At 49.3% G+C, this 141,774-nt stretch overlaps 7 protein-coding genes and 1 long non-coding RNA gene across 16 annotated transcripts in view; 4 read left to right on the top strand and 4 right to left on the bottom strand.

Moving 5' to 3' along the window:
* The window catches only part of LOC122365399 (broad-complex core protein isoforms 1/2/3/4/5-like), a 13,366-nt gene extending 9,768 nt beyond the window's left edge, over positions 1-3,598 (top strand). For all 3 annotated transcript variants that reach the window (XM_043336570.1, XM_043336571.1, XM_043336573.1), the window contains one exon: positions 1-3,598. This exon is cut by the window's left edge and continues 431 nt beyond it. The gene's annotated coding sequence lies outside the window, so the exon portion shown is untranslated.
* Positions 3,599-19,831: 16,233 nt separating this feature from the next.
* On the bottom strand, positions 19,832-30,409 carry LOC122365391. 4 transcript variants are annotated; one of them, XM_043336558.1, is made up of 4 exons: positions 30,349-30,409; positions 29,825-29,964; positions 29,431-29,551; positions 19,832-21,352 (listed from the first exon to the last, which is right to left on the bottom strand). In XM_043336558.1, the coding sequence occupies exons 2-4, from the start codon at positions 29,922-29,924 to the stop codon at positions 21,226-21,228; spliced, it is 348 nt and encodes a 115-aa protein (XP_043192493.1). In that variant the 5' UTR covers positions 29,925-29,964; positions 30,349-30,409; the 3' UTR covers positions 19,832-21,225. The 4 variants fall into 4 exon arrangements, with proteins under 4 accessions (XP_043192493.1, XP_043192495.1, XP_043192494.1 ...); XM_043336560.1 differs by having other exon boundaries at positions 30,285-30,396; XM_043336559.1 differs by having other exon boundaries at positions 30,289-30,396.
* A 353-nt stretch (positions 30,410-30,762) lies between these two features.
* LOC122365389 (phosphoinositide 3-kinase regulatory subunit 4-like) lies at positions 30,763-37,492 on the top strand. The gene is made up of 5 exons (XM_043336556.1): positions 30,763-30,833; positions 31,843-32,007; positions 32,334-32,555; positions 32,958-35,997; positions 36,295-37,492. The coding sequence occupies exons 2-5, from the start codon at positions 31,916-31,918 to the stop codon at positions 36,697-36,699; spliced, it is 3,759 nt and encodes a 1,252-aa protein (XP_043192491.1). The 5' UTR covers positions 30,763-30,833; positions 31,843-31,915; the 3' UTR covers positions 36,700-37,492.
* Positions 37,493-37,557: 65 nt separating this feature from the next.
* On the bottom strand, positions 37,558-49,836 carry LOC122365390. Its single transcript, XM_043336557.1, has 9 exons — positions 49,706-49,836; positions 49,119-49,259; positions 48,122-48,257; positions 39,996-40,147; positions 39,588-39,725; positions 39,191-39,321; positions 38,855-38,964; positions 38,411-38,525; positions 37,558-37,880 (listed from the first exon to the last, which is right to left on the bottom strand). The coding sequence occupies exons 1-9, from the start codon at positions 49,776-49,778 to the stop codon at positions 37,770-37,772; spliced, it is 1,107 nt and encodes a 368-aa protein (XP_043192492.1). The 5' UTR covers positions 49,779-49,836; the 3' UTR covers positions 37,558-37,769.
* A 2,498-nt stretch (positions 49,837-52,334) lies between these two features.
* On the top strand, positions 52,335-71,728 carry LOC122365396. Its single transcript, XM_043336567.1, has 11 exons — positions 52,335-52,520; positions 52,855-52,941; positions 53,382-53,528; positions 53,781-53,846; positions 55,291-55,437; positions 56,086-56,254; positions 56,807-56,961; positions 59,777-59,897; positions 61,353-61,492; positions 62,792-62,906; positions 71,560-71,728. Exons 2-11 carry the CDS (start codon positions 52,905-52,907, stop codon positions 71,726-71,728), a joined length of 1,266 nt encoding a protein of 421 aa, XP_043192502.1. The 5' UTR covers positions 52,335-52,520; positions 52,855-52,904.
* Positions 71,729-76,005: 4,277 nt separating this feature from the next.
* LOC122365388 lies at positions 76,006-113,608 on the top strand. 2 transcript variants are annotated; one of them, XM_043336553.1, is made up of 12 exons: positions 76,006-76,152; positions 77,559-77,694; positions 84,368-84,495; positions 95,615-95,725; positions 95,955-96,038; positions 96,313-96,486; positions 102,400-102,510; positions 104,744-104,857; positions 105,411-105,570; positions 105,777-105,949; positions 112,787-112,891; positions 113,269-113,608. In XM_043336553.1, the coding sequence occupies exons 2-12, from the start codon at positions 77,645-77,647 to the stop codon at positions 113,400-113,402; spliced, it is 1,344 nt and encodes a 447-aa protein (XP_043192488.1). In that variant the 5' UTR covers positions 76,006-76,152; positions 77,559-77,644; the 3' UTR covers positions 113,403-113,608. The 2 variants fall into 2 exon arrangements, with proteins under 2 accessions (XP_043192488.1, XP_043192489.1); XM_043336554.1 differs by lacking the exon at positions 102,400-102,510.
* Positions 113,609-126,365: 12,757 nt separating this feature from the next.
* LOC122365387 (RNA polymerase I-specific transcription initiation factor RRN3-like) lies at positions 126,366-133,401 on the bottom strand. Of its 3 annotated transcripts, none has more exons than XM_043336550.1 (8): positions 133,351-133,401; positions 130,330-130,519; positions 129,317-130,084; positions 128,839-129,050; positions 128,227-128,405; positions 127,921-128,077; positions 127,332-127,436; positions 126,366-127,060 (listed from the first exon to the last, which is right to left on the bottom strand). In XM_043336550.1, exons 2-8 carry the CDS (start codon positions 130,513-130,515, stop codon positions 126,898-126,900), a joined length of 1,770 nt encoding a protein of 589 aa, XP_043192485.1. In that variant the 5' UTR covers positions 130,516-130,519; positions 133,351-133,401; the 3' UTR covers positions 126,366-126,897. The 3 variants fall into 3 exon arrangements, with proteins under 3 accessions (XP_043192485.1, XP_043192486.1, XP_043192487.1); XM_043336551.1 differs by having other exon boundaries at positions 133,265-133,375; XM_043336552.1 differs by having other exon boundaries at positions 133,288-133,370.
* A 1,982-nt stretch (positions 133,402-135,383) lies between these two features.
* Positions 135,384-136,830, bottom strand: LOC122365386. Its single transcript, XR_006253730.1, has 3 exons — positions 136,806-136,830; positions 135,698-135,844; positions 135,384-135,532 (listed from the first exon to the last, which is right to left on the bottom strand). It is a non-coding gene; the product is annotated as an uncharacterized LOC122365386 (long non-coding RNA).
* Between the last annotated feature and the right edge of the window lie 4,944 nt (positions 136,831-141,774).

The raw sequence follows: 141,774 nt of genomic DNA, 5'->3' as shown, positions 1-141,774 counted from the left end.
CGACCAGCCTGTCGATCGTCCGGCATGGATGTTGGAAAGCTAGAACTTAGCTAGTTCCACGACCCTTCTTCAGTAGCTTTGGCATGGTCTGCGATTTTCAGTCAAGTCGACTTTATAGTACCCGAATTTCAGTTGGGTTTTCGGAGAAGAAATGTTTGAGTATTGTGCAAATGTCGAAAATAGATTTTGTGTGAATGCGAAATGAAATTTCACTGCTAAATTAAAGGAAATGATTTAAAAAAGTAACAATAACTTACAGCTATAAAACTACGTACAAAATCACGACTCAAAAAAGGTAAAAAATTCACTGTTTTGTTGCAAAAAAAAAAGATGATAAAAGTATGTTGAAAAGGCGATATCTATAAGGAGACGCACTACCGGTGGCCGCCCCGCTCTTTCAGCGTCGGCAGGAGGTGCCGAGGAGCGCCGCAGCCGTCTGTGGAGCTCGCGCCAGCCACGCGTCTGCCCCATTTGTAACGGACTCTTTTCCAACAAGTTCAACCTCAAACAGCACATAGTGAACGTGCACACCAGCTCTGCCGGCGTCGAGTGCACCCTCTGCAAGAAGGTGTGCAAGAACAAGTGGTACCGGCGCCGACACGAGGTGGTCGTGCACGGCGCGCCTCTGAAGCGCGGCCGGCTGGGCGCCGAGGTTTTCTAGCCGTCCCCTATCCTCCCTATCCCTCCTCAGTTACCCCTCTCCCCTCCGTGCAATACCGGGGCGTGTCTGTCGGCCTGCAGTCCGGTGCCAACGGTGGCCGGCCAGCGGCGCTCCTCGCCGCCAGACTCGGTACTTACTGACGCCGCGGAGCGACCTGGCGCTCCCCGAGGCCGACAAATCGGCGCTAGGCTAAGTGGGACTCGCGGGCACTCAGTGCCCCGCGGTGGCTTCTGAAGCGCCCCCAGAGTAGGTGTGAGAAGTGCGCTACAGGCGTGCCTCTCTGCGAGCGTGTGTGATGGGATGATAATCCGTGAATGTGTGTGCGTGTGAGAAGTCGTGTCCGTTGTTGTCGCAATAGCCATCTCCATAGGGCGCGCGCCGCACCGGCCGCGCCGCCCCTCCCCACCGAACAGTACAACCATAGACCATCAGCAGATCAACGATCTACCTCACACCAGTTCCACACCGCCCTGTTACCATATTACAGTATCACAGTATCACAGTATCACTGTTACCGGACGGCACACCAGCCGCCGCCGCCCCTGACAGTCGCCCGCGGCGGCGGCGGCGGCGGCGGCGGCCCCTGGCATTGATCGGCGCCGGCCGCGCCATGCCGCCCGCCGCCGCCGCCGCCACCGCTGCAACGGCATTGTTATTGAGGCAGGCCGCCCAGAATAGAGTTGGCGGCCGGCGCTGGCAGCGGCCCGGCTGCAATAAATCGCATGATTCATGGAGCGGGCCGCCTGCCACCGCACATCAGTTACATGCCGTGCACCGTGTAGCCTTTGGCGAGCGGCCGGCGGTGGGGCGGGGGCGGGGACCGCCCCGGCCTCGTCCCCCGCCGCCGCCGCCGCCGCCGGTTGGACGGCCATAGCAGCAGATATAGGCCCCGAGTGCCGCCTGAGAGTAATTCGGGCACCCCCACAACCCATACCGGTCCGTTCACCAGCCCACCGGGCGCTGTAGACTAGAGTAGTCCATGGTGAACACAAGTGGCTTTCTGTGGCAGCGGCGCAATAGTAGACGAGGCGTCGCCAGCAAGGCTTTAGCCCTCTGCCGCTCGCCTCTCAATAGCAGCGTATCACTCAGCCGTGAGAGACCGGCAGCCGGCGACGCCCCCGTGTTATTTCCTCGCGCCGCGGCGCCGCCGATTGGCGCCGGACGACGTGCGGACGGCGGCGCATCTATGAAGCTTATGATAGGGCATGTTTGTTGCTAGGTCTAGTCTCGTGGCATTCCTTTGTTTGTTGTGCTAGGTTAGCGGCCGGTCGCCGTGCGCTCTGGCTGCACAGCGCCGTATAACGGAGAGGCGAGACGCGCAGGGTTCGGTCTCGCCGCGGCTCGCCTGGTTGTTGGGGTGGCCTCATGGTTGCCGGTGTGTTCTGTTTTTTTTTTCCTGGCGCGCAGTGTCGGTGATGATGTGGGGAACATTGCTTGTCTCGAGCCGCGCCGGTGCAGTGAGCTGGCGGCGAGCCGCGGGTCATCTGTTAGCATCACTGCGTGGGTGTGTGCGTGTCTGCGTGAGTCTGTGTGTGAGTGAGTGAGGATCTGTCCATGGGACTGCCCAGCGTCCGCAAAACGGAACGATATTGGCTAGGCTCGTTATGTCTAAGGCAGCACTTTAAGTGTAGTGAACATTTGTATAACGCCATGCGCGTGTGTCGGGTGGTAGCGTATTGTTGCCGTGTACAATTCATAGACTCCCGCGCCGCGATCCAATATCCGACTTCATTTAGATCCGATCTTTTTCGTACTTTAAATATTTCTAAGCTGAACGCCCTATAATAATTTGGTCTAAATTTTTAAGAAAGTATCATTTTTAGTCTATTTCAATCATCTATATCGCTTTCACTAATACCGCGTCTTGTTCGGGGCTTACGAAGTGTCGCGAGCTCTCTCGCGTCTCTATGTTGCATTGGTTGTAGTTATCAAGTGTATCGTGATGCACGGGGTATGCTGAGTGAGAGGCGTTCAATCAAAATATCGGCTCCCTCCAGGCACGAGTCACCCGCGTGCGCACGCTATGAACTGGCTGTACCGCCCGCCGGCCTCGCTCTGAGCGGCTCCTTGTGTCGCCGGCCGCCGCTCGGTGGCCGCTGGACCCTAGGTCCAGCGCGCCCCTTCCACTCTCCGCCTGCGGCCGCGCCCAGCCGAGCTGGCGCCGCCCGCCCGCCGCCTACCCCGCGTATTGATCCCAGCCGTCTTACAAGTCCAACTTGGGGAGGCTCTCTCATGAACCACGCCGCGCGTGGCTAAACTGGCGCCTATTGATTTTGTCAGCCCGGTCATTACGGCGGCGGCGGCGGCGGCGGCGGCGGACCCTCCGCGCTCCCTCCATGTGAGGGAGGACCGCGGCTCGGACCGCCGCCGCCGCCGCCGCCGCTGACCGTCGCGTCGGTCGTTTTACGACGCAGCTCTGCAGCGCCTTCGGCTAAGGTTTTCCGGCGTGAGGCAGGTCGCTCGGCCCCAGGCCGGGCGTGGTGTCCCACAGGGGCCGTCCTGCCCGCGCACAGTCGGCGCTGTCCCACAGCCTCGCCTTCCCCACCGCTAGCCTCTTCTGGCGCGCGTGCGAATAGGTTTGTAGGTGTGTTCGGGAGAGAGAGAGAGAGAGAGAGAGAGAGAGAGAGAGAGAGAGAGAGAGAGAGAGAGAGAGAGAGAGAGAGAGAGAGAGAGAGAGAGAGAGAGAGAGAGAGAGACCGTGTGTGTGCGCTCCGCTCGCCCGTTGATGTCCCGGCCTGGGTAGGCGGGTGCCGCCGGGAAAGACGTGCCTAGCCGCTTGAAGCGCCGTGGGCTGGGTGGGGGCGGGAGGACACCAGACTGCTTGGCCTGTATATTGCTGTGCGCGATCGTAGGTCCCTGTCGCATCCAGCGGTCTGTGTGGTTTTATAGGCGTGCTCGTGCCAAACCTATGTAATAAATACAACACCCCGTGCAAAACCGAGTGTCTTATTCGCCCGTGCGTCTTTAGCTGAATGGAGAGATGAAACACCAGACCTTATTTATATAAATATGAGTCCGTATTTCTTTGGCGATCGGAAGGCAGACAGATATCACTAACACTAAAAACAACGCGAGCTGGAAAGTTTTTATGATATTCAATGTCATCACTATCAGTGAATCAATAAAAGAAAACAACTAGAACATAAAATGGACACATCGCTAGCAGCTAAACAACAACATTTACAACTATGAGTATATCGCTAGACTAAACGCTTACAGGAACGTTCCTGAAGTTCATTAGCACACTCCTTTGTTCATCGAAAGCCGCTTCAGCTTTCCAAGTTCCCAGCAGTCCAAACCGGTATATGGGAAGGAGGGCTCCATTGCTGCTGAGCCGCATACGTGGCAGGCGGACCAAGCCATTGCGACACACGCACACACACGCACACAGACATACACACATGCCAGTGGCCAGTGGACCGGAGGTGCACGCTGCACCGCTGCCCGAGCCCAGTGCAAACAGTGGCCGTGCAGAGGACTGGCCCACCACCAGCTGATAATGGAACGGCAAAATGGCGCAGCCGGGAGACGCCGGAAACCACTGACTCTCCGCTCACGGCTCTACATTTGTCACTTTTTATCTTCGTGGCACATTCGGGTTCAAACAGATTATAAGTATATTTTCTATATTGTCTTGTCATGCAGCCTATCGATACATGGCTCTTTGAAGGTCACGAAAAGGTTACCAACACTTCTAAAAATCACTTTTCATTCAGATAAGTTGAATAAAATGTCAGCTTGAGTGAGTGCGATGATCCTCTATATTAATTGACTGAGAAGTAGCATGGCCTTTTCAGGTCAGGTCACGATCTTGATTTGATGTCACGTTTTCAAATTGATATTAAAGGGACCCTCCCACCTTCAAAAAAGTTAATGAATTGGCATGAAAGTGATGTCCCTTGGTTCAGAAAGAGCGAAAACGAATATCTACCAAATTTCACCGAAAAATATTCACTGGTTTTCAAGATATTAGGCTTTTACTTTTGTTTACTTTTTGGGATCTCCCCTGTTACTAGCGACTTTATTTGGAAGTAATAATTTGGCAGCCTTAAAGTGCGGCAGACGTTGCGCGCAAAGCAGCGTATACCACCACGTGTTAACGATGGTTTTAGTCTAAGATTTAAAAATCGTTAAATCTCCGCTGACGTCACAAATTCTAAGGGGGCATTCCAATGCATTAGCCCCTTAGAATCCGAAAACTGCAAGTTTGAAATTCCATATCTTCGAATTAAAGCATTTTTCGATGTTGTGAGTGCCCAAACCGGTATTTGCAGGCCATGGCCACCAATTTGGCTATCTCAACTCAAAACTAATGTTAAGGTGGGAGTGTCCCTTTAAAGGACAACTCATTGCTTATTCGACGCGTCTCGAAAAGACAAACGCGACACTGATTGCAATTAAATCATACAAGCAAGAAATATCGCAGACAGGTTGTTTCAATTTTCGCAAAATTATCTGTATTGACATTCGTGGATTTGACGTTTCACTTGGCCTAAAAATGACCGACGTAAGTATTTGTCTAGTGTTTTTTGACGACCTTACGAACATCGCTTACCCACTGTTTGTCACAGTATGATTCAGGATCAAAATCCTCTTTAGGGCGCTCCAGATTGTTGTGATTGAACCAAATCAGATTTTGTTAAAATGGGCTTAACAATATATATTTGACAACATGTTTAAGGCCCGAGCTGCTGGTATCTGTCCCGGCACCTGCGTTCGGCTGTCCGCTCGGCCCGCCACCTCTCCGGGGTACCCCGGCGGGCGAGGACTCTGTCCGACCGTCTGTCGGTCGAGTGTCGCCGCCGACGGGGCCGGGGCACCGCCGACGCCGTGGGCATGGTGCGTATTGATCGTCGGCCCGTCGGTCCAGGCCCGGCGCCGCGTCTGCCGCCGCCGCCGGCGTGGTCAGCTGGCCAGCGGCGGTGGAACGGACCGAGACGGCGCGGTGGACCGACTCCGCTCTCCTCTCCTCTCGGCTCTCCGGTAACGATCTGGGACCGGTGACGGCGAGAGGTCGGTCGAGCCGCACCACCGCCTCCGCTCCGGCCCGCCGGGCCAGATTTAGAGGCGGCGCGGGCAGTGGCAGCCGCCCAGACACGGAACGGAAGTCGAGGGCGGACTTCCGACAGCGATGTAGGTGCTGACGCGGCTCGATGTGAGGGGTGATACTCTATGACGGAGAACCATTAGAAACATATGCCGACTAGGGTCCATTAGTCCTGTGGATCCTGTATGCCACCATACTGACGGGAAAATACAAATCCTAAGCAGCACCCATCCGTCTCTCTTCATGTAGACCCGCGGCGCACCCACCTCCTGCCCCCGGCCCCTCCCCTCCAATCGACAGGTACCGGTCCCCTATGTCCACCCCACGGCGCGCTGGTCAGTCCCCTCTAATGGCCAACCCTACCATCGACGCGACGGCGGCGTTGCCATGGTGACCGGAGGGTCGCGTCGTCACATGGCCGGCCGCCAGCCGCCTGCATACCGTGCAGTTGAACCGGACAGCAGAGGGAGGACGGCCCTGCAGAAAAATTGAGCGCCGTTCCTCGGATACACCACTCAGTAGTTGACTGACAAGGCATAGGAGTGTTGTTTGTTTCGTAGTATGGATAACGGCTACAATTATAAAATGTGATGCATTAAATATTCAGACCTAAGAAAATACAAAAGCCAGGCGAGGCGAGATTTATTTATTAATTAAAGCTTTTTTAAGCTTTATGCCTCGGGATAACGCCGGCCTTCGCGATTCTGCGCAGACCGAAAGTTTAGCTGATCCGAGGCCGTATAAGAGATCTTTTTGTCAGAGACGCAACGAAACTCAGGCGTATGAAGCCAGCTCCTTCAAACATGCTTATCTTTATTTAGCCAGATGATCGACTTCTAATGCAGCTCAATACAGAACCATAGGTAGGTATGCCACTAAATAGCTTCACCAAAAATGGTCATAAATTCGCGAATTTGGCAATATCCATTTGGGAGTGATATACTTTTTTGTTTGGGAAAGATCAACTTATAGTGTTGATCTCAGGGCAAGGTCAGGTTACGGCCTCTCGGGTCAGGAAGTTGGTATAGGTCAGGTCACGGCCTCTCAGGTCACGAAGTCGGTCGAAGGTCATATCACATATCATTCAATTTGGAAGGTGTTTTTGAGACCATTGGTAGGTTTTCCGACTCTCTAGCACAATTAGATGTGGATTTTATGACGAAAAACGTCGATGACCTTATGACGTCTTATAGGTAGGTATATGACCTCATGCAAATTCGACAATGCAAAAGTGAGACAATAGCCTTGCAAAAAGTGTACGAAATCACGTTTAAATGTGCTTGAGATAGTCTTCGATTGCTTCTGGCGCCAGAGTAACAGTTTTCCTTTTTCCCAAAGTTACCCACATATTATAACGGTGACTCGGAGACGTCACGTGATCGATATGACCTCAGTTGAAACTTTGAAAAATTCGAAATATTCCTAACAGTTGTGAGGGCTTGGAGGGTTACCGAGTCCGGTAAGTTTCATCTCACTGTAACAAAATCTTCTGGTACTTACTGAAAGTGATGCCGGGTTGAAACATTTTAAGACCGAACGGAAGTTCACTTATGACGCCATAGGTCAGTGACCTGCGCTGACTTATAAGCCCAGTTGGCGTCACAAAATCCGGATTGAATCAAAGGTTAGGAATGCCAATCTTCAGTTTTCTATTGCCGGTGTCTTCGGCTACCGCGAAAAACCGGCATGGGGCGGCACCCTCTCGGCCGAGGAGGGTTAATAGCGGACCAGTTGTCAGGGAGGGAGAAAGGTAGCGGCAATAAGTGGCTTTGTTGTGCTCTTCGCCACCAATTTCCGTGTTGCTAGAGCGTCAGCTCAGGGAAAAATAATGACCAAAATAAGTAGCATGCAGCTCCACCTCAGCTATATGCCAAAGTGTATGAACAGTTAATACTTATGTCAATGTAAAATCCAGAGTTTTGCATCGATTTCATTCAAACTTGCGCAGCGTGCAAGTTCACAAAGCGTCATAGGTAACAATAACAAGCATCCAGGATTTTTTTCATTTCGCCGATCCGAGGTTATCTATAGGCCATGATGCCGTAGAAAACTACTCTTTGGTAATTGGTTAAATACAAACTATTACATCTTTGTTTTTATTCAAATGTGATGACAAAGACTATTGCAGGTTCATAAGTCATAACACATACAAAGCAAAAACTATAAAAAAGTTAGGACTTTCCCAGTCCCCACCGTCTCTCAAAGTCTCTCACCATCAGCCACCGTCTCTAACCACCCACCTCCATCAGTCTTTGGTCTAGCCACCTCAGTCCATCGCCTGGCGCAATCAGGCCATCCTCTCCCCGCCCGAGCCCATCGTTTCGCTCCTCCTCGGCCGACCCTTCTGCCGGGGAGTGGAGTTGACACCCTAACTGTTATGCAGATTCTCCTGGGACGGTGTGCGTCAGTTTGCTTCAAACACCCTCTGTCAGCGGCCGTGGATCGATCGAGCCGGGCTCGTCTGGCGGCGAGCGGAGGCTGTGGAGCAGACGCCGCCGGTTTCATTAACCCCGAGAGGCAGACGGGAGGGACGGAAGGCCGCAGAGCCGGAGTAGGGACCGGGGAGACGGACCAGCAGCGCGGGAGGTCTCCGGAGGACCGAGACGGTTCAGTTCGCAGCTCAGCTCCGAGATAGGGGACGTGGGAGATGGGTGGCTTTGGAAGGAGGAGCTTGAAAGAGAGAAACGACGTGAGAATAACAAGATCGATCGAGTAGTTATCCTAGAAATCTTATGGGGACGAAGTTCACACAGCCGTTTGAAATTCGTTTCGTCGGATTTCACCAAACGTGCTAATTTTGCTTTTGAAACCAGTGATGACAAACAGCAAACGGCGTTCGTGAAACATCTTAAGAGATGAAACATCAAATATAATTTTGCGACCTTTTAGTCACGGTATTCTTGTAAAGCAATCAAATGTAGGTAACTACATCCAATATTGCCAATGCTCCTGTCTTGAAAAATGACGCAAACCCCAAAGACAAAAGAAGTCCCAATCAACTGCCAGCAATCCGAGGATGTCGTATCACTAAAATTTAGCATCATATTCCGTCGCAGAAAAGTAAATAAGAAGAAGAAGTCAATTACAAGTCATAAACACGTCAAACGTAAAACATATCCTCCTTCATAATTAGTTTGGTGGTCATCCGCCCCGGGCCGACATGCTTCGGTGCATTCTGCTGCACCCATACCGCCCCGGGCTGAATGCGCCGGCGCACGCGCACTCCGGCTGCACGTGCACTCCGGCGTCGGGTCGTTCTTACACGTGGGGACCCGTGCAGGCTCCAGTCGAGGTCATGGACGAACCAACAGAGGTCACACCACAAGGTCGGCCGTCCGGTAAAGAAGGGGAAGACGTGGGTAGATAGGTGGACTCTTTCAAGGTAATGACAATGGAAACAGGTAAAGGAAGAAGAAACGTTATATGAGGCGATACGCATTCAGTATTCACCGTGAAAGTATACATTTCTTTCCTACAAATTTCATGGACCTACACTATAAAGAAAGAAAAAACCTAAATGATTATACGGTATTAGGAAATATACCTCACAATAGGTGCATTATACAACGTTAAAGCGTTTTTAGTCCCTTTATGCCCCCACTATGCTTTATGATAGCATGTGTGGCCCTAACGTCTTATTCGTATCCACCATACCACACAGCCTATGCAGTATCCCGCATTACCTGCCCAGTGCGTCAGGCGCACTTGAACTTGAGCGGCGTTCATCCGAGCCGGCGCCGCGCTCACCACGTGCGCTGGGTCACGGGCGAGACGGGCGACACCAGCAAAAACGCCAGAAAGGGAAAGGGAGCCGCGCGTGAGCCGCGCGTGCGCGAGGGAGGATTTATTGCTCAGGTCACCGGGTCACTAAACCACCAGGTCATTGAGTCATGGACATGACGGGAAACTTCGAGAGCTGAGTTCTGATTTCAATACGGGTACCTATTGTGTTTATTATTAGCAATAACCTCTACAAAGACTCGTTGCTGGCTTCATGTGAACTCAATGCTCACGGCGCCGCCTCATCCTGCTGACAAAAAGTCATCTTTTTTCTGTTCTCTAAGAGCCTCCAGAGCTTCGTCACCTGAGCGAGAAACTTTTTACGTTCGTCCTGCTTTTTCTGTCGTGTTTTGAGACCAGAGGCTGACCTACAAACCTACATCCTGTATCATTATTTCTGGGGAATGTTGATCCACCATATCCCGCATTATATGAGTTTCCATGGTTACCGTTGTAGCTGAGGCTTCAGATCCTCGGATCATAGCAGCGGAAGACAAAAAAGGAGACAGCTCGTTATTTTTTATGTAAAACGCTATAGATCAGCTGAGCTGTTCTTAGAGATGGCCGAGCTGTCGTCCCGTGCGATCAGGCGAGGAATGATGCGTTAGCCGCTCCTCCTCTGACGCAGGGAGGGTGTGGTAGGGGGAGGCGGAGCCGCGGAGCGCTGTGCTGTCCAACTCTGCAGTTGACGTCAGCAGCGTCGCTGCCTCAGCCGCCACCTCGTTCCGAAAATGCTGAGCAACGCACGCTGTTTGCCAGCTCTCTCGCCTCATGAAAAATGGCGGCCGCGCCGCGTCGGGCGCTCAAGGTTGCACGGTAAAAATACACCGGCTCCGACTCTGCAATCCGGCGGCGGCGGACGGTCGTCATTCGAAAATCGGACCGCGCTCACCGCCGGCGGCACCGACCAGGGGCGGCTGCAACGCCAGGGCGGCGGCGCGGCGGCTGCGCTGTCTGCCCGCCGCGGCTGGGCCTCCATGAAAGGTAGTGAGGTAGGTCGGGCGCGCGGCGCTCGGCCGCTCCGACCCTCCGCGGCGCAGCGCCGCCGGCCGGCCGGCGCATGGCCTTGAACGCCTGCAACGGTGCACCAGCCGGCCGGGCCACCCACAAAAACGGCCTATTTGTTGAGCGGTTTTTGTGCCGGCTGGAAGGCGACCAAGGCCACATTATGGATCATGTCCGGCCGGCGGCAGCGCGGGCTGCTGCGCGGCGCAGCGCGCGCGGCCCTCCGCCGCGGAGCGCCGCCTGCGAGCTGTTGCGACACTGCCGGACGCGCTATCTCATTGAATCTTGCCTACGCACAGCATGCGCGTTTTTCTGTGCCCGTGTTGACGCAGCAGCGGCGGCTCTGGCCAGCGCGGTGGCCGGCTAATCCTTGCGCTGCAGAGCGGCGCCAGGGAGCGGCGGGAGGAGAGGGAGAGAGGGAGAGAGGCGACCCGTCCTGAGACGCTCGGCCGCTGACAGGAAGGGCGGGAATCCGTACGGCGCACTGCGCACTTCAGACGCCGAGCTGGCCGCACAAACACCCGTTCAAAAGCACGGGCCGGACGTTTCATTAGCATGGCAGCTGCGCGATGCATGTCGACCTTCAGCAGCGAGCGCCACAAAGGGCCGGAATATGAGGAAACCAACTGTGCTGGCTGTATTGGCTCGCCAGCTGTGCGCCGTTCCACACAGTAGCTAACAGGGCAATAGCCGATATCCTCGCCTCCTGCACTAATTGATTGCAACAGCCGGCCGCGCCGCCCGTCTCGGCGGGGCTGCCTTCTCGGCTCGTTATAGCTGCGGCAGACAGACGTCTCGTCGGCGTGCCATTGTGCCTGTGACACGTCTCCGGCGGCGCGGACGGCGCGGATGGCGCGCGCTCGTCATAGACCGACCGAGCCGTGAGCGCGCGCTGCACCCTGCACATTGACCAAGGTCAGCAGCGACCGGGTTCAAGCGCCGCGGCCGGCGTCCGCTCCCAGAGCCAAGGTCAGCCTGTCGACGGACGTCACCGAGCGTCGGCGTCCCTGGCGAACAACATGCCCGCGCCCCAGCCGCAGCCGCATGTCGGACGGCGGAGCACACAGCGCAGCTACTTATAGAGCGGGCGATGGCATATGATATAGAGCTGCGGAGCAAAACCAGCCACCAGGCCCAGGCCGAGAGCGGGATGTTTAGATCGAGTAATGTAATAATGGCCGAGCATATCGACGCTGCGCGGAGACATACTAATCTAGCTTTATGGAGGCATTAGATACATTTTAAAATAAAACCATAAGCGGGATGCCCGCACAGGAATCTTTATTAGCTGCCTACGTGTCCGTACTCCGCGGCGACATACCAATCATCACATAGGACTACCTACGCATAACATAATAAGTTTATTGTGGCTAAAAGGTGGGCTGAAACCACAGAGGCTGTTCTTTTGACAACGCTTCCCAAAAAGCGGAGCCAGTGTAACAATATAGGCAACACAATAAAATATTTGGTAAAGATGTAGGTTTTGTCAAACTATGCGTCAACTGTGCATAGGTTCAAGGTGATCAGAAGGGACGCAATTTCGGGTCACTACGTCTTACATTTTGGCCGAAAGTAGAGCTGGTGAGGATGTCGGCTCCTCCAAATATAGACGTGAACCTCCCGCTGCAGTGTGGTCCGGTTTTTCCTAATTCAAAGAGCTGTCATGCCTTCTGTGACAAACAGGTGCTGCCGGGGCCGGGGGATGGGGGGGGGGGGCGGCCACGCAGCAACATCCGGTGGCCAGCCGCCGGAGCGCAGTTCCGCCCCCGCCCGCCATGTGCGCCTCTGGCCTTGTGTCGCCGCCCGCAGGCCCCGCTGGACGTGTTTTATAGTTTTGTTTTGCAACCGTGGCGCAGCCGTATAAATGTTGCCGGAGGCCGCTGTCGGCCGCGGCGGAGCCGAGAGAGGACGGCCGCCAGCGACGGGCTCGGCCGCGCTGGCATGGCCGCCGCGGCGGAGTTGCAGGGACAGGGGCTGGCAGAGGGGGCGGGGCGGGGCGGGGCGGGGGCCGCCAGCAGTGCGTGCAGGCGGGCCATCCGCAGCGGGTGGGGTGGGGAGGGGCCGTGCGGCCTCCCCATGCAGCCGCGCGCGGCGGCCCGCGACGTGTTGACGCGACCGGCCACACTTCTGGAGGCCTTGAACCGGCTCTGCTGCGGCGCGGTGACAGGCGGGCATCACTGCAACATGGCGGCGCTGCCGTGCAACAGTGCAGCGGCGGAGGGGCGGCCGACGGCAGAGCCCCCTGTGGGTGCCGGCGGCGTCAGGAGGCGCGCTGACGGCCGCCCAGCCGCTCGGCCTTGGTCAGAGGCGTGGCCAGTCGCCAGTTCAAGTTTACACACCTTGCGCGCGGCCATTTTATGCAGCGGAGATGCATTGTGTCCAGTTTTTATGCTGCATGTCCAGAATTTATGGATCTTTGGCCTTGGAGAGCGCGGTTTGGGCGGTAAACAGGCGGGGAGAGGGGCGACTGACGGCTGCGGGAGCGGCCGCGCCCGCCGCGCCTCCTCAGCTCCCCGGGCTGGTCCGGCCCGACCGACCGGCGAGCTGAACCGGACGGGGGAGGGACAGGGGCGGGCTGGACGGTGGACGCAGGTGGACAGGGGCGGGGTGGACGGTGGACACAGGTGGACAGGGGCGGGGTGGATGGTGGGTGGAGGACAGATTGTGGACGGTGGACAGGGGCGGAGTGGACGGTGGAGCGAGGTTGGGATGGATGGTGAACAGGGCGGGGATAGGCGGTGGACGGTGGACACGGTGGCTGGTCAGATTGTGGACAGTGGATGAACATTGAACAATGGTGTAGAACGGGAACCGACGGTATAAAGGAGCCTAATGGGTCTGCAGCATTCAGGAGAGTGTGGGACTACGGGCGGGCACCAACAGCGCCTCGTACCGCACACAGACTCACAGGCGAGTGCAGCGGAGCCGACCGGTGCCCGCGGCCGGCGGCGGGCGCAGCACGGCCCGGTGCGAGCAGGACCACCTCTGACGAGGGCACTCACCCCACCCCCGGCTCATAATGGTGGGGAAATCGTGCAACGGATTCGGCTGGTATGCACCGGCACTGTTTAAAGATGAACGGCGCCTTTAAACGCAATGAATGACGCAACCAGCGCATTCCACGCGAGCACGACCATACGTTAACGCGCACATAGGCAATCGCAATGCACGTATGTTGGCGTTGGGCACACATAAACTTTGACGTTCTCACAAACAAGAGGTACAAACTAAGAATTCGACTTACTTCTGATTCACAGGAGTGCAGAAGTCATCACTACATCACTTTGCAGTTACAGTATTCTGGCATGGCAGGCCGTTAGGCTAGAACCAAGGAGCTTCACTCGGCAGCGATAAATTATGAACGCCTCGCTTATCCTGAAAGACTGCAAGTATGTGCAACGTGCAGACCAAATCCATGCGAAACTGGGGACTGGGCAGTTACATAAAAATCATCAAATTCTGCCTTGACTATGTAGGATTTTCGTGACCTGGTGACTTGATATGAGGTCATTATAGTGACCTATAAGACCCTAGATGTCTCGAAATTTTCCGAAAACGTGTCACCACCATGATGCCTCATAACTATGGTTAATAAATTTGACGGCGCTATGCACTCCCGTTTCTTCCTTATCAGCGAAAAACAAAACCTAAGACCCCAAAACATCAACCCTCTATCGAGGGTTAATGCATAGTCGGACATTTAGTCACCACCTTGTGACACCTGCTGTGTTAGAAAGTAAGTAGCATCGTTTATCGAACACAGACGCGATCGCCGCAAAAAGGTGACACTCCTCAATCGACAAGTGCTCTTACGGATGGTATGACGATAAACAAAAGAAGAGTGTGAAAGATACTGCACCCTTCGATTTCATTGACGAGCTAAGAAAAACATATTCGTCAAAACAGTTCTTGGTACCGTACTAAAATTAACTAATTAACTAAAACACGAGAACGTGAACAATTAAATGCAGCATGACATGACCATTGACCATTGACCATGTCACCGACATAAAAAAATGCACACAAGCAAAGCAACGAATGTAGATATGCACCACCTCAGCATAAATGCAGCGCTATGGCTTCTTGTCCCATCGGCTATCACACTATAATGACTAGCACATATCTGTTCTTGCTCTTTGCAGCGCCGGCTTTTTCACCTACTCATGAGGTCAGTCTATACGAGGAACGAGGAAGTCCGCTGCATCGAAGACGTCAACAGAGCTCTCCAGGCACGCGGGGTAATTCTCCGATCACCTTGACCCGGTTGTGTTGACTCTCTGACTGGGAACAAAGCTGACCCTGCCTGCTGCAGGCCGGGCAGCTGCGAGATACGCTATTAGCGCGGGGGACACGTCACCGTCCGCAGACACAGACAGACGAGGGTCTGGCAGCAGACAAAGATGGACCAGGGTCTGGCAGCAGACAGAGATGGACCAGGGTCTGGCAGCAGACAGAGATGGACCAGGGTCTGTCAGCAGACAGAGACAGACCAGACCCTGACAGAGACGGACAAAAGTCTGAAAGCAGACATAGAAGGACCAGACTCTGACAGAGACGGACAAAAGTCTGACAGCAGACAGAGACGGACCTGACACTAAGAGAGACGAACCACACGCTGACAGAGAGACGGAACAGGCTGACGACGGACCAAACTGCGACAGGTGACAGACGGACCACATTCAGGGACAAAACAGAATGGTCGAGACGGATCAGATTCTGATAGAGGCTGACCAGACTCTGACAAATATGGAACATACTTTACAGACTGCGCAGCAGGGGCGGACCAGACTTTGACAGAAGATCCGACTGGCAGACAGACTAAATTCTGACAGCTGTCAGACCAGACTCCGACAGGGACGGGCCAGACTCAGTTTTGTCGTCGCTTAGAAAGTATTAAGTAACATCACTAAGTCACCATCTTTATCTGCGCTGATTGGATGCCATTTTACCGGTAGCTCACTTTTATTCATGAATTCAAATTACGTAAGAGCCTTTGGGAATTAAACGACATAATTGCGCCAACATGCAATACAAGTATGTCTTAGTCCCCGAAAAAAAATGACAGCCTAAACGGAATCTCAATACGAGACCACTTATATAGAGTCCATAAATACAGCGTAGCTTCCCTTACTCCATGCAAAAAATCAGGATTATTAAGCGGCAGTGCCGGCGAATTCAGTCGGCAGTGCCGGGCGGATTTGCCGGGTATTGGGGCTCTGGGAGGCACCACCACCCCACTATCGGTCCTGCCATTCCGCCTGTTACCGCGCCCCACAGCAAAAACTCGGCCGTTTTTGTGGCCGCCTGAGCTCGTGTATTGCGCGCTCTTCTTGCCGCCGGGGATCTGGGTCACTCGGACAGGGGGGGGGGGGCACTGGGTGTCGTCATGGGCCGAGCCATGCCATCCGAGAGCAACAAAAACGCCCCTGATACGGGGCACCGGCAGCGGCGGCGCCAGCGACGGCAGCCGGGGAGGCAGCGGCGGAGTTGAGGACAGAGGGAAGGGAGGGATGGTGGGATTGTGGGACGGTGGGACGGTGGTACGAAGGCTGAACGGGACGGAGGACGCTGGTACAGAGGGCTGACGGAAAAGCATATGGAGGAACGGTGGGACGACATCAATGATGGGATGGAGGGTTGAAATTTGAAGATAATGCGGGACGATGGGGCGGAAGGACAGAGGTCTGATGAGGACGTTAGGACGGTACTAAGTTTTGAACTGACCGAGAAGGGGGGGTTGTCGAAGGGCGACCTAACAGGTCATAGTGCTGCGGACGGAGGATGTCATGGACGAACCGTGATCGGCACGGCCTCAGCGACCCCGGTAGCCGGGGGCGGGTATGTGCCCCTGCCGCCGGCCCGCAGCACCATCCCGCTGCCAGCAGCGCGCGCCAGGGGCCGCCCCATTGCAGCGCTCTGAGCCGTATCGAGCGGGCCGGCTCCCCAAAAACAGCTCGGCGTGGCGGCACCGACCGACGGCGGCGGCAGACGCGGCGGTCATGGCGCAGTGGCGGCGCGGGTGACGTCAGGGACGACCACTTCCTCACTTTCCGGAGTGTGTCATTATTAGGAGCGTGTCAGGGATTGAACATGAAACTTAACCCGCGACCTGGTGGGGGGGGGGGGCTATTTTTTGCCCCCCCCCTCCAGACTTTTCGATATATCTCCAGAACCGCTGCGCCGATCGTCACCAAACTTTCAGTACCCTCCCGGACATCAATTTTACACATTGTGACCAAAAATTTTTCCAAAGGCTATGATAGGTTGGCCGGAAATGACGTCAGAGTGACGTCATGTTCTGCCGTTTTCGACCCAAAAAAGGGTTTCGCGGGAAGAGCTGTCAGGCCTATAGCTTTGCAAATACAGAAAAATGATAAAGACATAAAAGCTGTATTATTGAACAGGGCTACAACACTGCTATCTCGGATTTTTGAAATTTTAGGATTTTGAACCCCAAAAATCAAAAAATATTTTTTTTGGATATAATAATCGACAAATCCAAAAAGTTTTTTGAATTTCGCAAAAACCGGAATATATGTGATAGTCCTTACCGCCTTCCATCCACATACCAAATTTGAGATTGATACCTCTTTTTTTGGCGAAGTTATAGCGAAAAAAAAACTGTTCAAAATTGATGACGTCAAATTTTCAAATTCAATTTTTAGCAATTCTAGACCCCGTAGCGTAAAACAAAGACCACCATTAGACTCCCCGTGACGAGCTGCATCGAATCAACACCCATTTTATGCAAAACTATCAACTTTACAATTTGACCTTTTTTGGCCTGACCTTGACCTGACCTTGACCTGAACTTCACCAGAAAGTGACCTAAGCCGTACCTGATAGTCTTGTAACCAGCACCATTGAGTTGGAAATGAAAAATTGGCCATAAAACATGCATCACACAACCTTTGTAAAGTTGGGCTCATGTGACCTGACCTGTGACCCTTGGTGAGTGACCTGTGACCTGACCTGGTATTGTCAGTGACCTCTAATAGCGACATATATACTAGGCAACTGACGCCCTATCGCTGATTCTCGACAAAATGCGTTTTCCTCGGTGTTATAGCGCATTCCCTAGAAGACCCGTGAACGGTGAAACATTTCATCTTTGACCTGACCTGTGACGTCATCGGTGACCCCGAGGTCAATGAAATTTGGTTTCCTTCGACAAATTTGACAGGCCTTTCGAACGCCGTTTGAATTTTGCGGATCCGTCCAGTAGTTTCGGAGATACGAGGGGGGGGGGGGGGCAAAAAATAGCCCCCCCCCCACCAGGTCGCGTTATAAACAGACCCCACCAGGGCGCGGGTTAAACATGCCTGCTTAGACACAGGCGTGCTTCCTAGTCATGAATCTTAGTGGTTATGTGATTTTTAGTTGATATTTTAATGCAACGATCAATCTCAATCAGAGGAGTACCTACACGTCATCAAATGTCAGCAAATTAGGTACATTACGGTATATTCCTAAGACCATCGTTGTCAATATTAGTCGTGACTTGCGCTCATGTTCATTGTTCAGGACTCACAAATCAAAGGTGCAAACCACAGCAGCGCGCTGATGGCATTCATTACACTGTATCGGGCTATTTCTGGCGAATCCCCGGCCACCTTTCGACAGAAGTTCCCCGGCGCTCCCCGGCTGCTCTGCAATACACGTCACGCCCACAGCGGCGGCCCCTGAGCTCGCTCTGAGCCGCCGCGAGGACGGCAGAGGAGCCGAGCCGCCGCCAATGGGGTCGCCATTGATCGCCCTCGCTCCGCCGGCCGCTGGCTGCAGTGTCATGTTGGACGGACAAAGCCGGAGTGTTTTTACTGGGCCCGGTGCGGCCAGCGATGCGCTGGTCAGCCCCCCTCCCCCCAGAGCCGGACACAGGGGGGATTAGTAGCGGTGGCCTTGTTTCCCAGCCAGGAACAAAGCACCAGCAAGTTAGTTGCACTAAATAATTGGGACAGAGGCCCGTAAACAGAAAACCTTTTGAGCTCCGAATTATGGTCGATTGCTGACGCTTCAGGAAGCACGCGACCCCACAGCATAGAACACGCCAGGAGTGCAACAAAGGATCTGCAATTGCTATAGCAACATTGCGCAGCAAGCATAGAAAAAGCGATGAAGTGGTCAGCATGCATCCGCCTTCGCTCCAATGCTTAAACAATCTTGACATTTCATCAATGGCTGGTTTCTAGAATAGCGTCTATTTTATCTGTTGTCAAGGATGCGTCTAATCATTCTGCAACGAATCACGTGCACGCGCACTGTTTCAGTCCAGATGCACCATGCGGACGTGTTTATGCCGAACCGCGGGGGGGGGGGGGGGCGGAAGTGAGGGGGGACTGTTTGTCAGCAGGAAGCAGCAGTGCCACTGCACGCCCTATACCTATCCGCCGGAAGGAAAACCGGCCCGGATATGGCAGCAGGCGAGCCGACCGGTCCCGCCCCAAGGCGTCCCTACCCGGCTGACGGCGGGCACACGCTGATATAGCTCTACTTAGAACAATGAGCAGCGGGCTAGGAAAACATACTTATTGCTATATAGAGTTTTCATCGAAGGGGCTTCCTTTGCTGCAGTATTTTGTGGTGTTGCAAGGAGATATATATCTAAGAATAATCTCATCAATTTATTATGCGTTACATTATGACTCGCAAGAAAAAGTGGTTGCGAATGCCAATAATTTCTGTACGAATGTTTCCTTCTAATTTGAAACATCTGAAACAATGTTCGCAACAGTGCTCAGCCGTGCGCTGGTCCAAGATTGGTGCCAGTTACGCCGGCCGATTTTTCGTTGTAATGCTCAGCCGTGCGCTGGTCCAAGATTGGTGCCAGATACGCCGGCCGATTTTTCGTTGTAATGCTCAACCGTGCGCTGGTCCAAGATTTGTGCCAGTTACGCCGCTACATCGCTCATGCAGCTGCGCGCTGGTCCAAGTTTGGTGCCAGTTACGCCGGCCGAAATTCGCGACACGAATGCTCTGTAGTACCTGTTCTGCTGATCTCCCCCGTGCTATAGCAGCTCATTACTCTCAACGTAATGTAACTCGCTGGGGCTTCCGTGTATGCGGCAGATGTAGTCTGGCTAATTTGCAAGCACGCTGTGTGTGTTGCGGACCATGTGCTGGTGTCGAAGCGAGCTGCGTCTCACGCGCTCCTCAGTTGCCGTTTGCGGCTATTGTATGTTGTGTGCCGGACATGCGCCGGGTGAATGCATTTGTTTTACTTTACGAAGAAGCGAATGGAGAGAGAAGTTTCCAGCACGTTAAAATCAAGTGGACCGAAAACTGGAAACGTCATTGCACTGCACGCGATGGTTCAGTTTGTCCATTGCTCAGAAATGCGCTGTTCTGGTGGTAATGCTATTTATTTTAAACAGCTACCAAGATCACAGTCCATAACAGTCAAACAAACAAACTGATTCTAGTGGCACAACGATGGGAATAAACAAACAAGTCATTACAATGCAAATAGCCAACAATGCACATATGGTCGCTTCGTTACTTTTGACTTTTGTTCATGTCTTTTATGGGCTCTTGGTTTAGATGGATCTAGGGGACACAATTATACAGCAGAGCCGCAAGTACAGTACGCCAATACATATAAACGTTATTCATACTATCTACATCACAACAGGCAATCAATGGTCAGTTTGACGAGATAGCCACATAGTTCACACTGAACTACAACACACAAAACACCGCACAAAGCCAGCGTTACCCTTGTTCGCACCTCAGCGAAAACAGAGTGTCAACACGACAAACAAGTGTAACCGGGTCAGATAGTGGCCAGAGTCCTCAGTTCACAGGCTCATGAGCGCGTCAACACGCGGCCACTTCTTGCGTCGGCCGCAAAACAGTGGACGCCGCCGGTTATCGGAGAGGGCCAGAGCGACAATGTTGTGGGACGGATGAGTGGCGCAAAAACAGTCCCCGCGCCGCGCGGACGCTGCTCGCGCAATCGCTGACCGCCGCAACACTGGGAGATGCTGGGGTTCAGATAAACGACACGGTGAGGGCGAATGTAGCTGAATATGCGAAATGAGAACAACGGTATGGAGGAGCACTCACTAATGAGATGGCGGGTAGGTATTTACAGCGAACCAGCACGGTATCGGGATTCTGTGAAAGGAACAGCAATTAAAACTGAGATTAGCTCGCCGCACCAGGTACAGCGTGCGGCGTTGGCATCTCCTGAAGATAAAATTAATATCTGAATCTGGATTACACGTCGAGTGTAACTATCTGCTACATGATAGGTATCCATAAATCATTATAACTTTTTTCGTGCCTTCGAACGAGTCCTACAGTTGACAACATTTTAATCCAGGTGCGCATTACATATTTCCTTGACCGTCCAGACCAAGTGTCACACACAAGTCTATCCAGCATCGGTGATTGGAACAAGCAACTGACAATGAACAAATACGAACACTCGTTTGAACAAGGACTTAAGTAACGATCCTCAACCAGCACCATTACCAGTGAACATCCTTCCAGCCCCTCTATCACCCTGTGAGCGGTCGATATTCATTATTCAGCAGCTGTGGACTGGTGGAGCTGGCAGCAGGACGCCATACCTACCGACCGAGCCGGTTCGGACACCGTCCGCAGTCCTATCGGTTGCAATCTTGCCGCGGTAGTTCGCCAATCGACCGCCAGTCGGCAGCACCGTCCGCCCGGCGCTGACCTGCCCCGCTGATGGCACCGGGTGCCGGTGAGCCCGTGACGTGGCGGCCGCTCACTGGTCGGCGCCGGCCCGGTCCAGCGCCCGTCCGATGGCGGCCGTCAGCGCGTGCATCCGCAGCAGTTTGGCGGCGCAGCATCGCTCGTGCAGCGCAGGCGGCGCCGCGGCCGTGACGTGCTGGCTGCCGGAGGGGCGGGCCGCCAGTTCAGACACCCCGCGATTGCCCAATTCGCCGCGCTGACGTCATGGCCGCCCCTGGGCACGGCGGGCGGCCGCGCCGGTCCGCGGTCTGCCGCGCTGCCACGGACCGGTCGCCGCGCCCATCCCGTGCACTGTGCAGTGTGCAGCGGGCACTCCCTCCCGACCTCCCTGACATTGCAGAGGAGAGCCGGCTGACCGGGCGGGACCTGGGTAAAGGCCCGTGAACGGCACACGAGCGGAAGGAGGGTTACCTACCCCGAATAAGTTGGGTAGGATCGCACACTAAGGTATAGCTCTAGCAGACATTCAATGATGGCTATTATACGCAACTAAATTCATGTTGACTGAGGGTGCAAAGTGATATGATGGAAAGTGGAAACCAAAACAACAACCAGGCACGATCTGCTCAACTCTTCTCAGGAGACGTTTAAAAAATTGCTCTCGATTGGTAGCGAATCCTTCGATTTCTATTTCAAATCAGAGTTAGGAAGGGCGTTTACTTCTTTCATTGCCTTCACAATCGCCAATGTCCACTGTCTACGAGATCCAAAAACATTCATCCCACCACTGCCCATTTACATGCCTATAATAAACATGAACTGTAACATATTCCACGTCTCCTATCCACTTTTCACGGAAAACGGTAAAATATGTCCTAGAGGACGAACGATGCAAAGCTCGACGGAATAATGTTCCCATTTTCGGATAGGTACAAAGAATGCCATGCTTCAGCGATACATTAGAATGTATAGCGCTTCCCTATATCCTATTGTTAGCACAACTCACTAAGCGTTGAAATTTGACAATATCAGCATATTTTCACCGATCTGAGCCGAATTCGTTAGTGCGGCTATGCAATATGCATGCTTTGCATTCCGTAGCGATTTGCAGGATTGGTCACCTCAAAACCCGTATATTCTGCTGCGTAATTCACTCAATTCTTTGCGACCTGTCGCATTGCCGTCTGCTTATGCGTCTGTCTGTCGGTCAGTGATTGTCTAGCTTTGACTTTCATTCCCGTATTTGTTGCTCCTGCGTCCACACTTAGATATGTCCGCCCCTGATTGCCAAGGCACAGTTTTACCAGAGTGGTGAACACCCCGCCTTGGGTCAGTCTGTTGACTGGATCAGGCGTCTCCGGCCTCTCACAACACGAGTCAGTTAAGCAGAGCAGTCAGACGGCCGGAGCGGCCCGACGTGCAAAACAAGCAGTTGGGGCGTTCCACGACAGATCGACCAAGCCATAACACCCTACCTCTCAGATTTTGATGAAATTGCGTCTATGGGGTTATCCGTACCGTAGATTCATAATCTCTTATTTTTAGCGTTATACTACGAAGGGTTTACGAGTTATAGCCAGAGGCATTTTTCAAAATGCCCAGAGTAACCCTCTTTTAAACTCGTATTATCAAAAAATATAGCCAGTAACCTACATTAATATGCATATCATTGGAATCCGCATTGACAGTAGAAAATTATCCAACCAAAATATTTTGAAAATTTTCAAAATTGCAAGATTTTTTGAAATAATGAATTTTTGATTTTCGATTTTCAAAAGGTGGCCATTTAATTTTTGACAAAAATATTATGCCAAAAGATGCCTCTGGATATGGAAATTTTATGTCCAAAAAAATTAGAGACATGTTTTGCCTTTAACTTTTTATATAATTTTTTGTTTACGACAATGTTTGTAGTAAAAGGGAACATTTGGTGATGCCTTCCAGAGCCAATCATTCTCCTACCCACATATCCTCGAACTGTTTCAATGAAAATTAGAAATAAAAGCCTGGCACTCACACTCACAGACCAGGCATGCGATTATTGAATGATGTTTGCTTCACTTTCGCTGTAGTTTCGAACATTGTTCAGGCAAAAAAAAAAAAAAAATGAGCTGAACACTGATATCGGCCGCCTCGCATGTAATTCTGATATGCTTCTAAGCAGCTTGCACTGGTGAAACGTTACACTGGCGGATCCAGGGGGTAGGGCCATGCTCCCCCCAAAGCCCGTTTACCCCCCGCAAAAACCCGAGTTTTAACATTGCGCCTATGGCGGTGCATGGAAAGGAAGGGGCCATTTCGGCCATTTGCCCCCCCCCCCAAAAAAAAAAACGTCCGGCTCGATCCGCCAATGAAACGTTAGGAATTATCAAAATTGCTAATCGGACATTGTGGCCGGACATACCTACACAACTTTCGTTCATAAGAGCCGAGGCTGTGTTAGAGTAAAATGAGGAGAAGGCTCTAGCTAGTAATCGCATGAAGTTCGCTCTGTCCTTGTAATAACGGACTTTCAGTAATTTTGATGAATAAATTTGCCACAAAAAAATATATGAGTACCAAAATGCGGCATTTGAAGGTAATTGATTGCAATTGCCAGGGGCGTGACCAGGTCAGAGTGGGCGGGGGTGACAAAATTACAAGTACTTGAAAACTCGCCGATATTGAATTCTGTTTTCTTGAAACTGGAAGCATCTCAAACGTTTTGAAATTAATGCATTTCGAGGTAGCTTGTGGCTTGGGATGCTCCATGTTTCACTAGCATTCACTTTCATAGTATTTTTATTCCCACCCGGCCGAAGGGGAGGGTTTGATGTGCAGCACCTACGGTTTTCCCGATATTGTTTGCAGTGGTGTAAGGCTGGAGAGCTGAAAGTTGACATTCCGAATCTGTTGACACCAACAGAACAGGCTCAGGTCAGCTTACTGACATATGACGTCACAAATAAACCTCGGAATGATGCAAAAAGTTGCAGCTTTGCACTGTACTCTCAGTGTAAGGGAACCTTTTGCAGGGGATGACACAAGTAACGGCAGTAACGGCTCTTGAGATTTCACAACATCAATTCCCCTAACTTTCCTAAATTTTCACCCGAAGTCAAGCTGGTCACGTGACTTCACTAATATAAGTCAATGGGAAATATTGAAACATTTGAACTGTTATTTGGATGCCGAAAATGATCCAAGCCCATCTCAAACGCCCGTAATCGTGATTTCATACACTTTTGCGATGAGCGATTCTTAGGTTTTGCATTGAGGACCTTGCAATGCGCCGTATATGCCGTTACATTGTACGGTCGTGTGAGGTCATCGGTTTTCTTTTTGTCAATGACTGAATGGAATTAATCTAACGAGTCGAGTAAGCCACCAGTGAACTCAGGGAACCCTGCTGAACTGAATCATATGCTTACAATAGCCGTTTTCACGACGGTCATCTGACACACATTAACTGATATTTGATGAGATTTGGTCAAATTTGGTTCATAGTTGATTCTTAATTGTTTTTAGCTTAGGTTGCGCTAGTTGCTTATTGACCTTATTTATCAAATTATCAGTCGTTACTTTTTACTCAAGCATAATAATAAAATTACGTTATGAAAATAGCTGTAGTAAAAGATTTGGCTAGATTCGTCTGATATCCGTCGTGAAAACGGCTGAAATGACCTCATTTGAACAGCTTCTTGACCTCAGCGGTTTTGATGTGGCCTCGACCTGAGGAAAACATCTTAAGCTGACCTCTTCCAAACCAAGTTTTATCATTCCGGCAACCGGTAACCTCTGAGGTCAGGTCAAATGCCTTGAGGCAGGGATCCAATTTTCGGTCAATAAATCCCTTAAATGGTCGCAGAACCGTCATTTCGGTATCTGGCAAAATATTTCAGGTCCCGAAACTGGTCAATTGAGATAATACCGACCTACGGCAAAAGTATCTGTCGATTCGACAGCTCATTCTCAGTACATTGATGTCCCTCCCCTCAATGTCGTCATTTTGTTAGGAATCTATTAACGAAAAACTCTCGACTCAATCAGCGTTAGTGACGTCATAAATGACGTTGCGTCATTATGACGTCATGCAAGGCCCACCAGCAAAACTAAAGCATCGGACCTTGCAAAGAATGCGTGAATTAGTTACATACGTTCTCTCCGTAAACTATTGTTTAGCGTTTCGCAATAGTAACATTTTTAAGCATTAGATAGGCTCACTTACGTGACGTCATAGTTCAGTAAAGTGACCTTATATGAAAGTTCATTTGATGTCACAAGATAAATCAACTAGATAACTTGTAATAACTTTCCGGCTTCAGCACTCTATCGCCAATGCGTCCCCAGCAGTGATGAGAAAACCGTCAAAGGTGATCAGCATTCGCTCCCTCGGCCACAGGGGGTTAAACCTCGCTCTCTTGAAAACAATACGCCATTATGACGTTTTTGGATCTTTGGGTTCTAACTTAGCTTTCGTAGGTGTCTTAAGCATCTTTAAAAAGAATTAACAGCGTCGCAATGAGCTCTTGATCACATTTCACCGTACTCCGTTTAGACCAGTTGACAGTTATTGTTATTTTTTTCACTGTACGACGAAATTCAATGTTGTATAGCGACCATTAGGGGAAAAACATGTTTTTAATATTTTCATCATTGAAAGTCAATGCGTTGACAAGACTTTTGCTGCAAAAATAAATTGTAAAAAAAGATGGCCACGTTCTCAAAATTTGATTTTTATAAATCAATTTTATGTTAAAAATTAAAAGAGCAAAATTTTCAAAAATAATTGATATCACCAAAATCTTTGGTTAATTCTTATTGTGATGATATGCAGTTTTATATGAATCTAATCAGTATTTAGCTAAATATTTGCGGATGAAACTTAGAGTTTTTATGGTAGCCATTAAGTTGCCTGGGGCAATATCTCCCAAAGTATTCGACGAATAAGATTGAAAATGTCACAACACGAATCGCCGGACAACATAACCCTATAGACGAAATTTCATCAAAATATGAGAGGTAGGGTGTTATTTCGCGATTTTTTTGGTCGATCTGTCGTGGAACGCCCCAGTTGTCAGCGCCGATTACTGAAACGACGGCCTATATTGGGCTGAGGAGAGCGTCAAGAGGCACCGACTCTGCTGGACACGAACAGTGCAGTTCAGAAGAATAGAGCAGAGGTTTGGTAAAAGAACCATTGCAGAGGCAGTCTACCGAGTGCTTTCTACCGAAATAGTTACTACACTACTTCGATTGTGTCCACTATTTTGCAATTGGACACTCTTTTCCTCAAATTACAGCCCTTAGCCCACAATGTTACATAATTAAGATCACATGAAATTAAGACATCGCTTCACCTGCCGGCCTCCACTCCTCCACAGTCTGTCTCTGTACCTGTCCTCCGCCGACCACAGTCCCATCTCCCACCTGTCCTCTCCCCTCCCCTCCAATCTCCCTCCCCACCCTGTCCGTTCACAGGCCAGTGGCCGCCACAGCACCGCCTCCGCCTCCGCAGCGACCCGCTAGACGTTCCCTGCAAGTCAGCGACTTCTTGCGCAACGCCGCGCCGCTGGCCGATGTCGCTGGGAGTCGCTGGCCGGTACTGGGAGCCAGGGCGGCGGAGGGGAAGGAGCGTCCCGGATGTGGGTGGAAAGCTGTTTGGCTGGCTGAGAGGTCAGTGGTCAGCAGAGGGTCAGTAAGAAGGGATCAGGGGTCAGCGGAGGGACAGTAGTTAAAGATCAGTGGTCAGCGGAAGGACAGTAGTCAAAGGTCAGCGGTCATCAGAGGGTGAATGGTCAGATGAGGGTCAGTAGAGATCAGACGGCAAGTAAAACGAGATAGGTGGTCATCAGCGGGTCAGTAGTCCGCGGTCATCAAACGGTCAGTAGCCAGTTGCCAGAGGGATGTTTGTCATCAGTTGCTGCATATGCCTATGTACGCCGAGGTATATGGTTGCTCTCAAAGTCGTCAATTATCACTGACACCAGCAGCCCGAAGACTCGCCGCGGAGACTGGAGACTGGCGTGTTGTCTCAGTCACGGTTAATTCAGCAGCTAACCTGGCCTGGCGCCGGCTGTCGACCGCAGAGCTGGCACCGGGACGGAGCTCCGTCCGGAGACATTACCGGGACTGATGTTAAACAAACAGGACGACATCCAGGTGGTGCCGGCGGCCGTCAGAGCGGAGAGGAACGGATCGGACTGCGGGATCACCAGCAGGGACGCCCTGTCGCCCAGGTCGGACCCGGGACACAGAGGGACTCCCTGCCACCCTGGGAGGATTCCAGTCACAGACGGACGCCATGCCATCCAGGGAGGAGCCCAGTCCCTGACGTCCCGGGAGGACCCGTTCCCCACCATCCTGGCACCCACCCCTCCCGGGGCGACCGCAAACGGCGCACCTTCTGCGTCCGCCCGCGGCGGTGCGTGGCCGGCTGGCCTTGACGGCGCCGCGGTGCAACAGCCTGGCAGCGTGGTGGCCGGCATCCGGCGCCGGCGGCCAGTTTTTACCGTGCACAGTGCACACAGCCCGCTGTGCACGGGCCGTGCACGCGGCCGCCGGCGATGGTCGATATCGGCCGGTGTGGATGGGCCGGCCGTTCCACGGAGACTGTCCCGGTGGGCGGTGGCAGGGTGGGAGGAGGGATAGGGAGCTGGGATAGGATGGTGGGGCTATAAGAAGCATCTACCCGGGCGGGGTATAAGAACAGCTTCGGTAATATGTGCATAATGCAGAAGCAACACACATTACGCCATGTATTATTGGATGTAGGGGCTGACGAAGCTTTTTATGAGAAGCTTCCAGTAGTGAGGTTAATCAGACATCCTGGATTCCAGTAGCTAATGAAGTTTGTTATCTTGGATACGGGATACTTCGAACCGGAAACGGTAATTTAAAGGTAGTGTGCCAGCTTTCTTGGACCATATGGAGTTAATGACCCGGATAAGGAGAACCGGATTTTTAGAACTTATCCATACCTTCAAAACTTATGGAAACGTCTTAAATTCTTCAAATTTTGAGTACCCCAGTGCGAAATTCGCCCCGACGGGTTGTCGGTCGTACCCCAACCACATTTCACACCACTATGAACAATAAATGCACACACTAAAATCGCTATTACCGATAGGCTCATCCAATCAAGTTTCGATAAACCCGTTCATCATCATCTCCTGCGGTTTCGAACACGCCTGTTAGGTGGCTTCTGATGCTCGTCGAGGTCGGAATTTCCAAATACGCGTGGTGCGTCGGGCCGCGCGCTCTGACTTCGGCCAAGAAAAATGCGTCAGCTGATCATTGTCATTTCTGCCACTTGCGTGTGGTGTAATGGGGTCATAACTTAAGAGACGGCTGTTTCATATCAATTATTTTGCATAAAATCATATTTCAAACCACAAATTAATGTTCGACAGCCAAATTTAAGAAACAATACCAATACAGGCTTACAGTTTAAGGCTCGACATTGTGTTGTCTACGATTAGACAGCTGATAACTCATTCCCGTACGTCGTATGGTCGTAACACTATAATGACCTTTGCTTATTGTCACAAGTGCGCCGCATTCGCGATTGTTGCCCGACGCCTGTTTGCAGGTGAGCCCACTACAGTTGTTATACATATCTAAAAACCGATAAACTTTTAGGCGAAAAAGGCACTATTCCAGGCCCATTTTTGATTTTTTTTTGCGATATTAGGTAAAAACAGAAGCTTCTTATCCTAGGAAAAATAAAACGGGAAATCTTTCAAAGGTGGCACACTACCTTTAAGCCTAAAGGTGGCAATTTTAGACGGTCCTAAGTCTGCCCTTTGGGCTGGTATGGCCGTGTGTGTGTCATTTCATACATCCCGATTAAATTGGAAACCACAATCGTTTTAAACAAGGCGCAAGTCCTATAGAACTAAATAATTAGGGAAATGACGGAGCGGTGGCTAGTCCCCTAGTCCCTACCGGTATGGTGTTAGCCGCCCGCAGCCTGCACTATATCCTGTTCTGTGGCGACATCTACAATATTCGCCACCACCGAGCGCGGCACCTAGGGGACAGCTCGGGAACTATCCATTCTGACCTGGCTGAACGGCGCCGCCGTCCGCATTCGTCCCGACCCATTTCATCGAAATCCTAAGCGAATCTAATTATCTAGCATAGCGAATCTCTGTTATTGTTCCATGATAATGTCCTAGACACATCAGACCCGGAGACATTGCCTGGTCCTATCAGGTCTCCGCGATACTGAAGCCCTGCCCACCGTCCGTACGGTTCCCCAGCCCCCTCCCCCTTAGCGTTACCCCTTTGGCCTTACCTGGCCCCGGTCGGGTCGGAAGCCTCGTCAGTGCTGGCCCGCTGCATGGCCAGCACGAGTTTGCTGAGCACGGCTGTATACTCCTGAACCTCGGCGTGGATCCGCTGGCCCAGGAGGCGACCTGCCGGACCGGAGACGGCAGCGGTTATTGGTGAGACGGCGACCGGTCATTCCTCCACACATTTATCGGGATGTGGATGCAGTTCAGAGTAGAACCGAACGGATTTGGAGCTATAATGATAGAAATCCTATGCGGTACCTGACAAAACACCTCTTGCAGGCTGCAGCGGGGATTGTTGTGCGATAAAAATCATCGACTCCTGGGAATAAACGAGTGCCGGCACGTTTGGTTATGTAAGCAGGGGCTGCAGAGGATAGGCCAATTAGGACGTACCCATGGATTCGATGGCGACGGCATCGGGCGAGTCGACGGGCCCGGTGTGCTCGGCTGCTACCTCCATCGAAATGACGCTGGAGTCGGAGAGCAGCTCCATTCTAATTTCCTCCGAGCACCGGTCGTCGGACCACCTCCACCTGCAGGTGAAACGGGCGATTAGTAATATATTGCTGTAAGACAATCTTATACCACCGCGGAGCGGAACACGTAACTTAGCATAAACATACGTTGCTAGTAGCTGAAATGCCATTTCTGAAGCTGCAAGTGTCCAGCTCGGAACGCTAAAGGGATCTAAATTGACAAATTAATTATGGAACAGGCCCATATATCGTGAAAAGCTTGCGACGACAACTCAAACTGGTTAAAAAAGAAAGCTTGTACAGGTCCAGTGACTGCCATGCCGCTAGCTTCGTAGAAACAAAAATCCAGAGGCAAGCGTTGGGCAAGCTATTCTTACCGACCCAGAAATCAAAATTATTTATATTCAATAATAACAACAATAATAAAAGGGGTTTATCCACCGCGTATCACTGCTTCCCGTAAAATTCAATTGTCACTCCTGCGCCAAATGAAACGTATATCGTACCCTGCCCAAATTTTGTATAAGTCAACAAATATGACATCAAAAGCTCAACATTTCCAGTAGAGAGCTGATTTGCATTTGGTTTGTTTACTAATTTTGTGTTTTATATTTTTGGACTAACTCTACTTAATTTCTTTAAAATTGGTAAAATTGCTTCATCAAACACTGTTTAGTTCCAAAACTGCTTCACTTTTTTCGACATTTATGATAATATTTGAAAGTTCTGCTGACGTCATTTTCAGTGTGTGGCAGGTGACGTTCTAATATTCTTTAAAACATCCTCACTCAATAGGCTGACTCAGCTGTTCGCATTGGGTGTTATGTTATTTTTATTAATTTTGTACAAATGGATATCGGGATCTTGATCGGGATATCGATGGATAATTGTTGCTGCATTTCATAAATCTGATTCAGGCTATAAAGGTGAAGAAATAGGTCTACTATTGCTGGAATAGCTTGGTACTGGTACGGTTTCATCTGTTGATCGTAAGATACTGAGTGAGATATTCGGAGGCCTGACCATTGTTTGAGGCATTGCAGTTGCTTTTTCTATTAAGTAAGATATAGCAGTTTTGTGTTTCACCCATGTGCAATTGAAAATGCTGATGATCTTAAGAGATATGTTCATGTTAGCTATGTTGATGTATGAAACATTTGCTGTCTCTGAGAGGCGAGAGCTGGTGCACACTTTTATAAATTTAGTGGGAAGGATTCACAAGGACAGAGCCCCCCATACGTTTGTGGCTGGCAAAAGACCGAGGGCTGTTCGGCTGCGCAGCCAAAATGAAATATGCTGCAGCACGCATGCGCAGTGAGGACTTCGTCACCCGTTAGTCCCGCCCACACTCCGACGTCACCGCCTGTGTGACGTCACCTACTGAAGCATGCTTCGTTTTCCTGCAGCACGAAATTCGGTGCTGCAGGAGGCGAAAGTGGCGCGGATTAAAGTTTACCGTCCGATATTTCTTATTGTAAGCGGTTTGTATGCTGTTTTTTGGGTATCATTATCACTCTTTTCGGTGGCACATTGCTATTCACCACATTTGAACGCAATTTAAACGTTATTTGAGCGACAATCACCAGTCCACCCGCGCAACGGTTCGCCGCGTTTGAAATATGCTGCAGCGACGCTCGGCCGCGGCGTGCCGGCGGAGAGGGGGCGGAGCCAGGCGGTTGACGTCACCCAAGTATGACGCACGCAGCACAGATCTATGCTGCAGAGAGCCGAACAGCCCTCAATACTGGCGAGGGCTAAGAAATAATCTTCCTTGATATTGAGTACCTACTGCAAATGATTTTGCATTAGGACAAATATTTTTTTTTTTACGTTTCATAAGTATTACAAACTAAGGTCAAAAGAATAAGACCCAAGACAATCACAGATTTACTGGCTCTGTACTCATTTTCCTCAGCTGTATTCTCTCTCTTCCAGATCGAGCACTAGTTCTCTCCCGGGACTGGCAGCATTAACCTGGCTCTGAGCCGGCCAAAGTGCTGAGGCCGCCATGGGGAACCAGCTGGCGGGCATTGCGCCCTCGCAGATCTTCCCCGTCGAGTACTATCTGAACGACGTGCCATTCGTCGAATTCAGCGCCAGGTAGGCACCGTCGCTGAAAAAACTGAAATTGTAGATTGTTGCGACGTGACCATTGTGTGGTTGACGTGGTGATCACTCTATTTTGAATTGAAGGCTGTGTATGAAATAGGTAAAGCCATAAGTACTGCTTTATTACCGTCTTATGTCCAGTGAATAGTACCGAAGATCTGTATAAAAACAAATATATGTTATCCGTGAGTGAAGCCAATTAGCTGATAAAACACGCACGGATCCTACACGGTCCCGAATTCCACCTGACAACCCGCCCCAGACCACTCCATTTCAATGACCCATCCATGACCGCTCTCCCTGCGCTGCTCTGCCAGTCTGGGCAGCACGCGCTTCATGAAGGTGGCGCGCGCGCACTCGGCCGAGGGCTCGCTGGTGGTCAAGGTGTTTGTGCTGCACGACCCGACGCTGCCGCTCGAGCAGCACAAGAAGAAGGTGGACGAGCTGAAGCACGTGCTGCGCGGCGTGCCCAACTGCCTGCCGTTCCGCTACACCAGCGTGACGGAGCGCTCGGCGCTGCTGGTCAGACAGTACATCAGGTGGGTGGGACGGCGGAGAGGGACCGGGGCATTGATGGTCAGCCGCCGGCTAGGTGAAGGTGTGTTTGATGTCTGAGTTATTTTGATATCATAACAGCGTTACCGTTAATAACGAGGCAGTAATTGGTTTCATGGACCGTGTTCGGCTATGTCGTAGGTCGAATGTATTTTAAATCATTAGACCATAAATTATGTCGTGATCGTTATTCAGGTCAGGATCTACACACTAAGCTCTGTTGAGCGTGGGCTTCGGAAATCACGCTTCAATGATCTGCATTTGGACTAAATTTATGAATGCGGCGAACAGGCATCTTTTTGATGATGATTTATTTGCCTGATCAGCTGAACCCCTGATTGCGGTCCCCAGCTGGTCCTAAGTCTCCCTCCGTTCCCTCTCCGCAGGTACAGCCTCTATGACCGTATGTCGACCCGTCCGTTCCTGACTGAGCACGAGAAGCGCTGGCTGAGCTTCCAGCTTCTGACGGCGCTGGCCGCCTGCCACCGGCTCGGCGTCTGCCACGGCGACCTGAAGCTGGAGAACCTGCTGGTCACCTCCTACCTATGGCTGCTGGTAGCCGACTGGGCCTCCTTCAAGCCCGCCCTGCTGCCCGAGGACAACCCGGCCGACTTTGGCTACTTCTTTGACACGTCCCGGCGGCGGCTGTGTTACGTGGCGCCGGAGCGGTTCGCCAGCGGCGGCCAGCTGCCCCTGGCCGACCCGACGCCGGGCCGTCTGACGCCGCCGATGGACGTGTTCGCGGCCGGCTGCTGCCTGGCCGAGCTGTGGACCGAGGGCGGCGTACCGTTCGACCTGCCGCACCTGCTGTTGTACCGCGCCGGCGAGTACGACCCGCGGGAGGTCACCAGTAGGATCGAGGACGCCGCCGTCCGCCGGATGGTCGAGGCCATGGTGCAGCGGGAACCCTCAGCGCGTCCGGCCGCCGCTGAGCTGCTGGCCGCGCACACACCGGCCGTGTTCCCGCCGACGTTCGCCGGCGTGCTGCACCCCTACTGCGCCGAGCTGGCCGCCGGCGCGCTGACCTCTGCCGACGAGAAGATGGAGCGGCTGGCGGCCGATGCCGACCGGCTGGTGTCGCAGCTCGCCGCCGCTAACCCCGTCTCCCTGCAGGAAGACATCACACTGCTGATCGGAGTGGCGGCCTCCTGCGTCCGCCAGCTCTCCCAGCTGGCTACTAAGGTGCGCGCGCTGCGCCTCCTGCTCCGGCTGGCCGGTCACGTAGCTAGTGATGTCATCCTGGACCGTGTGCTGCCCTACGTACTGGCGCTGAGCCGCGACGCGTACCCGCGTGTGCGCTGCGCCGCGCTGGAGACCACCGTTGGCCTGTTGTCGCTGGTCACCTCCCTCCCCGAGAGTGACGTGCACATATTCCCCGAGTACGTGCTGCCGAACCTGGCGGCGCTGGCGCAGGACCGGGCCGTGTCGGTGCGCGTCTGCTACGCCGCCCAGCTGGCACCGCTGGCAGAGTCGGCGCTGCGGCTGCTCGAGGCGGCGCACGTGCGCGCCACCCGGCCGCATCTGGCCGCCGAGCTGAACACGCTGCACGACCTGGTGCACCAGAAGGTGCAGCTGCTGCTCACAGACTCGGATAACGCCGTCAAGAGGACGCTGCTGGTGCGCGGCTTCTCGCGACTCTGCGCCTTCTTCGGCCGGCACAAGGCCAACGACCTGTTGCTCTCGCACATGATTACATTCCTAAACGATAAGGTGGACCGCAGCCTGCGCGCGGCCTTCTTTGACGCCGTGGAGGGCGTGGTGTCGTTTATCGGCCGCCACTGCGTGCCGCTGCTCACCCCGCTGCTGCTGCAGGGGCTGAACGATACAGAGGAGTTTGTGGCTGTGAAGGCCGTGGACGCCATGCACGGCCTGGCCACGCTGGGCCTGCTCTCCAAGCCGGCGCTGTACGAGCTGCTGGACGAGGTGGTGCCCATGGTGGTCCACCCGAGTCTGTGGGCGCGCCAGGCGGCCGTCGGCTTCATCTGCGCCTGCGCCGGCCAGCTGCGAGTGATTGACGTCCAGTGTCGGCTGCTGCCGCGCCTGGAGCCGTTCCTCTCACACCCGGTGGCGGCGCTGGACAGCCCGGCCGCGCTGCTGGCCGCGCTCGGTCCGCCCGTGCCGCGAGACGTGTACGACCACCTGGCGCGCGCCTCCCACCTGGAGCTACTGCTGGCCACGCTGTCCGAGCGGCAGCGACTGCGGCGCGCCGGCGACCCCGCCTGGCAGCTGCACCTGCCCGACAGCGGCGCCGGCACCACCGCCCGCAACCTCTTCCGGCGACTGGTGGCAGACGGGATGACGGCTGCCGTCGAGGACCACCTGCTCATACTGGCCAGCCACCTCTCCAAGGTGCACAAACACAAGCGGCTGGCGGCCGAGGTGCGCCGGCCGGTGGGCGACACGGGTGTGTCGGTGGTGCCGGTGGACGTCTGTCGCGGCCGGGTTCTGCACCTGCGCTCAGACTCGGACGCCGAGGCGGCGGCGGCGGCGGCTGCGCGCCTCCCGGATCCGCCGCCCGTCGAGTCAGACGTGGAGCGCGGCGAGCCTGCGGAGCCGGCGGTCACCGCCGGCTGCGACCCGGGCTTGCGCGCGCTCGAGTCGCCCTGTCAGGCGGCGCTGCAGCGGCTGCTGGAGCGGCAGCGCGCCGAGCGGCTGGCCGTCCGGCTGGGGCGCGAGCCGCGCGGCCGCGCCGGCGCGCCGCCGTCCACCTGGCGGCCCAAGGGTGAGCTGGTGGCGCACCTGCACGAGCACCAGGGCGCCGTGGTGCGGCTGGCCACCGTGGCCGACTCGCCGCTGGTGGCCAGCGCCGCCGCCGACGGACAGGTGCGCGTCTGGGACGTGGCGCGCATGGAGGGCAAGAACATCGCCAACCGGTCCCGGCAAACGTACGGCTGGCCGGGCAGCGGGCCGCTGACGGCGCTCACCTACTGCCAGGCCGAGCAGGCGCTGGCCACCGCCGGCGACGGGGACGCCGTGTGGACGTTCAGCGTGGAGACGAGCACGCCGCGCTCGCACCCGCTGCACTACCGGCAGCTGAGCGCCGCCGAGGGCAGCGTGGTCGAGCTCACCCACTTCGGCTCTGCCGGCGGGTCGGTGCTCGTCTACGCCACCATGTTCGGCCAACTGGTGGGCTGGGACCTGCGCGCGCCCGGCACCGCCTGGCGGCTCGACAACAAGGCGCGCCGCGGCCTGGTCACGGCGCTCTGCGCCGACCCGGCCCACTGCTGGCTGGTGGTGGGTACCTCCAGCGGCGTACACGTGTGCTGGGACCTGCGCTTCCAGCTGGCCGTGTCCACGCTGGCGCACCCGGCCGGCTCGCGCGTCCGTCGGCTCTGCGGCCACCCGAGCCAGCCGAGCTGGTTCGTCAGCGCCGTCTCCGGCAACTCGGAGGTCAACATGTGGAATATCGAGACCGGCGAGCGGCAGGTGAGCTGCGGGACGGGGAACGAACGGCCGACGGTCCTGGCTGATGGATGGGTCTCAGAGCCAGGGCGTGTGCACTGTGCATGACAAGTTGTATCATCATTCCTGTGATTCGTACAGATCTTTCGAAGAACACGTATGTTTAATTACTTTACAGCATTTATCGTCGGTAAATCTCACAAGCTTCATCGTGCATTTTTATACGAATTTTTCGCCCCGCTCTCTTTTCTCTAACAAGTATCTCCCTTCGTCCCCTCCCGTTGTCCGTGTCTGACCCCCTCCTCCCTCTCTCACCTTCAGATGACGCTGTGGCCCAGCCAGCACCCGGCGCTCAGCACCACGCTCCGGGATCACCACTCGGTGACCGCCCTGTGTCCCCTGGGACCGGCGCTGCTCACCGGCGGGACGGACCAGTGCACACGGCTGTGGGAGCTCGGTGAGCCGCGCGCCTCGCAGCTGGTCACCTGGCCGGCGCAGCAGCCGGTGCCCGTGGCCGGTACGTACCGCGCTCAGGTGGTGGACGGTATAGAGGTGGTGCAGGAGGTGTGTCAGAAGGTGCGCCGGCCGCGCGACGACTGCCCGCGCGGCCCCGAGCCCACGCCGCCGGGACACCTGGACACCATCAGTGACATTGTGCTGGCCAAGGCGTCCCAGTGGTACGCGGTGACTGCCTCCCGGGACGGCGTGGTCAAGGTGTGGAAGTGATGGGGTGGCGGGGTGTGTGTGGTCGCCGGGTGGGACAGGGAGGCTGCGGTGAGGGCCGGGGGCGCAGCGGGCCAGTAGGGAGCTCTCAGACGGTAACGGCGGGGAGCGGCGGTGTCTCCCGCTCCCTCTCCGGGGTGGGAGACGGAGACTGTGATGTTTATCCAGGAGTTGCCGTGGTTTAGGAGTGTGCTGATACTGTACAGCCGCGTGATACAAGCCAGCTATCGCATAGGCCACTCACTAAATACCCATCGTATATGATCTTCAAGCTGTCTGGGTACGGTAGCATTGTTACGAATGTATAGTGCCACCGCAATATGAAAGGCAAGGTATATGCTAGCAACGTTTCATATTGAAACTCGCTTGTTCCGTATTTAACAGATTGATTCCTTCACTGGTCCATGCTAGTGGCTCGTCTGGTACAGTTGTCGCTCCTTGGAGGTTGGGACGGGGTGTTACCCATGGTTCAGTTAGCGGCAGCGGCGGTATGGCTGTGAACGTTAGCTGGCCGTAGAGCCGCATATTCAGACGGCAAACGATTGGTTCCGGTAACGCAGCTGCCCTGTGTTTGTGGAGATGAGCTTTCAGTCAGTATGCTTTCGCGCTGTCATCCAGTAATTTTGTCGGCGGTGTAAGGCATATGTGCACGATTGTAATCATATTCATGATAGGTTATGTAATGGATATACGTATTATGCATCTTGAACATTATTGCTGAATATAAGCACGTTGATGTCTATACCAATTACGGTGTTGAAGCTTATATCGATTTATGTCTATATCGATTACGGTGGACGGTGTCCAAAGCGAATAGCTGTAAACCGGTGGATTTCGGATTTACTGGCGCGCTACGCGTTAGCTTAATCAATATATTCGTTCACATCCTCACTACTCCGGTAACAATTAACAAAAACAACCATCACAATTTACAACTAATCAAATCGTAACAATTCGTGCAGTGCAGCCGATTTATCCGCGGATCAGACTCGGCTAAAAACCGGACGCCAATATCCGATGTCGTATCGTGACGGTAACAGCGCCTGCAGCGCCTGGCGTCAGCGGAGCGCGGTTCAGCAGGTGGTCGACTGCTCAAAGTCGATCCGAAACCCCTGCTCTCGCGGCTCGTTGAAGTGTTCGTCAGTCTTGAACCGGAGCACCAGAGGACCGGGAGCACGGGTGACCTGCGGACACAAACGGAGGACATGATGGGCGCCGTTGTACTCGGGGGTAATCGCGTGAGATGCCTGTTGTGCGCGAATATTTGTCACATTTGTACTCAGTCTCCTGACTACTGCGACTTCAGGGCCCTGTTTCGCCGGTGATAGCAGCACGCTGCTTTTACACGTGTCAAATTGGGTTTCCATGGAAACATCAACAGGCCCATTGCTCCAACACTACCACAAGTGTGACGTCAGCTCGCGCAATTTGATAGCAGCGTGGTAGCAGCAGCCCGTGAAACACCGCCCAGGTGGCTTGATGTGATGAACTGAAGGCTCACCTAACTGAGGTAGCACCGACCACCGAGATCCATATGTCGCTCACGAAACGGCCGACTACCTAAATATCGGATACAATCAAAATGCTCTCCTCGCTCGGAGTTTGTTCTCACTCCCCAGTGAAAGTCGTTTGTCGGCACGACCTTCACTGTCGGAAGGTTTGTCGCCCAATCCCACATTCTAAACACTGGACCTCACACGCCAGTGCCACTCACCACGGGTTCGGATGTGGACTTTCCGGTCATGTAGTGCAGCAGCGAGCCGCAGTATTTCTCGTTGGTGGGCGACTCGCCCGTCTGAGACCCTCCAGGGATGAACAGGTAGTCCGACCTGGGGAGGGGCAGAGAGCGAGACGCGGGGCCGTTAGAGGCGATTTAGTCCCATCGAGTGCTTAGACTGTTGTCTAGTCATGGACGAGACTTTCATGGAACGGTCTAAGCATGCCTCGCTATACATCTACAGGTAAGCACAGTTGTCGGCTCAGCTTATGTAAAGAATCTTATTCAGTATCATCTTTCACATGCCCGGACTCCAAGACCTAGAACGTCTGTCAAGACAGCCTCAGATTCAGATTCACATTAGACCCACCGGAGTCCGTCCCGGGCCCAGCCACCCCTCCTATCTCAGCGGAGTCCACATCGGGCCCAAACTCATCTCACCGGAGTCCGCCAGTACCGGAGGTCTGGACGTCGCAGGCGGCCATGCCGACCCCGGAGGTCGCCGAGGCGGTCACCATGTCCAGCTGGAAGCTGGAGGACGTGAAGGTGGTCTGCCGGCGAGAGCAGGACCACGTCAAACAACTCACGTTCTGGCTGCTCCAGAGGACACAGGCTTGTCAGTTAGCTCAGTGAGTTGATGTCGCTCAAGCGGTCACATGTTTTATATCTCAGTGACCTGTGTATGCTTTCCTACCTCAACATAGCCCGCTTTATGTAACTACTAACCACAGATGATTTTGGAGTTTGGGAGTCTTGAAATCACCGTCGGTCACTTACCTTGCACGTGCCGAAGGCGGATCCGATGCAGATGTTGTAGTCCTGGTTGAGGGTGTAGGCATTCCCGGCGAAGTTGAAACTCTCGAACGTTCCTTTCGTTTCGTTATAGTACTGAGTGCAGCCTGTCGGAGCTGTGAAAGACGAGATCGTCGATCGACCGAAAGCAAAGCGCTGCGATCGCCTCAATGATGTTGACGATCTAAATAAACAACTAGAGAAAACTATAAGCGAATGCGTGCTTATAAGGACTGACACCGTTTTCACATACTACCTAATGGTACTACAAAGCAAATATTACATCACGTAAAAATCACGATCAAATTATTACGTGAAGCTTCCCGCCTCATTCACGTGTCCTACCCGTTCCGTCGTGCGCACCCAGCCCCGGTCCACTGACCTATGAGGTCGCTGCGTTCGCTGCAGTCCACCTGAGTGGCGCGGATCCGCCACTTGGCCCCTGTCGTCTGGTCCTCCAGCCTCACCATCATCGAGAGGTGCGCCGTACCGCGACGCATCGGGTTCAGGTGAACGTACACTGCGGGGAAGGGGGCCGTAACGGTAACGTCGTAGGGTTTCAGACACCGGGGTGGTCTAAATGTGAGGGAACGAAATCTTGAGATTTTATTACCGCTCATGACAGTCGCTATTTTCTCAGTGTCATAAAGGACTAAAGCAAATACTATTTCATACACTTCTTCGGCTTTTAAATCATCGCAAACAAAATGTGCCAATTGAAATACCTACATATGTATTTACCGCGGTCACATAGCTGTCGCCATCTGGTATACATAGCCAACTGACTCACCGTGCTGGCCTTTGAGCATGCCGCAGAGTTTGTCTGTTCCGATCTGCAGGTCGGAGCCCGATCCGGCCAGGTCCAGGTAGGACCTGTCGCACGTGCCCGCGTCGGCACCCGTCGTCTCCGGGCCGCGCGTCTCGAACTCGTCAAAGTCCAGCCTGTCGCACAACAGAGCCTCGTTAAATCGTGCTCTCCAGCAATCACTGGAGTGGAGGAAAGGACAATCTTTGGAAAAAGCTTGGTCTGATGGTTGAGGGCTGGCCACTTGAATTTGTTATTCACCCAGTTTTCCGTCTGTCCGTTTATTCGGCGGCGCGGCGTTCACACTATTACAGGAAGTCGTGCGGCACAGTATGCATTCAGGCGTATACCATTAGTGACACCTAGCGGCAGCGTTGTGAACATCGGCACCGCTGGGCTGTAAATCTGACCGCGGTGTCTGAACGATCACACTCTTTGAATATTTCCCCAAGAAAGTCATAGAAAGTGATGTATATCGAGACGTTCGTTCTTCTTCCCGGATCTGCGATCATCTAGGCCCGAAAAAACTCAGCCGAATCTGAAATGTTCAAAGACAAGATGGACTTTTTACTGAATAGTCGTGCGTCTCATCGATATCAGTGTGGATGTAAGTGCCTACCAATGCAGCACGCGAAATGTCAGTGAAATAATTCTCGTACAAATGGCCAATGCAGTCGCTCTAAGGTGTAAATGAGGATTGGAAAAAGCGTCTCGCATTTGCAAAAGCTGTTCAAACTGCTGGCATCCCGTCTCAGAGCCACATACGAAGCAGTGACTGCCCATCACATCATCGATCCGTAGTTAGTGGCATCGACAAAGAACAGCGAACAATGTGGACCTATAGCACTAAAACCGTAACAGTCAACACAAAACGGCGTCGACCGGCCCTAACTGTGGCTGTCAATGATAGCTGTCACCAGCACAGGTCCAGGCCTGGCTATGAAGTCATAAAGGCTGCCATTGTGTTGTGCTGGTTCTGAAAAAGTGTTAGAGGTGCACCAATAAACGACAAATTGAACCACTTGTGAGCTGTAAGCGGTCAACAAATTAGTAGTAACAAGGGTGTATACTGTATAGGCTAGTTACAAGTCGCTGGCGTATTTTCAAGTTCATGAGCACCGGACTCGCTATTATGATCTCGTCATTGGATGGTTCTGAGTCAATTAGGCATTCGGTTGCGGTCATGTCATTTGTCATACACAGTACACACATTGAAAGGCTACCACGGCGGGGTAAAAAGTGATCCTTCTATAGTATGTTCCATATCAAACTTGCGGTCGGAGTTCCTTCGCAAGTTCCAAGGCCACGGCAGTTCGCTCCTCCGTTCAATAATTTGCGCCTTTGAATGCAAGAGCTGTGTGTAAGAAATCACGCATTGCTTTCAGCAGGGCACTTCGTCCGCAAGCTTGACATGGAACAGACATTAGGAACAGTTTGCCTAACCTATCATGCATCGAACCACATCGAGCAATTAGGAGGGAAAGCTAGATCACAAAATATGGATAATGGGCAGGTATAAGGGCATAGGTTTTTAGAAACGATTTGACTTATGTCATTCGACAGATAATTATTTTGGGATTAACGGTTGATTATAATGCACATTTCAGCCGACACAATTTACGAAATGTGCAGCAAATGAGGTATTTTCCGAAGACAATTCGCCCGACGGCTGTTATACGTCTCAGCCATCTATTTCACCGTAATGTTCGTTCTGCGAGGTTTTACAATCGATTACACTTATTTTGTGGTAACCAGCTTGGATTCCTGCATAACTTATCAATAGTGATTGGATGACGTTCACTTCACTCCCTTTTAGGAGCTGCTTTTCGAATAGGGCATTTGCTGCGTAGTATTTAGGAGCGGTAAAGTAGCCAGCACCGTCCACCAAAGGTTAGGTTTTACGTAAAACACCCAGGCTAGGCACGTTTTACAGGCGGTTGTCAGCCCGCGCATATATCCTCGGCTCGCCAGAGCCTCACTACTATAGATATATCAACAGTTAACACTGCCCTGTGAATAGGTACTAACTAATTCAATCTAATAAAGCAGCTGCATATATCAGTCATTGTTGTAAATGTCACACTGTCCATATTCGTAAACATTATCATTTACAAAAAAAATAAAAAATACACAAATCGCTTTTCTGCTACGGCTACAGAGCCATTTTATCACGCCATTTCTGTCCCACCCCATCCTCCCCTTTCAGGGTCCACCTGGCCAGCTGTTGGCTGAACACTCGGCCCGTAACGTGTGGTAATGTCGGGCCGATTGTTGATTGGGCACTCTGTCCGCATTGTGTGCTCATTTGCCGTCCCTGGCCACTGCTCAGACGTCCCTGGAGCCCATTAGGGTCGACAGCCACCCGTTCAGCGGTATAGTCAAACATTGTTATCGACGGAATGAGTCAACAAGTGTGCAGCTCTGGGACACTACAGTTTCTCGTGGTCAGTGGTCAATCAATGTATGGGACTCGAATAATCATAACGTGTATTTTGAACGGTCAGTGCGGTCTTCTGGCACGACTGGGATGTATGGGACTTCATCATTGGTTGTGCGTTCTGTGAGCGCAAGAACCGAAGCTACAGATAAATATCAAATTCACATACTTTATATACTCGTATCCATGATATTTGCTGTTGTAAGGCCAAAATTCACTGACAACTGAAAGAGGCAGATGCAAGCAGGCCATTTTCCCTCAACATCTGGAAACCTATCCGGCAACTTATGCCCTCTCTGACCAGCTTATGAGCCTCCAACATTGCGCAAAACGTGAACCGGGCTGCATAAATTGCGACTGATGCCTGCACTTAGTTCGTTTCACTCTATATTCCTTGCTTTGTTCTTAGCCTTTTGAAGGTAATTTCTGAATAAGGAGCCGGACACTGTGATAAAGCCGAATGCGCCCCGGCCATTGATCTGTTTAAATTCGTATTGTCTCAGTACTACTGAGTAGAATAGAGCTCAGCGGCAAATGCAGACCATTCTTTTCTTTTCAAACGTCTCTGTCCCTGGGAATCAAAACATCTGGTAAGACTAACATTTCAACTTTAAAGCGTCCAAGCTGGTAATTGCCTGCGATTATTGCAGGCATGTACGACAGTAGTCGCATCGTCACAGATAGACGGGTCAATATGTCTCCTGTTTTACACGAACAAACTGTTACACTTACACGAACAAACTGTCAATTACCTGTCAGCACAAGCTTGTTCTTATAATTACACGGCAAAATGTTGCGAGACTAATAAGCATTCAGCAATTTAGACACATGAGAACCCAATTTCATCGCTGCTGTAAAAACAGCAGGTAAGTAGAGACAGAAAAGTGTCGGATTGGCGTTTCAGCAATGCAAATAAGATATAAAATGTCATTATCCTGTTATTTGTTATGATCTCAGTAGGGGCGAACTATATCTGTCCAGATTATGATGGACTTCATGTTTGACCTTTTAAAACATTCGCAGCTAATAACAACAGGGCTACAACTAGATAAGACAGCTAGGCGCCTTCGTCGATCGTCGGAGCCGGCTGCCGCAGTCGATCTCGTCGGCTTCGCGACCGTCCCCCTTTCAGTCGAGCGTCGGAGCGGCTCCCGTACGTGTGTACCGGCCAGACGTCAGTGAGGCAGTCAGATAGATAGAAGAGGACAGCTCCCCTAGGTCCGTGTGTGCCGGTCAGACGGTCAGAAGGTCTGACAGCCAGACGGTCAGACGAACAAACGGGTAGCTCCTGTCCGAGTGCGCGGTCAGACGGTCAGAAAGACAGCTCCCGTCGGCGCCGGTCAGACGATCAGACGGACAGTTTCTGTCTGCGTGTGGTCAGACGGTCTGTACAACTCTCCGGGAGTGTGAGTGGTCAGACGGGTGACTCGTCCTGGAGGGAGATGCGCTGGGTTTTGGTGCTGCTGCTCGGTGTGACGTTGGAAGGACAGGTGTTGGAGCCGGGCGGATCTCAGACGACAGAGCTAGCTCGGGATGATCAGCAGCGGTCTGGTGTCACTAATTCTGCGACATCCGCTCCCCAGGAGCCTCCAGCTGAACTAGAACTGGCTCCGGTTCTTCCTGCAGTGCTGAGTACAGCACCGACTCATATGGTTGATCAGCCATTTATAACGCCTGCCAAATCCAAATATGAAGCCACCAAATCGGGATCAACTTTTGGAACCGCACCGTCTGCTACGACAGTACCTGATGCGAATCCACATGGTGCAGTGACTCCTGAAGTGGGCGAAGGTGAAACATCTGCCTCTGATACAGCGCAGGTCGACGCAACACCCACTCAATCTACTTCACCTGGTACAGCACCTCGTGAAGCAGCTTCAACTCAGACCTTGGAACCTGACGTGACGCCCGAACTGACGCCCTCTCAAATGCCAGGCCCCGAGACGACAACGACTGGTTTTCCTGCTCAACTGACTTCCTCTCATGGATCAATCCCTGAGACTGCTTCGTTTGCCTCGACGCCCGACGTAACGTCATCTGACACATCACTTACTTGGTCGACTTCACTTCGTGCATCAGCCAAAGAGGGGAGTTTCACAATTTCATCAATTCCTAGAGCTAGTTCGGCCGGTACACCGACTCCTTTGACGACATTGGATGATTCCGTTCCTGAAACGACCTCTCCTGTAGATACCCAAACAGCAGAAGTAATTGATCAAGCTACTTCCCCGTCCATCGAATTAGCATCTACAAAGGCCGTTATAGATCTGTCTGACCCAGGCCATTTGTTACAAAAGATAACTTCACCTTCGTCATCTTCTGTAATAGTTTCAGACCAGAGGTCACTTGAAACAATTACGGCTGTAAACTCACCGGAAAAGCATATGTCTGGTTCTCTGCTATCTAAGCTTAGTTCTCTTACACCTACCAGTTCTATTTCAGCTACACTCTCTTCATATTTGAGCGGTGTCAAAAATGAACCTAAGTCGCCAAAGGAGTCATTATACTTGTTTAGCTCTAAGGTTCCAGTCGTGGCCCATATAACAGTACATTCAATGCCTCCTTCTCCGGAGTTGCGCCAGAAGTTCGTCACTTCCGGTAGACCCAAACCATTCCCGGAACCCGACGAGCAAATTAAAATCACCTCATCCGACGTAATCCAACACTTGTCACCTTCTTTCGAACTGGCAGGTCCATCCTTCTTACATCCTGATCCGACAGTGCAGTCGTTCCCAGCTTTGGAGTCACGTAAAGTGACTGACGACTTGGCGTTGAATTCTGTTGTTGCATCCAACTTCCCGTCATGTTCTGTCCCATCAAAACCTACAGCAACCTCAGTCAGGACAGTCTCCATTCAGTCACCGCATTCACCAATTGACATGGCATCTTCAGCCCAAGCCACTGAGCCCTCGGCATTACCGGATCCGGCTAAGTCGTCACCTTTTGACTCACCCGAGACGACTTCAATTCCTTCCTACATGACTATCACAAAACCAACTGATGTCAATGAAGAGAGCTTCTCAACTTTAGTCAACCATGAAAAATCCGAAGAGTCGACAACTCCACTCGCAGTAACGACTCGAGGTGCATCCGTAGCACCACCGACAACTAGTCACACTCATGTAGTTGGTCTAAACACAACCGCAAATAAGCACGCTTCAGCAAGCTTGGAGTCACTTCACGAAGCAATGCCGATCACGAACGAGTCCAAATGGAATTCAGCGCTAACTGATCACGCCCAACTCACCACTGTGCACAACCCTCTCCTGCCCTCCTCTCGTCTGTCCACGCCGGCTCGGCGTCCCGCCTGGCCGATCTCGCTCCCGCCCTCCCCCCTGCCGGCGGTGCTGGCTCAGATGACCTCCCGAGACGACGTCGTCCTTCTGGCCGAGGAGCACCCTCTGCTGGGCTCGGCGCTGCGCCAGCTGCACGCCGCCACCCGCTCCCTCCAGCTGGCAGCGCCCGTCGGACGACTGCGCTGGGCGCCCACCATGCCGCCCGCGAAGACGTGCGTCCTCTGGCTTCACGAGGCGACTTGGAGGCGGATCCACTCCACCCGCCCGGCCCGCCTGCTGCGGCGCTGGGGTAACCGCTGCCGCCGAATGCTCGTCGTCGAGTCGGCCAAGGATATCGAGCGGTCGGTGAGTAGAAAGCTGCTAAGGTTCGACCAGGCGGAGACGGTCTCGGTGGTGATGATCAGCAAGGACCTCCGCTCGGCGCAGGTGTTCGCTCATACCATCGACTGTGTGGACAGGACTCTACTCGGGACCAGCCTGGTCGCCAACGCCACCGCCAGAACTCCTGGAGACGTGGCTGTAGTCCCCGAGCGACGCACTTCCGGCTGCCGAGGGGGCTGTGGTCGGGGTCCCACATGGTTTGTCGAAGGACGAGATGAACTACGTGGGCACACGCTACGCGTAGCCACCACCGCCGCTGTCGACACCATCTACGCCCGCTTCGTGACGGAGAATGGCGTCCGGCGCACAGTCGGCGTAGAGGTGAACATGCTGAAGATGGTGTCGAAAGCTCTGGGTTTCAAGTACGAGCTGACGGAGCCGACCGACCTGCACGGTCTGTTCGGACAGGAGGAGAACGGAACCTGGACGGGTGTCATCGGGATGATCCTGAACGGCTCGGCCGACATGGCGATCGGCGACATATCGGTGACGCTGGCGCGCAGCCGGGTGATTGACGTGACGTACCCGTTCCACCAGGAGCCCGTGTCGTTCATGCTGCGCCGGCCGCCGCTGCTGCCGCGATGGGTGGCCATCGCCGCGCCGTTCGACGCCACCACCTGGGGTGTGCTGGCCGCCGCGCTCACCATTGCCACGCTGTTGTTCGCCGCCGTGCCGGCCCTCTCCGGGGGACCGGCCGCCATCGGCGGGTGGACGCGGCTCACCAACGCCGGCTTCGTGGTCTGGGCGAGCATCACCGGCCAGGACCAGGTGCCCGACCCGCGCCACGCCCTCGGACGGTGCGTCGCCCTCCTCTGGGTCGTCTTCTCCGTCATCATCGGCGTCTACTACCAGACGATGCTCGTGTCGAAGCTGTCGGTGCCGGTGTACGGCCGGCCTGTCAACTCGCTGGAGGACCTGGCGCTGTCCCCGTTCGAAGTGAAGTCAGCCAGCGGCACGGCGGCCACCGTCTACCTCGAGTCGTTCCGCGGCGCCGACACGCTGTTCGCCCGACTCCCGGAGAAGATGACCCTGTTCCCGATCGAGGACCTCACCAGCAGCACCGCACCGCTGGACGACAAGGCCGCCTACGTCAACGAGCTGGGTCACCTGCAGCACGCGCTGAAGGACCGAAAGGACCGGCACCTCTACTACATCTCGCGCGCCCGCTTCTTCCAGACGGGCCTGGCGTGGCCGGTGCGGAAGGGCGCCTGTTTCGCGCGCCGGCTCAACACCTCGGTGATGCGTCTGCTGCAGTCGGGCATAGTGGAGCTGTGGCTGAGTGTGGCACGTATCCGCGACCGACCGGAGCCGGCGGCGCCGCGGGCGCTCACCGTCGGCGACATGGCCGCCGCCCTGCTCGTGCTCACCGTCGGGGGAGCCGCTGCCACACTCGTGTTCGTCCTGGAGCTGGTGCTGAACCAGCGCTCCCGGCGCGCGCAGAAGGAGGCCTGGAGTCGTGTCAGTCGCCGCCTGACCCGGGCGCAGGCGCCGTGGGGTCAGCGGGCGGTGCGTGAGGGGACGGAGAATGGAGAGGATTCAGCGGGCCCGGCTCCAGCTGTGCCGTCACCGGAGAGAGAAAGGTACTGAGGGATAGCCTCGAGGTGGGCCAGGTTCACTGCCTCATAACGATGGTCCGGATGTGATGCTGTTTAGGAGCAGGAACAGCTCATATAGATAGGTGATTGTCGCATAACTGCATTGGCTTTATTGAAAGCACATACTTTGACCTTTTTAGCTTACATATCTAGCTGATTCTGTCTTGTTGATAGGTATGATTTTTTAGAATTATAGAATTTAAGAATTGTATTGTTAGAATTGGATTTTAACAGGTCGTCACCACCTAGAAAAGGGAAAGATCGTTGTGGCAAATTGTTGCTATAATAAAAGCATAGGTGCATGACTCTGTGCAATAATTACAACGTACGTCTTGTGACTGGACCGAGCGAGCCAACGTGTTCCTATCTCAGGAGCAGTCTGAACGCCGTCAATGGACTGACCTGACCTGGCAGATGTCGGGGTCAGTGACCTCCAGTCGGAAGTCGCACAGCTGGTCGGCAGAGTCCGTCTCCGGGTAGTTGGGGTTGACGAAGTAGGCGATCTTCTGACTCGTGGTGTTCCGACACGATTTCTCCACTGAAACGAAATAAATAAAAACGACACTTAGCCACGCATAGTCACTATTTTTGCATGCCTTTATCAAGCTACGATTCAGCTAAGTAGTGCTGTTAAATCCCTTCCATAACGCTTGAATCGATTGGGCGAAAGGCAAGAACACTGCTCCGAGTGCTCATCTCTGGCGGACCAGCGTCCAATATACAGTGAGCAGGTAGACTGACCCGCACTACACCTGTGCATTGCGGCACAGTCTAACTACTGGATACCACAAAGCCAGCAAATAAACGTAATATTAGCCATTTTGACGACGGGTTATCTGCCGAATGCACCTAATTTGACCAAACTTGCACCAAATCTCTTTCACTAAGAATATTTCATATCATGAATTCATTTCAGTGTTATAATCGAAAATACTGTCGGATAATTAGAGAAATCAGATATATAAGCAACTGTATAGGTAACCCAAACTGATAGCTTCTAAGAAACACAATGAATCTAATTTGACCAAAACTGCACCAAATTTGATCAACACTGCACCCTAATTTGACCAAATCTGCACCTAATGTGCACAAAATGTGTACCAGATAGCCGTCGTAAAAACAGATATTAGTAAGGCGGCAAATACCAGTCATAGCGCATAAGAAAATCATCCCTGGTAAGTACAGCTATATACTATATAGCTCAAATTTAAAAGTAAATGAGAGTAACAAATCATGACAAAGACAACAACTATAAAATGTGACCATCAAGTAAAGGAACCTACGCATTACATGACATCGTGCGTTCCCACATGCAACATCACTCGGCATCAGCCAATGAGCATTGGGTGTCGTACCATTCAACACACTGACCGCCAGTTTCGTTGATCACCACACTTACCGACGCAGCAGACGCCCAGTCCGCCGGCGCAGGGCCCGCGCTGGTCACCTCCGCAGCCGTCGGGCAGGGTGCAGATCCCCTGACCGCTCTCAGTCGAACAGGGCGAGTTCTCAAAGCGGGTCACCGAGAATACGTTGAAAACTGCAACACGAACACGAGCCGGAGCGACAGACCGAGACGTCAGCAGGGGAGGGCTGGGCGGGGCGGAAAAAAGAGCACGCGCTGGATGATACGGCACAGACTACCACCCGAGGCCACCGAGATTTGTAACTTACCACCGTAATATACCACTTGTAGTGTATTATTATATGTATTATAGCACTTGTAATATACCACCGAGTCAACCGTTTTGCTGCACTCGATAAGCCATTTTATTGCAAAGAAGTGTAGTCAACGAATGCCCATGTCCTCGATATATTTATTCATTCAAATGTTTTCATCTATTGAGGGTGCAATAACTTAAAGCTTTTTTGCAATATCCTGCAAACCGGCAACTGAACGAACGTGATATGAAAAGTTATGGAAGTTTCAGTGAGCTTCGGCTCTTTTTTTCTCACACTGCACAAGTCAAGCTACTCAGCACTCACAGCGAGGGTCTCGAGCCGCCAGAGCGGCGGTGACCGCCGAGGCCCACAGAACGAGAAGTCGAACTCCTGGCATGTCTTCAGAGCTGAACGTAACACCTGCCTCTCCAACCCGCCAGTCGACACTGCGGTGAAGTGCGCCCACACCTCCCAGGAAACCTGTGCACCGGTGCTCGGTACTGACCCGCAGCCTCCCTCCCCTGCAGGCCCTCCGCGGCCCCGCGGCGTCCCGGCCCCACACGGCCCTCCGTCCATTGTGCTCCTCGGAGACTGCCGTGCTGCAGCCGCGCACAATGACCGGTGGTTCGAATGGATTTTACGCGGCCGGTGTGCGGCTGCCGTTGACACGCGCGACAGGGCGAGAAAGTCGGCCCGGGTCAGGTTACTCGCGCTTGCACTGCAATGGGTCACGAGGTCACTCGCAGGGTTAGGGGGTCATATCAGTAAGGTCACCGAACGTTTAACACGCGCAGTGGAAGGGTTGCGAGTACTACGCCCAGTGGAAGGGGGGGGGGCGGATGTCGCCCCCCCCCTAAGATCTCAGCTCCCACTGGAGCTAGAAAGACGAAATTTGGAGGGTAGGTGGGGGCCATGGGGAACTCTGTTGTGTGTGAATTTCATGACCCTAGGTCAATATCTTCAAGGTCAAATGAGGTCAAATGTGGTCAAATCTGCCATATTAGCGACTTTTTTGCGTTTACACGCCGATAACTCAAAAAGTTACCGGCCGATTTTCTTTTTTCTTTCACTATACGAAAGAACAAACATTTGTGAGTATGTATGGTGAATTTCTAGATAATCCAACAATAAATATGGCAGTTAGAAGCCTGCTAAGGGTAAGAGTTCGCCGGCTGAAGCGGGATCGGCCGACGCGGGAAACGCGGCAACCACAATTTTGTGTTTACACACTCATAACTCAAATTGTTACCGGCCGATTTTCAAAATTCTTTGACCATATGATTGCCTGTACATTTCTCAGTCTTCTCACCGAATTTGAAGTGAATCTAATATAATCAGCGGTAAGGAGCGCGATGTAAAGACGGAACCGTCCCGCCCCGGCACAGTCTACAATTCAGGCGGCGCGTAACGGCTAGCGCCGGCCGCCGCGCCGCCGCGCCGCCGCGGCGGCAGGATGTTTGACTTTACATCGCTATTACTAGAAAAGTTGTGAACCGATTTTATTATTTCTTGCACGAGAAGATCCGCAATTCAATTCTAGACAGGTAGCCGAAATTTCACATTAATATTATGCTTGCGGCGCGAGTTATTGGCGAAAAACAGGAGGGGTGGGCGAAATCCGCCCCCCCTTCCACTGCGCGTGTTAAAGCAGAAACAAAACGCCTTTTGTATGAATAAGGGTTTGCACTTTGCAGGCCGTTTCTCCAAGTTCCAACCAGCGTCCAGCATGGTCAATGCACGTACGAGCTTTAACTTAACGGTCACATTCACTATATGTTGCCATCATCCTTCTATATAACAGTGCTGTAAATCTGAAGACAACGAACTGGTTTTCAAATTCAACGCTAATGGCAAAACACGAGAAGTAATGAATAACGGACTAAACGGCACCGTATCGAACTGACATCCCTACTCTGGCCCCAAACTGACCCCGTCGCCATGTCACAGGTAGGTGGGTTTGTCACCCGGTTGGCACTGGTGCGACAGGTCGCAGCTGGTAAATGTCGGAGCCATCCGCTGCCGGCATTTGTCTGACCGACCCCTGTTCGCTGTCCACCGCCCACATAATGCTAGGGAGGCTAAGCACACCTGAATTTATATATTCAATTATTAGGCTTTAATGGAGGATCTGAATGATCATTTCCTATTGGAACGTTCTTTCAACGGAGAATCTCATAGTTTTTTTTTCTTTCTGAGATAGATGATTAGTACGTAGGTATGTACTAACTATGTAGTGTAGTAGGTACCTTGAGAAATCAATGATGTAGGAAAGTCAGCAGTCAAGCTCATAAAACAGAACACAACTCAGTGACCGTCGATGCAGGCGCTATAAAAAGGAAGCATCATCAAAACTGATACCTATACCTACCGAGTCCAAACAAAGCAGGTCTGGCTATTGCGACCCCGAGTGCAGCTACACGTTTATTTGAAATACGGCAGGAATATGATCTGTAGCCTGATTTTTTTTCATTCGGAGTTTTTTTTTTGTCAAATTAGCCGCAGTTGAATATATTTAAACATGCATCAAAATCTGATTAAATGCCTAAGTTTTTTTTTTACCGCAGCATTCAGCTAAAACTTTACCTCTCTACTTTTTGTTGTCATGTTTGACCAGTGACCACACAAATCCCTCCAGAGCCAATTTTTTAAGTGCAGCCGAATGCTATTTACTGTAGGGGAAGTCTGCCTTTTATAAGATTGGGCCAAGATATTATCAGCTCTGTGGCTGCCAGGGTCTCGGTGACGATATTATCGGCCCCGCTATTATTCTTTGTCCACAAGTGTCACTGTCACTGTCACCCGTCGCTCGGTCCCCGGTATCACCCGATGTCACCATCTGTCACGCCCGCGCGACTCGTCCCGTCAGGGGGTGAAAGGTCCCGGATTCAGGCCGCCGTGTCCCACGATCACCCCACCATCGCTCCAGTCCGCCCAGAAGCGGTCCCGAGCCACCACCTTAGGTTACCGAGGAGCAGCCCGAGGCAGCGCCCCAGGCTACCGGCAGTAGCGGCCCAAACCACCGCCCCAGGCTACTGGGGCAGCAGCGGCCCGAGCTAGCGCCCCAGGCTACACGCAGGGGCGGTCCCGCGAGCCAGTCCTCAGGTCACAGACGGACGACAGACGGACAGACGGACAGCAGGTGAGGACTGAGGTCAGCTTCGTCACCACTCTGCGCCAGTGCTGACGCCGCGGGACACGCGCACTGTGACTGTCGTCTGGCAGAGAACAGGTCCTACACCCTGAAAAGTAAAACTCCGGCTGGTTAACGACACAATCCTCCCTGTTGATATGTTCCTCTGCTGACCTTAAGTTCGATACGCACAAATTATTGAAAGCATCGTTGTATAACGCATCTGCCTAAAATGTTAGCGGAAAACGGTTGACACAGGTATCTAAAGGTTGATGTCGCGTCCAAACTCAGCCGTATTGCTTCATCAGCAAGTTGACGATTTTCTGTTTTCTCTGATCAACAGGCTGCGGTAACGATCCCCTGATTCGGCCGCACCCGACTGCATTGGTCAGCATGGCATCCCTACAACGAATGGCTTCCCTCCTATCATGTAAGTATAAGCGTACTTTTTTGTACGTATTTCGAAAAAAATGGTTTATCTATAGGGTCTCATGTCAGACGAGATGAGCAGCGTAAATTTTCGCTGCAGCAGACCATTCCACACGCTGCGAATACAAGACACGAACATTTTCAAGCGTAAATACTTCGAACGTACGGAGTCGTAAATCTGAACTGGCGACGCGGCCGAGACTATTCGCTAAAGCTCTCCTATTACTGTACAGTAGAAGTAATCGATGGTCCCATTCTCCCTCGCTTCATGCTGATCGATATGGTTGTGAGATAGTTACGTATCTTTTTCTTTGGTATTTACGCCATACCACGCCTATGTTATCACAACTCAAGCTAGATTCCCAGCATAAACGCAACGTGTTTTAACCAGCAAATATTTTGTAATAGCTTATAGAAGACGTGCTGACTCGTTTTTTATAGGTATCTTGCTTTGTATCGCTCTGACTGGCCCCGTGCTCACCGAATCTAAGCCAGCCAAATCTGAGTCCAAACTAAAAAAGGCAGCAAGAGCTATTTCAAGAAAACTGGAGATGCTCAAGAAAAGCGGGCGAGCTGCAGTCATTGGCTGTAAGTGAATTCATACCATTTTAATGTACCTTGTTAGTTGTTGTCAGCTACGTTTTGGCGAACCTAAGACCTGAATGTGGGCGGTTGTGGCAGTCATGCCATTATGGACGGATGTTGTTTGGACTGAGCGGCGCCCTTACGGCCGGCGTCCTGTGGGGCCTGCGCCCTCAGCGCGGCGCCCAGTGTCATAGTTGGGCGCGCGGCGCCCCGAGTCTCAGTGAGCTGGTCTGAAGCGATACGTGCTCATTTCAGGTGGACCCGAGGTAGTCGGGGAGGAGTGCCAGCAGCTCGTCGACGCCTATTACAGCCTTCCGAAATGTAAGAAAATACTTAAGGGTATATAAAAATCACGTCATTGATACCACAGCTCTATAATAGAAGGAATTGAGAAACTAAACTAAGGTATAGTTGAGTAATTTTCGCCATTATCCTCCGAACACTGAACAAAAGATGATTCCTAAATGTATATGCTTCTTAGACCATACCATGGCCGTTTCGGCAGGCTGCTGTTGCTATAGGCTCAGTACATAACTCATAGTGTGCATGGAAACTGGTTGATTGTGAAACTGGTGCGCATGGAAATTGCCGGCGCTGGCTGAACTAAAACAAACGAGTTCCTAAATGCGTTTCGATCCATGAGGCGCTGCAATTAGCCCGATGATAGTTCATTGCTAGCTCGGTCTAAAAAAAACACTAGTTACCTACTACATATCATATGTAGCAATGCATGGCGCACCATGTACAAAGTATAGGGTAGCCTGGGGCAAGATGCCCCAGATAATCTATTTTGCTACATAACTTTTGTCCCACATGACCTGGAAGGCTAAATTTGTGCTCAATGCGTTCTTTGGACATTTTGCTTTAAATCCCACCTCTCAAATTATTTCACTTATGATCGGACTCCCAGCTAGCTAGTGACTTGTGAAGCAAATGGGTCATTTTGCCCCAGCCCCAGGGCAAAACGGCCCACGGCTTCGGGCAGGAAGCCCCATACTCTAAACATGGTAGCTGGCTAAATCTTATATGAGAGGTCCGCTAGACCTCTGGAGGCACTGCACTGAAGTTACCACATTTCATCCTAACTATCATGTGTTCAACTATTGTATGAGTTCAACTATTGTATGAGCAGCTTTTTGACCTGCCTCATATGCCAAATAATAAATTATTGCAATGCATAGGTTAACAAAATACTTCCTTTGCCATCCAGTTGCTGGGAAAAATACACATAAATGCATAGAATCTTACTGTTTGCCAGCTACCAAACATTAGGAAGTGGGTCCGAGCAACGCATGAGGTAAAACGCCCCATGGGGCTTTTTGCCCCACGACCTACTGGGGTGTTTTACCCCATCACGTAGTTCGGTCAGCGAACAACGCCTTGCGCTCCAGCAAGACATAATTTACACGAACCAGCCCGGCATTATATGTAAGCGTTAGACAAACGTTGTTCAAAATACATTAAAGTCGCTAGCCTGATATGAACCATAAAAGAACGCCATGATGCATAATCAGACAACAAAACATGTAAAAAACTCAAAAAACACATTTTTGGCTATATCTCCCTAAAGAGTTATCACAGGTTCTTTCCAGTCTGCTCATATAATGATCATATAGGGCACGTTTTATATAAGAGAGGATGTTTCCCCAGAACCTTGCCACTTCCGAGAAACATCGGTGAGGCGTTTTACCTCGGCGGGGCGACTTTCCCCGGTGTACCCATATACCTATAGTCTGTAGCTCGTAATGCTTTTTATGTGCCGCAGATCCATGCACCACACGTTACGGCGACTTCCCAGTGCCTCAGCAGCCCAGGAAGTTCTTCCGATGCCGAGGAGACATACTTACCTTAGAAGACTGTGGAAAGAAGTATGTTTTCGATTCTAAGGCCTCCTACTGCGTGCTTGAAAAACGTAAGTCGACACTTGAGTCATTTAAATAATAAAACAATTGTTCTTTACACACATGCATGCATGTGAACATAGGTGAACCACTCAATCCGAATTATGGCGTCAAAGCGTTGGTGTCATTCGTTGATGAGAACTGGTGTAGCCTTCAGCGATTATTTTTGGTAAATTTAGGTGGCAAGGATGGGTGGTAAGACGCAGCCGTGACTCAAGCAGCATGTCAGGTCTGCTGCAATATAACATCGAGACATAAAAGTGAATCATAACGGTTTTGTTTACATTTTCGATAACCGGAAAGGTTAGAGCTCATATAAAAAAACTTAAAAACTAATAATTTTCGCACATCCTCCAAATATAGCCTAGCCATGGGGTAAAACGGCAAGGTATGGCAGCAAGGCCAACTTTCCGAACCGCACAGCTGGTAATGAATACCCAAATGTGAAGCGCAGCTGCATTTATTTCGTTTCATTTTCTTGTTGGTCTCGCTTGCTTGCAGAAGACAGGAGATAGGTATACGAGCTTCGGGAATACGAAAGAATGAATATTTATGAAGAGTCGGAAAACAAACACGAAAATACAATGATAAGGTGTGCGGGTTTATTAGAAACGCGCTAATCGATTCCGAATACTTTACACTCAGACGCTGCCCCACAGGTCGACCGACTAAAAGGAAAAACGCGGTAAGTCGAGGGAGCAAATCAAACTCCACCGAGGATGCAGCGAACCCGAGCGTAGTCGCGGCCGCCAACGCCGTCTGCCCGAGAGGCTTCTTCTCACCTCTCTTAGACGTTTCGGCTGACGTGGACCTTTTAAAAGAATGCAAGTAAGTCTTGTTCGATGTGCCCGATTTTGCTGTATCAGATGTGCGTAATTTGTGCTGAAGTGTTTTGATTGAGCAATGCATCTGAAGCTGGAGAGGAGCACGAATAGGTATGTTTTTTTTGTAATATGTTCGTTATGTTTAAATTAAAAACACAAAACTTGCAGCGCGCATCGCCCATTAGGAGCCATGCCATTGTGCAAGTTGTAATGTGGATCAATGTTTAGTGGAGTCTGCTTATTAATAAAAATACCCGATTTCGTCACAATGTTTAAGTTTTCTGTGGCTTCATCAATATAAAACAAATATAAAAAGTAAAAACACCAACAACACATTGCACATCGAATGACACTCTTGGTTGCTGGGTACGTAAATCAATAAGGAAGTTAAAAAACTTGAAAGTCCATTGGTCCGTTAAGACCCACACACACAGACCTAAACTGAAGCGATTGGCCACACATGGCCTCCTTAGGAAATAAATCGTGAACAATACTCGTCAGTCGTCCATAACCCATGTTCGTTTCTCTTGCCTTATGCTGACAAAGTCTTATTCAGGGATAAATTATGCGAACATGGAGCAAAAAAGATCAGTCTTCTACGAAGGAATCACTGTCGGAAAAGAGAAGTGGAGCATTCAGCGCCAAGTGCTTATATGGTGACTCGAAGAAAGGTCGTTTCGGTGGCCAGCACTGTGAACTCCATTATGACAGGTACGCCAATCTCCCAACCTGTTTGCTGTTCATAATCACACTGTCTAGATTCAGTTTCATCCGTCTCAGTTGGCTTATACAGGGTGTCCCAAAAGTCTTGAGCCTTTGTCGTGTGACAGTGCTATGCCACCGGCTACACGATACCTCAAACGAAAGAAAATGAGCGGAAGTTTCGAAGTTTAGCCCGCGCCCTGCTGGAGGTGTTTGAGCACCCCCTGTATTTTTTCGCAAATATCAATAAAACGGCGGCTCGGCGCTGTTTTTGGTACACCTTATGATACACCAATTTTAGGTACACATGTTGTAAAAATTTCAGACCTAGGTCATTCAAGTTCAGGTCACTAGGTCACTTCAAGTGACCACACCTCATACAAGTTTGAATGTCTGCCATAGGTACACCGAGTGACCGATTGCTTTGAAACTTTCAGCGATTGATAGAAGCAACAGTATGTACAAAATATTTATCTCGGAATTTTGATATCGGTGACCTAAGATCATGCCATCTTTCGACCTCCCCATTATAATTCAACGAGAGAAAATTGAAAGGCGCCTCTTTTGAGCGAAAGCCGTTATAAACACGCTCAAACACTGAAACACTATGTAACTTTGACACACTGATCATGAAAATGGTACTCGTGACCCTTGTTTATGCCCCTGAGGTCATCTCAGGTCACGAATGGTATCTAACAGTTTTTTTGCAGATAATTTTTGATAGAGGCACGCTAAAGCGATGAAAACGCCTTGGATGTGTCCAGCTCGACGCTACGGATCGACTGATATGCAATATGATCCTTTTGGGTCAGGTCATCACCTTGACCTGAGGTCAAATTTTTGAGTTGACCTTTCAAGGTCAAATTATAGTTCATTCATTCCATTCAAATATAGATGCATATTGACAAGAGGAACACGATGCCGGTAAAAGCAAGCTCATGCAAGTCTTAAGTCAAAAGTTACTGTAGAAAAACTATTTCCGAAAAAATCGGCTATTTTGGCAGTTTTTACCTCCTGCAGACAAAACTGTTGGGCTAGGTAAAATCTAAGAACAATTATCAGTTAAAAAAGCACGGCCACCCGAGTGCGCTAGGAAACAGCTCCCATTTTTTCCCTTTGAATCGACGCAGTATCATGTGGCTATGGAAAAATGTATTTTGAAATGGCACGATAATGCAACAAAACTTCGTTTGTGATGACCAAAAATTGTTTTGATGCGTGCGCATGCATGTAACACGGTACCGCAATAGCTTTAACCCTATTCCTGGCGGGGGGGGCCTCAGGAGCCCCCCCCTGAGGTTTTTTGGTTATATCTCCCAAACGCGTTGAGCTAGGAAGCTCAAATTTTCTGACTTTTCCTAAAAGGCTTCTACGCAACATGTCTGAAAATTTTGAGTTGATCTGACCTCAGGTCAGGTCACCAGAGGCGGTTTGGTGACGCTACCTCAGAAAAGTTTGCAATCACGCCAGAGCTAGAGTTTTTGACCGATCAATTTCTTCTCTTCAGGGTTTAGTTAGGGTACCAGTATGTGCAATTTGTATATCTCGGAATTTTGATATCGGTGACCTAAGGTCAGGTCAATTTCGCGACCTCCCCATTATAAGTCAATGGGGGAAAAATCAACTCCCTGTTTTTACCACTAAAACGGGTCGGAATGGCCCCATATACCATACATGACTTCATATACGATCAACCTTCACTACCTTGAGGTCTGTTTTGCTGTTGGGCAGCTGTGAGGTCATGTGACGTCATCAAAGGTCACCAAAGGTTTTTGGCCAATAACTCCGTACAGGAACAAGATACAGACGCGTGGATGGTCTCATTGTGTTCAGCTCGTCAAGACGCATCGAATGATATACATGATGACCTCAAGGTCACGTGACCTGAGGTCAACCTTTGACCTTGACCTTTCGAGGTCAACATATATATCATTCGATGCGGATTGACGAGAGGATCACGATGATGCCCTTAGTTTGTTCCTATCTTGACTAATTCGAAAGTTATTCGAGAAAAACTCTCTCCATATCTAGTGCCGCCATTTTGACTTTTTCGACCCCTGTGACGTCATCTTTGACCTGACCTGAAAATGACCTTAGTAAAAATTGTAGATCTTGGCCGTGCGTATCCGATGCCGTTTACCGCTTGTCGCTATCTTGCTTCGTTCTCGAGATCTCAGGGGGGGGGGGGCCGAATCGGCCCCCCCCGCCAGTTTCTTGTCCCGGCGGAGCCCGCCAGGAATAGGGTTAAGACTTCTGGGACACCCTGTCTGTACATTAGGTGATTTGACCTGGCTAGGTTATACTGATCAGCGGCAAGTGGTCGATCAGCCTACACTTGCAGCTGACCAAAACGGAAAATTAGAAATTCAACGGAACGACAAACGCATATGCCCCGAAATGCCCCAAAGGCGATTTGAAAATATGCATACTCTACTGATATTCTGTTGTATTTATGTCACGGGCTGTGCTAACACAGCCAACTCTCCGGTCACTAGCGGCGGAACACCTTCAAGTAAAGGGGGGGGGGGGCACTGCCGACTTTTGGTCCCATTCTTTCCATGCAACGCCAATAGGACTAATGTTAAAATGCCGAAATCAAAGGGGGACACGGTGCCCCAGTGCCCTCCCCGTTCCGCCGCCTATGCCTCCGGTCGTTTTCCGCTTCGTACTCGCATTTAAACGTAAACGGTGTGCTGGAAACGGACGGTATAACTATAGACCAAGGGAGCTACATTTTAAAGGCTATTTGTTGATATATTTTTCTTCCGACCATCATCCCTTCCGGTCGCACTTAACGTCTGGTCGACCCGCTCGGCGTGTTCAGAAGCCCGGCTCTGGTGGGTGGCCGACATTCCGCTCGAGCTGGCCTGGCGCTCTGCGGGTCTGGTCACCTCTCTGCAGGACTGTCTGACATCCTGCAAGGACCGCTTCGTGATCGCCGGCACGTGAGTAATTAGATACCGTTCCGACTCTGTCGCCAAATGGGATACACTGGTAGTGATGGAGCATACACAATGCACATTTATTTTGTATCACGCTGATAAATCGTCTTTGCATATACATTGCATAATGTTCATGCTCACGTGAAGTGAGTAAAAGCAACAATGGTCTCTGGAAAAGATACGTTTTCATTTATAACAGGTTCATTCCATCCCGAGCTACTAGAAGGTATGTACAGGTCTCGCGGGTTTTAGCGGTAGGTTTTGCACCTAGAAAATTTAGTGTACTTCAGGCTATATCTTCGTCGTCTTAAGCTTTTAAGGGTTGAAGATGCGATCGACTTGTTGGGTAACAAGCCGGCCATGATCGTGTAAAATGGCTTCATCGTAGATCGATTAGTTTCCGAGATATAACCGGAAATGTAAAAGTGCAAAACCTACCGCTTAATCTCGCGAGAGCCGTACGTCACTGTACGCATCATTTGCTGATAAACCAGTAAAACGCCTTTTGGGCGAATAACGAACCAGCCAGGGAGTGAGTCCTGCAAGGGCGAGAGGATACTTGCAGCTGGCTTTTGTAATGCACCCTATAAACCGGTCAAAATTTGAAGGCAATCGACTCAGTCGTTCCCGAGATCTGGAAGCGGTACCCTGCACGTGCGCACGTGAAGTGGGACCCTAACCGCAACGCATGGGAATGGATTTCCAAGGTGCCTACCTGTATGCCAAGTTTCAGCGAAATCGCCCCAGTCATTTCAGAGTAATTGTAATGGGGTCAAATTTGACACCTCGTATTGTTCCATTTTTCACGTGCACTGGAAGTGACCCAAATGCATCAAGAGCATCCGATGTTTGGCAGAAGGGATGAAACTACCCTACAAAAATTACCGCAAGTCAATCACCCATTACCGCAGTTACCGAGATAAAGACCTCCCAAAAACGCTAATTCTGTAGACTGCTTGAAAACTCTTGGCTTTTCACGTGGCACGTGCCACGACTGTCACCTAAATGCATCAAGAATAGTCAACCACGGAATAGAAGGAATAAAAAAGACTGCAGGCCAATCGGTCCAGCGGTTGCTGAGTTATAAGCCTCTCAAAAGCGATACAGGCAGAGTCGGATCGGGCTGGGCCGCTCATACTGAGATTTTTCCGTTATATTGAAAAGAGTTCGCTTCGCTCGCTCGCTCGTAATTATGGAAGCTATACGCCACTTTGCAGATGCTTTTTATAATGAATGCAGTAAAATGAGCTGCTTATATTTTTATTGATGTTGCATATATTGCACAGGAATAGCATGTGGATTGTAAAGCCCCATACCAAGCGGCCAAACGTAACCCTTCTCAGCGTCTTACTTTTACAGTATCCTAATACCTACCTACATCCCCTAGCATCATCTTCTGATAAATTAAAGCGTTGCTGAACGGAGGGAGTACCTAAATACTGTCGTTATCTTGAACAGGTCAACTTGCGCTTGTGGAAGCGTTAGCGAAGAACATCCCAACTTTAACATTTCAAGATTTGTGGAGGAGCAGAACGCAAAGGAAATCGAAGTCAATCATGGATTTCTATTGTATGACCGGGAGGCCTTCAAAACTGCAGGTATGTGTCAGCCTCAATGTTGAACTCATAAGAATTCACGTCGTCATATACCCAACCAACACGCAGTTGAGCCTCCATTTTGTTTCGGTTGATTGAATATTCTTCCCATCAAACTTTTTTTAAAAGAAATGTTAAGATCTATGCACCAAGCTGTTCCATACCCTGGTCGCCGCCGATTGCGCACACGATTCGAACAGCATTCAACGATTTCACATTTGCTCCATAACAGTATCATTTATTAACCAGTAAAACGCCTTTTGGGCGAAGAACGAGCGAGCGAGATAGTGAGCCCTGCACGTGCGGAAGGGAGAGAGGGTACTTCCAACGGGCTTGCGCAAAGCACCCTTCTAACCGGTCTCTAGCGGTGTACCAAATTTGAACGCAATCGGCCCAGCCGTTCCTGAGATCTGGAAGCGGCATTCTGCACGTGCGCACGTGCAAACGGGGTCCAAACTGACTTTTGCACGGCACCCTACTAACTGGTCCCCAACCGTGTACCAAATTTGAGCGCAATCGGCCCAGCCGTTCTCGAGATCTGGAAGCGCCCCCTGCACGTGCGCACGTGCAGTAGCACCTTAACCGCAACACATGGGAATGCATTGCCTGGTGGGTGCCTACCTGTATGCCAAGGTTCAACGAAATCGACCCAGTAATTACCGAGTTATTAAAATGGGAACAAATTTGACACCTCTTATTGTTGTATTTTGCACGTGCACTGGGGGTGACCCACATGCATCGACAGTATCCTATTTTTGGTAGAAGGGATGCTGCTATCCTACAAAAATTACCGCAAGTCAATTGCCCAAGCGGCTGCTGAGATATCAGCCTCTCAAAATCACTACTTTTGCAAAACAGCTTGAACACCCTTGACTTTTCACGTGGCACGTGCCACGACGGTCACTGAGTTGTATCAAAATAGTCAATTACGGGGTAGAAGGGATGGGGCTACCCAGCAAAAAAAGACCGCAGGTCAATCGGTCTAGCGGTTGCTGAGATATAAGCCTCTCAAAAGCGTTACAGGCCGGGCCGGGCCGGGCCGGGCCGGGCCGGGCCGGGCCGGGCCGGGCCGCTCATAATGAGATTTTTCCGTTATATTGAAAAGACTCACTTCGCTCGCTGCGCTCGCTCGCTCGTAATAATTTAGAAAGTGCATTATTCTATAATAATATCCCCAATTTCAACGAAAATGTAATTACTAGATAACATGGAAATATAACAATCCCGCTATCGACACATTGTTGGTGTGCACCATGCATGCTGTTTATTTTGCGTTAAATTGACCCCTGGCCCTCGTTGTAGTGGGCTGGACCTGCGTGGCCCAGCCCGTTGGTTGGACCAGGCAGCCGGCTAAAGGGATGGCAACATGCTTAGTGATATGTGCGAAGACAAAAGCGCCTTATAGCGCCTTTGGCCGGTGAGTTTTGACATACATTTGTGATTTGTGAAATATATCGTAAAAGATAGCTAAGTCACGTAATATGACATCACCGAATGTTACCTACTGTCTGTCAGATTGGTGTTTGTTTGACCTCATCTTACTTAATAAATTATAAGTCGTGTCTGCGTCCGTCAGCCTTATGTGTCTTAATGCGCCGGCACGGCGCCGCGTATCGACGTGAAATTTACTGGACACAAACTTTGGGTGGGGCGGACCATCGTATCAAAAGATGGGCGCAATCGGACCACGGGTGCGGCGTCAGCGCGTGCATCTCTGCCCCAGGCTGGCCGAGGCCGGCGCCGAGCAGAGAGCACGTGCTTTAGGCTCAGTTGTTCGCTTAAAAAATTGAGTGAAAACGATAAAAGCCAGCTCGGGAAGTCAACTCTGTGGATTTAAAGAATACAGGTTTTCAATTAGGATCAGGTATAGGCGCAGGTACAGGTATTTGCATGGGTGTCGATTTGTATACCTTTGAGGGTGCTGCAGCACCCCCAATGCTCAAATGAGCACCCCCAATGGTTTTCCGGGCACCCCAAACGTTCCAGTTTAGCATCCCCAATGATTTGGTCCCTCAAAAACTCCCACTAACTCTGCTTGAGGAAAATAATTGGTTCCGCAGTCTTTCACTACTAAAAATAAAACAATTACGCAACTTACAATGCATGAAGTAAAGATGTAAAGAAAGTAAAAGTTAGTCTTAAGAAGAAGGGCGTAAAAGACGTTAACCCGGCAGGCGGTGGGCCTACCAGCCACCTTCCGCGCGGTGGGGGGGGGGGGCATTTTTTGCCCCCCCCCGTATCTCCGAAACTACTGGACGGATCCGGAAAATTCAAACGGCGTTCGATAGCCCTGTGAAATTTGTCTGGGAAATTAAATTTCATTGACCTCGGGGTCACCGATGACGTCACAGGTCAGGTCAAAGATAAAATGTTTCACCGTTCACGGGGCTTCTAGGGAAAGCGCTATAACACTGAGTAAAACGCATTTTGTCGAAAATCAGCGATGAGGCGTCAGTTGCCTAGTACATATGTTGCTATTAGAGGTCACCGGTCATACCAGGTCAGGTCACAGGTCAGGTCACCAAAGGTCACCAAGGGTCACCACATGAGCCCAACTTTACTGAGGTTATGCGATGCATGTTTTATGGCCAGTTTTTCATTTCCAACTCAATGGTGTTGGATATAAGACCATCAGGTACGGTTTAGGTCACTTTCTGGTGGAGGTCAGTTCAAGGTCAGGTCAAAAAAGGTCAAATTTCAAAGTTGATATTTTTGCATAAAATGGGTATCGATTCGATGCAGCTCGTCACGGGGAGTCTAATGGTGGTCCTTGTTTTGCGCTACGAGGTCTAGAATTGCTAAAGATTGAGTTTGAAAATTTGACGTCATCAATTTTAACCCGCGCCCTGGTGGGGTCTGTTTATAACGCGACCTGGTGGGGGGGGGGGGGGGGGCTATTTTTTGCCCCCCCTCGTATCTCCGAAACTACTGGACGGATCCGCAAAATTCAAACGGCGTTCGAAAGGCCTGTCAAATTTGTCGCAGGAAACCAAATTTCATTGACCTCAGGGTCACCGATGACGTCACAGGTCAGGTCAAAGATGAAATGTTTCTCCGTTCACGGGTGTTCTAGGGAATGCGCTATAACACCGAGGAAAACGCATTTTGTCGAGAATCAGCGGTAGGGCGTCAGTTGCCTAGTAGATATGTTGCTATTAGAGGTCACTGGCAATACCAGGTCAGGTCACAGGTCAGGTCACCAAGGGTCACAGGTCAGGTCACATGAGCCCAACTTTACTAAGGTTGTGTGATACATGTTTTATGGCCAATTTTTCATTTCCGACTCAATGGTGTTGGTTATAAGACTATCAGGTACGGCTTAGGTCACTTTCTGGTGAAGTTCAGGTCAAGGTCAGGTCAAGGTCAGGCCAAAAAAGGTCAAATTTTAAAGTTGATAGTTTTGCATAAAATGGGTATTGATTCGATGCAGCTCGTCACGGGGAGTCTAATGGTGGTCTTTGTTTTGCGCTACGGGGTCTACAATTGCTAAAAATTGAGTTTGAAAATTTGACGTCACCAATTTTGAACAGTTTTTTCGCTATAACTTCGCCAAAAAAAGAGGTATCAATCTAAAATTTGGTATGTAGATGGAAGGCGGTAAGGACTATCATATATATTCCGGTTTTTGCGAAATTCAAAAAACTTTTTGGATTTTTCGATTATTATATCCGAAAAATCTATTTTTTTATTTTTGGGGGTCAAAATCCAAAAATTTCAAAAATCCGAGATAGCAGTTTTGTAGCCCTGTTCAATCTACAGCTTTTATGTCTTTATCATTTTTCTTTATTTGCAAAGCTATAGGCCTGACAGCTCTTCCCGCGAAACCCTTTTTGGGGTCGAAAATGGCAGAACATGACGTCACTCTGACGTCATTTCCGGCAAAGCTATCATAGCCTTTGGAAAAAATTTTTGGTCACAATGTGTAAAATTGATGTCCGGGAGGGTACTGAAAGTTTGGTGACGATCGGCGCAGCGGTTCTGGAGATATATCGAAAAGTCTGGAGGGGGGGGGGGCAAAAATAGCCCGCCCCCCACCAGGTCGCGGGTTAAACAGTTTTTTCGCTATACCTTGGCCAAAAAGAGGTATCGATCTCGAATTTGGTATGTATATAGAAGGCGGTGGGGACTATCACATATATTCCGTTTTTTTTTAATTCAAAAAACTTTTTGGATTTTTTGGCTATTATATTCAAAAAATCTATTTTTTGATTTTTGGGGGTCAAAATCCCCCAAAAAAAAAATGGAAAAACCGAAATGGCAGTTTTTTAGCCCTTTCGATTCCACACCTTTCATGTTGAAACATTTTTCTGTATCTCTAAAGCTGTAAGTCTGATAGCTCTTCCCGCGAAACCTTTTTTTGGGTCGAAAATGGCAAAAATGACGTCACTCTGACGTCATTAGCGGCCAACCTATCATAGCCTTTGGAAAAATTTTTGGTCACCATGTGCGCTAGCTGCTCCCGGGAGGGTACTGAAAGTTTGGTGACGATCGGCGCAGCGGTTCTCGTGATATATTGAAAAAACTAAAGGGGGGGGGGCAAAAAATGCCCCCCCCCACCGCCTGGAAGGTTAAAGGAAACAGTTCACTTTCCTGAAATTAGTATTTTGCTATAGATTTATGATTTGTTATGCTCAAAATGATCAGAAAATGAAATAAAACCTTTTTGTAAAAACAATTATTTTCTATATTTTAATATAGGACCAACTATATTCTATGTAAAATAATGCTTGACGCGGAAGCTTATTACGCGTTGACTAATCATATTGCGTAGTTCAAACCTACGCATGCTGCATTGGCTGTAAGTAGCATGGTGATTGGCTGACGATGACGTGGCTGCATTCCTGTGCAAGGCACACATTCCTCTGCAAGGCACTCTTTTCGGAACGAGAAATGGAATATCTTCGTCTAGGGTGATCGTTGAGCCGTAAAAGCTCCTGATTTGTGCTAGTCTCACTCAAGCTACGAAACTGCTATTCCAGTTCAAAACCCCATGTTAAAAGTGAACTATTTCCTTTAAGTTGCAAAGACACTGGTGTGGGTCCGTCGTAGACGGGTGTCGGACCCTTAGAGCTGATGGCGTGTACCCTTTACAAGCCGGCAGGGGGCTCCAGAGACCGGCGACGGGCCCTCAGAGGCCGGCAAAGTGCCATCAGAGGCCGGTGGTACCTTCAGAAACCCTGTGGGGTCGTCTCTAGAGACCGGCACGGGCTCAGATGCCGATGGGGCCCTCAGAGTCGCCGGTGTGGGGCCTTCAAATGTCACCGGTGGGTGGCCATCACATGTGCACTTGTGGGGCCTTCAGAAGCGACGATGTTGGGCCCTCAAAGCCGCCGATATAGGGCCTTAAGAGGCACTAGTGTGGGGCCCTCAGATATGGCAATGTATGGCCCTCACAGGCGCCGTTGTGGGGGCTCTCAGAGACACTGGTTTAGGGCCATCACAGGCGCGCGTGTGGCCCTCAGAACTGCTGTTACGGAACGGACCCTTCATAGGCCGACAAGAAGATATCAAGAGGTCACCGGTGCCATCAGGAGCCTTGTGGGGTTCTCAGAGACCGGCATGGCGCTCTCAGACGCCGCTGGGACCCTCCGAGTCACCTGTGTGGGACCGTCAGGGTCGCTGATAACTGACAAGGGCCCTCAGAACCGCCCATGTGGGGTTTTTAAATGCATTGGTGTGGGGCCTCAGAGTTAGGGGTGTGGGGCCCTCAAAGACGCCGGTGTGGCGCTCAGAGGCGCCGGTGAGGGCCCTCACAGTCGCCGTTATAGGGGCCCTCAGAGAAATAGGTGTGGGGCTATTACAGGCGGGTGTGGAGCTTCCAGAGAGCTCCCAGAGCCCCCTAACCCAGCCAGCAATTTGGTTCGGCGCAAGTCCGTTTTACCCCGGCAACTCCGACATGCCAGACTCGGGCCGGTATAAAAGGAACGCCGTCAGAGCCGGGGTTTGGGTCGATACGGCTCTATTCCGGTTAGCCAGTCTTGGCCGTAGCGCTCCCGGGTTGGTATGGTTCCGGACCGTCAAGTCTGGCTCAAGTCCGGCTCCCCGCCACGGCTCAAGTCCGGCTCCCTTACGACCAGTCCGGCTGCCTCATAGCTGCTCTGGCTTACTGTGGCTGAAGTACGGTGGAGGTACGGCACGGCTGATGCGGCATAAGTCCAGCTGTGGTGCGGGCGAGCTCCGGGATCGTGTCAGTTCCAGTAGAGCCCCAGACCTTGCCCGTACTTTAGCCGGAGCAAATGCCTGAGCTATCCAGAGTAAAACCAGCTACGGCCAAGGCCAAATTTGTTGGCTGGGAATAGGCCGGTTAGGACTCCCAGAGTCCGACAAGTGGCCCTCCGAGACCGGTAAGGGGCCCTCAGAGGCTGGCTTGGGCCCTTATGGAGATCTTATTGTTGATACTTGTGGGCCCATGAGGTGTTTTTTACTAGCCCTGTGGGGCCCTTCTGAGTCCAAATATGGTCAACATGGACCCTTATCGGCCAATTGGCGCCGCAGGGCCCCTCAGGCCCGAATAACCCGAGGGGACCCTGAACCTGATGGGGGGGGGGGCGGGCACGTGCCTCACGGGCCCACCTGGCTACGCCACTGGGGAAAATCGTAAACCTGTAAATATCCAAATGCGATCACCTTTCATTTTTTCAGCGATTATTGTGATCGTCTAATTACTGCTAGAGCATCGTAGCTACCGTTGTCTCCGCGCAATGTCCGCCCCTGCGGACCGCAGCGACTGCTGCGCCGGTGCTAATCGCCGTCATCGGTTTCTGTCACCTTTTAACAGAGGTGCCGGGGCTGCTGCCATACTGCCGGCAAATATACGACTTTTTTTCGGAAAGATGTTTATGTAATAAGGTAGCCAAGTACTAGGGCGAGCGGAATGATTTTCAAGAAGAACGTTCTGCCCTTGGGAAATATTAGTGGAAATCTCGGCATTATCAGTATTCAGTACCTTATGGGGATAACCAACCCTATACGGTTGTGCCCCATGGCAAAGCTGCAATCTTTCACCCGGTGCAGGGGTTGAGCACCCCCAACCATTTTGAAAAATCGACACCCCTGGGTATTTGGTACAGGTTTTATCGGTAAATGAAATAAATTTATTATCAAGCGAGCGAAGCGAGCAAAGTGCGAGCGAAGCGAGCAAACTTTCGGATCTGCAGCGCTCCTCGAAAAGCGCATATACCTACATGCCTACCATACAGCTAAATGAAGTAAGTAAACAAACTTAACCCTACTGGCATAAACATACAAGTTTTAACAACCAAACTAATAATCCCCTTAAACATATATCTCGAATCTATACAGTTATAGCGTAAACCTGTATTTTAGGCCGGCCGGCCGTGGTCACGCTTTTGCGAGGCTTATATCTCAGCAACCACTTGACCGATTTACATGCGGTAATTTTTGCAGGGTAGCTTCATTCTTTCTACCAAGTATTGGACTATTCCCGATGTACGTGGGTGACCACTTATGCACGTGCCACGTGCAAAACGAAGAGGTATTGGTTTTGCAACAATTGCAATATCTCGGTAACTACTGGGCAGATTGCGCTGAAAGTTGGCATGTAGTCTTACTTAATAATGTGTCTCAATGCTTCTAAATCCTCTGCCGCTCATTCTTCGTCACTATATCCACCGTAATCTGTGTTTTCATTTAAGAGTAGCGAACCAACTTTCAACACGGCATTGCCGTACAGTATGCAATCAGGTGTTTGATAGTTCTGCCATCTAGCGCGTAAAAGGAAAGGTAGGGCGGCGGACACGACATTGCGGTACAGTATGCACTCAGGCGGCTTTATTCGCCAGCACCGTCATTGCGGTACAGTATGCAATCAGGCGTTTGATGGCTGTACCATCTAGCGCGAAACAGGAAAGGTGGGGTGGCCACGCAATGGATAGTAGCCGGTTCACGACGGCCATCTGGTAAGTACAAATTTGATGCAGGTTTGGTGCGATTAGGTTCAGTGTGTTTCTTAGCAGCTATCAGCTAGGGTTACATTAATTGCTTATAGCTATTCCTGCTTTTTCATAGTATCAGACATTATTATCGATCAACCCTATTACTGGTGGGGGGGGGGGGGGGGCATCGGCCCCCAACTGTAGTATTTTTGCTGTCGATGGAAAATCGCCTTAGGGGCTCGAAATTTGGCGACTTTTCCTTAGCTAGAGGCGTATCCAGGATCAGTTTCTCGGGGGTAAATCTGGTCACACTTAAAACAAAAATAATTTCAAAACAAACGTGTCTATCTGTATGTGTGCATATGCCCTAGAGACAGTATTGCGGTACAGTGTGCATTCAGGCGGTGATACGGCAGACGCGGCACTGCGGCACAGCGTCCATTCAGGCGCTTGACGCTCCTGCCATCTAGCGAGTAAAAAGGAATGTTTGGGCGGCTATGCGAGCCGCACATATTGGGTAGGTATGCGCACTCGATTACCTACCTGGCAATCTTCAAGAGAACAACCTTTCACCATTTACAGCATTAATAATATCCATGATATTGAACAAACGAATGTGATAGAATACAATTAGAGTAGGTTACAGTGCTCAAGTTAAGAACGTAGGTATGTTATGTTACGATTTACTGGTGGTTATAGGAATGCACTAGAGTAAGGTGGGAATAGAGCCTATGAGTAGGGTATGGGTAGGGTATAGGTAGCGTATAGGTAGGGTAGGACATGTATATGGGTAGAATAGCGCTTTTTTGCGGCGTTCCCGATTGGCGGCGGGCGGGCGGGCGATGCGGGCGATATTCATTTTTGTGGCGTTTGCGGTTGGCGGCGGGCGGGCAGGCGCGCGATGCGGGCGGTTTTCATTTTTTCGAGGCGTTTGCGGTTGGCGGCGGGCGGGCGGGCGCGCGATGCGGGCGGTTTTCATTTTTTCGAGGCGTTTGCGGTTGGCGGCGGGCGAGCGGGCGGTTTTCATTTTTTGCGGCGTTTGTAGTTGGCGGCGGGCGGGCGTGCGATGCGGGCGGTTTTTATTTTTTTGCGGCATTTGTGGTTGGCGGCGGGCGGGCGTGCGATGCGGGCGGTTTTTATTTTTTGCGGCGTTTGCGGTTGGCGGAGGGCGGGCGCGCGATGCGGGCGGTTTTTATTTTTTGCGGCGTTTGCGGCGTTGTTTGCGGTTGGAGGCGGTCATTTTTACTTTAGCGGCGTTTGCGGTTGGCGGCGGGCGGGCGGGCGCACGATGCGGGCGGTTTTCATTTTTTCGAGGCGTTTGCGGTTGGCGGGGGTCGGGCGGGCGGTTTTTATTTTTTGCGGCGTTTGTGGTTGGCGGCGGGCGGGCGTGCGATGCGGGCGGTTTTTATTTTTTTGCGGCGTTTGCGGTTGGCGGCGGGCGGGCGATGCGGGCGGTTTTTTGCGGCGTTTGCGGTGTTGTTTGCGGTTGGAGGCGGTCGTTTTTATTTTTGCGGCGTTTGCGGTTGGCGGCGGGCGGGCGTGTTTTTTTTAATAATTCAATGTCCAAACCTTTGGATTCGTAGTGCTCCTCGAAAAGCCATCCCTACCTACTATACAATTAAATGAAGTAAATATCAAACTCAACCCTACTTATATAAACATACAAGTTTTGACAACCCAACTAATGGCCCCATCAACAGTATCTATTCAAACGTACAGTTATCGCGTAAACCTGTATTCTAGTGATAATAAATTGAGCAATTCAACAAGTGGCCGTCAAACGAAGCAAGCCATGTGTAGTGTAGTGAAGTGTCGTGATAGGTACTTCTGGAGAACGTAGATAACCTGCTTTTCAATTCATAGTAAATACCTTTCATGAACTGGAGTACAACGGCCAAACAATGATGGAATTGTTATAATAATCGATGTTGTTATTTAGTTCAAAAATCAAGATTCTTTTCCCGACGAGTGCGACCTAATTTTATGGTTAGTTTTATCAATTCTGTTACCCGGCCATGCATAGAGTGGTGCATACTGCATACCTAAGCAGCTCTCTCCCTCTCCCTCTCTCTCTCTCCCTCTCCCTCTCCCTCTCTCTCTCTCTCTCTCTCTCTCTCTCTCTCTCTCTCTCTCTCTCTCTCTCTCTCTCTCTCTCTCTCTCTCTCGTGTTTCCAGTACTGGATGTTACTGCTCACCTCAGTCACCAGAGGACGGGGTGCCACTCACCCAGTTACCCAGAGACCACTGCCGGAAACTCAACAGAAAAGGATACAACGTCCTGGATAACAACTACTGGAATAAAGCGATAAATAAATACGTTACACTTTGTGAGTATGTACCATAATATCTAATATTGCCAATAAGCCATCAACACAATGGGTCAGGAAACTTATTTTTATGTCTTGGGAATTGTTTATGTCAGGAAATTTATTTTCATGTCTTGTCTATGCCGGTATGCCCCGTAGGGCTATCAGCGGACCCCACCACGCCGCGTAGGGGGGTGGGGCGTTTCGCCCCCCCCCCTAAGATCTCGGAAAGTTACTGGCCGATTTTCATAATTCAACGGCGTTGGATAGCCCGGCCACCGAACTATCTTGTGATCCAATTTCATTGACCGAAGTCCAAGAGATGACATCACAGGTCAGGTCAAAGGTCGAAATTTCACCGTTTACAGGCATTTCAAGAAATGCGTTGTGAAATTGAGTAAATTGGTAAGTTATTGAGAACCATCGATGGGCGAATTGTCCGTAAAAGACATATTTTGCTATTCAAGGCCATTGCTACCAGGTCAGGTCACAGAGTTCAGGTCACTGAGGGTCACAATGCGAAGTGTCGTGTGATTCATGTTTTATGGTCCATTTTATATGACAAATGCGATTATGTGGGTCAGGCAGACTATTGGGCCAGTTTTGGTTACGTTCTGGTGAAGGTCAGGTCAAGGTCAGGCCAAATTAGGTCAAGTTTCAAAGTTGATATTTTTGCATAAAATGGATTCGATTCGATGCAGCTCGTCATGGGAGTCTAATAATGGTCTTTGTTTTGCGCTACGTGGTCTAGAATTGCCAAAAATTGAGTTTGAAAATTTGACGTCATAATTTTTGAACAGTTTTTTAGCTATAGGTAACTTAGCCCAAAAAAGATATCGATCTGAAATTTGGTATGTACATAGCTAGAAGACGGTGGGTACTATCATATATATTCTGTTTTTTTTTTTATACAAAAACTTTTTTGGATTTTCTGACTAGAATACAGGTTTACGCGATAACTGTACGTTTGAATAGATACTGTTGATGGGGCCATTAGTTGGGTTGTCAAAACTTGTATGTTTATATAAGTAGGGTTGAGTTTGATATTTACTTCATTTAATTGTATAGTAGGTAGGGATGGCTTTTCGAGGAGCACTACGAATCCAAAGGTTTGGACATTGAATTATTAAAAAAAAAACACGCCCGCCCGCCGCCAACCGCAAACGCCGCAAAAATAAAAACGACCGCCTCCAACCGCAAACAACACCGCAAACGCCGCAAAAAACCGCCCGCATCGCCCGCCCGCCGCCAACCGCAAACGCCGCAAAAAAATAAAAACCGCCCGCATCGCACGCCCGCCCGCCGCCAACCACAAACGCCGCAAAAAATAAAAACCGCCCGCCCGACCCCCGCCAACCGCAAACGCCTCGAAAAAATGAAAACCGCCCGCATCGTGCGCCCGCCCGCCCGCCGCCAACCGCAAACGCCGCTAAAGTAAAAATGACCGCCTCCAACCGCAAACAACGCCGCAAACGCCGCAAAAAATAAAAACCGCCCGCATCGCGCGCCCGCCCTCCGCCAACCGCAAACGCCGCAAAAAATAAAAACCGCCCGCATCGCACGCCCGCCCGCCGCCAACCACAAACGCCGCAAAAAAATAAAAACCGCCCGCATCGCACGCCCGCCCGCCGCCAACTACAAACGCCGCAAAAAATGAAAACCGCCCGCTCGCCCGCCGCCAACCGCAAACGCCTCGAAAAAAATGAAAACCGCCCGCATCGCGCGCCCGCCCGCCCGCCGCCAACCGCAAACGCCTCGAAAAAATGAAAACCGCCCGCATCGCGCGCCTGCCCGCCCGCCGCCAACCGCAAACGCCACAAAAATGAATATCGCCCGCATCGCCCGCCCGCCCGCCGCCAATCGGGAACGCCGCAAAAAAGCGCTATTCTACCCATATACATGTCCTACCCTACCTATACGCTACCTATACCCTACCCATACCCTACTCATAGGCTCTATTCCCACCTTACTCTAGTGCATTCCTATAACCACCAGTAAATCGTAACATAACATACCTACGTTCTTAACTTGAGCACTGTAACCTACTCTAATTGTATTCTATCACATTCGTTTGTTCAATATCATGGATATTATTAATGCTGTAAATGGTGAAAGGTTGTTCTCTTGAAGATTGCCAGGTAGGTAATCGAGTGCGCATACCTACCCAATATGTGCGGCTCGCATAGCCGCCCAAACATTCCTTTTTACTCGCTAGATGGCAGGAGCGTCAAGCGCCTGAATGGACGCTGTGCCGCAGTGCCGCGTCTGCCGTATCACCGCCTGAATGCACACTGTACCGCAATACTGTCTCTAGGGCATATGCACACATACAGATAGACACGTTTGTTTTGAAATTATTTTTGTTTTAAGTGTGACCAGATTTACCCCCGAGAAACTGATCCTGGATACGCCTCTAGCTAAGGAAAAGTCGCCAAATTTCGAGCCCCTAAGGCGATTTTCCATCGACAGCAAAAATACTACAGTTGGGGGCCGATGCCCCCCCCCCACCAGTAATAGGGTTGATCGATAATAATGTCTGATACTATGAAAAAGCAGGAATAGCTATAAGCAATTAATGTAACCCTAGCTGATAGCTGCTAAGAAACACACTGAACCTAATCGCACCAAACCTGCATCAAATTTGTACTTACCAGATGGCCGTCGTGAACCGGCTACTATCCATTGCGTGGCCACCCCACCTTTCCTGTTTCGCGCTAGATGGTACAGCCATCAAACGCCTGATTGCATACTGTACCGCAATGACGGTGCTGGCGAATAAAGCCGCCTGAGTGCATACTGTACCGCAATGTCGTGTCCGCCGCCCTACCTTTCCTTTTACGCGCTAGATGGCAGAACTATCAAACACCTGATTGCATACTGTACGGCAATGCCGTGTTGAAAGTTGGTTCGCTACTCTTAAATGAAAACACAGATTACGGTGGATATAGTGACGAAGAATGAGCGGCAGAGGATTTAGAAGCATTGAGACACATTATTAAGTAAGACTACATGCCAACTTTCAGCGCAATCTGCCCAGTAGTTACCGAGATATTGCAATTGTTGCAAAACCAATACCTCTTCGTTTTGCACGTGGCACGTGCATAAGTGGTCACCCACGTACATCGGGAATAGTCCAATACTTGGTAGAAAGAATGAAGCTACCCTGCAAAAATTACCGCATGTAAATCGGTCAAGTGGTTGCTGAGATATAAGCCTCGCAAAAGCGTGACCACGGCCGGCCGGCCTAAAATACAGGTTTACGCTATAACTGTATAGATTCGAGATATATGTTTAAGGGGATTATTAGTTTGGTTGTTAAAACTTGTATGTTTATGCCAGTAGGGTTAAGTTTGTTTACTTACTTCATTTAGCTGTATGGTAGGCATGTAGGTATATGCGCTTTTCGAGGAGCGCTGCAGATCCGAAAGTTTGCTCGCTTCGCTCGCACTTTGCTCGCTTCGCTCGCTTGATAATAAATTTATTTCATTTACCGATAAAACCTGTACCAAATACCTGTACCTGCGCCTATACCTGATCCTAATTGAAAACCTGTATTCTTTAAATCCACAGAGTTGACTTCCCGAGCTGGCTTTTATCGTTTTCACTCAATTTTTTAAGCGAACAACTGAGCCTAAAGCACGTGCTCTCTGCTCGGCGCCGGCCTCGGCCAGCCTGGGGCAGAGATGCACGCGCTGACGCCGCACCCGTGGTCCGATTGCGCCCATCTTTTGATACGATGGTCCGCCCCACCCAAAGTTTGTGTCCAGTAAATTTCACGTCGATACGCGGCGCCGTGCCGGCGCATTAAGACACATAAGGCTGACGGACGCAGACACGACTTATAATTTATTAAGTAAGTGATAATAAATTGAGCAATTCAACAAGTGGCCGTCAAACGAAGCAAGCCATGTGTAGTGTAGTGAAGTGTCGTGATAGGTACTTCTGGAGAACGTAGATAACCTGCTTTTCAATTCATAGTAAATACCTTTCATGAACTGGAGTACAACGGCCAAACAATGATGGAATTGTTATAATAATCGATGTTGTTATTTAGTTCAAAAATCAAGATTCTTTTCCCGACGAGTGCGACCTAATTTTATGGTTAGTTTTATCAATTCTGTTACCCGGCCATGCATAGAGTGGTGCATACTGCATACCTAAGCAGCTCTCTCCCTCTCCCTCTCTCTCTCTCTCCCTCTCCCTCTCCCTCTCTCTCTCTCTCCCTCTCTCTCTCTCTCTCTCTCTCTCTCTCTCTCTCTCTCTCTCTCTCTCTCTCTCTCTCTCTCTCTCTCTCTCTCTCGTGTTTCCAGTACTGGATGTTACTGCTCACCTCAGTCACCAGAGGACGGGGTGCCACTCACCCAGTTACCCAGAGACCACTGCCGGAAACTCAACAGAAAAGGATACAACGTCCTGGATAACAACTACTGGAATAAAGCGATAAATAAATACGTTACACTTTGTGAGTATGTACCATAATATCTAATATTGCCAATAAGCCATCAACACAATGGGTCAGGAAACTTATTTTTATGTCTTGGGAATTGTTTATGTCAGGAAATTTATTTTCATGTCTTGTCTATGCCGGTATGCCCCGTAGGGCTATCAGCGGACCCCACCACGCCGCGTAGGGGGGTGGGGCGTTTCGCCCCCCCCCCTAAGATCTCGGAAAGTTACTGGCCGATTTTCATAATTCAACGGCGTTGGATAGCCCGGCCACCGAACTATCTTGTGATCCAATTTCATTGACCGAAGTCCAAGAGATGACATCACAGGTCAGGTCAAAGGTCGAAATTTCACCGTTTACAGGCATTTCAAGAAATGCGTTGTGAAATTGAGTAAATTGGTAAGTTATTGAGAACCATCGATGGGCGAATTGTCCGTAAAAGACATATTTTGCTATTCAAGGCCATTGCTACCAGGTCAGGTCACAGAGTTCAGGTCACTGAGGGTCACAATGCGAAGTGTCGTGTGATTCATGTTTTATGGTCCATTTTATATGACAAATGCGATTATGTGGGTCAGGCAGACTATTGGGCCAGTTTTGGTTACGTTCTGGTGAAGGTCAGGTCAAGGTCAGGCCAAATTAGGTCAAGTTTCAAAGTTGATATTTTTGCATAAAATGGATTCGATTCGATGCAGCTCGTCATGGGAGTCTAATAATGGTCTTTGTTTTGCGCTACGTGGTCTAGAATTGCCAAAAATTGAGTTTGAAAATTTGACGTCATAATTTTTGAACAGTTTTTTAGCTATAGGTAACTTAGCCCAAAAAAGATATCGATCTGAAATTTGGTATGTACATAGCTAGAAGACGGTGGGTACTATCATATATATTCTGTTTTTTTTTTATACAAAAACTTTTTTTGATTTTCTGACTAATATACCTATACTAAAAAATACTTTTCTAATTTTGTGGGTCAAAATTGAAAACTTTAGAAAGTATGAGATAGCAGTTTTGTAGCCCCGTCACTTTTACAACTCTTATGTTTTGATCATTTTTCTGTATCTTCAAAGCTGTAAGCCTGACAGCTCTTCTCGCGAAACCTTTTGTTTGGATCGAAAATGACAGAACATGACCTCATTCTGACGTCATTTGTGGCCAACCCATCATTGCCTCTGGACAAAAATCTGGTCACAATGTGTAAAAGTGATGCCCGGAGGGGTCCTGAGATTTTGGTGGCGATAGTGCCGCCGTTTAGGAGATATAGTTACGGAAAAGGACAGAGGGGCGTTTCGCCCCCCCCCCCCCGCGGGGCGCGGGTTGAAGGCATAATATGGAGTCATAAGTTGCATAAAATGTGTGAAATTGTTGAGAGAATAGTCATGCCAAATTGCATTAGAAATAACTTGGTAGAATCTCACTTACAGATAACGGAAGCGCGTTCTGGGCGAACAAACTGCCCGACAGTATTATCTGGCTCCAGCGAGGTAACCAGCTGGATGTTGACAGCTGCATGGCAACCTGCAGAACTAAGGAGGAAATCGCCTGGATGGCGATGGGACTGTAAGTATGGGCGAGCGCGCAGAATTTTTTTTTTAGGGCAGCTCTTTGTATTCACAATAGAGAGATACAGATGCGTACAATACACACAATGCATCGTAGCGCCGAGCTACACCGCGCAAGGTACGGTGCCAGCTCGGGGTCATATACCTAAAGGATCCCGGATCAGGGCAAGGCTTTGTGCCGCAAAATCTCCCGTTATTTATTCGTACATTTGTCTATACCTCGCCACTATTAGACTATCAGCTTAAGAATAGACTGCCAGAGACTATGAGCTTACGACGCTTGGAGCACCACTGACAGAGGCCGCCGCTGAGTTGACTGTAAATGCCAAGAAGGAGGGGTTAGAGTGCATGCTGGAGCGGCTTCAAATTCTGGACTCTCATTTGGTCTTTTTCCTTTTGTGCAACAGCCTGTGGCTACCAAAGCTGCAATATCTACTGAGGGCCAGTCCTCTGCTTCGCCAGAGAAGGATTCTGCAGCCCCTAGACGACCTACGATGGCACTCACCGCTATTGCCAATGTGACCCTAGGGGAAGAAAGCTGGAAGCAAGCCGTGCTACCGATACGATATGGCGGGCTTGGCCTTCGTAGAACACTGGACGTGGCTTTGCCAAGCTACGTGGCGTCTTTGCATTCTTGCTATCAGTTGCTAGTGCCCATGCTGCCAACGAATCTGAGCATCGGCGTAGAGCGCGAGTGCACATTAGCTGTTGATGACTGGCTGGCTGTGACTGGTGGTAACTTGGAGGTCCCTCACGAGGACGCCAAAGGACAGCAGCGTGCATGGGACACGGCATAGACCTCTGTATACAGAGGTCTATGGACACGGTGATCGCGGGGCGCCTCCAAGCTGCACTACTCGGGAATGCAAATCAGTTTGCTCGGGTCCGATTGCTGAGTGCCGGCACATCTGAAAGTGGTACTTGGCTACACGCGATACCATCTGGAAATCTCGGCACCCTGCTCGACAACGACACACTGCGTGTCTCAATCGCGCTGAGGATTGGAGCGGATGCGTGTAGTCCTTATCAATATGCGTGTAGTCCTTATCAATGCAAATGCGGTGCAATCGCAGACAACAAAGGGTATCACGCTCTAACGCGCCGTCTCAGTGCAGGCCGAGACACACTGCACCGAATGACGTTATACGACGTGCCCTTCTGTCAGCTGGAGCCCCGTCCATCATGGAACCTACCGGAGTTGACAGGGGAGACGGCAAACGACCGGATGGGATGACGGTCTTTCCTTACTCCAAAGGAGCCAGCCTGGTGATGACGCAGCCTGTGTAAATACTCATACCGAATCCCACATCTCCTCCACTGTCGCATCTGCCGGAGCCGCCGCCCAAGACGCCGAGCAAAGGGAGTGCAGAAAATACACGAGCCTCTCGGTCTCTCGGACCGTTTTCTATTTGAACCGGTAGTATTTGAAACTGGAGGAAGCTGCGGTCCCTCGACGAGATCATTCGCCAAACAGCTCGGAACAACGCTTACCAACGTCTCAGGCTACCGCCAGAAGACTGCTTGGCTCTGGCAACGGCTTTCAATGGCTGTCGTACGAGGGAACACCGTTTCCCCAAACGACGATCAAAAGTCATATCCATCAAATAGGTGTATCTTATCAAGATGGAGTGTTACAATTACTCTCGTAAGGCTGGCTGTGTGAATGGAGACGTGTAGCAGCTGCGTGTAATATCAACTAGGTACACATTTCGTAAAACCCGTGCCCTGATCCTAGGTGAATGCTGATGCTTGCGTCAGGTGTAATCTATCGTCACAATTAAGGTTGCCTATTTTTGTGATAAGGTGTAGAAAAATTTGCAGTGTACTCAAAGACGTGTTGCACTTTTTTACCTCATCTGCTATCTACGAAGGTCATTTGGTCTTCCCCATAGCAAGATCAAAGGTATCTACCAGTATAGCGCCTTTTGGGGCGACTAACGGAGCGAGCGAGGGGGTGAGTCTTGCACGTGCGAAATTTCGAGGGGGTACCTCCAACTGACTTGTGCACGGCACCCTACAGACCGGTTTCTAGCGATGTGCCAAATTTGAGCACAGTCGGCCCAGCCGTTCTCGAGATCTGGGAGCGGCACCCTGCACGTGCGCACGTGCAAAATGGGTCCCAACTGACTTTTGCACGGCACCCTACTAACTGGTCCCTAACCGTGTACCAAATTTGAGCGCCATCGGTCCAGCCGTTCTCAATTGTATGTCAATTGTCAGATAATGTAGTTTCCTGGCCGAGCCCGAGACACCAGGGTATGTTTCGTTCATGTATCATTTTTTTAACCCATTTACGCCCTTCGTTGCGTTTTCGCAACGCAAGCAAGCGTCGACGTGATCGAAGCTTGAGAAGTGTGTAAAAGAGACTAACCGATGAGACAAGTTTCAGCGTGTGTAGCATGGTTGTGCGCATGATACTACGCAGTTACAAGTCTGTGCGGCCGGTAAGTTACTGCCTAGAGCTCCCAGAGGGAAGTCGAAGGTTTTGTGAGTGATGACGTCACGAAAACCAAGATAAGTAGGCTAAGTGCTTAATAATATCGTAATGAAAATTGTGTAAACATATTCTGCAGAGTCCCTACAATAGCGTAGATATGCATTTTGTTAAGAAATAATGCTATAAAAAGGGTTTGTGACTATTTTCAAATATGACTACGGTCGCGTTGCGGGAACGCAACGAAGGGCACATCGAAAAGACAGCGGTGTTGCGAAAACGCAACGATGGGCACATTGGCAGGGTAGCGGAAGTATGAATATCAACAGTAGACTTCACTCGTGATACGCTGTGGGTTCTCTCTTTCTCTCCCCCATCTTCCTCCCTCTCCTCCTCGTTCCCCAACTCTCTCCCCCTCTCTCTCTCTCTCTCTCTCTCTCTCTCTTTCTCTCTCTCTCTCTTTCTTTCTCTCTCTCATTTTGTAGCCATGAGGCTGTAGCGGCGGAACATCTTCAATTAAGGGGGGGGGGAGCATTGCTGACTTTTGGTCTCATTCTTTCCATTTCCATTTCCATGCAACGCCTATCGGGATAATGTTAAAATGGCAAAATCAAGGGGGGCACGGTGCCCCGGTGCCCCCTCCCCCGCTCCGCCGCCTATGCCATGAGGGACGTATATAGGTATGTTTAGTGCCATGCGTTCGCACGTAAAATGTTGCGACACATTTCATATTTGCTGGCTCAAACAGCCACAAACACTCCTTGCTTTTTCTCTCGCAGATTTTCGGCCTCGGGCTGTTCGTTCACTAAGCAATGTGTTCCCATGCATCTGAAAATCGCATGGTAGGAAAAGGACCCATGCATCAAACGGTCGGCGATGATAACGGAGCTGAGAGATGATTAGGTCCTTTGGAAATTGGATCTACTATGTACATTGTGCATAAATAATGAATAACGGGGATGTATTCTGGTATCAGGCGACAGATAGGCATCGCCATTCTCTGGATAGAATCTGCTGACTACCAGCATTTACGTTAGAAAAGATAACTGAGGGTCGGCAAATAGTGGGATAGGCCCCCTCTGAGGGTAGCTGAGCCCTTCGGCAGGGGTAATGATGTGGAGTATACGCCTGTTTTCTTACTTTGATAGGCTTTTTATCTAATCAGACCATTTTTAGAGCTAGCAGGATTATTGGAATTAGGGGAGACATTTGTCTGACCGGACACGGTCAATCGTAGACTGGAGACTGAGCCCAGCCAGTGGGCAGCCGCCACCCATGACCCACCCCCTTCCCCCCTCCCAAGCACTCACTGCACCCGGCTACAGGCGCGCTCCTACGTGAGCTGCCCGATTGCGATATACGTTGCCGGTCCAGCCCGGAACAGGGGGATGAGGCGTGGAGGAGGATTCAACTATCCTGAAGATGGAAAGGATGGATTGACGTCGAATCACCATTCTGTCCTGGCATTGTCTCGAGAAAGAGGTTACACGTGAAGGTCGCTGAGAGTGGGGCCATGAACATTTTGGATTAGGTGTAAACATGATAAACTGGGAGTCGATTTGTTGTGATGCGCTACGCCTTACGCGGGTAATTTGTTAGAGCCGGATCGGTCCTTTTTTCTTTTTGCTGAGAGTGGGTACGACTAGCCTGCAATGGAATTTAACTTTACTCCTAGGAGGGTGGTTAAAAATGATTGCGGATATACGCGCATACGAGAGGCACTGGTTTACTCCCAATCCTCCCAGTATTCAGTGTGCACTGTGCAGGGTCTGATAGGTGGAGGTAATGGATCTGTCTAGCTTCCAAAAAGAAAGCATCACCCTGGATACGTGTCGACCACAACTTTAAATGAACAGCAATGGACAACGTAATTGGTTGATAATGACCGTGTTGCCATCTCCCCGTTCGCGAAGCATGAAGTTATGCTTCCTCACTGAGGCTCTTAGGCGGGTTATAGAGCATGACGGATGTGGGTTCCGCATTTTCAAGCAATAGTTGTCAACAGTTGATTGATGTTTTGTCAAAACATATTAGCATATACGGCAGTTCAGTGTACTTTATGTCCGTCTGATGTGCCCGTCGTTGCGTTTTCGCAACGCTGATGGCGCCCGGTGTGCCCTTCGTTGCGATTTCGCAACGCATGTTTTTTACGTTTTTCTCGAGAAACTTTTGCTGCAGGCAAAAATTATTTTCGATTCCATACAAGGCCCTGGAAGGAGCATAACATATTTTGATTTCGTCGATTTTCATGATGGTCAATATTCCTGGGCATAAATGGGTTAAATCTGTATCACGTATTACCTAAGCACCGGGAAGTGATCGCCGCCGGGCGTGCGCCGGACGCCGCGCGAGAAGCATCCGTAGCTATCATAATTAGGAGAGAACTACCATACGACTGCAAGACGTTAGTAAAACGACTATGACTTCTTTACGACTAGCGACAGTTAACGTCAACGGACTGAGAACGAATAGACCATTAGCGTCCAAAAGACGAAAAATGTTTACCTGGTTTAAAAAATTGAATTTAGATTTTGTATTCTTGCAAGAAACTCATGCAGACGAAGCTTGCGAGAAATTGTGGCTTAACGAATGGGGTGGAGAAGGCTTTTTCGCAAACGGAACTGACATAAGCAGAGGAGTAGCTATACTTTTGAAGCCAGGCTTCCGCGTTAAAGTAATAAAGGTGCACAGAGACCCCACAGGCAGATTTGTTTTGCTTGAACTAATTATGCAAGGTGTTAAACTGATACTCTGTAACGTGTACGGGCCCAATGCCGATGAGCCATCCACTTTTGAAAAGATGTGCGAAACATTAAGCTTGATCGATAGCGATTATATCGTTTTAGGGGGAGATTTTAATTTCTGCATGGATACCAGCATTGATCGTCAATCGGTTAAAAAATGCCCACAAAATAACCGTAAATGCAGAGAGGTCATTATGAACTTTGCGAATGCGCATGATTTAGTGGATATTTGGAGAGTAAATCATCCTTGCCGCAAACAATTCACTTTTTCTAGAAAGTTGCCACCTTCAAAATCACGGATAGATTTCTTTTTGTGTAGCAAAGCATTTATCCTAAGTAAAAGTAGTGCGCAATCAGAAATAGTCGATGGCTACCTCACCGATCACAGTTTAGTCAGTCTTACGATAGAAGTAAATAGTTGTGAGCGTGGCCGCTCGTACTGGAAATTTAATAATAGCCTGTTGAAAGAAGATGCCTTCGTAGAGTTAATAAAAATGCGTATCCCACAGATTCTGGCAGAAAATGAACATCCTGAAATGTCACCAGGCCTCCTCTCCGATACTCTTTTAGCAGTACTTCGGGGAGACATAATTTCTTATGCGACTCGAAGAAAAAAAGAATTATGTGGGAAATTTGATGCTATACAGTCAGAAATAGACACGATATCTCAGGCGACATCTCCCACTGCGGCACAAAACAGTAGGCTACAGGCAGCTAAGGGTCCAGCCGTTCTCGAGATCTGGAAACGACCCCTGCACGTGCGCACGTGCAGCAGCACCCCAACTCTGGCACATGGATATGCAGTGCCTAGTGGGTGCCTACCTACATGCCAACTTTCAGCGCAATCGGCCAAGTAGTTACCGAGATATTGCAACAATTACAAAACCGACACCTCTTCGTTTTGCACGTGGCACGTGCATAAGGGGTCACCCACATGCATCGGGAATAGTCCAATACTTGGTAGAAGGAATGAAGCTACCCTACAAAAATTACCGCGTGTAAATCGGTCAAGTGGTTGCTGAGATATAAGCCTCGCAAAAGCGTCCGCACGGCCGGCCGGCCGGCCGGCCGGCCGCTCATACTCAGAAATTTCCGTTAATCTAAGGAAAGACTCCGCTCGCTTCGCTCGCTCCGTAATAAACTATATAAAAGTTCAAATTTGGCAAATAATGTTAAAATGTCACATAGGGCGGGAACAGATGAGGGAGCCGGGGCGTCTGTCTTCGACTTTTCTGAACAGCGGGACCCTCACTCCACCAAACTTATGTCGAAGCCAACCTGCAGTTACATAGATCAAAATCGTTATGCAAAAAAAAAAAAATATAGGAAAAGTTACAACGAATTTCACGTCAATTGCAATATTCATTGTTTAGCTTCAAAGAAATATCGAATTTCGAGTTTGTCCCCGACCCTCAGGTTATAATAATCCAGTTACATAATAAAAAAATTAAATATAGAAATATGTAAGTTCACTTAGCATGTCCTTTCCACAGTGATGAATGTATGTGTGGCTTCCGAACATTCTCGTCTTTGGATAAACCAATACAAGCGCATCTATCCAGAGCTGCAAAGCCGGACTCGAGGCTGTTTTTCTTGATGAAGTACAGGGGACCAACAAAAGGTGAGCTTGGGCTGGTCCTGCATTAGTACCGCAACAAGGAATCGTGACGATAAAACAATAAATTACGATTCCTTATCTGCGCCTGACCTAAGACTGACTGTTATATGCACGCTGTTTCGCAATTGTTACTCTCTGAAGACGTTCAATTCATGCATGAAATGAAATATCCAATTTCTAACTACGTAAGATATTTCACAGCAATTAAATGCCCAAGAGTTGAATAATATTGCGAGGACATTACCCCCTACCAGGCACCGAGCTGAAGGGTGTTTTTACGCCCCCTCAGGTTTTTCGCAAATATCTTAACCCTCGCCGGCCGAGGGGGGGGGGGGCGGGTGCCGCCCCCCATAGGGTTTTTTTTCGCGATAGCTCCGAACACGCTGGCGATAGAGAGTTGAAACTTGGCATACCTGACCTTTGATCCAAGCCGCATCTTTTGACACCAACCGCATTTTTGGGTCAGGTCAGGTCACTGACCTATGACGTCATAAGTGAACCTCTGCACGGTCTTCAGATGTCGCAACTTCGCAACGCCCTCACTGCCAGAGGAGATGTCACAGGGAAATGAAACTTGCAGGATCTAGTATCCATTATGAGTCTCACAACTTGTATATCTCGGATTTTTCCTAAAGGTCATGTGAGGTCAGGTCATTTTCGTGACCTCACCATTATAAGTCAATGGGGAAAAATGAAAACTGCTATTCTGGCGCCGGGAACGATCTCCAACTATCTCAAGCACACATAATCGTGATTTGATGCACTCCTTGCAAGGTTAGATGCGTCACTTTTGCAATGTTGACCTTGCGTGGCGTCATTTATGACGTCATCAAGGTCATATTAGTTTTTCGTCAATAACTCCCGATCAAATTGACCTAGCGAGTCGAGAAAGCCACCAATGGACTCAGGAAGACCCGCCGAATCGAATGATATGCGACATGACCTCTTTCGACCTACTTCGTGACCTGGGGGTGCTGACCTGACCTTGACCTGAGGTCAACACCCTAAGTTGACCTGACCCGAACAAAAAGCGTATCATTCGACGCGCCTGAGCGAGGCGAACACGATGCCGCCAAAATCGCGGCTCTGCGGCCGTTTTTTGCGAAGTTATTCACCAAAAACTGAACCGTTCCCTGGGGCACTTGACCTGACCTCAGAGGTCACCGGTTGACCTAGGACCTTAAAATCGGGTACCAATCTCTGCGTCTCGTAACGGCGCACACGCTCGTTTTTTCTGCGACGCGCTAGCTCCACCAAGGGCGAAACGGCGAGGGGGGGGGTCGTACCCGCCCCCCCCCTCGGCCGGCGCGTATGTAGAAAACCAATAGGTCCGGCGAGGGTTAATGATTAAGAATGACGTAGCTACACAGAGTGACCGATCGCTTTGAAAGTTAACCCTCGCCCGCACATGGGGGGGTGGTTGCCACCCCCCCCCAGGCAGTCTTTCTGCTCTGCATTCAACATTTTTAGAGCTAGAAGGCTGATTTTTCGTATAGCTGCTCGTCTATCCTTTCTTGATGTCCACTGAAAATTTCAAGTTTCTGTGATTTTTGGTTTCGGAGATATGACCTTGTTTTTCAGGTCATGTCATGACCCAAATGGCCAATTCTCAACATCTTGCGTTTGCCATGGGCCTTGTGAGCTTTTGACACCCTGATTTCGGCCTTTTTTGCCAGTCTTACCTCCCACCTATCATGGAACATGTTGTTCGACGATGTACAGGGGTCAAGGTCAGGGTCAAGGTCAACCTAGGTCATCTAAGATAATTGCGTTTTAGGCAAGCTGAATTTACTTTTTGTGAAGTTTTTTGACTGCATTTTTGGTAAAAGCTTCTCAGATCATGATTTCTTGTGATATGGACCCAAAAACAATCGGTGCACACATCAGTATACACACAGACACACACAGACATACAAACACATATAATTGACTTCATGACCTAACTTGACCTGAAATGACCTCAGCAGCAAAATTCTGGTCGGATAGTGTGACAAAGAGGTTCTAGCTGGCTTGGCACCAGAAAACAGCATCGTCATCGGTATTTGATAAGCAGCGCACTTGATATCCAACGGTGACCCAAAACAGCAACATTTTTTAGTTTGACCTGACCTGGAAGGTCAATGACTGACCTGAGAAGGTAAAACTGGGTATCATTGGATTCGTCTCTTCCCAAAGAATCTTTTTGGTCTTTACTGCTAAGCTCTATCTCCAACAGGAACGAAATGGCGCGGGGGGGTGGCAACCCCCCCCCCATGTGCGTTCTAGGATGGGAAAATGGCATGTGCGGGCGAGGGTTAAGCGATTAATAGCAACAGTGTGAGCTTAGTATATGTCTCGGAATTTCGATATTAGTGACCTAGGGTCAGGTCAATTTTGGGACCTCCCATTACCAATGGAGAGATCAATAGGAGACACATTTTAAACTGAAATGCGCCTCTTTTGGACGAACGTCGTTCTAACCACTCTTAAACATCGTGTTACAGGTAAACATGACACGCTGAATCGGAAACTTGCACCCGTGACCCCTCTTTCTACCCCTGAGGACATCTCAGGTCATGACAGGTTTCCAATAGTTTTCGACAATAACTTTGGATAGAGACACGTTAGAGCGATGAAAATACCTCATATGTGTTCAGCTCGACGATACGGATAGACTGATATGCAGCATGACCCTTTCCCGTCAGGTCATTACTTTAACCCTATTCCTGGCGGGCTCCGCCGGGACAAGAAACTGGCGGGGGGGGGGCCGATTCGGCCCCCCCTTCAGATCTCAAAAACTACACATCGCAGCGACAAACGGTAAACGGCATCGGATACGCACGGTCAAGATCTACAATTTTTACTAAGGTCATTTTCAGGTCAGGTCAAAGATGACGGCACAGGGGTCGAAAAAGTTAAAATGGCGGCGCTAGATATGGAGAGAGTTTTTCTCGAATAACTTTCGAATTAGTCAAGATAGGAACAAACTAAGGGCATCATCGTGATCCTCTCGTCAATCCGCATCGAATGATATATATGTTGACCTCGAAAGGTCAAGGTCAAAGGTTGACCTCAGGTCACGTGACCTCGAGGTCATCATGTATATCATTCGATGCGTCTTGACGAGCTGAACACAATGAGACCATCCACGCGTCTGTATCTTGTTCCTGTACGGAGTTATTGGCCAAAAACCTTTGGTGACCTTTGATGACGTCACATGACCTCACAGCTGCCCAACAGCAAAACAGACCTCAAGGTAGTGAAGGTTGATCGTATATGAAGTCATGTATGGTATATGGGGCCATTCCGACCCGTTTTAGTGGTAAAAACAGGGAGTTGATTTTTCCCCCTTTGACTTATAATGGGGAGGTCGCGAAACTGACCTGACCTTAGGTCACCGATATCAAAATTCCGAGACATACAAATTGCACATACTGGTACCCTAACTAAAGCCTGAAGAGAAGAAATTGATCGGTCAAAAACTCTAGCTCTGGCGTGATTGCAAACTTTTCTGAGGTAGGGTCACCAAACCGCCTCTGGTGACCTGACCTGAGGTCAGATCAACTCAAAATTTTCAGACATGTTGCGTAGAAGCCTTTTAGGAAAAGTCAGAAAATTTGAGCTTCCTAGCTCAACGCGTTTGGGAGAAATAACCAAAAAACCTCAGGGGGGGGGGGCTCCTGAGGCCCCCCCGCCAGGAATAGGGTTAATCTAAGGTCAAATTTTCAAAGTAACGTTCCTAGGTCAAACTATTGTTCCTTCGACTCGTCTCGACGAGAGGAATACGATGCTGGGAAAATTATCTGACTATGTCGAGTCAAAAGTTATTTCAGAAAAAAATTTCAAACTGCAAATTTTCAGAGTGTTTACGTTCGCTTAACCGTTGACCTGAGGTCAAATCTAAGACACATGCAGAAAGAGCGTTAAAAGGGCTACCGTACGCGCTTTTCTGCGGCGCTGTAGCTCTGGGTTCCCGCGTTATGCGCCGCTGTTTCGAATATCATTGTAATAGACAAAACGTGATCTTTGATAGCTTCTGGCGACCTGACCTTTGACCTCACCTAAAAAATGACGGAAGTATTTTCTTCATTATTTTTGACGCTCTTTCGATTGCCGCTTACCGCTGCTACGTGGTCCAAGAGCCGAGTCAGACAGGGGGGGGGGTGAAAACGTCCCCGCACACCAAGGAAAACTCTGACCACCAGCACGGCACGGGTCATTAACCAAATATCGTATTATGTCAGCAACATAGCGTAGCCTCAGGTTACGAGCTTTCAGCTGTGTCAGGTCTTAACGTAAATGTTAAGTTTATGTTCTATGCGATGTTTGGTCAAGCTGAGCTGTGGTGCTGCATTTGTTACTTCAGAGTGTGCTCATTATACGGTGTGATCCTAAAAGAAGAAGAAAAAACATTACGCAGCCTAACGGCTTCGGCGATTCCAAACGACCCCCGCGCCGTGTCGTACTAGGGGAGGGGACGTTTTAACCCGCGCCCCACTGGGGTCTGCGTATAGGGGAAGCGGGGGTAACACCGCCCCCCTAAGCTTTTCGCCAAAATGAGAGAATATGTGTGTAGTCTCTTGGTAGTTATTGTCTTGGTTACAATATTTAAACATTTTCTCACGTGTTTTAGGTACTTATTTTGCATTTTCCTAAAAGGTTTTCATGTATCACGACTTTTAAAAATACCTTGCATATTTGCCACCTACAAATTGTGTGGGTAACCCCGCCACCGGTGTTGATGTTAACCCAGCCCATCCCTACGAAAGCTTTTCATTGTTCAGAGATCGCGTGCGATGAGTTTCCTGTCGGTAAGTGGTAATTTTCGCAAATAATCGGTAATGGACACATAAATAGGTATAGGTTCATCAGCTGTTTGCCAGTTTTATACAGCTGGCAAGTGCTTGGTCGGGATGCATGAAAATAAAGTAAAAAAATCAAATAAGCTGCTTTTTCCCGACTTAGGAACATCTACGAACATAAATAAAGCATGTCTTTGGAGTTTCATCACTTATCACGCTGCGAACAGGAAACACCGCAACCTCAATTGGGGGAACACCGCCACGGGGTGGCGGTGTTCCCCAATAAGTGATCACAAGCAAAAATCGCCAGCGGCAAGAATGTACTACACGGTTCAAGCAAACCTATCTTACTGGACAAAGCCGATCAGTTATTTTTCGACGTAATCAAGTAAATCAAAATGAGTCTCTACTTAAAGACATTCAAAAGTGCTCCCAACTCATCGATTTTTTATAAGAGAATGTGCATTTTTCTTTAAATGCCCACATTGAGCTTCGATTACACTGAAACACCGGAACACAAATCAGAAGACGCTTACCTTCGTGCGGTTAATAGGAAATAACGGATTTTCACACTTTAAAGTTCATACTTTCGCCGCCAGATGGGGTGGCGGTGTTTCCCACAGTGGCGGTGTTCCCCCCGCTTCCCCTAACACGCCCTACTGGGGGGGGGGGGGGCTATTCATAGCCCCCGTCCTAGCTCCGAAACTACTGAGCCGATCGTCAAAATTCAAACGGCTTCTGATAGCCCCGGAAAAACTGTCGAGCGAAACCTAATTTCATTGACCTCGAGGTCACCGATGACGTCACAGGTCAGGTCAAAGTAAAAAATATTAGCATTTTGGCTTGTTCACGTTTTGGGCTCTGGCCGCCGCCTTACAAGACAGATCAGGCTCATTTTTGGTTCACACACTCGTGAACAGATGCTCTAGATGCCCTGAGGGTACGAAACTTGTACTTTGATTTTCAGGTCAAGGTCAGGTCACCACAGGTCACGAAAATATTTTATCATGCGTCGGTCACGTGACACATGTTTTATGGTCCATTTAGGCCAAAGATTTCGAATTTGATGTCGTCTGTGTCCTTCGAGGTCATTTTGAGTCGAATTTAGCTTGGGTCAGGTCACTTTCAGGTCAAAAAAGGTCAAATTTGGAAGTTATTTTTTTTTTCAACAAAAAAGGTCTCTATTGGATGCAGTTTGAGCTCAGGAACACGATGGTGCTATTTACATTGGCGTACGATGTCAAATACGTGCTGAAAAATTGATTTGAAAAATTAATAATTGTGAATTTTTTGCAATAATGCGTATAACTTGGCCATTTTTGAAGATATTTAGCTAAAACTTGCTAGAGTTAGTCATAATGATGCGTTCTATCATATATATTCCGTTTTTTCTTCAAAAAGTTAAAAACTTAAAAAAAATGTAAAAATATTAATTTTGAATTTTATTACATTAAATTTTCGAAATTTTCAAAATTTCGAAAATCCGAGATTGTAGTTTGATAGCGCATTCTATTCTGAGTCCTCTCATGCAAAGAAATTGGATCTAGTTTAACCCTCGCACGACCAGGCCATTTCTCATAACACGAACGACCAGGGGGGGGGGGGTTGTTACGACCCCCCACCCTGGCGTTTCGAAACGGAAGGTCGTAGAGCTTAGCGGAAAAAACCAACGGATTGCTCTCAACGAGATCTCGCGATTGGTGGTATATTTTTTGGTCCTAGGTCAACATTTGACCTACTTTTGACCGGTCAAAGGTCAAATTTTCGGAAAAATAGACTTTTTTCAACTTTCGGCGGCGATTGCGGCAAAACGGTGGGAGATATCGACTTGAAACCTTCACTATCGTGTTCCTTGATCAATTCTCTATCGTTTGGTATGTATTTCGTTTCCCTAGCTCTAAAAATGGCGCGTTGGGAGCGCCGGAAGTCGGCAAGGTCACAGTCGGCGGCAGAAATTCGAAAAATCAAAATTTAAATTTTTGAAATCTGATTGTATTTTTGGATTTGGGAGGTCCATTTGCTCCCTATAGAAGCTAATATTGCTGCATATTCCCATTGAGGTGACAACAATTAGCAAAATAGTGGTTCGGGCGCTTTTCAAAAATAGTACCGGACGCTGTTCCTCTTGTGACGTCATAGCTCCGTGACCTGACCTGACCCGGTCAAATTTCTTATACCATATGATAGCCAATACTTGCCCCAACATGCATGGGAAGTTTCATCATGATCCATCAACCGATGTCCGTACCACCGGCAGGAAACCTCGGGCGTTGGCACTCAGTTTGTGAAAATCCGGCCGGAGGCTGTACCTCTTATGACGTCATAACTCCGTGACCTGACATGACCCGATCAATTTTTTTTTCGACAAAAGATGCGCAAAGGTTGCCCCAGAGGGTATTGAAAGTTTCAGCCCGCTACGACAAGCCGTTTAGTGTGCACTTCGAAAAAACCTCAGGGGGGGGGGTTGATACAACCCCCCCTAGGCGTTCTAGGGTTAAAAACTGAGCTTTTGGGAGCGATTGTCGTGGTTCAATGTTTTGCGTCGAAATCGGCCGAACATGACGTCGCTCTGACGTCATTTCCGGCCGACCTATGGTAGCTACGAAGTTCATATTTTGACACAAGGTGTCAAATTGAATCAGAAGAAAGTACTGAAAGTTTGGCGTCGATACGTCAAGCGGTTTGGAAGTTATTGCAGAAAAACGGGAGGGGGGCTATGAATAGCCCCCCCCCCCCAGTGGGGCGCGGGTTAACGCCCTCCCGTCTAGCTCGGCCCCTGGGCCAGGTAGCGACATGAAGCAAGCGGCATTGAAAAGACATTAAAAAATAATGACGGACATATTCAGTTTTGTTTTTGGTTCAGGTCAAATGCCAGGTCGCCAGAGATCATTAAAGGATAGGTAAACTTTGTCTATTTTAATTGACCAATTTTCGAAACACTAACGCATAACTCGGGAACCAATAGAGATACAGCGCCACCAAAAAGCGCATTCGATAGCTCTTTCACAGGCCTTTCTGGGCATTTCTCTCAGATTTGATATAAGGTCAACGGTATGGGGAAAAACTCTAAAAGGAACAATTTTTACGAAAATGTTTCGCTGTAATGGCTTTTGGCACAGAGAGTAACGCCGTTTTGCCAGCATCGTGTTCCTCTCGTCAAAGCGCTCCGAATGAACTAAAATTTGACATTTCGTTTTTTTTTAAATTTGATATCACGTCAACGTCATGAACTGGCCGCAAAAGGTCATGCTGCATATCAGTCGGTCCGCATAAAGAGCAGAACACATCAAAGGCAATTTCATCGCTCTAGCATGCATCTATCAAAAGTTAATAGCGTTTTTTTTTTTATTTTAGCTCGAATGCTTGAATGGACGGATTGACAGAGCCTAAACCCACGCTAAGCAGAGCTTGTTGCGTAGACCCCGACCCCTACCGCCCGATCACGCAATTCCAGGTAACGAGATAATTTGATGCCAAAGTTTATCGTGCCCTTCAAAGCCGAGCAGCGTATTTACAAATTGCAACCGAGCTCCGCCGTAGGGTATTTTATTTCCGCCGTAGTGTATTTAACTTGGGGTATTTTCTACCATACATCTGCCTGAGCTTGGGGTAATTACAATTTGGCGGCGACGTTCAAAAATGATGCACCTTTTTTCGCAGTAAAGGTTATCGCATGTGCATATTTTTGCCTTTTGGTTGCGCTTTTCCCTCGCTCGTATAGGGGGAGGCGTTGAAGGGACCCCATCGGTTTTTCGTGAGTAACTCGCGTAAAAACCGTCCGATCGCGACGAAACTTTCAATGCCCCCGATTTTATCAATTTTACACCTACCCTGAAAATTTTATGACCCTGACCCAAATGACATTTGACCTGTGACCTATTTCTCGAGATCATGTTTGGCCCGAATCACGATTCGACGTATGTCGGCTCGCATTAGCCGCGCGTTTGCAGTCTTTACGTGGTTTCAAGCGTTGAAACATGTGATATGATGCTGGTCCCATGCATTAGGGTGGGTGTCAAGGTCACCTGAAGGTCAGGTCAGCTCAATGACCTTTGATGACCTCGGTTCACTTTTCCGAGTTTTACATGTTTCTAGGCTAGTTTTTGGAGCTGATTTCGAATTTAGCAACCATTCGAACATTGCAGGGGGTGTAACGAAATTATCCCGACACCTTTCTGAGTAATGTTCTCAGATTTGACCTCAGGTCAACGGTTTAGCCTCCAGAGGGCAAAACTCCAAAAATAGCCGTTTTTACGAAAAACGTTTTTTTCGGCAATAACTTTTGACTCAAAAGAGCCACGACATTACTTTTGCCACCATCGTGTTCCTCTCGTCGAGACGCGTCGAATGAATTATAATTTGACCTTGAAAGGTCAACGTGAAAATTTGACCTCAGGTCAAGGTAATGACCTGACCGGAAAAGGTCATGTTGCATATCAGTCGATCCGCAACGTCGAGCCGAACACATCTAAGGCGTTTTCAGCGCTCTAGCACGTCTCTATCAGAAGTTATTAGCGAAAAACTGTTAGATTCTGTTCGTGACCTGAGATGACCTCGGGGACATAACGAGGGGTCACAGTTGCCATTTTCCGGCTCAGTGTGTCCATTTTACCTACATCTCTATGTTTGAGAGTGTCTAGAATAGCGTTCGTGCAAAAGACGCTTTTCAATTTTCTCCCATTGACTTATAATGGAGAGGTCGCAAAATTGACCTGACCTTAGGTCACCGATATCAAAATTCCGAGACATACATTTTATAGATAATGTTGCTCTTATCAATCGCTGAAAGTTTCAAGGCAATCGATCAATCGGTGTAGCTATGACGAGCATTCTTATTTTTTTCTGAGGTGAGGTCACTTGGCGTGACCTGGTGACCTGACCTAAGGCGACCTGGATCTGAAATTTTAACAACATGTGCTTAAAAGATGCACGAACAGGTGTGCCAAAAACGGCGGCGCGGAGCGCCGCCGTTTTTGCCCTCCCCCCCCCAGCAGGGCGCGTTGCTCGGCAGACCCCAGCGGGGCGCGGGTTAAAAGTCACTGTCGGTTAGCCCGCGCCCTGATAGGGTCTGCCGAGCAGCGCGGTCTGATGGGGGGGGGGGCATTTTGCCCCCCCCCCCCCTAAGATCTCGAGAACCACGCAACAGTAGCGACAAGCGACAAACAGCGTTGGATAGCCCCAACGGGGAAATACCTTGTGACCCAATTTCATTGACCTCGGTCAAACCGATGACGTCACAGGTCAGGTCAAAGGTCAAATTTTCACCGTTTACAGGCATTTCAAGAAATGCGTTGTAGAATCGAGTAAAATGCATTTCATTGAAAATCATCGATGGGGAAATGTTCGTCAAACCCATTTTTTGCTATTTGAGGTCACTGATACCAGGTCAGGTCACAGAGGTCAGGTCACTGAGGGTCACAAATTAAAAATATCATGTGATGCATGTTTTATGGTCCATTTTATACGCCAAATGGGATTATGTGAGACAGACAGCCCTTGGGGTCAGTTGAGATTATGTTTTGGTGAAAGTCAGGTCAAGGTCAGGTCAAGGTCAGGTCAAGGTCAGGTCCAATCAGGTCAAATTTAAAAGTTGATATTTTGCATAAAATGGGTATCGATTCGATGCAGCTTGTCACGGGGAGTTCAATGGTGGTCTCCGTTTTGCGCTACGTGGTCTAGAATTGCTAAAAATTGAGTTCAAAAATTTGAAGTCATCAATTTTTAACAGTTTTTTCGCTATAACTTGGCCAAAAAAGAGGTATGGATCTAAAATTTGGTATGTACTCATATATCAAAGAGCGCAGGGACTATCACATATATTCCGATTTTTTTTCGAAATTCGAAAATTGTTTGGATTTTTTTTTTGAGTTTTTCTAAAAAACATTTTTTTTTTATTTTTTGGGCTAAAATCCCAAAATTTCGAAAATCCCAGATATTAGTTTTGTAGCGCCGTCTTTTCTCTACACAACCACATAAAGAACTTTAAAATTGCTTGTTAACTGTAGAATTGGCGAGCGTTTCAAGATATGTTTTTTGCTCATTTTTACTCGAACATGACCTCAGTTTGACCTCAATAACTCCTGACCCGAGGTGACTTGTGGCTTGAAATTGTGTGTGAAGGTGTCAAATTGATGCCCGGTAAGTTACCAAAAATTTGGCGGCGCTGCTCGCTGCCGTTTTCTCGCTATTTAAGAAAAACCACAGGGGGGGGGGGGGCAAAATGGCCCCCCCATCAGCGCGCGGGGTAGGTGTCGGTTAGATTAGCCTTGTGAGCTAGTGCAGACAGTTGACCAGGCTCCCGGCTGAGCAGGTCGTGTTATTGACGTTTCTCTGTGTTTCAGATTTTCGTCCCGGACATTTCCCCTATCGAGAGACACGGCTTCCGACGTATGGAAAACGCTTCAAACCTGACGACGTGGTCATATCAAAGAAATATGGCGTGACCTCAGATGGTAATAAATGCTACGCAGTGACAATTTTTACCTGTTGTAATTGGCTTTGGAAAATGAACGTTACGTGTTGGCTACCTTGATATAGCTGGTTAGCCCAGTCGATTGAGGATCAAAAGCGATCTGCTGCAATGCGTTGCATATTTTTCTTTTAGACTCAGACGATCCAAGATAAAAGTTTAACTGGTCTTCAGCAGCGGAACATCTTTATTTAATTTTCTTTCGTTTTCAGTGGTCAACTTATTTAACTTCAGACATCCACGAGCACTCACACATAACGAAACTGAAGCAAGAGTGAACTCAAAACAAACGAAAGGTAGGCAGCAATAGAAATGTATTGTTTTGAGATTGTTTCTCCACAAAATTTAATCATGCACTATTATAGAAGGGACTTTCCCAGCCAAGGTCCGTTACCGTGCGCATGGCCTTCGTATAGGGAAGTGATGTTCCCAAATAAGCTTTTTATAAAAAAAACGAGCATTTTGCTCTTGACATCTGTGCATAGGTACTGCTTTTCATACCTATATGATTCGTTTTCGGATTTACATATCCCTACACACACATGCACAATGAATGACATCTTTTTTCAGGTTTCTCCATTTATTTCAAGGCAAAGGCATATAGAAACCACAACTATAAGGAAACAAGAAGAAACAGGACTAGAAACCATACCTATAATGTTACGCGTAAAGTGGACGGAGCCAAAATACACTTCTTAAACACCAGCAGTTTTGAAGACCACATGGATATCAGCACACTCAATGGTAAGCCCAGTAAAATGACCAAAGTCGTGCTACATGTGCAATGCATACATGGTTATTTTGCATCCGATTTTGATAATAGCATATCATGGCACCGTCAAAACATACCACATTTCGTGTGGCAGCGCCGTCTCACTCTAGCAACACAACAGACGCAGTAAGCGGCGTGAATGCACTGACGGGTCATCGCTGAGAAACCGCAAAGAAGTAACAAGTCCATCAGGCTGGATTGGGCCACGCACCACACAGGGGCGGATCCAGGAAAACTCCAAGGGGAGGGTCATGAATCGAAGTGGTGCCCCTACCTATACCCAAAATTAAAAACTCAACGGATTTCGTCCACTTCATTTTGGTGGTGCCCCCATTTTCAGTTTTTTATTTTCAGTTTTTTATTTTTAGTCAGTATCTTAACTCTTAGCCACAACCACATTTACCAATTGTAAGCAAGTATATATGAATGTGCTATGTGTATATGTAGGTATATGTTGTGGACGCTGAGTAGTGAGTACTTACCAGGAACGTTATCAGGTAAGCAAATCGTTGTCAGTCCGACGAACTTGACACTGGCGTCTAAAGTCCTTGACACTTCAGGCTTGTCAGGGGCACCAAAGTCCTTCCAGGGACACCACAAACCTGTCAGGGGCACCTATGGCCTTGTAGGGGCTCCACAGGCCCGCCAGGAAGCAGGGGCACCACAGGCCTAGCAAGGACACTACAGGCCTGTCAGGGGCACAACGGGCCTGTTGGGCCCATGAGCACCCCTAGGGGCAGGGGCACCACAGTCCTTCCAGGGGCACCGCAGGCCTGTGAGGGGCACCAGCGGCCTAGCAGGGGCACCACTGGTCTATCAGGGGCACCACGAGCCTGTCATAGCCAGGCATCTCAGGCTTGTCAAGGCCCAGGGGCACCACAGGTCTGTGAGGGGCACCAGCGACCTAGCAAGGGCACCAGTCAACACAGGTCTGCCAGGGGCGCCACAGACCTGCCAGGGGCACCACAGACCTGCCAGGGGCACCAGAGGGCTGCCAGGGGCACCACCGGCCTTGCAGGGGCACCTTGGGCCTGTCAGGGGCACCACGGGCCTGCCGAGGGGCACTTCAGACTTTTCAGGGGCACCAGTCCTCTCCGGGCGCAGGGGCACCAGAGGCCTGCCAGGGGCACCAGCGGCCTAGCAAGGGCACCAGAGGCCTGCCAGGGGCACCACAGGCCTAACAAGGGCACCACGGGCCTGTCAGGGGCACCTCAGGCTTGTCAGGGCCCAGGGACACCACAGTCCTTCCAAGGGCACCGCAAGCCTGTCAGGGGCACCAGAGGCCTGCCAGGGGCACCACAGGCCTAGCAAGGGCACCACTGGCCTGTCAGGGGCACCTCAGGCTTGTCAGGGCCCAGGGGCACCACAGTCCTTCCAGGGGCATTACAAGCCTGTCAGGGGCACCAGAGGCCTAGCAAGGGCACCACAGGCCTGCCATGGACACCACAGGCCTGCCAGGGGCACCACCGGCCTTGCAGGGGCGCCTCAGGCCTGTCAGGGGCACCACGTGCCTGCCGGGGACACTTCAGGCTTGTCAGGGGCGTTACAGTCCTGTCAGGGCCCAGGGGCACCAGGCCCGTGGTGTCCCTGCTAGGCCTGTGGTGCCCCTGGCGGTCCTGTGGTGCCCCTGTCAGGACTGTGATACCCCTGATAGGCCGGTGGTGCCCCTGGCAGGTCTTTGGGCCCCCGGGCCTCAAGGGGGGGGGCCATGACCCATGTGACTCCCCCCCTTGGATCCGCCCCTGGCACCACATCTCTACTTGCTACTGTCTAAGCTTCTAATATAACTCCAAATGATCCATTCAACAATTGAAATTCAAGACCAATAAAAGTCCCAGAGAGCTGCTGAGAGTCAACTGCAAGGGTAGCCAGCTCACCAGTCATGATTTCAGTCAGCCAGGGTTTGGTGTTTGTTTAATTTTTCAAATATATAGGGAAACATAAACAAACTGTTCACGAACAAATGTGTTCGCGAACAGGTGACGTCATCAGTTAAATTAACCCGCGCACCGACGGGGGTCTGCGCCAACTTCGTACCGACGGGGGGGGGGGGCGGGCGGATGACCGCCCCCCCCCCTGAGATCTCGAGAACGAAGCAAGATAGCGACAAGCGGTAAACGGCAAGGGATACGCACGGACAAGGTCTACAATTTTTAAAAGGTCATTTTCAGGTCAGGTCAAAGATGACGTCACAGGGGTCAAAAAAGTCAAAATGGCGGCGCTAGGTATGGAGAGTTTTTCTCGAATAACTTTCGAACTAGTCAATATAGGAACAAACTAAGGGCAGCATCGTGATCCTCTCGTCAATCCGCATCGAATGATATATATGTTGACCTCGAAAGGTCAAGGTCAAAGGTTGACCTCAGGTCACGTGACCTCGAGGTCATCATGTATATCATTCGATGCGCCTTGACGAGCTGAACACAATGTGACCATCCGCGCGGCTGTATCTTGATCCTGTACGGAGTTATTGTCAAAAAACCGCTGGTTGATGACGTCACGTGACCTTGCAGCTGCCCAACAGCAAAACAGATCTCAAGGTAGTGAAGGTTGATCGTATATGAGGTCATGTATGGTTTATGGGGCCATTCCGACCCGTTTTAGTGGTAAAAACAGGGAGTTGATTTTTCCCCCATTGACTTATAATGGGGAGGTCGAGAAATTGACCTGACCTTAGGTCACCGATATCAAAATTCCGAGATAAACAAATTGTAGCTACTAATGACCTTATAACATCCTGTGACTTTCAAAGGCCTCCGACATCTACTGTAGCTCTGGCACGGTGACAAAGTTGCAAAAAGTGACTTGAGGTTGGGTCATTCAAAGTGACCTGGTGACCTGACCTTAAAAGATAGAAGGTTCAAACTTGCACACCATATGTAAAATTGATGAGAGAATAGTCGTACCAAATTTCGCGGCGCTACGCGCCGCGGTTTTCCCGCTATTCGCGAAAAACCTCAGGGGGGGGGGGCGGATATCCGCCCCCCCGTCGCGTCGGTGCGCGGGTTAAGGTAAAAAAACAACGAACAGTTCGCAAACGTTCATGAACTGTTCACGAGCACGGTAAAGAATGGTAGATAAGACCCCCTCCTTATCCGTTTCGCTCCTCATTGAGATAGAACCTTGCAAAAAAGCGAGCGTATGCGTCATTACGAGACACAGCAACTGGTATCCGATCTTAAGGTCTTTGACCATCCGGTGACCACTGAAGTCAGGTCGAGTGTCATTGAGTAGGGGTTCAGTTTTTGGTAAATAACTTCGCCGCAAATCGTGACAGGGCCGCGAATATGGCATCATCGTGCTCGCCGTGGCCAGGCGTGTCGAATGAAAGACTTGTTGTTTGGGTAAGATCATTTTAGGATTGTTGACCTTAAGTCAAGGTCAGGTCAAAACAACTCGCTAGCTAGCTCAATTTGATCGAGAGGTATTGTCGAAAAACTCCTACCGCACCAAACAAACTTAGTGGCGTCTTATACATTTTATTTGTGATAAATATATTTTCACAATTAAACTTATAATTAGTGAATAGTGAGTAGGGATTGTTTAGGAAAAAAGTTAACTTTTTATTCTAGTAAGGAAATAATGGACTAATTTCAATTAAAAACTCTTAGCAATCAATGAAAAACTCAACTCAGTCTCAAATCCTCACTTCTCGTAACCTTCCGATGTCTGCAAACAAGTTGTCGATACTGTTTGCGAGCTGGAGATGTGATTATCAGTTTGGTTTGAGCAGATCCCTATAATATCATCTTCGTCGTGTTGCATTGCGCTGTGTCTTCCTGAGACCCTAGGAGGCAGACTGTGCCGCAATGCCACCGCCAACGGCTATAAACCCAACCAGCTCGGCACGACGACCTTATCAAGTCGGCCGTCCAAGCATAGCGATCCTGAGAGCACCGTGAAAGCTGCTCCATTAGCACCGGCCAAATTACCCCGCATTGTCGTTTTGAAAAGTTTTGTCCAAAAAGTCATTACGTTATACGGAATTACTTGAAATCACTCTTAACCCGCGCACCGACGGGGGTCTGCGAAAACTTAGTACCGACGGGGGGGGGGGCGGATGACCGCCCCCCCCTGAGATCTCGAGAACGAAGCAAGATAGCGACAAGCGGTAAACGGCATCGGATACGCACGGTCAAGATCTACAATTTTTACTAAGGTCATTTTCAGGTCAGGTCAAAGATGACGTCACAGGGGTCGAAAAAGTCAAAATGGCGGCGCTAAATATGGAGAGAGTTTTTCTCGAATAACTTTCGAATTAGTCAAGATAGGAACAAACTAAGGGCATCATCGTGATCCTCTCGTCAATCCGCATCGAATGATATATATGTTGACCTCGAAAGGTCAAGGTCAAAGGTTGACCTCAGGTCACGTGACCTCGAGGTCATCATGTATATCATTCGATGCGTCTTGACGAGCTGAACACAATGAGACCATCCACGCGTCTGTATCTTGTTCCTGTACGGAGTTATTGGCCAAAAACCTTTGGTGACCTTTGATGACGTCACATGACCTCGCAGCTGCCCAACAGCAAAACAGACCTCAAGGTAGTGAAGGTTGATCGTATATGAAGTCATGTATGGTATATGGGGCCATTCCGACCCGTTTTAGTGGTAAAAACAGGGAGTTGATTTTTCCCCCATTGACTTATAATGGGGAGGTCGCGAAATTGACCTGACCTTAGGTCACCGATATCAAAATTCCGAGATATACAAATTGTAGCTACTAATGACCTAATAACATCCTGCGACTTTCAAAGGCCTCCGACATCTACTGTAGCTCTGGCACGGTGACAAAGTTGCAAAAAAGTGACTTGAGGTTGGGTCATTCAAAGTGACCTGGTGACCTGACCTTGAAAGGTAGGAGGTTCAAACTTGCACACCATGTGTAAAATTGATAAGGGAATAGTCATACCAAATTTCGCGGCGCTACGCGCCGCGGTTTTCCCGCTATTCGCGAAAAACCTCAGGGGGGGCGGATATCCGCCCCCCCCGTCGGTGCGCGGGTTAAGAAAACGCTGAACATCCTAAGCAATGGGACCACAACGTCGAAAGTTGTCTACAGCCCGAATATTACTTGCTATACAATTTTTTGAACGGAAGTAAAAGTTACCATTTTATAATCAAATTCATGTTTTATTGATTTTGAAAAAAATACGAAGGGGATTTTTTTTTGGAAGAAAACTCCACGGATTAGCTCCCCCAATGACACATGAATAGAGGCTAGAATTATTTCATTCACTTTTGTTATTTCATTCACTTAGACTAGACTTATTTCTTATCGTAAATGTGGGGGCGGCCAAATTATACAGCCGGCCAAATTACCCCATCCTCGCCTACCTTGTATGTACCACTTTCGAAAGATTACTGCTGAAAAGTTACGCAACTTTTTGCCCACCCTGCCATGCATGCAAATTTAAATCATATAGGGCTATTCACCTTCAGGAAGACAGACAACCGAAGCAAGAATTTCGGGGTAAGTTAAATTGTGCTGCAAGTTGATGCACAATGTGAGGTAGCATTTTACACTTCTATTTCGCGGTTCCTTCAGAATGATAACGCTCACTAACCATCTTATGGCAGTCGATCTGGATCGTAAGTCTCCTTTGTGCTAAACGCTTAACACGTTTTATTTGTTTGGCAGACAAGAACAATAAGCCATGAACCCCTGATATCTACAGGTGTATACGCCTGAAAAGACTAGTCTGGCATGACGGCACAATTAATCTTTGCTCTAACGCCAAGGACACTAAGCTTTGCCGAACTGATCGGAGTCGGTGTTTGAGCACGAAATTCAGGTGCAGGTGAAGTGGTGCGCGCCAATATATTATGTAAGCATCCTTTTGGGCTTTCTTTTCTTTCAACTTATTGTCATGCTTTTCACAGGGAACCTGAACGTCAACAGCTCAAGGATACGAGCATATTTTGGATACGAAAAACATCCGTCTTATCGATGGTCTTCAGTTCGACTTTTAGTGGACTACAGATCGTCGAAGTGTAAGTCTGCTATGTTTATAGATTTGGTCATATTTTACGAACCATGCTAACACTGTTATTATAATTTGTCTGCTGCGCTGACCACTCAGCAGGCACTAATTCATCTACATACATGAGCAGACATGCAGTTCAAATCCATGGGCCCTCCCACCTTCAAAAAAGTTAATGGATTGGCATGGAAGTGATGTCGCTCGGTTCAGGAAGAGCAAAAACGAATATCTACCAAATTTCACCGAAAAATATTCACTGGTTTTCAAGATATTAGACTTTTACTTTTGTTTACTTCTTGGGATCTCCGCTGTTCCTAGCGACTTTATTTTGGAAGTGCGGCGCTTGCGGCAGATGTTGCGCGCAAATAACAATACCACCACTGCTTCACAAAGATGTTAGTATAAGGTTTTAAAATCGCTAGATCTGCGCTGACGTCACACATTCAGAGGGGGCATTCTAATGCATTAGCCCCTCTGAATCAAAGTGCTGCAAATTTGGAATTAGATATTTTCGATTTGAGGCATTTTTCGATGTTGTGAGTGCTCAAACCGGTAAAAGCAAGCCAGGGACCCCATTTTGGCTATCTCAAATCAAAACTAATGTTAACCCGCGCCCCGTAGGGCTACCGGCGGACCCTACCACCCGTAGGGGGGGGGGGCGTTTCGGCCCCCCCCTAAGATCTCGGAAAGTTACCGGCCGATTTTCAAAATTCAAACGGCGTTCGATAGCCCCACCCGGGAACTACCTTGTGACCAAATTTCATTGACCTAGGTCAAACCGATGACGTCACAGGTCAGGTCAAAGGTCAGATTTTCACCGTTCACAGGCATTTCAAGAAATGTGTTGTGAAATCGAGTAAATTGGTAATTTATTGAATACCATCGATGGTACATTGTTCGTCAAACACATACTTTGCTATCTGAGGTCACTGATGCCAGGTCAGGTCACAGCGAGGTCAGGTCACCGGGGGTCACAATATGAAAGTGTCGTGTGGTACATGTTTTATGGTCCATTTTACATGACAAATGCGATTATCTGAGTTAGGCAGCCTTTGGGACCAGCCTAGGTCACGTTTTGGTGAAGGTCAGGTCAAGGTCAGGGCAAATTAGGTCAAATTTCAAAGTTGATATTTTTGCATAACATGGGTATCGATTCGATGCAGCTCGTCACGGGGAGTCTAATGGTGGTCTTTGTTTTGCTCTGCGAGGTCTAGAATTGCCAAAAATTGAGTTTGAAAATTTGACGTCATCATTTTTGAACCGTTTTTTCGCCATAAACTTGGCCAAAAAAACGAGGTATCGATCTGAAATTTGGTATGTAGATAGAAGACGGTAGGTAAAATCACATATATTCCGTTTTTTTCGAAACTCAAAAAACTTTTTGGATTTTTTGGCTAATATATCCCCAAAAAAATGCTTTTTTGATTTTTGGGGGTCAAAACTCAAAAATTTCAAAAATCCGAGATAGCAGTTTTGTAGCCCTGTCAATTCTACAACTTTCATGTCTTGATCATTTTTCTGTATCTTCAAAGCTGTAGGCCTGACAGGTCTTCTCGCGAAGGTCTTTTTACGGTCGAAAATGACAGAACATGACGTCATTCTGACGTCATTTGTGGCCAACCTATCATAGCCTCTGGAAAATTTTTGGTCACAATGTGTAAAATTGATGCCCAGAGGGGTCCTGAAAGTTTGGTGCCGATATCTCCAGCCGTTCAGGAGATATCGACCGAAAATGACAGGGGGGCGTTTCGCCCCCCCCCCCCTACGGGGCGCGGGTTTTAAGGTGGGATGGCCACTTTAAAGTCTCAAAAACTCGTCACCGCCTTGTACTTACAATGTGCATGCGCTCGATGGGAATTCGACTGGATGTGACGTCTAGGAGGCCCTGAAAATATAGCTTAATTGATAATGGTGAGTTATTGCCTAAAACGAAGAAAAATGCTGTCTTCAGAAGTATCAGGCTATGATCTATGTTATAAGGATTATCAGGATGGAAGAAATAATAACCCTACCCTCATCCCTTTTAAACCCATCTGCCCTACTAACTGTGTAGAAAGTTACGTCCCTGTAATACGTTTAATTTTGTCTGTATAGGCTGCGTTAATTAATATTCGTTAAAAGAAGACAACTATGCAGGTGCTAATTACACTACATGTATGTACTCTTCTTGAAAGGGCGAATGCAGAAGCAATATGCCTAGTTGGATCCCACGTAACACTCAACATTATGGGTACATTTTTCAGTTTCGTCTGAAAATGGCGTGATCGAGATGAGGAGAGTGCGAAGTTCATCGAACCAATTTCGAGATGGCATACGCACAAATAAACAAGAGAAGGCTGGCGGTCAACTGTTTATAAGTAAGCAACTATTTCGCCGATGCCAGCTTCCATTATTGAGTCAAATCGTTCACGGTTAGGTTTAGTTCAACATTCCGCGTACAAACTGGCTGCATGAGCCGTAAAGGGCATGGCTGCAGTAATCATTGGGGACCGGGCCCAAATGCAACGATTTGTGGCGGCTCGTAAGCTGAAATACCAATACCAATAATCATTGGGGGAAGTTAATTGCATAACGGCATAACGTAATGATCGCTCCTGTCCGTCTCGGCAGATACCCGGACAGTAGCAATCATCGCGTCACATCAGCCATCGCGCTGGTCACTAAGCAGCATTAAGGGGAAAATGACTCCCTCTACATCCTTGTTCTAAACAAGGTATTTTTGTTTAGAACTATTTATCTTACGTGACATCAATCAACTTATGCAACTGTTAAACCTAGGCACATGTGGTCTATACGTGTAAGGCTAATCAGTGATCATCTGGGAAAGTGTAATTGCGAAATGACATAACGTAATTCGGCATAAGAATGATGTGAATGACATTATTTTCTATCATGTCTGCCCTTCGCCAGTCAGGGACGCAATGTTCAGCAACTGCTTCGGCGGCGTGGCGAACGAAACTGGCTGGAAAGATCTTGGCGCAGAGCCGGACACGCTGAAAAAGTGTACATGCGCGTGCAAAAGGCACTATCAAAGGAAAAGATCGAGCCCAGCTGCCGCGATTCTGCAAAGGTGCGTGCACTTAAAACCTTGTAAAAATTGTGTAGTAAATGGTATGCAGTATCTTTAAAAGGTATTGTTTATGACAAAAAGGCAACGTCTTGTATGGTTAGCATTGTGATCGTCCTTCAATACCATTTTATGTACTTTGAAGCCGTCCGTAACCATCCTTCCTTGACCTCTCCAAGATGTCAATCTCCTATGGATATTTCCGACAGGCGAAGATGCTTCTGCTCCTCATCAGCGAAAAATCTGGGCGTTCTCATCGCAATCATACCCCAGCCAGCTGAATGTCCCAAAGAGACCACCAGAGAGGCCTTCACTGATTTCAACAAAGACTTCAGCAGGCAAAACATGTGTAAAGAAGACAAGAAAAAACAGTTGCCCTCAGGTAAAGTGACCATATTGTAGTAACTGTCAATATGGTATAACTCAGCACTTAAAGGTAGTGTGACAGCTTTCTTGGACCATATGGAGTTAATGACCCGGATAAGGAGAACCGGATTTTTAGAACTTATCCATACCTTCAAAACTCATGGAAACGTCTCAAATTCTTCAAATTTTGAGTACCCCAGTGCGGAATTCGCCCCGACGGGTTGTCGGTCGTACCCCAACCACATTTCACACCACTATGAACAATAAATGCACACACTAAAATCGCTATTACCGATAGGCTCATCCAATCAAGTTTCGATAAACCCGTTCATCATCATCTCCTGCGGTTTCGAACACGCCTGTTAGGTGGCTTCTGATGCTCGTCAAGGTCGGAATTTCCAAATACGCGTGGTGCGTCGGGCCGCGCGCTCTGACTTCGGCCAAGAAAAATGCGTCAGCTGATCATTGTCATTTCTGCCACTTGCGTGTGGTGAAATGGGGTCATAACGAGACGGCTGTTTCATATCAATTATTTTGCATAAAATCATACTTCATACCATAAATTAATGTTCGACAGCCAAATTAAAGAAACAATACCAATACAGGCTTACAGTTTAGTTCTACATTGTGTTGTCTACAATAAGACAGCTGATAACTCATTCCCGTACGTCGTAACTCTATAATGACCTTTGCTTATTGTCACATGTGCGCCGCATTCGCGATTGTTGCCGACGCCTGTTTGCAGGTCAGCCCACTACTGTTGTTATGCATATCGAAAAACCGATAAACTTTTAGGCAAAAAAGGCACTATTCCAGGCCCATTTTTGATTTTGTTTGCCATATTAGGAAAAAACAGAAGCTTCTTATCCTAGGCAAAATAAAATGGGAAATCATTGGAAGGTGGCACACTATCTTAAGTACTCGTATACCCAGTAGACCAGGTAGGTATGCCGCAGTGGCGTAGCCAGAAACTTCAGCGAAAGGGGGGGGGCATGGTGCTCGAGGGGGCGACTTTTCCCTTGAGAGGGGCGCCATTGTGAGCTAGTGACAGGGGGTCAGTCTAAAATGTAGCGTCATATATTCATGCATGATTTACTAGGTGTAGCAAAATACGAGTATAAGAACCAGGTTTCGCTGATTTTTCATAAAATCCAATTACCTAATTCAATTTGCAGCCCGGTGTTTTTTTATCAAAAGCCTTGATCTTTATGCATATTTAGCACGATATAGGAAAAGAGCTCAGGCTACGGACATGTTTTTTTTTCTCAAAATACACACCCATGCGAGTTCCAAATGGTAATATATACGTTGATCGATAGGCAGGGGTGTAACTTTTGCTTTTGAGATGGGGGTGCACTTGGTGATGGGGGCGACATTCAATGAGAATAGGGGCGCTTCCAAGGAGCACAGATGGTGCATATCTCTCAATAGGCGCGCACACAGGATTTTTGAACGGGGGGGGGGGGCACGACCTTCAAACTGCTCCCCATGACGAAGGGCCCCAGGCCCCAGCCGAAAAAGTTCCCCAATGCGATTAGATTTCGGTTGACTTGGTCACTTGAAACTTAGCTTTTGTCGATACATAATAAAACAATTGCTTCAGTACCCGTTCAATTTCCAAAGCATTGAATGCTCTATTTTTGTTTACGCAGCATGTTTCATTCAAATACGATTCAGTGATTAATAATCACCATCTGAACAATCACGTAAAATATTCGATTAATAAGCGTGGGTGCAAGGCCCTCAAAAATCAGTCCGGGTAGCGCCTGACTGCCAGCCGGCCGACCGACCCCGGCTACTGGCTAGCTAGAAGCGGAGGCTAGTCACGGGTAAGCCCGGATCTGTATGAGCGGGGCAGCACCCCCTTTGTCAATTCGCATATTTATTTAGCCACATAGACATGAAAAATCATTGCAATGATTCGTAGCGAGATCACAGACCAGAGATTTAACTTTTCTCACTTTTATACCACAAACTACAGACACAATTTTCAGGCGGCATGCCCACTTTCCTGTACAACTCACAATAACTTTTGAAATAAAATGAATATTTTTTTGCATGTACAATTTTAATTGTATGAACACTAAACACCCCAATGTTACAGTCCAATGGTCTAAAGTTGGGTATTACGAAATGACATTAAATTCATTCGCACGAATATCAATCAATCAATTGAATTTATAACGAAATTGCATTTTACTTTTTTATTCCAACCTTTTATAGAATCGGGGTGCCCCGGTGCCCTTTTTATGCTCGGCGACTGGCGACACCCACTTTTGCTGGAATCACCTTTTTATTGGGCGCCTTTCTACTGCTTGGGTCGCTTCTCTCCTGCTGACTCTTCTGCTCGGCGGGACTTACTTCTGATGGGCGCTCCTCCTCTGCTGGGGTTTCACTTTTCTGCTGGAGTCTGGCATTTCCCTTCCCTGATATGCTCTATTTTTGCTAGAGGCGTCCCTCTTCTGCCGGGCGAGCCCAACTTCTGCTGAAGGTGCTCGGGTAGGTCTGTTGGGGGCATTGCTCTTTTGCTGGGGAGCCCCTGTTCTGCTGGGACGCCCCACTTCCGCCGGGGCCGCTAGGGGCGCCCCACCTCTGCTGGGGGCGCCCCGGTCCCACTGCTGCTGGACGAACCCAACTTTTGCTCCAGGTGCCCCTTTTGTATTGAGGTGCCTCTCTTCTGTAGACATCCCTCTCCTGGTAGGGCGCCCCTTTCTGGTGTGGCGCCCCTTTCTGCTGGGGCGGCCCTATGCTGGGGGCACTCCTCTTCTGCTGGAGGCGCCCCACTACTGCTGGACGAGCCCAACTTTTGCTTGAGGTGCCCCATTTATATTGGAGTGCCTCTCTTCTTCTGGAAGCATCCCTCTTCTGATGGGGCGCCCCCTTTCTGCTGGGGTGCCCTTCTTCCGCTGGGGCGCCCTTCTTCTGGTGAGGCGCTCCTTTCTGCTGGGGTCGCCCGTGTTCTACTGAGGGCGCTCTTCTACTGGGCGAACCCAAGTTCTGCTTGAGGTGCCTCATTCCTACTGGGGGCGCCTCTCCTCTGCTGGGGCGCCAGTCTTATGCTTGACGATCCCAACCTACGTTGGAGCCTTGAGGTGCCCCACTTCTGCCTCGGGCGCCCCACTTTTGCTGAGAAAGTCCCGTTTTTGGCGGGGTGCCCCTTTCATCAATTTTTGGGGAACGATACGACTGGACGCTTCCCAAGCCCGCAAGCAGCACGACGGCGGTCACGAGACGGAATGTAGCCGGGGAATCACCCTCGCCATCTGATCAAGAGCTTATCGGTGTCGGGCGGCGTGTGGGGCGCCGCTTAGCCTATGGGGGTGCACTTTGCGTGATGGGGGTGCACTTTCAGGGGATGGGGGTGCACCTGCACCCCCATACATATAGAAAGTTACACCGCTGTCGATAGGCACTTGATTATAGGCACTAGGATTATCGATAGGCACTAGGATCGTTGATTGATCTTTATTCTTTGCAAAAAAAACATACAGGTTCACTCACTGATCAAAAGTGACCTGTGGACTGCAGCCTCTGGTCGACCGGGGTGGGCGTGCTTAGAATCTCAGACACTCATGACTGCATCATGAGTGCCAGATGGGTGAGGCGTGAGACTGTCCCATATATAGTGGCACGAAGGTTAAAGGTAGTGTGCCACCTTTGAAAGATTTCCCATTTTATTTTTTCTAGGATAAGAAGCTTCTGTTTTTACCTAATATCGCAAAAAAATCAAAAATGGGCCTGGAATAGTGCCTTTTTCGCCTAAAAGTTTATCGGTTTTTAGATATGTACCTATAACAACTGTAGTGGGCTCACCTGCAAACAGGCGTCGGGCAACAATCGCGAATGCGGCGCACTTGTGACAATAAGCAAAGGTCATTATAGTGTTACGACCATACGACGTACGGGAATGAGTTATCAGCTGTCTAATCGTAGACAACACAATGTCGAGCCTTAAACTGCAAGCCCGTATTGGTATTGTTTCTTTTATTTGGCTGTCGAACATTATTTATGGTTTGAAATATGATTTTATGTAAAATAATTGATATGAAAAAGCCGTCTTATAAGTTATGACCCCATTTCACCACACGCAAGTGGCAGAAATGACAATGATCAGCTGACGCATTTTTCTTGGCCGAAGTCAGAGCGCGCAGCCTGACGCACCACCACCGCACCACAAAGTATGAGCAGAAGCCGCGCCCAAAGCCAGGGCCCCGGTAACGTGAGGTAGCCTCATACTTTGTGGTGCGGTGGTGGTGCGTCAGGCTGCGCGCTCTGACTTCGGCCAAGAAAAATGCGTCAGCTGATCATTGTCATTTCTGCCACTTGCGTGTGGTGAAATGGGGTCATAACTTATAAGACGGCTTTTTCATATCAATTATTTTACATAAAATCATATTTCAAACCATAAATAATGTTCGACAGCCAAATAAAAGAAACAATACCAATACGGGCTTGCAGTTTAAGGCTCGACATTGTGTTGTCTACGATTAGACAGCTGATAACTCATTCCCGTACGTCGTATGGTCGTAACACTATAATGACCTTTGCTTATTGTCACAAGTGCGCCGCATTCGCGATTGTTGCCCGACGCCTGTTTGCAGGTGAGCCCACTACAGTTGTTATAGGTACATATCTAAAAACCGATAAACTTTTAGGCGAAAAAGGCACTATTCCAGGCCCATTTTTGATTTTTTTGCGATATTAGGTAAAAACAGAAGCTTCTTATCCTAGAAAAAATAAAATGGGAAATCTTTCAAAGGTGGCACACTACCTTTAACCTTCGTGCCACTATATATGGGACAGTCTCACGCCTCACCCATCTGGCACTCATGATGCAGTCATGAGTGTCTGAGATTCTAAGCACGCCCACCCCGGTCGACCAGAGGCTGCAGTCCACAGGTCACTTTTGATCAGTGAGTGAACCTGTATGTTTTTTTTGCAAAGAATAAAGATCAATCAACGATCCTAGTGCCTATCGATAATCCTAGTGCCTATAATCAAGTGCCTATCGACAGCGGTGTAACTTTCTATATGTATGGGGGTGCAGGTGCACCCCCATCCCCTGAAAGTGCACCCCCATCACGCAAAGTGCACCCCCATAGGCTAAGCGGCGCCCCACACGCCGCCCGACACCGATAAGCTCTTGATCAGATGGCGAGGGTGATTCCCCGGCTACATTCCGTCTCGTGACCGCCGTCGTGCTGCTTGCGGGCTTGGGAAGCGTCCAGTCGTATCGTTCCCCAAAAATTGATGAAAGGGGCACCCCGCCAAAAACGGGACTTTCTCAGCAAAAGTGGGGCGCCCGAGGCAGAAGTGGGGCACCTCAAGGCTCCAACGTAGGTTGGGATCGTCAAGCATAAGACTGGCGCCCCAGCAGAGGAGAGGCGCCCCCAGTAGGAATGAGGCACCTCAAGCAGAACTTGGGTTCGCCCAGTAGAAGAGCGCCCTCAGTAGAACACGGGCGACCCCAGCAGAAAGGAGCGCCTCACCAGAAGAAGGGCGCCCCAGCGGAAGAAGGGCACCCCAGCAGAAAGGGGGCGCCCCATCAGAAGAGGGATGCTTCCAGAAGAAGAGAGGCACTCCAATATAAATGGGGCACCTCAAGCAAAAGTTGGGCTCGTCCAGCAGTAGTGGGGCGCCTCCAGCAGAAGAGGAGTGCCCCCAGCATAGGGCCGCCCCAGCAGAAAGGGGCGCCACACCAGAAAGGGGCGCCCTACCAGGAGAGGGATGTCTACAGAAGAGAGGCACCTCAATACAAAAGGGGCACCTGGAGCAAAAGTTGGGTTCGTCCAGCAGCAGTGGGACCGGGGCGCCCCCAGCAGAGGTGGGGCGCCCCTAGCGGCCCCGGCGGAAGTGGGGCGTCCCAGCAGAACAGGGGCTCCCCAGCAAAAGAGCAATGCCCCCTTTATACCGAACTTATGATTATAAAATTGTTTTGTTTCCTTTTTATTCTCGAAAACCGTAAATTTTCGACGGTTACGGGCGCCGCGGTGGCTGGATCCGCCAGTGACCACACTTGTCAGATTTCTGCAAAATGACAGAGGCGAGGGGTGAGTTTCACCGCTCGACACTTAACGTTCCTTCCTTTTGGGGAGGCGAACGAGTGTGTGCACTCACGAGTATGCAGTCAGCCGTTCACATTTCACATGCACACGTGCGAAATGTAACTCCCAACTGACCTCCGCGGGCTTCCTATTTATCTAGCTGGCCCATGCATATGTAAGTGCTTAGCATGCATTGGCATGGCCGTTCTTGAGATAAAGAACCGTTTTCTGCACGGGCGTTGTGCGCACGTGCAGCAAAGTGAATTATTATCGCATGACTGCAGTCATCAGACAACCTTGCCGAAGTACCTAATAAGTGAATCTCAAGTCAAGCAACAATGCCCCTCCTATCTTCCCTCCTCGACTCCTCGTATATGCGTAAGTGCAAGCATATATCTATCAATGCAAAAGTTTCCGGTTTCCCGTTTCATAAAAAAACAAAATTCTAACGACCAATTGAACACAAAGTTTCAAATAAACAAATTCAAAACTAGGACCGTACCCCCATAACACCATGAAGTAATCATTCGGCATTACCAAAAGACAATGGAAATGAAGGTAGGTAAATATTCAGGTAGGTATCACTTTCATCTATGTATTTCTAACAGCCATTTATTTTCTTGTTGCCTACCTACTATATTACACCTATCAATGACTTCTCAACAGTAGGTACCCATCACTTCACTCTACTTTTCGTCTCACTTTTTGTTCACTGCTAATGTTCTGTTAAATCATTCATCACTGTGTTTTTACTGACTATGTCTTACCCTTTTCTACAATAACCATGAACCATTGCGCTACACTTTCAGCAAATCAGCGTATACGGATAGACACCGGGCTCGTTCTATTTGCAGCAGTATGGCACAAGAAATTCGGAAACACGTCCACATTACAGGAGGCCCACCTGGAGCGAGGTACGTACAATAATTGACATTATTTGCGTAGATAAGTTAGCATGTGACTTTCTACACTTCTACCCAATTATACACTCTGTTCCATACCAAGCTTGCGGCCGAAGTGCCTTGCTAAAAGCAGTCCGTCAGTTATCATCTGGACAAATACCTACCTATTCCTAATGTATTGAAAGAGCGTGTATGAAATTCCACGATAAAAAGTTAAATAAATGGCATGTAACTGTCGTCACTCATTTAACTGTTTCAATATTTTTTTTTTCATCGTAGATTTTTTATATCACCCAATAATAATCTCCCTGCCTCCCTCTCCCTCCCCCCTCTCTCTCTCTCTCTCTCTCTCTCTCTCTCTCTTTCTCTTTCTCTCTATGTTCTGCTAGATTTGTTTCCCAGGACTTACCGCCTGCGTTTTAACGTCACCGAAAAGCACGTTTATCTAGAGAAGATCACCGTCCGAATAGGGGAACAGGCAGCGTTCTCTGGATATATGCTGCAGTCGGAAAAGAAAGGATGATGGGGGAAACCCATCCAGACAGCTACATGCACATCTACAAACTGCGAGAAACGCCATCAATCTGCATCCACGTCGCCACTGTCAGTTGGCTATGGGCGGCCGGTGAATGCCTGCTGTGTCTGTGGGGGAAATATTTGGTTGATTTAAGGGCTAATTTTTATACGACTGATTCTACATACCTGGATAACATTGTGTAATTGTGTTACAGGGGAAAATTGAGTTTTTTTTTCGTTGGTTGGTTCCACCCAGTCACCTGTTTTGAGCTTCGCCTATACGGCTATACTTGTACCTAGGTATACCATGAGGGGAGGGATTGTTTCAACATCGCTTGACATTGCCGGGTGTTCTAACTGGTAATACAGCGTATGTCGAAACAGGTGCGTTTCGAGGTGCCAGGTGGTGTGGCATCGGATTGACAAGTCTGAATTACAGCGCTCGGTGTTACAAACGCCGGGTGTTCTAACTGGTAATACAGCGTATGTCGAAACCAGGGGGAAGCACTCGCCTTGGCCGTATATGGGCCAGAATGTCTAACGATTTCGGCCATGTTGTGTATACCAAAGTCTTGAAAAGTTGATCGCTGCAATCAAACTGCAAGGATGAAGCAGCAGCACTTTTGAGAAGTGTACCTCTCACTAAACTGCACCTCTGCTACCGTAATGCAATTTATATTTCTGGTATACACAACATGGCGGAAATCGATAGACAAAAACAAGCCACCAATGGTCCTTCCAGTATATATTAGAGTTCAGTGGTCGAAACAGGTGCGTTTCGAGGTGCCAGGTGGTGTGGCATCGGATTGACAAGTCTGAATTACAGCGCTCTGAAATCGGGAGCGAGTTGTTTCATTTGTAACGCTCGACAGGGTGTATGTATGTAAGTACCTATGTATGTGTGTATGTATCCATATACGTATCTATGCATTGACATCAAAAGCCTTGGCCACATATGGCGTGGCGATTATGGCTTAGATCCGAGTACCTATAATGGGTAACAATCATGCGGGCAGGGGGATCAACACTCAGCACTAGACGACAGTCATCCATCGATGGTGGTCGCGACAATAGTCATCTACACATCTACATAAGACAAACAATATACATACCTAAGCACAAACAGGTCGTCCACCTATGGGAAGCATGCTTTTTCCGTTACTTTACAGACGTCAGCGGCGTAACGGGGTCTTATTCATCAGCGCGGCCCTGACAGACCGGGCGAAGCTGGCAGGTGGCAGCTGCACTATCTGGGATGGGAGGCTATTCAACAGCGCCGCGGCTCGGTACTCAAAACGCCGTTTACCGGTTTCAAGTCTCGGTTGGGGAGGATGGAGGAGATGATCCTGCCGTGCGTGTCTGTCTCGAAAATTTTGATTCGCCACGAATATTTCATGAAAAATGAAAATTTCGTGGCCGTTCGCCGAATTTATAATAAACGAGCATGATCGCCAAACAGCCGCCGAGTCGCCGCCGACATGTCGCTGCGTGCGTCGACTTGTTGCCAAGGTATCGCCGACTATTCGCAACAGATTCGCCATTCATTCGCGATGTTCGCCGAATCATGGATCAGCTTCGACCCGCGCACGATTAGGGGGCCCCCACCCGTTTTCTGCAAATCGGGCTCTGTCGGCGAACTGTTCGCCTCTGTCGGTAAACTGTTCGCCGATTTCCTACACGACGTGATTAGGCGACAGGGTCGTGGCCAAAATTCGGCAGTGTAACACGGCCTTTAACAGTGCAGCGAGGTCCTCGGGCTCTCCGTGCTTAACCCGCGCCCTGGTGCCAGGATGAGGGCTATTTTTTGCCCCCCCCTTTCAACACTTTTCGATATAACTCCAGAACCGTTGCGTCGATCGTCACCAAACTTTCAGTACCATCCCGGGCATCAACTTTACATATTGTGCCAAAAATTCCAAACGCTTTGATAGGTTGGCCGCAAATGACGTCAGAGTGACGTCATGTTCTGCCGTTTTCGACCCAAAAATGTTTCGCGGAAAGAGCTGTCAGTATAGCTTTGAAGATAGGTGCAGAAAAAAAAACTTTTAGAACATTCAAGATGTAGAATTATCAGGGCTACTAAACTGCTATCTCGAACTTGAAATTTTCGAATTTTGACCCTCCCCAAAAATATTTAAAAATATAATAATGGCCAATAAATCCAAAAAGTTTTTCGATTTTCGAAAATAAGACGGAATATATATATGATAGCCCCAGCCTACTTCTATTCACATACCAAATTTTAAATCAAAACCTTTTTTGCCCATCTTATAGCGAAAAAACTGTTCAAAATTAATGATGTCAAAAATTTTCAAACTCAAGTTTTAGAAATCATCTAGACCACGTAGCGCAAAACAAAGACCACCGTTAGACTAGCCGTGACGAGCTGCATCGAATCAATACCCATTTTATTAAAAAATATCAACTTTAAAATCATTTTTTATAGCGCACATTGTATTGGATCACACCTATCACACACCCGTCGCACCGTCGCACCAGGGGACACAGCACTGACCTCTCGACCCGCCAGTCTTCTCCGCACGGGTCACATGAAACCACGTGCGGTATAAATAAACACCAATGAACTCGTCACACGGTGACAGAAGCACTGAGACACGTCAGAATCACCTGCGACCGTCGCAGCACTAGTAACAAGAAGAAAGGCCCTGCCGTCCGGACTGCCGGGGTCTCGGCCGCTCCCGCACCGTGTCAACGGCCGATATACAGCGGCGGTTCAGTGTCATCGGCCGATATACAGCGACGGTTCAGTGTCATCACGCGCACAGAAACACGGCAATAGGTTCAGACCACCCCGAGTCCCCACCGACCGACAGTTGCACGGGTGCACTCGGCGCTCTATGCATATCAGCTTATTAACCCGCGCATGACTGGAGGGGGGGGGGGCGCTACAGAGCCCCCTCCCGTTTTTCAGCAATATCTTCTGAACCGTTAGACGGATCAACACGAAACTTGCGGTACTTTGACTTACCCTCATCGGCATCAATTTGACACCTTGTGTTAAAATTTCAGCTTTCTAGTTACCATGGTTTGGCCGGAAATGGCGTCAGAGTGACGTGATGTCGGCCGATTTTGATGCAAAATATTGAATTACGGCAAATGCTCTCAAGAGCTTAGTTTTAACCCTCTCCGGCCGAGGGGGAGGGGGCGGGCGGCGGGTGCCGCCTCCCCATAGGTTTTTCACGATAGCTCCGAACACGATGGCGACAGAGAGCTAAAACTTGGCATACCTGACCTTTGATTCAAGCCAGATCTTTTGAAACCAACAGCATTTTCAGGTCAGGTCAGGTCACTGACCTATGACGTCATAAGTGAACCTCTGCACGGTCTTCAGATGTCGCAACTTCGCAACGCCCTCACTGCCAGAGGAGCTTTCACAGGGAAATGAAACTTGCAGGATCGTATCCATTACGAGTCTCACAACTCGTACACCTCAGATTTTTCTTAAGGTCATATAAGGTCAGGTCATTTTCGTGACCTCACCATTATAAGTCAATGGGGGAAAAATGAAAACTGCTATTCTGGCGCCAGGAACGATCTCCAGCTATCTCAAGCACACATAATCGTGAATTGATGCACTCCTTGCAAAGTTAGATGCGTCACTTTTGCAATGTTGACCTTGCCTTACGTCATTTATGACTAGTGATGTCAAGTACAGAAAATCGGATTATCGATACCAAACCTTGGGGACCAACCAAAACCGTGGGGAAATACCGAAACCGAACGAACTTGGAAAGATGAGGGAAATACCAACTTTTTACCAATTTCTTATCCTATAGGTACATAAGGGTTCATAATACCAACAAAATACCAAACACATTAGGATTGAAATACCAAATAGGTACCAAGTTGGTATCAGTTTGGTTTCTTCGGTATGTTGGTATCCGATTGACATCTCTATTTATGACGTCATCAAGGTCATATTAGTTTTTCGTCAATAACTCCCGATCAAATTCAGCTAGCGAGTCGGGAAAGCCACCAATGGACTCAGGAAGACCTGCCGAATCGAATGATATGCGACATGACCTATTTCGACCAACTTCGTGACCTGGGGGCGCTGACCTGACCGTGACCTGAAAACAACACCCTAAGTTGACCTGACCCAAACAAAAAGTATATCATTCGACGCGCCTGAGCGAGGCAAACACGATGCTGCCAAAATCACGGCTCTGCGGCCTATTTTTGCGAAGTTATTCACCATAAACTGAGCCATACCTTGGGGCACTTGACCTGACCTCAGAGGTCACCGGTTGACCTAGGACCTTAAAATCGGGTACCAATCTCTGCGTCTCGTAACGGCGCACACGCTCGTTTTTTCCGCGACGCGCTAGCTCCACCAGGGGCGAAACGGCGAGGGGGAGGGCCGAGGGGGGTCGTACCCGCCCGCCCCCCCCCCCTCGGCCGGCGCGTATATGTAGAAAGCCAATAGGTCCGGCGAGGGTTAAAGCTAGATCCAATTTCTTTGCATCAGTGGACTACAAATACACGTAGCTATCAAATTACTATCTCGAATTTTCGAAATTTTAATAAAAAAATGTTTTTTTACAATTACAAAAATATATTTTTTGATTTAATATTTCGCAAAAATCGGAATATATGTGATAGAACACACACTGATGAACTACTCTAGTGTTTGGCCCAATATCTTCAAAAATAGCCAAGTTAGGTATTAGCATTATTGTCAACATTTTACAATGATATAGGTATTTTTCAAAACCATTTTTCATGTCGTATTTGACATCGTACAGCAATATTAATGCACCATCGTGTTTCTGAGCTCAAACTGCATCTGATAGGTTACTTTTTGTTGAACAAATTCATTTTCAAAATTTGACATTTTCTTACCTTAAAGTGACCTGAGCTCCGGTAAATTCAGCTGAAAATGACCTCAAATGACACAGCCAACATTATTTTCGAAATCTACGAGTAAAATGGACCATAGGTAAAACATGCGTCAGGTGACCAATACCTACGTGATATACAATTTTCGTGACCTAGGATGACCTGGCCTTGACCTGAAAAATTCGAAGTAGAAGTTCGGTACCCTCAGGGTATCTAAGGCATAGGTATATCAAGGAAAGTGTAAACCAATTTTTTCCACATATATTTCGTTCGTGTAGGCAATGCATGCGCATAACATACCTACCTACACAATCCGCGTAAACCAAAAATGAGCCTGATCCGTTTTGTCAGCCGGCGGGCAGAGGCTAAATTGTGAACATTGAACAAGCAAAAATGCCGATAATTTTTACTTTCACCTGACCTGTGACGTCATCGGTGACCTCGAGGTCAATGGAAAAAGGTCTCGTTCGACAGTTTTTCCAGGGCTATCAGACGCCGTTTGAATTTTGACGATCGGCCCAGTAGTTTCGGAGATAGCAGGGGGGGGGGGAAGGGTTCTTGAGAGCCCCCCCCCCCCCCAGTTACTCGCGTTGTGAAAATACCCCAGTCATGCGCGGGTTAAAGGGACCCTCCCACCCAGGGGTGTCGTTTTCCGAAAATGATTGGTAGGGCCCAAAGGCGGCGGCCGGCCATATGTGACGGGGCTTAAAAGGTAGGGTACCCCCAAATCTGCCTTTCTCATCGGATTTCGGCCACTTATTTTTTCGCCCTGGTCATTGACAAGACAAACCAAAATCTAAAAAAAAAAACATTTTGGAATTCTAGGTCCTCAACGAGCTCCATGCACAAAACGTGCAGTTAAATAGGCAGTTATAATAGTGTCGGAGGAATGCACGCCATTCTGAAAGAGGCCCACGCCGACTTAAAAGCACGGCTGTGCTGAAAGGGGCCAGGGACGGTTTTGATGGCCCAAGCCGAATGAAAAAGACGGCTGCGGGGCCAGGAACGGCTTTGAAGGCCCACGCCAATTGCAGGGTTCGACAACTAACGAGGTCTCGAAACACCACGATAGTTAGAAAGACCTGCTTGCCAAAATAAAAGGATGAAAGTACGAGCTGGCATTCAGAAACTTACATGCCCGACCATGAAGAAGCAGAGAGATACGTCATCGACTTATTAGACCAAAAAGTTCATTTATTCAAATAACCACCGCTAAGACAAACACATTTCGCGCAGCGCTTCGGCCTTCGGGAGAGCCCTCAAAGTCTCCATAATCAAGTGGGTTTTGGACCCATCCCACGTCCAAGACGGCTGCTTTAGTCTTCCTGCAGTCAGCGAAGTTGCCACTGCTAATTTCCTTATGTTGGGGAAGAGGTGGCAACCAGAGGGTGCAGGGTTCGGAAAAAAGTGGATGCGACAACAACTCGAAGCCACATTTCATCGCTTCACTGACTGTCACCCCGCGCATGTACGGCAGGTGCGTGGCCGTGGGTCAGGTGCACACTTTATGTCAGCTTCCCTATAGCCTCTCCTCGATGTCTATCGAATGGACGCACATCATCAATTGTGCGCCCCTGTTTTAGAAAGTTGACAAGCAGAGCCCCGTCGGCATTCCAAAATGTAACCACTATCACTTTGCCGACTAACTTCAACTCGTACCACTCATTTGGTGGCCGTTACTCGGTGTGCACTGTGCTTCCACTTACGCAACTCGGCACGGTGTCCCTTAGTGTCAACGTGTGACACCCACAATTCCTTTACGGTGACAAGTCAATGACATCTTCTAGATATTCGATAAAGGGGCCAAACACCGCGCTAAGCCTCCTTTCGAGCTTGCCTTTTCTCTGCAGAGTCAGCAAACGGGGGATACATCTTGCAGAGATCTTAAACATAACATGATAGATTCCAGTGGCGTAGCGAAGGGGGGGGGGGGCACAGGGGGCGCGTGCCCCTCCCATCGGGTCCAGGGGGCCCTTCGGTTCCCTGTGGCGCCAATCGGCCGCTGAGGGTCCACGCTGGCCATATTTCGTCTCAAAGGGACCCCACAGGGCTCGTCAGAGCATCTCATGGGCCCCTAAGTGGCGTATTAAGATCTCCGTAAGTTGCCCACGCCGGCTTCTTAGAGCCCTTGTCACCAGTTAAGGCCCTAAGAGGCCGCCAAGGGCCCCTTACCAGCCTGCCCCTCACGGTCTCTGAGAATCTCTTGCTGACTTCTGAGGGCCCATTGGTGGCCTTGGCTCTGAGGGCGCATTGGTGGCCTTGGCTCTGATGGCCTATTGGTGGCCTCTGAGGGCCCTTACCGGCCTATTAGGAGCCGGCTCTACGAGCTGCATGCCCGCCTGTGATGGTCCAACACCAATTCTCATAGGGCCCCAATAACTGTGAGGAGTGCCTCTGATAGCCCACACCGGCGTTTCTGAGAGCCCACGCCGGCGTTTCTGAGGCCCCTTCTCCCCCAGTTCTGAGGGTCTTCATCAGAGGCTCCTAAGGCGACTCTGACGGCTCCACTGAGTCCACACTGGTGACTCTGAGGGTCCCAGTGGCGTCTGAGAATACTATTCCGGTCTAAAGGGACCCCCTCGGCGCTCCTGAAGGCACCACCGACCTCTGAGGTCCCCTTGTCGGCCTATGAAGGGCCCGCACCAGCACTCAGCTCAGCAGCTCTAAGGGTCCCACGCATATCTGTGATGGCCATAAACCAGTGTATCTGAGGGCCCCGAAACGGCGCTTAAGAGGGCCCTCACCGGCGACTGTGCAGGTCCCACTGCGGCGCCTCTGAAAGCCCCACACATATGCATCTGACGGACACCCACCAGTGACTTTTGCGTGGCCCACACCGGCAATTCTGAGGATCCCACCGGAGTCTGAGAGTACCGTGCCGTTCTCTAAGGACCCCACTGAACTTCTGAAGGTGCTGCCGGCCTCTGAAGACCCTTTGCCGGCCTGAGGAGTGAGGACACCTTGCCGTTCCCTAAGAATCCCCTGCCGGCTTGCGAAGGGTTCGCGACAGCAGCTCCTACGGCCCACAGGTCACACATCTGTGACGACTGACGAATGTACATACATATATGCTTATTTGCTTATCTGTTTATTTTGATTTTTTTAGCAACTGATAAGTGACAAAAGATTGGTAGGGCTCAGCGAACATTGGTAGGGCCCAAATAAACATTGGTAGGGCTCGGGCCCTACCAGGCCTATACAAAACGACGCCCCTGCTCCCACCTTAACATTAGTTTTGAGTTGAGATAGCCAAGTTTGCGGCCAGGCTCAGAAACCACCATTTATCCTGGTCGCAACCCCCGCAGCTTTATGGTGTTCAAGAAATTTCTTCCCTTTACTTGCAGGGTGGGACCAGCGTGGTCCCTATCTCTTAACCATTACGGGAGTCTGATGACGTCATCAGGCTTTCGAACGTCCGTTAAATGTTTGACTAAAACGTTTTGTAGCACGTGGTGGTATATCCTGCTTTGCGCGCAACAAATGCCGCACTTTCAAATAAAGTCGCTAGGAACAGCGGAGATCCCAAAAAGTAAACAAAAGTAAAAGTCTAATATCTTGAAAACCGGTGAATATTTTTCGATGAAATTTGGTAGATATTCGTTTTTGCTCTTTCTGAACCGAGCGACATCACTTTCATGCCAATTCATTAACTTTTTTGAAGGTGGGAGGGTCCCTTTAAGTGCTAAAACCACCAAGCTTTCCTCAAATATGGCCTAAGTATTCATTTGAAGGTATGCCAAGTTTCATGTTAGCAGTTTATCAGGTTTCGGATATATTACATAAAGCGTAGGTAAACTTTATGCCTCCCCCAGCGGCTCGTGGATGGGATCTTTATAAAAGCGGTGGTGAGCATCCGTCGTTGTCTTTATTTAAACGGTTATTGAGGATTTATTGACAGCTCGCTGACTCAGTGACGCCCGTGATTCGACGTGACAAAATTATTTTAATCGCAAAAAACTATGACGATATTAACTTTAATAAGTTACTGAGGAAAAGAAATTCAGCGAAAAGGGGAATAGACATTTCATTTTACAGTCGGCCCACTTAAAAGGTAGGTAAGTGGCTTCGTGCCTCTTTCATAAATACCCGCACATCGGACCCGAAATTAGGTTTAGTTAGTGCCCTACCCCTTTAAGGAGAGTACCTAAATTTGGCGATAAATGCGTATCAACCAGCTGATTCAGATACTTCTTGGCCTTATTTTCCAAAATCGGTTTGTTTTTCGTCCACCACTCCTTTGTCAGTTTTTCGGCGTACTTGTCGGAAGGGTTACGGAGCATATTATCCAGAACTCCCAGAAAGCCGTCCAGATTGACGTTCACGTTCAGTTTCTCGATGTCAAAGCCTATGTGCGTCCGCGTGGGCGTCACTTTGAGAGTTCCATTTCTCCGTGACAGGTGCAGGTGCGTCTCCAAGGTGGCTGATGCGCCCATCACCCGAAGACGAGGCTTGGCGGTAAAGGAGAAACACTGCGGCTTGCCGAACACCTTGGGGCAGGTGGCGAACCAGCCGGCCGCCGTGCCCGTCACCTGTGGCCACTGCAGGGTGAAGACGATGGTGAGCAGCAGCGGCGCCGAGTGGCGGATCAGCAGCTTCGGCACCTCGAACGCACCGAGGCCGTGCAGCTGCGCACCAGTCAGCGTCCAGTTGAGTGCCCCCGAGCCGCTGAAGTCGGTCAGGGGCAGCGGGTCGATGAATCGCTGGAGCGCTGGCTGTCCCGCCGCCAGAAGGCCTCGGATGCAGCTGGAGAGCGACCGGTCACTGCTGAAATCGCAGGTGATTCCGGCCGGGGAGCCGGCCGTAGCCGCGCACCCAGCCAGCAGCAGGATGGCCCGCAGCAGGCCGCGGCCCATGATGGTACACGGCACCCAGAGTCGACCGAGCACCTCACACAGCGGAGGGGGAGCAGCAGTAGCAACAGCGGCAGCAGCGACAGCGAGCAACAGTGGCAGCAGCGACAGCTAGCAACAGTGGCGGCAGCCACAGCGGGCGCGGCAGCGGCCAGAGGCTGCCACTGGGAACTGACACCACTTTGTCAGAGTGGTACTGGCGCCACCGGGGAGTGAGTCACCTGAAGCGTCCCGTCACGACCCCAAACATTTACAGACCGAAATGCCAGCTGAACGGCAGCAAAGAAGGCCCTCGATGCTTACGTCGGCGATCGGGTGTTATCAGTTTTGAAAACTAAACATGAGAACTGCGATAAGATTGTTTCGAAGTAAGCGCTCTGCAGTCGAAGTTGAGATTTGCTTGAGTATTTTATCGAGATCGGGATCAGATAGGGACATTGACGCAACCCCTGGACATGACGCCAGACGCTCGGTGACTCAAAATGCAGATATTTCATGTTCATGGAGGCATAGCGCATGGCTAGCTTTTGCCATAGCTGTATGTATACGTTGCGACCTCTCACACATGTCAGGTTTAGTGTCAAGTTGACATTTAGATGTGTAAATGTTCTGGGTCGTGACGGGCCGCTCCACGTGGCTTTAACCGGTGGCGATTGCAGACTCAGTAGTGCCCCAACGGTGACTTCAGTTCCCAGTGGCAGCCACCGTCCGCTGCCGCTGCCGCTGCTGGAGATATTGGACAATATTGGTGTTCCCCTCTCAGCTAGCTGAGATGCGCGGCCCCCGTTGAGCGCCGTGTACCACCATGGGCCGCGGCCCGCTGCCTGCCGTTCTTCTGCTGCTGGCTATCGTCACCTCCGCAGCCGGCATCACCTGTAACTTTCGTGATGCGGCGTCGCTGACCAGCTGCGTCGGGAGCATTCTGTCCGCCAGCAGACCGGCACTGAAGAAACGCTTCGACCCGCTGCGATTCAGAGGCGTCAGCGGCACGGGCGCCATCAACTGGACTCTGACCGGTGTGCAGTTTCACGGCCTGAGCCAGTTCCGGGTCATCGTCCTGGAGGTGCAGCACTCGGCGAATCTGTCGCTCACAGTGCAGGCGGCGCTCCGCTGGCAGCGCCTGGCCGGCTCCGGCGCCGGCTGGTTTTCCACCTGCCCCAGGGTGCTCGGCAAGCCGCAGTGTTTCTCCTTTACCGCCCGGCCTCGTCTTCAGGTCGAAGGTGCAGTGGCCAGTTTGGCGACGGAACTATACCTGTCACTGAGAAATGGAACTCTCAAGGTGACGCCCAGGAACATGCAAGTAGGCTTTGACATCGAGAAACTGAACGTGAGCGTTAATCTGAACGGCTTTCTGGGAGTTCTGGATAAAATGCTCCGTAACCCTTCCGACAAGTACGCTGAAAAACTGACGAAGGAATGGTGGACGAAAAACAAACCGATTTTGGAAAATAAGGCCAAGAAGTTTTTGAATCAGCTGGTTAAGAAACACCTGTCGCAAGACCTGGCGACTCTTCTCAAAGGAGTGCGATGAAATGCGTAGTTGACTCTTCGGTAGCCTTTCTATGGCCATCAAGGAGTTTTACGTTAAAATTAGGAGGAAATGCTGGTCCTGGAAATAAACGTATCAATGCCATTCTTTGTTTCCACGCTGCGCAGTTGCGAAACAGAGAGCCGAAGCTGTCTGCCCCTTTATGTTTTTCCGCTCATATACCTTCTCAATTACATTGCTGCTCGCAGGTTCACCAAATTAACCACAAAAGTTCCTTGTTCCAGTGTTTAGTCCGATCAGAAAGCTTTCAAGATGAATTTCTGGTCCATTATGCAGCTATGCCATCTCTAATTCTGAGCACATGATATCATTTGCCACTCTACGGGTTTAGTGAACCGTGGACATTCCCCTGGCGTCACCGCTGACACCGGACAGCTGCCACATGGACACCGATAGCTGACACTGACAGCTGACACTGACGGCTGACACCGGACATCTACCACACGGACACTGACAGCTGCCACACGGACACTGACAGCTAACACCTGACAGTTGGGTCCAACAGCCACGTCCCAGGCGGTCACGGCACGGCCGTCACAGCACGTTCGTCACTACACACCATGTCAGCATGTATCTTCGCCTGATACCTATATACTGACCAGTTTCTTTTTTAACCCTCGCGGTCCCGGGGTGGGGGGTGGGGGCGTTTTTCATCCCCCCTGGAGAATATTGGCGATAGCTCCCGAACGCTTAATGATAGGAAAACAAAACTTGTAGTACCTCTTCCCCCATCAATTTGACATCTTCTGAAGTAAACAAAATTTGACCTAGCCCCTTTGATGACGTCACAGAGTCGATTTGCCTAGACCTAAGCACGGCAGACTTCGGCGTCACAGACGTGAACTTCAAATAGCTGCCAAAAATAGTTTCAGAGATCAAGACAAATTACGAGCACGGTTGTATAGCGCTTGACCTAGAGAAAAATGGAAAAAGTTTTATTGATCTGAAATCAGAGGTCGTCAACAAACCCGAACTGGGGACGCAATGAACTATAGGACCAGTATAGCGCCTTTTGGGGCGACTAACGGAGCGAGCGAGGGGGTGAGTCTTGCACGTGCGAAATTTCGAGGGGATACCTCCAACTGACTCGTGCACGGCACCCTACTGACCGGTTTCTAGCGATGTGCCAAATTTGAGCACAATCGGCCCAGCCGTTCTCGAGATCTGGGAGCGGCACCCTGCACGTGCGCACGTGCTAAATGGGTCCCAACTGACTTGTGCACGGCACCCTACTAACTGGTCCCTAACCGTGTACCAAATTTGAGCGCCATCGGTCCAGCCGTTCTCGAGATCTGGAAACGACCCCTGCACGTGCGCACGTGCAGCAGCACCCCAACTCTGGCACATGGATATGCAGTGCCTAGTGGGTGCCTACCTACATGCCAAGTTTCAGCGCAATCGGCCAAGTAGTTACCGAGATATTGCAACAATTACAAAAGTGACACCTCTTCGTTTTGCACGTGGCACGTGCATAAGGAGTCACCCACATGCATCGGGAATAGTCCAATACTTGGTAGAAGGAATGAAGCTACCCTACAAAAATTACCGCGTGTAAATCGGTCAAGTGGTTGCTGAGATATAAGCCTCGCAAAAGCGTCCGCACGGCCGGCCGGCCGGCCGGCCGCTCATACTCAGAAATTTCCGTTATTCTACGTAAGACTCCGCTCGCTTCGCTCGCTCCGTAATGAACGCGAATTAAAAGGCCGAAAAATAAGTATATCGTGCATGTATTATATGATGCATTATGTTACTATAATAATATCGCACATCTACAGCACGAAACGACCCCGCCTGTCTACCGACACTCGGGGACTGAGGGCAGTAGGCACGCTCCACTTCCAGGGCATATGAAAATATTTACAATGCTTTATCAAACGCAACAGTCGAAAACTTCCACATAGACATTGTCTCATGTCCAGCCACACGAGAATTGTCATTGTCCACTGTCCAGCCACAAGAGACATTGTCATTGTCCAGCCACATGAGACGTCCACAGCTGAAAGAAGGCAGAAACTAAAAACGACACATCCATATAAAGCCAAATGCGGCATACCAAGCCTATCAGGCACTGCTTATCAGGCAATAACATATCCATTTTCCGCGCACAAGACGGTACCTGATCCGGTCACGTCACCCGCTCCAGTTCCCTGCACCAACATCGCACGCCTAGGCAGCGACCGCCCCGCTGTCGCCATCTAGCGGGGGTCAACGGAAGCACAGTTACCTCTCGCCGCCACCAGATGTCAGTGTTTGAAGCCAGGCAACACGGCGTAGCTGAACTCGAGTGAGGCGGCTGCCGCCGCGGCGTCAGCCTCCATCTCGTCATCCTCCGAGTCGGAGTCAGAGTCAGAGTCGATCGGATCGCCCTCGTACTCACGGTAGCACGGCTTTATAAAGGACGCCGAGCTGTGGAGGGGAGGGGAGGGGGGGGGGGCAGGCGTCAGACAGTGAACGGAGAGGCGATGGACCGACACAAAACCAGATTACCAACAAGCACGGGGCTTTCGACGCGACTCAAAGTGCACCGCTGTGTGACATTCTATTTTCCAGTTCAACTGGTTAAGTTCTACTCGCTGGTCTAAGTGGCACTCGCCATCCAGAAGTGACTCTGCCTATACTCGCTGTTTGAGGGGGTAGGGGTCGAACGGGAAGCTAGTCACTCCCAGTTTTTACTCACTGTTTGAGAAGGTAAGGGTCGAACGGGAAGTAGCTGCTGTATAACTGCTCGGCGCTCAGACGCTTCAGACCGAACGCCGTGCTGACTACCACGGGAATTCGGATCCTGCCGGGAACGGGGGGTGTTAGTTGTTACCGAACTGGATGGCAGCTGTGACAGCGAACACAGGAAAAGACTGACTCCATCTGGTCGGCCCGGCCCGACACACGCGGAAACAGCGGCCGATAAACGCGCACAAAGTGAACTGAGCAGCCGGGACTGCAAGCTAGTACACTTTGGACTTTCAGCTGTTTAAACCTGTGTGGCTCAATACTAAACACGTGTGAGTTGTTGTATCCACATTTCCATTCAATGCTTTTACGTTACGTGCATGACACAATACACATTATACGAGTACACTACCTATTGTCCATCACATACTCATTATCCACCGGAGCATGACTGCCTATTGTTTCTCTGACCATCAAACAAACCTGGCCAGCAGCTCTCCTGTGACTAACTACCCCACGCCGCAAATGACCCTGACCCCGCCCGTGAGCCCCCCCCCCCCTCCCAGGAGGGCCGAGCCCGACCCGCCACCGCAGCTGACCTGTTGTTCCTCTCGATGACGGTGTAGCAGTAGGCCAGCTGGTAGTGACGCGCCACGTTGGCAAAGTTCTGCACCACGGCCGGCAGGCAGAACCGCAGCGGGTTCAGCTGCGACGTCACCATGCGCTCGTAGTTGAGCGACCTCAGGAACGGCAGGTCTGGAAACGAGTCACACACACAGAGATAAAACGGTGTCAGCGAGGCGCAGTTGCGAATAACTTGCCAACGGTTGCTCATTGCACATCGCCCGATTACCACGAATAAGAAATCGTCACGAGACACTTATTAGCAGACTCCGGCGACTCACATGTCTCGTTGGGCGGCATCTCCGTGTGTCGGAACGCGAACACGTAAAACACTGTCTGACATACAGCGTAGAACGGCCGGTGCACGGAGAAGTCGGCCCGCTCGCGAGCCGCGCTGTCCTGCTGGGTGAGGTACCGGTGCACCCAGCCGCACATCACCTGTAGCGAGCTCTGCACCAGGCTGAAAGAGGAGGGAGGGGCAGTGGGGAGGTCAGGTTAAGGTGCACCCAGCCGCACATGACTTGTAGTGAGCTCTGCACCAGGCTGCCGGAGGAAGTCGGGGGAGGCGAAGGGTCAGACGATTAGAAGGGGAGCAGGGCAGGTGTGGTGTTGATACGCGACATAAGCGAGGCTGGTTACACAGCACGAATCAGAAGACAGGAGACGAACCCGTGAGTCGGGCGTGCAATGCATAACTTACTATACTCGTAAATAGAAGCTTCCCAAGTACAAATATGAAGCTAAAATAGTTGAGCAAGCGGGAAACGTGTTACGCTAGCGATATAGATTGGTGAATCACTATAAAACTGCTCATCGCTTCAAAAAATCACACCTCACGATCATCATCACAACGGAAGCTTATTTCTATCGGCACCCATCCCTGTCGGCCACACCTGATGTTGACGATTTTGGCGCGCGCCAGGAAGGAGCCCAGGTAGAGTGCGGCCGTCTGTCGGAGCACAGCGGCCGCCTGCGGGTTCTGCACGCGCCGCCACAGCCAGTCGATCAGGTGTTCGGCCAGCGCCAGCCGACGGCCGGCCAGCCAGAACAGCACGAACTGGGCGTGCGCGGTGCTCGGTGTCGGCAGCGCCACCTCCTCAAACACCTGACGGTGGACGCAGAGAGCAATAGCATCGTCAGCCTCAGCACACACCTTAGGTTTGTCAAAAAACAAAGAATGTAATACCTAATATGCTGCTCAACTGGACGGAGGGTATTTGCGGTTAAAATGAAAAATAACTATTGGTTGCGCGCCACCTCATTTCAGAGCTGATGTGTCAAACATCACTTCAAATGTAGCTGAGAGTTGAGACAGTAGATCCAAAACTCCCGATCCTCCCCTCCAAACCGCGCTCGCGGCTACCGACTGACCTTGATGAGGTCCGCGTAGAGCAGTTTGGTGGCCGGCCAGTCGAGCTGCCCGGCGCCGTCCGGGTAACACACCGTCTCCATGTGCCGCAGCGTCACCGTCATAATGGCGTCCAGCGTCACCGCCTCGTTGGGCGCATCCGCCGGCGCCGTCGCGCCGCCCTCTTCCTTTCCCTCACCCTCTCCCTCCTCCTCAGGCGGCTGCGCGTCCTCCGCCGCCTCTGCCGCCGCCGCCGCGAGCTGGTCGCGCGGGCACAGCAGATCGAGCCGCACCAGCCGCTGGTAGACGAGCCGCAGCAGCGGCAGCCGGACAGACGGCAGCAGGGCGGCCAGCCGCAGCACGCTGCTGAAAAACGCCGCCTGGGAGCGCGCCGACTTCTTCAGGTAGGGCGTGCGCTGCTGGATGGTCTGCAGCAGCGGCTCCTGCGCCATGGGGATGACGCCGAGAATGGCGGCCAGCGACTGCACCGAGAGCGTGTGGATGCGCCGCTCCTCGTCCGTCAGGTCGCCGGCGAACGGCTCCTCGCGCAGCGGGTCCGGCTCGGAGACAAACTGCAGCGCGTGCACCAGCACCTTGATGGCGTCGGTGGCCGAGTGCGGTTGGCTGGTGGCCAGCAGCACCACCACGGAGAAGTAGCGCAGCAGAGCCGGCTCCGGCAGGTGGTGCCAGCTGCAGGCCAGCACGGCGCGCACCAGATGCACGTGCCGCTCGGCACACAGCTCGCCGGCGCAGCTGTGCAGCTGCTCGAGCACCTCCGACAGACGGCTCAGCTGCGAGCGGCGCACGGCGGGAGGGTCAAACTGGGGAGTGGGGAGGGTACGGGACACTGAGGGGTACGCCACATATCGGTAATGACAGCGGACTACAGCAAAGATGGATAGTAAAATACACCTGAAATGTTGTGCACATAGAAGGCTAAGATGTGAAAGAAAAGAGCGTTGTCAAAACGATGTTGTTTTCTTACGTTTGCTGTCTTATGTTTTCTTATCGTGTACTTTGTCCCATCCCAACTCACCTGCATTATTCCCTTTGCGATTTCTTGACACAGCTCATCATATGGGCCAGTGTTTCCCTGATCTGCCTCTTGTAGCACACTTTTCAGGTCAAATGGAACTGAATCCTCAAATGTCACAGACAGACTCTTCTTTGCAGACTCCGCTCTTCTAAGAATACTTGGGGACATCAACTGAGGTAGAGCCATTGTCCTGAAGAAATAGGTGCACAGCAATGATCAATCCCCCTGAAAATATGAGAGCCAAAACATTTACTCATTGGCATTGGCTCACTTTTGCACATGCATACAGTGGCCAGAACTCTCATATATGGATTTGCTTATGGAATCATGAACTCTACTTTAAGTAGACAATCCATGTTGGTACACTACTGCAAAGGTCTGCCTGCACCTATGACATTGATTGAGGAAATTTGAGTCTTGTGAATTATAAAGTGGGGAAGGGTTAACCCTCGCCCGTATTGGTGTTTTTCCAGCCGCGAACGTATAGGGGGGGGGGGGGGGTCCGTTGGACCCCCCCTTGCCGTTTCGCCCCTGATCGAGCTAGAGCTTCGCGGAAAAAACGAGCGTGTTGCCCGTGACGAGAGGAAGCCGATGATACCTAATTTTAAGGTCCTAGGTCATTGGTTGACCTGGCAGGTCAGGTCAATGACCCCAAAGGCGGGAAAATCGGACCCTGTTAGAACGTCGTAAAGTGTGGCTGCTATGGGGTTTTTCGGGGTGCTGATCACGAATATCATGTTAGTTTTGCTCACAGATGATGTCTTCATGTATTTAGGCCAGGTCGGGTCAGGTCAGGTCAGGTCAACCAGTAAGGGTATTCGTAGTAGGTGGCAACCGCCTCTGACAGCTTCGTAACATGTTACGAAGGCACCAAAACTACTTCGTAAATGTTAAAATGGTTGCTAAATTCGAATTCAGCTCCAAAAACTGGCCTAGAAACATGTAAAACTCGAAAAAGTGAACCGAGGTCATCAAAGGTCAATGACCTGACCTGACCTTCAGGTGACCTTGACACCCACCCTAATGCATGGGAGCAACATCATATCACATGTTTGAACGCTTGAAACCACGAAAAGACTGCAAACGCGCGGCTAATGCGAGCCGACATACGCCGAATCGCGATTCCAGCCAAACATGGTCTCGAAAAGTAGGTCACAGGTCAAAGGTCATTTGGGTCAGGGTCATGAAATTTTCAGGGTAGGTGTGAAATTGATGGACGCGAGGGTACTGAAAGTTTCGCCGCGATCGGCCGCTTTTTACGCGAGTTATTCGCGAAAAACCATGGGGGGGGGTCCGTTCGACCCCCCCCCCCCCTATACGGGCGAGGGTTAAGTGGAGAAGATATGTCAAACAAGATTTTATGCATCACATACCTAGGCATTCTGTTTGGCTTAGTCACAAACTTCTCTATATATAGAGAAGTCTGGCTTAATTCATCCCAACCAGTAGGTAGGTACTGCAGCAGACCAAAGCCAAATGAACACATACAGCCTCTCACTCTGGTCGAAACCTTAGTAGAGTTGGAAATTTAGGGCTGAGTTGGGACTTGGGAGCAAACACAACAGCCTGCTTTGCACTATCTTAGTGCCTTATAAAATATGTTTTTGAATTGGCTGCTCAATATATAAATTACAGAGCCAAGCAAACCATATTAACAGACCTTCTCAGCTTCTTGCACAATAGACTTTGTCAACAAAGGGGTTATTTTCTAATGAAAGGACAGTGGTATATTATGACACCATTGCCAGGTAAATTGTCATTATCACAAATCTTTGTTCCTTACAATTTAACTTCGACATTGTGTCAACCTTAGACCACAGCATGCAAGGCAGGGCCATGCTAAGTTATGCTATGGTATGCTTATTCTAATCCTGGTTGAAAACCACTAGACAAAGATAAAGGAATTGTCCATACAAAGCTTTGTTCTGGAATCTTTGTGGTGCATGTGCTTGCATACATGGGATCACTTTTTTTTCTTCAAAAAATTAGAATTTGGTTTGCAGCGTTAGAGTGATTGAAATATCTTGATATCCTGGCTCTCATTGTTGCAGTCTCCATGTGTCAAGGGCCATTGGCCGTTACAAGCAAAACCAGTTGCGAGTCAGAGTGGGTAGCGCCACGGAAGTGTTGTGGCTTTACGAGGCCTATGGCCATGCGGTATATGTCAAGTTTAGGTCCTAACTACAATTGTGACGCTGTTAATACGAATATGAAACAGCAAAAATTTTAGGTTTTAGGTTAGGTTAGGTTAGGTTAGGTTGTAGGTTTGTAGGTTTTCGGTTGTAGGTAGGTAGGTTTGTAGGTTAGGTTAGGTTAGGGTAGGTTTGTAGGTTGTAGGTTGGTAGGTTATAGGTAAGTAGGTAAGGTTAGGTCAGGTTTGATTATGTTTTTTCTTTGATTTGCGAGACAAATGAGTATCATTTTTGGATTCAGGATGTCAAATAATTTAAGAATATGAAAAATTTATCAATGAAATCTTCGTAGGACTTAAACTTGACATTTACCCGGCCATGCCATTCAATGTCAGTTGAATAAAGATAATTGTAATTGTAATGCCAAAGATTCATGAGCCTGTTATTTATCCCAATATGACATCAATTGCGTTGATCGCTGCAGCTTCTCGGAGAAGCTGCAGCCTTCTCCCAAACCTATTATTCTGATTCACCAGCCATTAGCCAATATGCCAATGCCATGGACCACTCCAGTCCAAGTCATGAGTCAAACCCTTCCTAAATCCCATGCCAATGCTGCAAAACAAACAGGAAATGTAAAACTCAGAATGGTATCCTATTTAATTAAAGCAAAGCAAGCTTACCCTAACTTTGTAGGCATTAACATAAAACTACCCATCAGTCCCCATCAGTCTAAACTACCCATCATGATCAGTCCTGAAGATAGTTTCACAAGGGCTATAGCCTATAAGTTCAGTAAATACCTATGGAAATTCAAGGTACCCACGATCCACGTCCACAGTACTTTGATCCTCGACGGCGTCAGCAAACAAACAAATATTTATATAACCGGTGCAAATAGTCCCACTCAGGGGGGTACGCTCCGGCTGTTTAGCATTACGAAAAATGGTGACAGACGTTTGTGGAGGATTGTCGACGAACTCTTGTTCCGCGAGCAGTACTTACACGCTAGCGGAAAATTCACCAATCAGCGCTCGGCAGTACTCGACGCTGATTGGTCCGACGCTCGTGACGAAATTGCGGGGGACCGCAGTTATTCTCTATGGACCCGAATAGGCTTTTGGATTTCGGAGGAGTTTCTTTAAAATTATATGCTGTTTGGAGCTGTTTTCGAGTTGAAATATATTTCTTATGACTGTTAGCTATATAATGACACCATAAAATCATGATTTTAATAAATATTACCGATGTAATATCGGCCGAAAAGACATGCTGTCATGGCACGGACTGCCCTGCGGCTGATGTGGGGCCCCTAGTGCCAGCGTATGGTAATAATGGGTTGACGAAGGGTTATTGGAGAAACTTAGAGCCCCTTTAGCATTCAGTATAGGGTCATCAGAGGCCGGGAATGTCCATCAGGGGTCTGAGTAGGCCTGTCATAGGGGCATACATGACACATCATGGCCCATGGGTCAATGTAGATCCATTAGGGGCCGTTGAAGGGCCATCATTGTTCAGCGTGGGCTCGCAATTACCTCTGATGGGCATATGCCGTGCCCCGATGGACTAACGCTGGCCCCTGATGAACCATCACCAGCCCCTGATAGGTCTACAAAGCCCTCTGCTGGGTCCAAATTGGTCACTGATATGCCCAAATGGGCCACTGAGATACCCGTACAACATCGGGCACATCCCCTGACTGCACCTGCTGGACCAATGCCGTCCCCTCATGGGCCCACCACAGCTCTTGAATGACCTTTTCAAGTCCCCTGAAGTGCCTTTATTGGCCTAAATGGCCCCTGATTGACTGATGTGGTCCCTATTGGTCCTATATGGCCCCCATGAGCCCTCAACGTCGGCCTAGACAGCCTTACATTATATGCCACTGGGCCCTGTTGGGTCAGCACCGGCCCCCGATAGGCTTGCACACTGGACCCACCGGGCCTATACCGACCCATGAAGGGTCTATGTCGAACCCTCACGGACCTCCGATGACCACACGCCGACATGTGTGGCCCCATCAGCAGTGGTCCGTCTATCCCATGTACTTACGGTCTTTTTGGCCGATGTGACACCGGTAGTATATAGAATGTCATGATTAAATGTCGTTATTACACAGTCAAAAGTCACAGAAAGAATATCCAAGCTCAAAAATGGCCTCAAACCCAACAAAAACTGGTATAAATCCCCTTCAAAAGCCGTAAGTCTATTAAACGCCATAGGGGAATAGCTACAGTCCCCCGCAATTTCGTCACGAGCATCGGGCCAATCAGCGTCGAGTATTGCCGAACGCCGATTGGTCGATTTCCGCTAGCCTGTAAATGCTGCTTGCGGATATAGTTTTGAACAAGTGAGGGTCGCGGCTACTAATTATCGCTTGTCACCACTTTTTCGTCGGGAACGTTCTACCTGGTTTATATAGCCTTGGTCCCACTCTGCAACACGCACTCCAAGGCCGTAACGCACTCCACGCGCGCGCCCACGCGGCCGTGTGCACGCGAACCACGCGAGTGCTGGCGAGCCCTAGTAGCACATCAATATTGTATCGATGTTGTATCAATATTGACAACAATGTTGTATCGATGTAATTCTGTTAGCCACTTTCGACATTGATACGATGTTGAATTTCGACATCGTATCAATATTGACAGGACAACTTTGTACAACATTGTTTCGATGTTGATACAACATTGTCTCGATGTTGATTTTTGGTTGATTCAACATTGTCTCGATGTTGATACAACATTGTCTCGATGCTGATTCTTGGTTGATTCAACATTGTCTCGATGTTGATACAACATTGTCTCGATGTTGTTGTGGACAGACCTATACGTGTACGAAATCCCGTATCCCGTAATGACCTAAAATATTCCAGCGTCACCGTCACAGTCAATATTCGGTGAAAAATGTATTTCTATGATATATGCACAGTTCTTCACTTTTTTCGAGTCAGTTACACTTCACATATCACGTCACACAACCTCGGCCGCCGCTCAGTCTCCGCCATCTTCACATCTTGAGCGGTTGAGTCAGGGCCGTGGGGGTTGAGTCGCCTGTCGAGCCTCGCACTCCTGTAACAAAGAGGAGATTCCTATGTAACAACGGTAATAAATTAGGAGTAAATTCAGTTCAGTCATTTTCAGCTCTGATAGGTAATAGATATTTATGTAAGTGCATTTAGCATCACGCATGTACCTATACGTCCTACTACCATGAATCTATTCTTTGATACTTACCGGGCCCTGTTTCAAGTCATGACGCTACATGACGCCACCGGCAGCACTTTTTCTCTTTGCCGCAAGCAAGTGAGTGACGACGGTGATCGCCACCATTTTGAAGAGAACGTTTCAGCGCCAGTTTTTTTTAACTTATCACTGCAATAACTAGGATAAATGCACTGATTGTCACACAGCAGAAACTGGTGGAAACCTACATGGTCGGATCGAAAGAGGAGACGCCAGACGACACTGGACACAACACACTCAATGACTCAACACACCCGTCCGCACTCTGCGAGCCGGCACAATTGGACGGGGGACGCGCGGTCCCCTGTCGCGGTCTCCCCCTCTCTAGCCGGAGGCGAGGATGGGACCGCCCGCTGCCGGCCGCGTACAGTCTTCAAAACGGTCAGCGCCCAGCGGTCGCTAGATTCCAGTCGGTACGGTCTCTGAAAGAGCACAGCGCACGACTGGTGGGAGGGGACCAAGGCACTAACTACCGTGATACTTGAATAGCACCGGTGGCACCCGAATGAAATAATGCCGATCCAATAACGCCGCTTAATTCAACGCAGGTTGAGGATGTTATAAAAGGATTTTATGAAGTGGAGCTATCTTTCACTTTATAACTCTCTATATATCATATTCAAGACGTATATGCCTATTTAAGATACCAATAGGTACTATTTCTATACGACCATATTCGTCTATTTGGAACCTCAGTGATCCCACCTTAAAGTCCGATTGGCGCCTTAGGACATGTCGAGCCAGCCCATGGGACCCCTTACACCCGGGGGGCATTTGCCCTCTTTAATGCTGTCAAGTGTCAACACAACTGCGGGGCAATATAGTAATTAAATCACAATGTTGGAACTCTACTTTTATCAATATTGTGAAATCAACATCGTGACAATGTTGTATCAATGTTGAATCACAACGTTGAAATTCTACCTCTGTCGATATTGTGAACTCAACATTGGGACAATGTTGTATCGATGTTGAACTACAATGTTGAACTTCAACCAAGATTCGACAAAGCACAACCAAATATCAACGTGATATCAACGTTGAATCAATGTTGAATTCGTGTTGAAGCACCAATATTGACAATCAACCTGATTTCAACATATCTCAATGTTGTATCAATGTTGTGTGCTACTAGGGAGTGCGCCGTCAGCATATTTACGTCTGGACAACGAGTTGCGGGGAAAAGTGCTGATTTTGTTGCAGTTTTAGGAGCCGGTGATAAGGCTGGATTTTTGGGTTACTTTTTCGTTCCGATTCATGTATTTCATAGTGTTTGGCTTTTGAATATTTTAGTTCTTTCAGATAAATATTACTTGCCTTACAACTTTTGTAAAAACGTTTCATTTTTATAAGCCGACCTTCAGAGTCCTAAAAATACATCAGCACTACAATCATTGTAAACAAGCAAATGGAAAAGACCACTTGGCTCTGTTCCAAGGCGCTTTTTAAGTTTATCTGGTGGTTTCCGTACTCTTGTACGTCGTTTTGTTGGATGTTTTGGATCCATTAAGATTGACTTATATCATATTTAAGAAGCATGTGACTGAAAACAATCCGAACTATCCAGGAGGCTGACAGAGGTCCTGACTCCTGAGCAATATCAATATCAAGTTGAACTTGAAGTTATTAAATTTTGGTTGATAAACGCAAGTTGATCGGGCTCATATATCAGCAAAAAAAGTAAAATTAAAAGAGCTTATTGGCCGAAAACAAGCTATAATATTGCAGATCCTGGAGCAATACTGAAGAGCACGCTGAGCAGGATCATGCTAGAAAATGTTGACTGATGAGTGCATATTGATGTATTGGTATGAATATTGAATGATAACTTACAACAGCAAGATAAATTAGTGCTAACTATCAAGTTAAAAATCTAGAATGAATGGACTTTGGCAGCTTTACTATGCTTAGATGCTGTGCAGATTGTAATGTGCATCCTACTCAGTGTCTGGCAAATGAAACATGCGATCATTTCATTGCTACTGCAACTGGAGGAGAAAGCTTGGATCACCAAATCCACTTAATGCTGATTTTGATGTTAATCATTACTGTATTTCTTGAAAAAAGGATTGTTAGTGACAAAATTGTCAATGTGACAATCCATGCAACGATGTGATCATATGATGTGTTCATAGTCATTCATGATAGTGATTCATGATTGTTGGTCCAATATACAATGGCAAAGCTCTCAGTCTCAGCGTTTCTTCCTGTGGATGGCCAGCAGTGACTCACAGCTTAGAAGCATTAGTTTTCTTTTCTTCACAGGGCTGGGATAAAAAGTACTGAGGGTAATCTTCCACCAAGGAACTCTACTTTGAGTTTTGACATGGTATGAGATGTAGGCACAAGTAGGTAGGTGCTTAGTTCCTATAGTCAGCAGTTGTGTAGGTTTAGTCGAGTTAGCTTAGATTAGGTTATGCTAGTTTTTTAATTTGCGAAGTGTCCAAAAAAATGTGACCTGAGCAATGAGCATACCTGAATATAACCTGACAGCTGACCTAACCTCAATCATCACACATATTTGCAGCCTTACCCAAGACCTGCATAGCAGAAGCACCCAGTTATAGGTAGGTACTCACCCTAACTCAATCTTACCTGCTAACCTTCAACTTGCCTATAGTTAGCTCACCTTGCCAAGCTGCATCCAGGGAAACAGTCAACTGAGGAACTGGCTCATTGGGTGGCTGGTGTGAGTCTGTGCATTGAAAGTGTTTCTTCTCTGAAGCTGCTCTGCACTGCTGTATGTCATGTTAGATGCTCAGAAAATGTGGGAAATGATTACTAAGCTACTTTAGTGCTTTGTTAATGCTCGAGACATGAACAAGTGCAGATCCTGCAGGGTACAGCAATGAGTTAGGTGCTAGGTGAGTATGTTATGTGAATGTGCTGTTCCCTGTTTGACCATAGTAAGTATACAAACAAGCAAAGGGTCACAGTTATATTCAATCTCCACATAAACATACAACAAAAACGGCCATATAGCCTCACTCCGAACACACTGACACCACAAATAGCTTAAGCCTTTGCAGGCACAAAAATGCTTTGATTTACAGGACAGGTATACAATATAACCTCTGTCCTTGGGGATCTTGCTGCCAAGTTGAGGTACGATGACTGAACTTCAGGATTGATCAACCTTTTCTTCTTAGCCACTGCTTATATACGAGAAAGACCAAATGCTTGTTTATAAACTGCCTTGAAAATTTAATGATCCACCTTCAATTCTGACATGAAGGCACAAGTAAAATAGTTCCCACTCCTTTTGGAATACACAAAGCAAAATATTTAATAACTTCTAGTGGATGGACAAGAGCAATTGCCACAGCTTCTCCTCAAGTTAACTTCTGGCACTGATGAATAACACTGACGCTAATTCGCTTCATATTTTGTAACAAACGCGCAAAAACTGCAATATAACAGCACTTTATGCTTCTTGACAAAATGCAAAAGTAGTAAAAATTTAGCCCTGATGGCATTCATTCTTGGTGGAAACGTAATTAGAAAATATTTTGTAGTAACTATTAAATTCCGGCCGAAAACAGTGCACGGTTTAAAAAAGAATCATTCCAATGGCGGTCCATTCTTGCGGTCCTGAAATCGCCACTATTTCCGGCCTCTCCAACGCAACTCGTTGTCCAGACGTAAATATGCTGCGCGTCAAGTCGAATTTGCTAGAAAATGATTATTTACATCGATTGAAAAAATCAATAGGATCTATGATGTCATAGGTATGTAATGGATATTTCATTGGATTACGTTCTTTAAAAACTCCAGGGGAAGGTGTTCATTGGTGAATAAACAATGACGTAATAAGATTGGTTAAAAGGTAATTTGGGTACGTGGTACAGTCATTTTGCTCAATGCTATTTTTTTTAAGCTATTTAGCTATTGCTACATGAATACGTCGGTTTATTATGCATATAAACCAAGACAGTAATATGTAAATGTTCTGAAAACAAGGCAAACCAGTCGGGGGAGGTTTGGTCAATCGTTGTCATTTTTAGCACGTGCTATTTTTGTCACACGTGCTAAAAATGACAACGATTCTGCTATTTTTGACAACGATGAGGCCGATTTCACTCCTCAGCGACGGTCGTCAAGTTAGATGTAAGTGAATCCTAATCTATAATCTAAGATTCGGAATCAGGTGAGCCCCTACGATTTGGACCAAACTTGGTCAGTGGATAGTACGTAACGTCCTGATTACGATGCACCCAAAATCTAAGCTCGGCCCGCCATATTTACGAAGTTACGGATGTTTGAATTTCAAGGTCATTCGGGAGAGCCCCTACGATTTTCGTCAAAATTTGTGTACGGACACTCTAGATGCTCCTCATTACGAATATCACAAAATTTAAAGGGACCCTCCCACCTTAACATTAGTTTTGAGTTGAGATAGCCAAGTTTGCGGCCAGGCTCAGAAACCACCATTTATCCTGGTCGCAACCCCCGCAGTTTTATGGTGTTCAAGAAATTTCTTCCCTTTACTTGCAGGGTGGGACCAGCGTGGTCCCTATCTCTTAACCATTACGGGAATCTGATGACGTCATCAGGCTTTCGAACGTCCGTTAAATGTTTGACTAAAACGTTTTGTAGCACGCAGTGGTATATGCTGCTTTGCGCGCAACAAATGCCGCACTTTCAAATAAAGTCGCTAGGAACAGCGGAGATCCCAAAAAGTAAACAAAAGTAAAAGTATAATATCTTGAAAACCGGTAAATATTTTTCGATGAAATTTGGTAGATATTCGTTTTTGCTCTTTCTGAACCGAGCGACATCACTTTCATGCCAATTCATGAACTTTTTTGAAGGTGGGAGGGTCCCTTTAAGCTCGGCCCGCCATATTTACGAAGTTACAGAGGTTTGAATTTCAAGGTCATTTGGGTGAGCCCCTGCGATTTCCGTCAAAATTGGTATACGGACATATTACATCCTCCTCATTACAAATATCATAAAAGTTAAGCTCGGCCCGCCATATTTTTCAAGTTACGGAGTCACAAAGTTACGGAATTTCAAGGTCATTCGGAGAGCCCCTCCGATTTTCGTCAAAATTTGTATGCGGACACATTACATGCTCCTAATTACGAATATCGTAAAAGCTAAGCTCGGCCCGCACTATTTCAAAAGTTACTGACGTTTGAAACTCACTGAAATTCAAACATCTCTAACTTTTGAAATAGTGCGGGCCGAGCTTAGCTTTTACGATATTCGTAATGAGGAGCATGTAATGTGTCCGCATACAAATTTTGACGAAAATCGGAGGGGCTCTCCGAATGACCTTGAAATTCCGTAACTTTGTGACTCCGTAACTTGAAAAATATGGCGGGCCGAGCTTAACTTTTATGATATTTGTAATGAGGAGGATGTAATATGTCCGTATACCAATTTTGACGGAAATCGCAGGGGCTCACCCAAATGGCCTTGAAATTCAAACCTCCGTAACTTCGTAAATATGGCGGGCCGAGCTTAAATTTTGTGATATTCGTAATGAGGAGCATCTAGAGTGTCCGTACACAAATTTTGACGGAAATCGTAGGGGCTCTCCTGAATGACCTTGAAATTCAAACATCCGTAACTTCGTAAATATGGCGGGCCGAGCTTAGATTTTGGGTGCATCGTTATCAGGACGTTACGTACTATCCACTGACCAAGTTTGGTCCAAATCGTAGGGGCTCACCTGATTCCGAATCTTAGATTATAGATTAGGATTCACTTACATCTAACTTGACGACCGTTCCTCAGCGAGGAAATGAAGATTTTGGAAAGATAAACACTGATTTTGGAAAAGAAGTGCTGCCACCTGGTGCAAGACGAAGAATCCAGCTTTAATATGCCTGTTATTTGTATGGTAGTTTGTTTTGTGGCCTGAAGTTGGAACTTAAAATTGAAGCATCCGAAAATGATCGATATTGATCGAAAACATGATGTTGATGAAAAAAATAATATTTTAAGTTGAGAGAGGAGGCCATTTTATCCAGATGCAGTAGTTTACTTCTTGAAATTATTTTTGCTAATGACGGCTGCTAATTATCCCTCATTACATGGCAGTCGTCGTAAGCAAAAATAAT

Source organism: Amphibalanus amphitrite, unplaced genomic scaffold, assembly GCF_019059575.1.
Source record: "Amphibalanus amphitrite isolate SeventyFive unplaced genomic scaffold, NRLGWU_Aamphi_draft 000737F_arrow, whole genome shotgun sequence".
NCBI classification, from domain to species: domain Eukaryota; kingdom Metazoa; phylum Arthropoda; class Thecostraca; order Balanomorpha; family Balanidae; genus Amphibalanus; species Amphibalanus amphitrite.
Note: the sequence above shows the minus strand (reverse complement) of the source record. Positions and strands in the feature narration are given on the sequence as shown.

Coding starts and splice junctions, on each gene's coding strand:
- LOC122365391 (XM_043336558.1), bottom strand. CDS start 29,924: ATGGAGCTGCTCTCCGACTCCAGCGTCATTTCGATGGAGGTAGCAGCC. Junction 29,552..29,824: donor CGTCGCCATCGAATCCATGG/GTACGTCCTAAT, acceptor CCGGTCCGGCAG/GTCGCCTCCTGGGCCAGCGG. Junction 21,353..29,430: donor TCCGACCCGACCGGGGCCAG/GTAAGGCCAAAG, acceptor CCCCTCCGGCAG/CCAGCACGTCACGGCCGCGG.
- LOC122365389 (XM_043336556.1), top strand. CDS start 31,916: ATGGGGAACCAGCTGGCGGGCATTGCGCCCTCGCAGATCTTCCCCGTC. Junction 32,556..32,957: donor CTGGTCAGACAGTACATCAG/GTGGGTGGGACG, acceptor CCCTCTCCGCAG/GTACAGCCTCTATGACCGTA. Junction 35,998..36,294: donor TCGAGACCGGCGAGCGGCAG/GTGAGCTGCGGG, acceptor TCTCACCTTCAG/ATGACGCTGTGGCCCAGCCA.
- LOC122365390 (XM_043336557.1), bottom strand. CDS start 49,778: ATGCCAGGAGTTCGACTTCTCGTTCTGTGGGCCTCGGCGGTCACCGCC. Junction 39,726..39,995: donor CATGCTCAAAGGCCAGCACG/GTGAGTCAGTTG, acceptor CCTTCCCCGCAG/TGTACGTTCACCTGAACCCG. Junction 38,526..38,854: donor TCCGGTACTGGCGGACTCCG/GTGAGATGAGTT, acceptor GCCCCTCCCCAG/GTCGGACTACCTGTTCATCC.
- LOC122365396 (XM_043336567.1), top strand. CDS start 52,905: ATGGCATCCCTACAACGAATGGCTTCCCTCCTATCAT. Junction 52,942..53,381: donor AATGGCTTCCCTCCTATCAT/GTAAGTATAAGC, acceptor CGTTTTTTATAG/GTATCTTGCTTTGTATCGCT. Junction 61,493..62,791: donor GGAGGCCTTCAAAACTGCAG/GTATGTGTCAGC, acceptor CCCTCGTTGTAG/TGGGCTGGACCTGCGTGGCC.
- LOC122365388 (XM_043336553.1), top strand. CDS start 77,645: ATGGCAACCTGCAGAACTAAGGAGGAAATCGCCTGGATGGCGATGGGA. Junction 77,695..84,367: donor GCCTGGATGGCGATGGGACT/GTAAGTATGGGC, acceptor TCCTTTCCACAG/TGATGAATGTATGTGTGGCT. Junction 95,726..95,954: donor ATATGGCGTGACCTCAGATG/GTAATAAATGCT, acceptor TTTCGTTTTCAG/TGGTCAACTTATTTAACTTC.
- LOC122365387 (XM_043336550.1), bottom strand. CDS start 130,515: ATGGCTCTACCTCAGTTGATGTCCCCAAGTATTCTTAGAAGAGCGGAG. Junction 130,085..130,329: donor TCGCAAAGGGAATAATGCAG/GTGAGTTGGGAT, acceptor CGCCGCTCGCAG/CTGAGCCGTCTGTCGGAGGT. Junction 128,406..128,838: donor GCCAAAATCGTCAACATCAG/GTGTGGCCGACA, acceptor CTCCTCTTTCAG/CCTGGTGCAGAGCTCGCTAC.